The sequence below is a fragment of the Anomaloglossus baeobatrachus genome, chromosome 2, assembly GCF_048569485.1.
Source record: "Anomaloglossus baeobatrachus isolate aAnoBae1 chromosome 2, aAnoBae1.hap1, whole genome shotgun sequence".
Taxonomy (NCBI): domain Eukaryota; kingdom Metazoa; phylum Chordata; class Amphibia; order Anura; family Aromobatidae; genus Anomaloglossus; species Anomaloglossus baeobatrachus.
In genome coordinates, this window is record NC_134354.1 from 232,364,436 (window position 1) to 232,508,614 (window position 144,179).

The 144,179-nt window shown below is 44.6% G+C and overlaps 2 protein-coding genes across 3 annotated transcripts in view; both read right to left on the bottom strand.

Annotated features, from left to right (window-relative positions):
* Positions 1-42,893: 42,893 nt before the first annotated feature.
* On the bottom strand, positions 42,894-116,296 carry RAB29 (RAB29, member RAS oncogene family). Its single transcript, XM_075333683.1, has 5 exons — positions 116,042-116,296; positions 115,546-115,617; positions 99,674-99,855; positions 57,669-57,790; positions 42,894-43,468 (listed from the first exon to the last, which is right to left on the bottom strand). Exons 1-5 carry the CDS (start codon positions 116,163-116,165, stop codon positions 43,354-43,356), a joined length of 615 nt encoding a protein of 204 aa, XP_075189798.1. The 5' UTR covers positions 116,166-116,296; the 3' UTR covers positions 42,894-43,353.
* Positions 116,297-144,128: 27,832 nt separating this feature from the next.
* The window catches only part of SLC41A1 (solute carrier family 41 member 1), a 90,441-nt gene continuing 90,390 nt past the window's right edge, over positions 144,129-144,179 (bottom strand). For both annotated transcript variants that reach the window (XM_075335700.1, XM_075335701.1), the window contains exon 11: positions 144,129-144,179. This exon is cut by the window's right edge and continues 3,839 nt beyond it. The gene's annotated coding sequence lies outside the window, so the exon portion shown is untranslated.

The window sequence follows — 144,179 nt, forward strand, 5'->3', positions numbered from 1 at the left end:
ACTCTCATACACACCTCACACACACATCACATCGCATCCACACATCAAGGTCCTGCAGCTGCGGAACATACACACACATAACAGCACACACACACACACACATACACACACAAATCAGATCACACTCACACACACCTCACACATCACATCGCATCCACATACTCACAACATCCTGGGATATCGCTTGCTTCTCGGCGGCGATTATGTGCTGTTGTGAGCTTCCAGGACCTGCCGGGGGATCACATGGCCAGAAGCATGTGATATCCCCGGATGTTGTGAGTATCAGCGCGTATGTGCAATATCGTCAGTGTGTGTGTCTTTGTGTGTGAGTGTATGTGATCGGGTGGGTGTGAGTGTATGCGATCGGGTGTGTGTGAGTGTATGTGATCGGGTGGGTGTGAGTGTATGCGATCGGGTGGGGGTGTGTGGGTGTGTGTGAGTGTATGCGATCGGGTGTGTGTGAGTGTATGCGATCGGGTGTGTGTGAGTGTATGCGATCGGGTGTGTGTGAGTGTATGCGATCGGATCTGTGAGTGTCGGCAGAGGAGCACGGCGTGCTGGAGGAGGCTGAGAGGACAGAGGCTGATCCTGGGGAAGGCTGGGATGGGGAGGCTGATGCTGGACACGGAGAGGCTGATGCTGGGGACAGAGAAGCTGATGCTGAGGACAGAGAGGCTGATGCTGGGGACAGAGAAGCTGATGCTGGGGACAGAGAGGCTGATGCTGCGGGAGGCTGATGCTGGGGACAGAGAGGCTGATGCTGGAGACAGAGAGGCTGATGCTGGGGACAGAGAAGCTGATGCTGGGGACAGAGAGGCTGATGCTGGGGACAGAGAGGCTGATGCTGGGGACAGAGAAGCTGATGCTGGGGACAGAGAGGCTGATGCTGGGGACAGAGAGGCTGATGCTGGGGACAGAGAGGCTGATGCTGGAGACAGAGAGGCTGATGCTGGGGACAGAGAGGCTGATGCTGGGGACAGAGAGGCTGATGCTGGGGACAGAGGCTGATGCTGGGGACAGAGAGGCTGATGCTGGGGACAGAGAGGCTGATGCTGGGGACAGAGAGGCTGATGCTGGGGACAGAGGCTGATGCTAGGGACAGAGAGGCTGATGCTGGGGACAGAGAGGCTGATGCTGGCGACAAAGAGGCTGATGCTGGGGACAGAGAGGCTGATGCTGGAGACAGAGAGGCTGATGCTGGGGACAGAGAGGCTGATGCTGGGAGGAGAGAGGCTGATGCTGCAGGTAGAGAGGCTGATGCTGGCGCAGCATGGCGGATGGAGCACCTTTGGGAGTGCGCAGCATGGCGGATGGAGCACGTTTGGGAGTGCGCAGCATGGCGGATGGAGCACGTTTGGGAGTGCGCAGCATGGCGGATGGAGCACGTTTGGGAGTGCGCAGCATGGCGGATGGAGCACGTTTGGGAGTGCGCAGCATGGCGGATGGAGCACGTTTGGAAATGCGCAGCATGGCGGATGGAGCACGTTTGGGAGTGCGCAGCATGGGGGATGCAGCACGATGGGGAGTGCGGAGTATGGCGGATGGAGCACATTTGGGAGTGCGCAGCATGGAGGATGCAGCACGATGGGGAGTGCGGAGTATGGCGGATGGAGCACGTTTGGGAGTGCGCAGCATGGCGGATGGACCACGTTTGGGAGTGCGCAGCATGGCGGATGGAGCACGTTTGGGAGTGCGCAGCATGGGAGATGGAGCACGATGGGGAGTGCGCAGCATGGCGGATGGAGCACGTTTGGGAGTGCGCAGCATGGGGGATGGAGCACGATGGGGAGTGCGCAGCATGGCGGATGGAGCACGTTTGGGAGTGCGCAGCATGGCGGATGGAGCACGTTTGGGAGTGCGCAGGATGGGAGATGGAGCACGATGGGGGGTGCGCAGCATACGGGATGGAGCACGATGGGGAGTGCGCTGCATGGGGGATGGAGCACGATGGGAAGTGCACACCTCCCCCCAACACACACACACACACGCGCGCACTGCACAACACACCACACCACACACACACACTGGGAACCACAAACAACTGCCCTACACAGACACCCACACACACAGACAACGCTGCACACACAAATATACGCACATACCGCACAACACGCACATTGCACAAAACATACCTCCCCCCAAAACACACCACACACACACAAACTGCGCAACACACACACAACGCTACAGACACACAGCGCTCCACAAACAACGCAACACACAAACAACACCGCTCTCACCCCCCATCACACCCAGACAACACCCAGAACATGTACAGCCCCTACACAAACACTTGGTAACTACACACAACAACATCTATATATATATATATATATATATATATATATATATGTAACAAAAATTATACATGAACTACACAATACGTAAATTCTAGAGTACCCGATGCGTAGAATCGGGCCACCTTCTAGTTATATACATAATCGCCCATTGTTTCTCACTACATTTCTGCAAGACCGCCTCAACCGGATGCAATATGTAATGTGGCTGTGTCTACCATACATGTGCAAAATTGATTAAAGTCGCACTTGCATCCTACCAAAGGTGGAATTGCAGAGAGCTACAACAATTCGGTCGTGATGTAAAAACAGTGCCAAACACAACCAGACTTGTTAGAGTCATAAACTAAGGTCATAAAGTACACTTATGTGCTGAATCCCAATTGCTCCATAGGATGTCATGAACCAGCAGTCTCTGTGACAAGACTATACTTAATACGATGCCACAGACAATCACAAATGCGTCTGCCGTTAAGCAATATTGTACAGTGTGCCAAGCGTAAGTCCATTCACTAAATCTTATATTCAAGACACCACTACGGAGCAGAGGTTACCTGGGATAAAAAAAATTCCACGACCACCCGATTCCCCGACACGTGTTTCGCTCCCGGCTTCTACAGGGGGCATGTCGGGCAATGTCAGCTGAGGGGTTTATATACATCATTCCCACCAATAAAGGATCTTGCGGGCGCTTGCGTCAGTCTATCACCGCCCATTCTGAAAAGTAACTTCCTGCCGGGCGATCATGGAACGCACACTGCGTGGCACCCACCGGATGTGTGCAACGATGCAGGAGCGTCCCACGCCAATACGCCCATTAGTCAGTTCCGGGAGGATTTTTAGACATCGCAAGCGCACCATCCTATGAATTGCGATCATTACCATCATACCACAATTAGTGACTAATTATTGTATACATAAGAAAATCCCCATGAACAAAGTGATTAACAGAAAAGATAATTAATTGATATTAAGGGATGCGCCTCGAATAAATGTGAAGAAAGTTCATATAGATTCTCCAATATTCATATCGGCAATAAATGCTTCTTCAAGAATACAGGTCCCATTTTCCTCCCAATTCAATCTTAAAGGGACTTTTTACTGCTGATCACAAGATGATAATATTTTTCATTCTCACACTGGTCCAGAGGAAATCACGATACACGCCAATATTATCATAGGAATATATTCAATCTTTGGTGGAAAGTATCTCAATATGCAAAGAGCAGTGTGCGTTCCATGATCGCCCGGCAGGAAGTTACTTTTCAGAATGGGCGGTGATAGACTGACGCAAGCGCCCGCAAGATCCTTTATTGGTGGGAATGATGTATATAAACCCCTCAGCTGACATTGCCCGACATGCCCCCTGTAGAAGCCGGGAGCGAAACACGTGTCGGGGAATCGGGTGGTCGCGGAATTTTTATTATCCCAGGTAACCTCTGCTCCGTAGTGGTGTCTTGAATCTTGAATATAAGATTTAGTGAATGGACTTACGCTTGGCACACTGTACAATATTGCTTAACGGCAGACGCATTTGTGATTGTCTGTGGCATCGTATTAAGTATAGTCTTGTCACAGAGACTGCTGGTTCATGACATCCTATGGAGCAATTGGGATTCAGCACATAAGTGTACTTTATGACCTTAAATGGTTTAACTAACAAGTCTGGTTGTGTTTGGCACTGTTTTTACATCACGACCCAATTGTTTCAGCTCTCTGCAATTCCGCCTTTGGTAGGATGCAAGTGCGACTTTAATTAGTTTTGCACATGTATGGTAGACACAGCCACATTACATATTGCATCCGGTTGAGGCGGTCTTGCAGAGATGTAGTGAGAAACAATGGGCGATTATGTATATAATAGTGATGGTGACTACATATTAATAGGCAATAGGTGTGACCTGGGGGGATTGTGCAATAGTACCTCCCGTTGAGGAATAGAATTTGTAGACTGTTTTGCACAGCCCTTCATGGTCATTGATATGGGCCCTTTATAGCACTAGTCACTTTATCATTAAGTTTGGTGCAATACACATTGGTTAGCTTGTTGTAATTTTTTGAACATACAGTTAGGTCCAGAAATATTTGGACAGTGACACAAGTTTTGTTATTTTAGCTGTTTACAAAAACATGTTCAGAAATACAATTATATATATAATATGGGCTGAAAGTGCACACTCCCAGCTGCAATATGAGAGTTTTCACATCCAAATCGGAGAAAGGGTTTAGGAATCATAGCTCTGTAATGCATAGCCTCCTCTTTTTCAAGGGACCAAAAGTAATTGGACAAGGGACTCTAAGGGCTGCAATCAACTCTGAAGGCGTCTCCCTCGTTAACCTGTAATCAATGAAGTAGTTAAAAGGTCTGGGGTTGATTACAGGTGTGTGGTTTTGCATTTGGAAGCTGTTGCTGTGACCAGACAACATGCCGTCTAAGGAACTCTCAATTGAGGTGAAGCAGAACATCCTGAGGCTGAAAAAAAAGAAAAAATCCATCAGAGAGATAGCAGACATGCTTGGAGTAGCAAAATCAACAGTCGAGTACATTCTGAGAAAAAAGGAATTGACTGGTGACCTTGGGAACTCAAAAAGGCCTGGGCGTCCACGGATGACAACAGTGGTGGATGATCGCCGCATACTTTCTTTGGTGAAGAAGAACCCGTTCACAACATCAACTGAAGTCCAGAACACTCTCAGTGAAGTAGGTGTATCTGTCTCTAAGTCAACAGTAAAGAGAAGACTCCATGAAAGTAAATACAAAGGGTTCACATCTAGATGCAAACCATTCATCAATTCCAAAAATAGACAGGCCAGAGTTAAATTTGCTGAAAAACATCTCATGAAGCCAGCTCAGTTCTGGAAAAGTATTCTATGGACAGATGAGACAAAGATCAACCTGTACCAGAATGATGGGAAGAAAAAAGTTTGGAGAAGAAAGGGAACGGCACATGATCCAAGGCACACCACATCCTCTGTAAAACATGGTGGAGGCAACGTGATGGCATGGGCATGCATGGCTTTCAATGGCACTGGGTCACTTGTGTTTATTGATGACATAACAGCAGACAAGAGTAGCCGGATGAATTCTGAAGTGTACCAGGATATACTTTCAGCCCAGATTCAGCCAAATGCCGCAAAGTTGATCGGACGGCGCTTCATAGTACAGATGGACAATGACCCCAAGCATACAGCCAAAGCTACCCAGGAGTTCATGAGTGCAAAAAAGTGGAACATTCTGCAATGGCCAAGTCAATCACCAGATCTTAACCCAATTGAGCATGCATTTCACTTGCTCAAATCCAGACTTAAGACGGAAAGACCCACAAACAAGCAAGACCTGAAGGCTGCGGCTGTAAAGGCCTGGCAAAGCATTAAGAAGGAGGAAACCCAGCGTTTGGTGATGTCCATGGGTTCCAGACTTAAGGCAGTGATTGCCTCCAAAGGATTCGCAACAAAATATTGAAAATAAAAATATTTTGTTTGGGTTTGGTTTATTTGTCCAATTACTTTTGACCTCCTAAAATGTGGAGTGTTTGTAAAGAAATGTGTACAATTCCTACAATTTCTATCAGATATTTTTGTTTAAACCTTCAAATTAAACGTTACAATCTGCACTTGAATTCTGTTATAGAGGTTTCATTTCAAATCCAATGTGGTGGCATGCAGAGCCCAACTCGCGAAAATTGTGTCACTGTCCAAATATTTCTGGACCTAACTGTATATACAGCACAGGTCACTTTATTGGAGGTTAATGTGCAATATAATATTGCTTAACCCGTATATACTTCTCTTTTGACTGCAATTTATCATTTTTATTGTGTGGTGTTTTTTCTGTGTATTTTTTGATGATAATAAAAACTATTAATTGATTGAGACGTTGTGTACTCCTTTGGAAAAAGAAAAAAATCTTTATTTTCTTTTTTGTGGCATAAGACCTGGAAAGAGACAGAAAAAAACAAAAGAGCTAGCACTAAATGTGCACTACAGCACTAAAAATTCCAACTGTACTTATTATAAATTAGAGATTTTTGGCAAAAAATTGCAATTTCTTGAGCCACCCCGCCACTCCACGGCAAATCTCATTTGGGGCAGTCCTAACACTAAAATATTTTTACAAAATGTGCCAAACGGCCTCACATATGAAAAGTAGAACTGCTCTTAGCAGCACTCACCTGGTCTATTTCAATCCCGTACCCATGAATGAAGCATGGCTGTGGGCGGGACAGGTCCAAGCAAATGCTGCATGAAGTAAATAGCCTGTGGACAGGGCCTGATGACTGAATGTGAACAGTCACCAATCGCCAAAATCTAGACAGGTGGAATACATCCCAAATTGGGGTGCATAGCAAGGTGGGGGTCAACCACCGACCAGTTCAATGAAGCAGTTCTGCTATTTCATATGTGAGGCCGTTTGGCACATTTTATAAAAATATTTTAGTGTTAGGACTGCCCCTACAGAGATTGCCGTGGAGTGGCGGGGTGGCTCAAGAAATTGCAATTTTTTGCCAAAAATCTCATATTTATAATAAGTACAGTTGGAATTTTTTAGTGCTGTAGTGCACATTTAGTGCTAGCTCTTTTGTTTTTTTATGTCTCTTTCCAGGTCTTATGCCACAAAAAAGAAAATAAAGATTTTTTTTCTTTTTCCAAAGGAGTACACAACGTCTCACATTTAGTGCTAGCTTTTTTGTTTTTTCTTCCTGGAAAGAGACAGACCTGGAAAGAGACAGATGGGAAAGAGACAGCCCTGGAAAAAGACAGCACTGGAAAGAGACAGCTGGGCAAAAAGACAGCTGGGCAAAAAGACAGCCGGGCAAAAAGACAGCCGGGCAAAAAGACAGCCGGGCAAAAAGACAGCCGGGCAAAAAGGCAGCCGGACAAAAAGACAGCCGGGCAAAAAGACAGCCGGGCAAAAAGGCAGCCGGGCAAAAAGACAGCCGGACAAAAAGACAGACAGGCAAAGAGACAGCCCTGGAAAGAGACAGACTGGCATAGAGACAGACGGGCAAAGAGACAGACGGGCAAAGAGACAGATGGGGAAAGAGAGAGACAGACACACACATAGAGAAAGACAAAGATAGAGACAGACAGACACAGATATGGAGACAGACACAGAGATGGAGACAGATAGACTGATACAAATACAGACAGAGAGATAGAAACAGACAGACAGACACATAGACACAGACAGACAAGGAAAGAGACAGACAGAGAGACAGACAGACAGCGACACACATACAGAGGCTGGGAGAGAGACAGAGAGACAGTTACTATCCCGGGCATCGCCCGGGTGCTACAGCTAGTTAATAAATAATTTAAAAAAAACGACGTGCAGTCCCCCCCAATTGATACCCAGCCAAGATAAAGCCTCACAGCATCTGGCTGGTATTCTCACACTGGGGAGGCTGCCCCCCAGCCTAAAAATATCAGCCAGCAGCCGCCCGGAATTGCCGCATCCTTTAGATGCGACATTCCTGGGTCCTTACCTGGCTCATCTCCATTAACCTAGTGTGATGGCAATCGGGATAATAAGGAGTTAATGACAGCCCATATCTGCCACTAAGCCCTAGGTTTATCATGGCAGGCATCTATGAGACACCCCCGTGATTAATCTATAAGTGAAAGTAAATAAACACATACGCCCAAAAAAAACCTTTATTTGGAATAAAAAACAAAAAAGCCTGGAAAGAGCATGGGAATCTCACAGCGAGCGGCCATAGAACAAGACTGCCTTCTGTGAGCTCCACTGTCAACTGAACTGAGTCGCGCTATCACTCAGGTGATTTCCGGTCACAGCTGGAGTCCTTCACCTGTGACCGTAAATCAGGCAGAGAAAAAGCCGTCCAATGAGAATGAACTCGGGTGAAGCTCTGACATCACAGCTGCGGGCCCCGCACTACTGCCTGTGTTGCAGCTCTGACGTCAGAGGTTCACCCAAGTTCATGACAGCACACAGACAGAGTCGCGCGATGACAATGAACTCGGGCTCTGACGTCACAGCTGCGGGCCCTGCACTACTGCCTGTGTCGCGGCACTGACCTCAGAGTTTCACCCGAGTTCATTCTTATCACGTGGCTCTGTCTCTGTCTCCTGGCAGTCATGCTATCTATTCTAGTTTTTCTATCTATCCCTATACGTATTCTAGCTATCAAATCCTATCCTTTTATTTCTCCTTTAAAAAACGCACGGTCCAAAACGCAGCCCAAATGCAGGGAAAATGCATCATAAACGCATGCGTTTTTACTGCGCTTTTTTTTTTTATCAAACACAGTGTTTACATTTGTCAAGAGTCTGCCAGAGGGTGCATTTTTGTTGTCAAACCAGAACACAACGTGCGGACATAGCCTAACAGTGGTTGTTTCTCACACAACCCACCCAGGTGAGAAAGTATTTGCTTTATGCCTATTTTCACTATCTTCACAGATAAGACCCTATTGCACTTGTCTTTTCCATATCTTCATCATCTGGTGGATGATATCACATTTTTATCAAGAATGTCTCTGTAGATTGACCATTCATTCTTTCTTCAAATTATATGAAGTTTGCCAGAGCTGCATGCTGAAAATAAGCACCTCAGAACCATGTTCTCACCTCCAAAGTTCACTGCTGGTATGGTGTTTGGGGTGATATGCAGTACCTTTTGCCTTCAAACATGGGGTTTATTACGGCATTCAAAGAGTCAAATTTTGTTCTCATCTGACCAGACTATGTTCCTGTAGTATTTTACAGGCTTGTCTAAATGTTGGTGAGCAAACTTTAAATGCGCTTGAACATGCTTTTTGCTCAGCAATGGACTCTTGCATGGTGAGCATGCATACAGGCCATGGAGGTTGAGTATATTACTTATTGTTTTCTTTTAAACATCTGTACCTGCTGATTTTAAGTCCTTGGCACTTGGACAACTCTTCTGATAATTATTTTTTTCCTTCTGTCTGGAAGCTGAAATTATGTTCTTTCACCTTTTGGATTATGGCCCCAACAGTACTCACTGGAGCAGTCAGTAGTGTAGAAATTCTTCTGTAATCAATGGCATAAGTATGTTTTGCAACAATAAGGTTGCGAATGTCTTGAGACAGCTCAGTAGTTTTACCCATCATGAAATGTTTCTTGTGTAGTACCTTAGTAATGAGACACCTTTATATATGCCATCAGTTGAACTAGTTTAAATTATTTTTCAATTAGGGTGCACTCACATTAGTGTATATAAAATCGCCCAGATTCTCAGCCAGAAAAGATGTCAAGTTTCATGTGTTTTTTTTCTTCACCTAGCATCCGTATGTCATGCGACTGCGGTTTGTCCCTCGCCTACCATCCGTATGTCATGCTTGTGCTAATTTTTTATTCTAGACGAGAAAAAAAATGTACAATTGCATAGCACTCGCATGAAATACAGATTCTAGGCGAGAAAAAAAAAATATTGTAAGTGATTTGTGCTTCCTCCACCGGACAGGTGCTTTGACACGTGTCGACCATGAACTGGAGCAGGTCTGTATGGTCAGATACTACCATTACACAGTACATAGCTGAGGCACATTTATAAGATTCTCTCAGCACATTTTATGAAATAATAAAAAACAAAAAAAAAAAACAAAAACACATCCAATTGTGAAACTCATAATTCCAAGAATAGGGATGGGCGATCCCCCCGATGGTCGGGATCGGGGAGACTCGTCCTATAATTTTGTAAAGATCGGGATGAAGGTAACACGATCTTGCGTCCGATCACTGATCTCTGGCTTTACAGTTATGTGATGGGACGGGGGGCTGTAAAATAAAGAATACAGTTAATAATAAACATTGTCATTATACTTACAGGTTTGACGACGCGTCCTGCATTCTCTCTCCTGCCGCTTATGCTTCTGTGTCCGATTATCGTTGTGTCCTCCCTGAAACCATCACTGACGATAGGACCTTCCGTGACATCATAGCCATTTGACCAGTCACGTGGGAATGTTGTATTATCTCATTGGCTACAGACTAGGTTACATGACTGACGTGATGCAGTGTCCTGTAGTGTCAGCATACTCGCCGATACTCTGTACTCACCTGAGCATCTCAGTACTCTCGGTATACTCGACGACCACCATGTACCGGCGAGGTGCTCGGGCACATGCTCGGCTCCCCGTCCCTGCATGTCAGCGCTCTTTACAGAGAGTCAGCCTACATAAAGGGATTGGCTGCCACACACTGCAATACCATAGCTGGAGAATAGCGGCGCTAGGAATCAGGTGAGTGGAGATCACCATTGCTATAGTAACCTACTCGTTAGGTTACTATGGCAACAGTGGCATCGGTGACATCACCGTTTACCATCCCGCAGCCTCTGCTCAATTATTGAGTGATTAGATTGCATGGGGAGCAGCAGCGTTCTTCCTTCCCGTTCCCCGGCGCTGTCTGATATAGCAGAGCTGGATCGGTTGGAAAAAAACAGAAGACCAGGATCGTGGAGGGGTGAGAGGGAGTAATAAAGATGGAGTCCCTAAGTGTGTCTGTGTATTTATTTCTAATAAAGTATTTTTTCTCTGTGTAGTGTCTTTTTTTTTTTTTTTTTAAACCTTTATTGAAGATTCTTAATGGCAGGGTAAAACTTGGCTTGACATTAAGAATCTCGGACTTAATACCAGCTGGTAAAACAAAGCTCGTATTAACCCCCTATTACCCAGCGTGCTACCCGGCACCAGGCCTGCTGGAAAAGTTGGATACAATGCCAGAAGATGGCACCTCTAAGAAAGCGCCATTTTCTGGGGCGGCTGCGGACTGCAATTCGCAGCGGGGGGCCGAGAAAGCTTGGGCCACCCTGGGCTGCAGATTCCAATCCCCAGCTGTCTAGTTGTACCTGGCTGAATACAAAAATTGGGCGAAGCCCATGTTGTTTTTTGTTAAATTATTTCATGAAATTCCATGAAATAATTAAAAAAAGGGCTTCCCTTTTTGGTTCCCAGCTGGGTACAATTAGGCAGCTGGGTGTTGGGAGCAGCCAGTTTCTGTCTGCTGTACCTGGCTAGCATAAAATATGGTGAAGCCCAGGTCATTTGTTTTTTTTTTTTTGGCAAACAACTAAATGAAACAAAAAAAAAAAAGGGGTCCTTTCCTGGATTTCCCATTGCCAGTGAAGGTAACACCAAGGAGTGTGGGTTAGCAGCCGCTTCAATTACTCTTAGCTAGCAATAGAAAATGCTGTGGGAGTCCACACATTTAATTTTTCATTATTATTTTTTTAAAGAACTAAAAAAAAATGGGCTTCCCTGTATTTTGATTTCCAGCCAAGTTAAAGCCAGGCAGATGGGGGTGGCAGCCCGTAGCCATCTCCTTTATGGGCACTCAGAATCAAAAATACCGTGGAGTGCTACGTCATTTGTTTAAATTATTTCTTTTTATACAACTATATATTGTGTACATACATACAAATATTATATTATATATATGCAGCTCTGGCAAAAATTAAGAGACCACTCAGTCTTTTCAGTTTTTCTGATTTTTCTCTTTATATTTTTGAGTAAAATGTAAATTGTTCTTTTATTCTATAAACTACAGACATGTCTCTGAATTTCAAAGCAAAAAATGTTTATTTTACAACAATTTATATATTACTCAAAAATATACCTATAAAGAGAAAAATCAGAAGAACTGAAAATTTTGCAGCGATGTCTTAATTTTTCCCAGAGCGGTAAATATACATACATATATATGTTGTGAATGTCATTCGAGTGGGTACTGGGGTGTGGAGCTCTCCCTGGTGGCCAGCAATGGTAATGAAGCTGAGTTTGAATCTGTGATTCAGACAGGTGAAGGAATTAATCGGGAATCCAGGAAATCCTATTGCAGATCAGCCTAGTTTATTTAGGAGAGCACTGTGTGCCTGGCGGTCGCCAGTGATAAATGTTCCTGCCTGCTTCTGAAGATGGCTGGGAGTTTTCCCTTCTGATTTTCCCATTTATTTGATACCTGAATCTACTCCAGATACATTTACTATTTCTGTGCTTAATTGCTGGATTTGCACTTAAGAGTGTTTCTTCATATTCCATTTGGTTCTGTGTTTGGTTTCTTGTATGTCTTTCTGCTTTTGTGAGCAAGGCATTCAGCAAGAAAGGGAGCTTGCTCCCTGGCAGTTTTGGGTAATTTTCACTTTAGAAAATTACTTGTTCTGTGATTTTGTTTCTTCCCATTATATGTGCAGTTCTGTTTAAAGTGTCAAGCACAGGAGTACCTGATATAATGGGGGAGAGTCCGTGTGGTCTCAGTATTTTTTATTATCAGGAGATTGGTATTTTTTCAGGTTTTTTTGCTGGCCGCAGTCAGTTCTCTCCTGTTCTATCTAGTAAATCGGGCCTCACCTTTGCTAATCTATATTTTCTGTGTATTGTGTTTTCTTACATCACCGATGTTGTATGTTGGAGGCTTGCTATTTCTTTCGGGACTGCTCTGAGGCAAGTTAGGGTTCCTTATTTCTATCTTTGAGGTGTAGCAAGTTTCTCAGGCAGTGACGAGGTGTCTAGGTGTGTTAGGAACATCCCACTGCTACTTCTAGTGTTGTCTGATAGATAGGGGATTGTGGTCAGCTCAGTTTCCTACTACTCTTGTGGTTTGTTTTTCCCTTATTAATGGGATTTTTCGTGATCGTCCACGGTTACTAGATTATAACAGTATAACCAGCCAAACAAAAAAACAGATACTCAAAAAAAGGAAAAAAAAATTGTATTCTGTATATTTTCCTCTTATTTTTTGGGTTCCGTGGAAGATCTTTTTCTGGCATGGATATTAACCCTAGAACGCATACTTGGGGCCTCGCAGGCCTGCCAGGTTACTTGTTTTCTATTTTTTGTAAAAGTACTTTAGTTTGAATTTTGAAAATCTAGGTAATCCTCAGGTATTTAGTTGTTAGTAATTTCCAGTTATTCATATATTTTTATGTTACAGACATTTCGATAAAACAACCTTTTTTGGGACTACCCCATAGTCACGCACCTGGGGCCTTTTAAGCCTGTTTACAATTATCATGGAATAACTAAAAAAAATACTTTTCAAAGTTTATTGCAAAGTAAGGATGCATTCCCACTAGCGCTGGGGTCCGCCAGGATAAGATTCCGTAATGGATCTAACCTCCTGGTAACTCCAGCTAAGGCTGCCGGAATGGCAGGATTCCGCCAGCCTTAGCTGGGGTCACCAGGAGGTCAGATCCATTATGGAATACCGTCCTGGCAGACCCCAGCGCTAGTGGGAATGCATCCTTACTTTGCAATAAACTTTGAAAAGTATTTTTTTTTAGTTATTCCATGATAATTGTAAACAGGCCTAAAAGGCCCCAGGTGCGTGAATATGTAGATTTCTATGGGTATGCGTTCTAGGGTTAACCAGTTGTCTGATCGTGCTGAGAATCTTGCTTCTGAGGTTCAGGGTATATCGGCGTATCTTAGACAGACTCCTGTTGTAGAACCTAAAATTCCCATTCCTGAATTTTTCTCGAGGCATAGATCTAAATTCCTGAACATTAAAATTAATTGTAAATTATTTTTTGCCTTAAGACCTAAGTCTTCAGGAAGTCCAGTGCAGCAGGTTAGGATGATGATCTCCTTGTTGCGCAGTGACCCTCAGGACTGGGCCTTTTCCTTGGTACCTGGTGATCCAATTCTTGATGATATAGATTCCTTTTTTCAGGCCCTGGGATTGTTGTATGACGAACCTAATGTTGTGGATCAATGTGAGAAAGCCTTGATGGCATTGTTCCAGGGTCAGGATTCCGCTGAAATTTTTTGTCAGAAATTCAGAAAGTGGGTGGTCCTTACAAAATGGAATGATGATGCTCTTGCGGCACTTTTTTGGAAGGGTCTTGCGGATACTGTAAAAGATGTTATGGTGGGATTTCCTATAACTTCGGGTCTCGATGCCTCTATGACCTTAGCCATTTAGATTGATAGATGTGCTGATGTATTGCTTGTGGAACAGTCTTCAGAGCCTATGCAGTGTGATAGGTGTTACATCTCGTGGCTCTCCTGAGGCAAGGACTGAGGCAGTCTCCCATTCCTTGCCTGCCACGAGCACTCCTGCTCTGCAGCGCCGAAGGTCTGCCAGACTGCGCAGTGTGCAGGAGATACCTTCTCAGAGAGGCAGCAGAAGGGTGACACCTAGTGGTTCTCCTGTTACAAGGAGTGAAGCGGTCTCCCATTCCTGGCCTGCCGCAGACTCTCCTGCTCAGCGGCCCCGAAGGTCTGCGAGGCTGCGCAATGTGCAGAGGTTTACTGCTCAGGGAAGCAGTGAGATTCCCGTTATCTCTCCACATTGTGAGACCGAGGATCCCGCCTCTATTTCCCAGAGGCAGGAGGGTGAGCATGTGCAATGCGTGGTGGGTCCTGATTCGCTCACTGACGTCACACGGCTTGATGACAAGGCTGGTGACGTGGTGAATCCTGACTGGCCAGGCTGGGACGTCGTGGACCCTGATTGGGTCAAGTCCGTCATCTCCGCCTCGCGCCCGCCCTCGGGTGGAGCTGCACCTCCTTAAAAGCTCCCCCTGCCATCATGGCGGTGCGCGACCGTCCTTCTATGTTTGGATGTCTGGCAGCGTGCTGCCACGCCACTGCTCAGGCATTACTGTCTCTTGTGGGCTTGGCCCTTGCTGCTCCGGCAGTACCTCGTTTGCAGGCCGTGTTCCTGCCTTGCTGCTCCGGCAGTACCCCCGTCAACAGGCTGTGTTCCTGTCCCAGGTGAGCTCCTCAAGTCTCCATTGGACTCACCTGGTTATTGAAAGCACACGTGCGTGGGCACCTCTGTGCTACCCTCGTGCCATATTCTCGTGACTTCCACTGGCACACGTGCGTGGGCACCTCTGTGCTTCCCCGTGCAACAGGTACACCGAGCCGTGAGATCTGTGCCATACAACCCTCACGGGTTAGGGCAGATCAGTGTACATAGATCGTCTGTGACATTCCAGACGATCGCTAGCAGCAACCCGCTCACTCTTCACCCACCATAGCGGCGGTCCCTTACACCGCACAGTGGACCTTGACCGGCGGAAGCAGTCCATTTCCCATCTTGGCACGCTTCCCCGGGTCCCCCTCGTAACAGATAGGGTTCTTGCTAATACTGATCGGCAGGGTTTTAGATGGAGAAACAAGTTCTGTTTCTATTGTGGAGACGCTTCTCACACTATCTGTCTGTTCTAAACGAGAAATGAGATTTGCTTGTTCATTTACTGTGGGTACTGTGCAACCTAAATTTCTTTTGTCAGTCTCTTTAATTTGCTCATTATCCTCGTTTTCTGCAATGGCTTTTCTTGATTCAGGGGCAGCTATGAACTTAATGGATTTTGAGTTTGCTAGGAGTTGTGGTTTTCCCATGGTGCCTTTGTAAACTCCTATTCCTTTAAGAGGCATTTATGCTACTCCCTTAGCTGAGAACAAACCCCAATTTTGGACCCAGGTGCCTATGAGGGTTGCACCAGCTCTTCAGAATTGTAAATTTTTGGTACTACACAACTTGCATTATATTTTAGTACTGGGATACCCTTGGCTGCAGACCCTTAATCCAGTTCTAGATTGGAGATCCTTGTCTGTGGTTAGTTGGGGTTGTCAATGTGTGCATAATGACATTTCTGTGTTGTCTATTTCTGCTCAGACACATGATCTACCTTAATATTTGTCGGACTTCCTTGATGTGTTTAACACTAGAACTACTGGACTCGTGACACCTATATAGAGAAATACATAGTGCAAAGTAGTCAAAATGACTACCTCAGTAGTTCTAGTGTTAATGAGACTGGATCTGATTCCTTGCCTCCCCATAGGGAGTGTGATTGTGCCATTGACTTAGTGCTAGGTTGCAAATTTCCTAAGGGACGGATTTTCAATTTGTCTGTGCCTGAACATGATGCTATGCGAACTTATATTAAGGAGTCACTGGAAAAAGGTATTAGACTGTCATCTTCACTCCTGGGTGCTGGTTTTTTCTTTGTGTCCAAGAAGGATGCGTCATTGAGAGCTTGTATTGACTATTGCCTGCTTAATAAAATCACTGTTAAATATCAGTATACTTTGCCCCTGATGTCAGATCTGTTTTCCAGAGTTAAGGGGGCTAAATGGTTTACTAAACTTGATGTTAGGGGGGCGTACAATCTCATTCAAATCAAAGAGAGGAATAAATAGAACACGGTTTTTAATACCCCTGAGGGGCATTTTGAGTACCTAGTGATGCCTTTTTGGCTCACTAATGCCCCCTCCGTCTTCCAGTCATTCATGAATGATATTTTCCGGGAACTGATTGGTAAATTTCTGATAGTCTATTTGGATAATATTTTGATTTTTTCTGATGATTGGGACTCTCATGTGGAGCAAGTCCTGGCTTTCAGGTTCTTAAGAACAATGCATTGTACGTTAAGGGGTCAAAATGTCTCTTTGGCGTACAAAAAACCCCCCCTCCTTTTTGGGGTTTAATTTTGTCCCCGTCTTCTATTGAAATTGATCCGGTCAAGGTTTAGGCCATTTATCACTGGGTTCAGCCTACTTCTTTGAAATCCCTTCAGAAATGTTTGGGTTTTGCAAATTTCTACCGTAAATTTATAGGCAATTTCTCTAGTATTGTTAAGCGTTTGACGGATTTGACCAAAAAGGGAGCTGATGTTCTGATGTTGAGAATTGAATCCCAGAGGCCTTCCAGGAGCTTAAAAAGAGATTCACTTCTGCCCCAGTCCTGCAGAAACCTGATGTTTCTCTTCCGTTTCAGGTGGAGATAGATGCCTCAGAGATTGGAGCAGGTGCTGTTTTGTCTCAAAGAGATCCTATAACGTCCAAACTGAAGCCTTGCGCCTTCTTCTCTCGGAAATTTTCTCCATCTGAACGAAACTATGATGAGGGTATTTGGGAATTATTGGCTATGAAGTGGGCTTTTGAAGAATGGAGACATTAGTTGGTGGGGGCTAGACATCAAATTGTGGTGCTCACTGATCATAAGAATCTGACTTACCTTGAATCTGCCAAGAGATTGAATCCTAGGCAGGCCAGGTCGGCTTTCTTTTTTGTTTCGATTTTGTGGTCTCTTTTCTATCGGGCACCAAGAATATTAAAGCAGATGCCCTCTCTAGAAATTTCTTTGCGGATTCTCTTGATGTTGCTGAGCCATCAACCATCCTGAATGAAGGTGTGGTCCTCTCCGCCATTTCGCCTGATTTGAGATAAGCACTTGAGAGATTTCAGGGGGACAAAGCTGAGAGTTGTCCTGTGGCGATATTGTATGTTCCTAAGCAATGGAGGAGCAGAGGTATGTCCTAGATTCATTGTTCCGTTTTGGCTGGTCATCCTGGGATTTTTGGTACTAGGGATCTAGTGAGTAGGTCTTTTTGGTGGCCTTCTTTGTCTCGGGATGTGAGGAGTTTTGTGCAATCTTGTAGGGTTTGTTCTAGATCCAAGCCTTGTTGTTCACGTTCTAGTGGGTTGTTATTGCCATTGCCTGTACCTAAGAGACCTTGGACTCATATAGCTATGGATTTTATTTCTGATCTTCCCGTCTCTCAGAGAAAGACAGTTATTTGGGTTATTTTTGATCGATTTTCTAAGATAGTCCATTTGGTAACCTTGCCTAAGTTGCCCTCTTCATCAGAGTTGGTGCCCTTGTTTTTTCAACAAGTCGTTCGTTTACATGGTATTCCTGAGAATATTGTGTCAGACAGAGGATTTCAGTTTGTGTCCAGATTTTGGAGAGCATTTTGTTCTAAATTAGGAATGGAGTTGTCTTTCTCTTCTGCGTTTCATAATCAGACCAATGGTCAGACTGAAAGAGCAAACCAGACCTTGGAAACCTATTTGAGGTGTTTTGTATCTGCGGATCAGGATGACTGGGTTTCGTTTTTGCCATTGGCAGAGTTTGCTCTCAATAATAGGGCTAGCTCTGCTACTTTGAGGTCTCAGTTTTTCTGCAATTTCGGGTTTCATCCCAGGTTATATTCAGGGCAGGTTGATGCTTCAGCCTGTCCGGGAGCTGATTCTGTGGTGGAGAGAATGCAGCAGATTTGGGGTCAGGTAGTGGACAAATTGTTTCAGTCCCAGGAGAATGCCCAAAGGTTTGCCAACTGGCGTAGGACTGTTGGTCCCCGGTTTAAAGTGGGGGACATGGTTTGATTGTCCTCCAAAAATATTCCTATGAGGTTTCTTCTAAATTTAAGCCAAGATTTATTGGGCCTTATAAGATTTCGGAGATTATTAATCCCGTATCTTTTCATTTGGCTCTCCCTGAGTCTTAAAATTAACAATGTTTTTCATAAGTCTTTGTTGAAGAAACATGTGGAACCAGCAGTTCCCCTGGCGGCACCTCCTGATCCTGTGTTGGTAGATGGGAATTTAGAGTATGAAGGAGAGAAAATTTTGGATTCCTGCCTTAATAGACGAAAGCTTCAGTACCTTGTTAAGTGGAAGGGTTATGGTCAGGAAGATAATTCCTGCGTTTTTGCTTCTGACATTCACGCTGACAGATTGGTTCGTGCTTTTCATCATTCCCATCCTGACAGACTCGGTTGCTCTGGTGAGGGTTCAGTGACCCCTCCTCAAGGGGGGGGTACTGTTGTTAATGTCATCCGAGTGGGTGCTGGTGTGGAGCTCCCTCTGGTGGCCAGCAATGGTAATGAAGCTGAGTTTGAATCTGTGATTCAGACAGGCGATGGAATTAATTTTGAATCAAGGAAATCCTAGTGCAGATCAGCCTAGTTTATTTAGGAGAGCATTGTGTGCCTGGCGGTCGCCAGTAATAAATATTGCTGCCTGCTTCTGAAGACGGCTGGGAGTTCTCCTTTCTGATTTTCCTATTTATTTATTACCTGAATCTACTCCAGATAAGTTTACTGTTTCTGTGCTTAATTGCTGGATTTACACTTAAGAGTGTTTCTGCATATTCCATTTGGTACTGTGTTTGGTTTCTTGTATGTGAGGATCTGTCTTTCTGCTTTTGTGAGCAAGGCATTCCCTCTAGCAAGAAAGGGAGCTTGTTCCCTGATCAGTTTTGGATAAATTTGTACTTTAGAAAATTACTTGTTCTGTGATTTTGTTTCTTCCCATTATATCTGCAGTTCTATTTAAAGTGTCAAGCACAGGAGTACCTGATATAGTGGTGGAGAGTCCATGTGGTCTCAGTATTTTTTTATTATCAGGAGATTGCGGCCAGCAAAAAAACATGAAAAAAATACCAATTAATTATCTGTACTGCCCTATCTAGTAAGTTAGGCCTCACCTTTGCTAATCTATATTGTCTGTGTATTTTGTTTTCTTACAGCACCGTTGTTGCGTGTTGGGGGCTTTGTTATGATTCAGGGACCAAGGAGGATCAAAAAATGCGGAATCCCAAAAAAGTAACAGAGGGACTGGAAACTTAACGGACACATAACTAACAGTAGCTGTGGGGCGTTCCTACGATGACCTGGACGCCTCGACAAAGCCGGAGAACTAAATAATCTCACAGATAGAAATATAAGAAAGCTAATCTACCTCGGAGTAGTCCCCAGAGATAGACAGATAGCCCCCCCACATGTAAAGGCTACGGTGATATAGAAAAATACAATACAAAGCCAGAAAAGACAGATTCAGCAAAGATGAGGCCCAAACTATCTTTATAGGAAAAGATAGGAAAGAGCAACGGTCTGCAGCCGTAAAAACCCTAATATATACCAGCACTTCTGATATGGAAAAATCCTGAGGTCACACAACCTCTCCCCCACTGACCAGCACTCAGATGTTACTGGGATCCAAAAACACTAATACAGATGAGGGACTGAATTAATACCAAGCATGACAAACACAAACCTTGCAGAATCATAGAGCTAAGTATACAGACACTCCCAGCAGGGAATGATCCCATTCCAAGAACTCCACAGAGACAAAATAGGAATCATGCATTAGTATCAAAGTAGAGAAAACAACAAGAAAGTGGAAAACAAACAGCAGAGGTACAAAGACCACTTATCTAAGAGGAGTTCTGAAGGTGAGCAGAGCTGGTTTACAGAATGTCCTTAACACACAGGAGAAATTGACCACCGGCAAGTAACCAGAGAAAACTACTCAGTTAAATAGCCAATCTGACCCTGATTGCCAGTGCTCCACAGGTGTGTGGCTTTCGTTCCACACATCAACTGCACTGCCAGCACTGACCACAAGAGGGAGCCCCAAACTGGAAAAGTATTCACAACAGGGCTTGCTATTTCTTTGGGGACTACTCCGAGGCAAGTTAGGGTTCCTCATTTCTATCTTTGAGGTGTAGCACTTTCTCAGGCAGTGATGAGGTGTCTAGGTGTGTTAGGAACATCCCACTGCTACTTCTAGTGTTGTCTGATAGATAGTGGATTTCGGTCAGCTCAGTTTCCAACTACTCTTGTGGTTTTTGTTTTTTCCTTATTATAAATAAATTAGCAATAAAAAAACAAAAACAAAAAAACATTTAGAGACTCCATCTTTATTATAAAAGAAATCCTTGGGGGGCATGGCCTGGTCATGGGGCTGTGAAGACGTGTTTCTCCTTGGCTCCTCGGTTGCCCTAGCTATAAGCTGACTCTAAACAAAATATTCAGCCCCGAGCATCAGATTATGAGCGCCAGCAGGAGGAAGACTAAGAAGCAGCTTACCTGGGTCACTCCTGCTCCATCTGGCAGTATCCAGCGATTCTTCGGTAGGAAAGCTGAAGCTCCTGCTCCCAGGCCTGCAGAGAAGATGGCCGCCGGAACCCTCAGCTACGCAGCGGCGGTGGCGCGAGATGAAGTGACCGCAGACATCCCGAGGGAGCGGGCCTCTCTCCTCACCCACACTGATTCACCACCAGAGGATCCATCAGACTGGGGCTGCTCCAGGAACAGGTGGGGAACGCAGGTTCACCCGGAGCTAGAGCTCCTGCTCTGCCTGTCGGGGATCACGCAGGGGAAAGTCCCGTTCTCAATCATGACGGGGGGGGGGGAGGGGGAGTGGAGGGGCTCCTTGAGGTTCCTAATACAGCAACCCCTGCAGCCTCTGGGCCACATAGCTCACCACCAGGCTCCCAGACTGAGCCCCTTCACCCAACATCACCATGGGGTCCCCCTGACCGTGGGGCTAACCCCATAGGCTCGCCTTGTGCCTCATATGAGACCCATATGCCAGGTCAGCCTTCCCTTGGGGACGCCTTATACAAATTCAGGATGATGGGGGGCCCGTCCTGCTGTGGTAATCCAGCGGTCTCACCAGTCTTGGCCACGCTGGACACGGGGTTCTTGGCAGAGCTGAGGGAGCTGCGGACCCGAATCAGTGCCATACCTTCCAGGGAGGACATGGAAGCCTATATAGCCAGGCTGGAGAACGCATACAAATCAGAACTATCATCCCTCCGCTCCAATGTCCAGACAATTGAATCACAAGCTCATGTCCATGAAAACAAACTTCAGTCTATGGATACCAAACTCCGGTCCCAACAAGTTGTATTAGAGACCCATTCTCAATAAATATACTATCTAATTGAAGCTATGGATGACGCAGAAAACCAAGGCCGTCGGAACAATCTCAGGGTACGGGGCCTGCCAGAAGAGATCAATTCTTAAGACCTCCCCAATGTTCTCCAACGCATCTTTAATAAAATAATGGGGGTACCCCTGGACAGGGAGATGGAGCTAGATAGAGCTCATAGGGCTCTGGGCCCCCCGACCTCTGGACTCGGATCGCCCACGTAATGTAATATGCCGCATTCAACGCTACTTACAGAAAGAGGCGATCCTGCTGAAACTAAGAGCGGGAACGCCTGCATTCTACAAGACCACGCTCCAAATTATGCCAGATCTTTCTCGTCTCACCCTACAGAGAAGGAAAGCGTTGAAACCGTTGTTGGACCTTCTCAGATCTCACAATATCCTATACAGCTGGGGATTTCTATTCCGTCTACAAGTGAGATACGGGGGTCACCTGCTCACGGTCCATTCGCCTCAGGACATTGGATCCCTTAATGAGGCCCTTCACCTTCCCAGGGTCGAGATCCTGGATTGGCCCTCCATCCCAATGGGGCCTATACAAAGCCTACCGCAGCGCTTTCCGGAGGGTGGCAGATGTGAGAAGATGCCGGAAGGATGGCTCCTCTCCTCCCCAAAGAGATGGAAGAATGAAGGCACCAGTCACCCACGGCGATAATAATGGAATTAATTCGGAGATGCGTTGAGTCCTGGGGGGGCTCTGGGGTACTAGTAAGATATTATGCTTCTATGATATACAAATTTGTACATGTTTTTTCATACGGGTCTTATATCCCTTCCCTCTCTTCCCTCCCCACAACTACCGTCCTTTCCCCAAACTCCCCTCCCCCTCACAAGCATCCACCTCTATCTTCCCCCTCTCCACTTTCCCTCCCCCCTCTCTTTCTCATATATTTTTTTTTCTCCTCCCTCTCTTTCCATCCTTATCCCTCTCTACTTGTCCCCATTACCTTTTGGGACGTTATCCTTTTTACATATCCATAGAGCGTTAAATATTTTGATATGACTTGTTTAAAGTTATTTAAAAAGGGGTTTTGCTTGGTTAAGATATTACAGACATTGATTGATGTATTACATTTTGGGGCCATCTATCCATTTCTGGGATAATTCTCTTTTTTGACTAGGGCAGGTCGGGGAGCCTCCCCGTGGAAAGCTCACCTCCAACATGGGAATACGTGTCTCCTTGTGAGAGGCGCCTTAATTAATTTTCCCACTTGAAAAACTTGACTTTAGGTCGATCACCTATTGATCCTACATTTACAACCTCGCTTCACTTCTTTTTCTCTCTTTCTCCCCCTTGCTTTTCTATTTTCTTTTCTCCTTCTACTCTTTTCTTTTTCTTTTCTCTTTTCAATATCTCCCGGCTATCTAACTTTCCTTATCTCCTCCCCTCTTTGCTTCAGTTCCACTAGGATAGTAGACAATGGCTCAGGTTAACATTGGATCTCTTAACCTGCGGGGCTTCAATACCCCTCAAAAAAGTTCACAGATTCTTGAAGAAATGCACAAGAAAAAAAATTCACATCTCGTTGCTGCAGGAGACCCACTTTAAGGTGGGACATCTCTCTACATTAAGAGACAGAAATTTTACCTCTTGGTTCCACAGCCCTATCCCGAACACTAGATCTAGGGGGGGTCTCCATTGCCTTACACAAATCTCTGATACATTCGGTTCTAGACATGAGAGCAGATCCGGAGGGCAGATATATCTTCCTAAAGATCAGCGTCGGCTCCACCATAGCGAATTGGTACCTGCCCAACAAAAATCCGTCCTTGGCTTGCTCTAACTTCCTGAATCTTCTTGCAGGCGTCTCAGAGAGAGTCCTGGTTGCGGGAAAAGACTTTAATCTTACCCTCGATCCGGGACAGGACATCCTCAGGACATCACTTTCTGTCTCTAAAACGAATTAAAGCTCTAAAACAAAATCTCCAACAGCTAGTAGATGTTTGGCAGGTCCTTCATCCAACAGATAGGGACTACTCCTACTACTCTCCATCACACTCCTCATACAGTCACATTGATATGCTCCTGATTAGCCAAATGACTTGGTCCGACCATGCTCCGGTTTTCGTTCACCTTACTCCACCAAATAGCTCCCAGCGCCCTTGGACGTAGCATCTCTATGATAATCTACTCAAAGACTATACATGCTGCACAGAAATTAAGGACACAATCTCCAAATTTCTAGAGGTTCACACCTCGGATCAGACTCCCCTGCCAGTCCAGTGGGAGGCTCTTAAATGTGTCCTCAGAGGGCTCCTAATGAAACACGGGTCTAGGCTTAAAAAGAGAGAGAGAGTCCTTAATCACTTCACTGCTACAACGTATAGAAGAATTAGACCACGCCCACAAGCGATCGTTATCCCCTTCGACCAATGCGGATCTGGCGAGATCCAGGAAGGAACTCGGGAGTCTTTTGGATCAAAAATACCACAGACAAAAACTCAGACTTAAGAGATATCTCTATGAGCACTCAGACAAATGCGGACGGGCTCTAGCTAGATACTTACACCCAAGAAATGCACCGAGTCAAGTCCCCAGAATTAGAACTAACTCTGGTGGCTTTCTCCAGGACCCAGTCAAAATAAAAGAAGCCTTTCGTGCCTTTTACCAAGACCTATATAACAACAAAAGGCCAGTTCAGTGACATGCCCCCCGAATCCCTGGCTAGGAAAATTAACGACTATATCCACCAGAATGCCCTCCCAACCATCCCCTCGGACTCTACAGAAACCCTAGATTCCGACTTCTCTGAAAACGAAATTACATTGATTATTAAAAAATTCCCTGTAGGTAAAAGTCCAGGCCCTGACTGCTTCCCTTCCACATTTTGTAAACCTTTTGGAACCCAGCCGGTCCCCTTTCTAATGAAGGTATTTAACTGAGTATCTGAGGATTCCCCCTTTACAACCCAGTCCCTAGAGGAACATAAAAGTGTCTTACCAAAACTGGGAAAAGACCACTCAGAGGTGTCCAACTACTGCCCCATCTCCTTGATGAACGCTGATGTAAAACTCTTCTCTAAGACCTTAGCTAACAGGTTGGCTACTTTGCTTCCAGGGGTAATTCACACAGACCAAGTAGGCTTTGTGGCGGGCTGAGAGGCTAGGGACAATACCAGCAGCAAGACTTTTCTTTTGCTGGCTCGGGCGAGAGCCAAGGCTCATCCTATGTGCTTACTATCCATCGACACCGAGAAGGCCTTCGACCGGGTTAGCTGGAACTTCATGTTGGCCTCTCTGCGCCAGGTGGAGTTGGGGAACCAGTTTATTGAGAGAGTCTTGGCCTTATATAGGGCCCCAACGGCTAAGGTCAGGGTCAATGGGTTCCTCTCCTCCCCATTTACAATTAAAAATGGCACCCAGCAGGGTTGCCCCCTCTCTCGTCTTATCTACGTCCTAATAATGGAACACCTAGCAACGGCCATTAGAAACAACCTAAACATTCATGGGATTCCTACTGGAGGAGGGCAATGTAAGACAGCATTATTTGCGGATGATCTCCTCCTTTGTTTCCCAGCCCCGTATCTCCTTCCCTTCACTAATTAAAGAGTTCGAGAAATTCGGTCACCTCAGTAATTTTAAAGTAAACTACACCAAAACGGAAGCTCTCAATGTCAATCTGCCCACTAGAGAAGTACCTCACATGAAAAAAACCTTTCCCTTTAAATGGCAGGCCTTGGCACTGACCTACTTAGGGGTTGTGGTACCAGCTGATAGGTCCATATTATTTCAACTCAACTATCTACCTTTCTTAGACAAGAGAAAAAGGAGCCAGCACGATCTGAAATTGGCATGCATCATATAAAAGAAGGGAATTTTGTTTACTTACCGTAAATTCCTTTTCTTCTAGCTCCAATTGGGAGACCCAGACAATTGGGTGTATAGCTACTGCCTCCGGAGGCCACACAAAGCACTACACTTAAAAGTGTAAGGCCCCTCCCCTTCTGCCTATACACCCCCCGTGGAATCACGGGCTCCTCAGTTTTAGTGCAAAAGCAAGAAGGAGGAAAGCCAATAACTGGTTTAAAAACAAATTCAATCCGAAGAAACATCGGAGAACTGAAACCAATCAACATGAACAACATGTGTACCCGAAAAAAACAAAAATCCCTAAGAAAACAGGGCGGGCGCTGGGTCTCCCAATTGGAGCTAGAAGAAAAGGAATTTACGGTAAGTAAACAAAATTCCCTTCTTCTTTGTCGCTCCTAATTGGGAGACCCAGACAATTGGGACGTCCAAAAGCAGTCCCTGGGTGGGTAAAATAACCCTCGTGACAGGACCGTAAAACAGCCCTTTCCTACAGGTGGGCAACCGCCGCCTGAAGGACTTGTCTACCTAGGCTGGCTTCCGCCGAAGCGTAGGTATGCACCTGATAATGCTTGGTAAAAGTGTGCAGACTCGACCAGGTAGCCGCCTGGCACACCTGCTGAGCCGTAGCCTGGTGCCGTAATGCCCAGGACGCACCCACGGCTCTGGTAGAATGGGCCTTCAGCCCTGAGGGAACCGGAAGCCCAGCGGAACGGTAGGCTTCAAGAATTGGTTCCTTGATCCACCGAGCCAAGGTGGATTTGGAAGCTCGCGACCCTTTACGCTGACCAGCGACAAGGACAAAGAGTGCATCCGATCGGCGCAGGGGCGCCGTGCGGGAAATGTAGATTCTGAGTGCTCTCACTAGATCCAACAAATGCAAATCCTTTTCACATTGATGAACTGGATGAGGACACAAAGAAGGTAAGGAGATATCCTGATTGAGATGAAAGGGGGATACCACCTTAGGGAGAAACTCCGGAATCGGGCGCAGAACCACCTTGTCCTGGTGAATCACCAGGAAGGGAGATTTGCATGACAGCGCTGCTAGCTCGGACACTCTCCGAAGAGAGGTGACCGCAACAAGAAAAGTCACTTTCTGTGAAAGGCGAGAAAGGGAAACATCCCTCATAGGCTCGAAAGGCGGCTTCTGGAGAGCAATTAGAACCCTGTTCAGATCCCAGGGCTCTAACGGCCGCTTGTAAGGAGGGACGATATGACAAACCCCTTGCAGGAACGTGCGTACCTGAGGAAGTCGTGCTAGGCGCTTCTGAAAAAATACAGATAGCGCTGAGACTTGTCCTTTAATGGAGCCTAGCGACAAACCTTTTTCCAAACCGGATTGTAGGAAGGAAAGAAAAGTAGGCAATGCAAATGGCCAGGGAGAAAATCCCTGAGCAGAACACCAAGATAAGAATATCTTCCACGTCCTGTGGTAGATCTTGGCGGAGGTTGGTTTTCTAGCCTGTCTCATGGTGGCAATGACCTCTTGAGATAACCCTGAATACGCTAGGATCCAGGACTCAATGGCCACACAGTCAGGTTCAGGGCCGCAGAATTCCGATGGAAAAACGGCCCTTGAGACAGCAAGTCTGGTCGGTCTGGTAGCGCCCACGGTTGGCCTACCGTGAGGTGCCACAGATCCGGGTACCACGACCTCCTCGGCCAGTCTGGAGCGACGAGGATGGCGCGGCGGCAGTCGGACCTGATCTTGCGCAGCACTCTGGGCAACAGTGCCAGAGGAGGGAACACATAAGGTAGCCGGAACTGCGACCAATCTTGAACTAAGGCGTCCGCCGCCAGAGCTCGGTGATCATGAGACCGCGCCATGAAAGCTGGGACCTTGTTGTTGTGCCGGGACGCCATTAGGTCGACGTCCGGCATCCCCCAGCGGCGACAGATCTCCTGAAACACGTCCGGGTGAAGAGACCATTCCCCTGCGTCCATACCCTGGCGACTGAGAAAATCTGCTTCCCAGTTGTCCACGCCTGGGATGTGAACTGCGGATATGGTGGATGCCGTGTCTTCCACCCACGTCAGAATCCGCCGGACGTCCTGGAAGGCTTGCCGACTGCGTGTTCCTCCTTGGTGGTTGATGTATGCCACCGCTGTGGAGTTGTCCGACTGAATTCGGATCTGCTTGCCTTCCAGCCACTGCTGGAAGGCTTGTAGGGCAAGATACACTGCTCTGATTTCCAGAACATTGATCTGAAGGGTGGACTCTTGCTGAGTCCACGTACCCTGAGCCCTGTGGTGGAGAAAAACCGCTCCCCACCCTGACAGACTCGCGTCCGTCGTGACCACCGCCCAGGATGGGGGTAGGAAGGACTTTCCCTTTGACAAAGAGGTGGGAAGAAGCCACCACTGAAGAGATTCCTTGGCCGCCTGAGAAAGGGAGACGTTCCTGTCGAGGGACGTCGACTTCCCGTCCCATTGGCAGAGAATGTCCCATTGTAGTGGACGCAGATGAAACTGCGCGAAAGGGACTGCCTCCATTGCTGCTACCATCTTCCCTAGGAAGTGCATGAGGCGTCTCAAGGGGTGTGACTGGTCTTGAAGGAGAGATCGCACCCCTGTCTGTAGTGAACGCTGTTTGTCCAGCGGAAGCTTCACTATCGCTGAGAGAGTATGAAACTCCATGCCAAGATATGTTAGCGATTGGGTCGGGGTCAGATTTGACTTGGAAAAGTTGATGATCCACCCGAAACTCTGGAGAGTCTCCAGTGCAACGTTCAGGCTGTGTTGGCATGCCTCTTGAGAGGGAGCCTTGACAAGCAGATCGTCTAAGTAAGGGATCACCGAGTGTCCCTGAGAGTGCAGGACTGCTACTACTGCTGCCATGACCTTGGTGAAGGCCCGTGGGGCTGTCGCCAGACCGAAAGGCAGAGCTACGAACTGAAGGTGTTCGTCTCCTATCACGAAGCGTAGAAACCGCTGATGCTCTGGAGCAATCGGCACGTGGAGATAAGCATCCTTGATGTCTATTGATGCTAGGAAATCTCCTTGAGACATTGCGGCGATGACGGAGCGGAGGGATTCCATCCGGAACCGTCTGGTTTTCACATACTTGTTGAGAAGTTTTAGGTCCAGAACGGGACGGAAAGATCCGTCCTTTTTTGGTACCACAAACAAATTGGAGTAAAAACCGTGACCTTGCTCCTGAAGAGGAACCGGGATCACCACTCCTTCTGCCTTTAGAGTGCACATCGCTTGCAGAAGAACATCGGCTCGGTCGGGAGGCGGAGACGTTCTGAAGAATCGAGTTGGAGGACGAGAACTGAACTCTATCCTGTACCCGTGGGACAGAATGTCTCTCACCCAACGGTCTTGGACCTGTGGCAGCCAAACGTCGCCAAAGCGGGAGAGCCTGCCACCGACCGAGGATGCGGAGAGAGGAGGCCGAAAGTCATGAGGAAGCCGCCTTGGTAGCGGGTCTTCCGGCTGTCTTTTTTTTGGGCGTGACTGAGCCCGCCAAGAATCTGAGTTCCTCTGATCCTTTTGAGTCCTTTTGGACGAGGAGAATTGGGACCTGCCCGAGCCTCGAAAGGACCGAAACCCCGACTGTCCCCTCCTCTGTTGGGGTTTGGTTTGTCTGGGCTGAGGTAAGGATGAATCCTTACCCTTGGACTGCTTAATGATTTCATCCAAACGCTCACCAAACAGTCGATCACCAGAAAATGGCAGACTGGTTAAGCACTTTTTGGACGCAGAATCTGCCTTCCATTCCCTTAACCATAAGGCTCTGCGTAGAACCACGGAGTTGGCGGACGCCACTGCCGTACGGCTCGTAGAGTCCAGAACAGCATTAATCGCGTAAGACGCAAATGCAGACATTTGAGAGGTTAAGGATGCCACCTGCGGAACAGATGTACGTGTGACCGTGTCAATCTGTGTGAGACCAGCTGAAATAGCCTGGAGTGCCCATACGGCTGCGAATGCTGGAGCAAACGACGCGCCGATAGCTTCATAGATGGATTTCAACCAGAGCTCCATCTGTCTGTCAGTGGCATCTTTAAGTGCAGCCCCATCCTCCACTGCAACTATGGATCTAGCCGCAAGCCTGGAGATAGGGGGATCCACCTTGGGACACTGGGTCCAGCCTTTGACCACGTCAGGGGGAAAGGGATAACGTGTATCCTTAATCCGTTTGGAGAAACGCTTATCTGGGTAAGCGTGGTGTTTCTGGACTGCCTCTTTAAAGTCAGAATGGTCCAGAAAAGTACTTAATTTACGCTTGGGATATCTGAAATGGAATTTCTCCTGCTGTGAAGCTGACTCCTCCACCGGAGGAGCTGGGGGAGAAATATCCAACATTCTATTGATGGACGCTATAAGATCATTCACTATGGCGTCACCATCAGGCGTATCCAAATTGAGAGCGGTCTCAGGATCAGAATCCTGATCAGCTACCTCCGCCTCATCACACAGAGAGTCCTCCTGCTGGGACCCTGACCAGTGTGATGAAGTCGAGGGCCGCTCATAGCGAGCTCGCTTAGGCTGTCTGGGACTGTCGTCCGTGTCAGAGCCTTCACCCTGGGATGCATGGGACACCCCCGTAGCCCGGAGCTGTTCCAACTGAGGGGGACCAGGGAGCAATGAGTCAACAGTGCCCCTGGTCTGAGTTACTGGTCTAGACTGCAAAGTTTCTAGAATCTTAGCCATAGTCACAGACAATCTATCAGCAAAAACTGCAAACTCTGTCCCCGTCACCTGGACAGTGTTCACAGGTGGTTCTCCCTAGGTCACCTCTAGCAGAGACCCCGGCCGAGCAGTTGCCACAGGGGCCGAGCACTGCACACAATGGGGGTCAGTGGAACCTGCCGGTAGAGAAGCCTCACATGCGGTGCAAGCAGCATAGAAAGCCTGTGCCTTGGCACCCTTGCTTTTTGCGGATGACATGCTGTAGTCTCCTCTGAGCAATATAGGAGGGTATATAGCCAAGAATCACTAGCGACCGTACAGTGCAATGTATTGCATGCAAGCATAAAAATACACATGTACACTTCGGCACTAAGTGGGGTCAGCACCAGAGGTGCCGCTTACCGCCCGCTCAAACGCGGGTGTGTGGTCGCCAGAATCCCGTGTCTGGGTCTCCCAGAACCTGTCTCCCCTCTCCAGCTCAGACTGCACACAGGAATGGCTGCCGGCGTTCTGTGAAGAGGGGCGGACCGTGGGCATGCCGCAGACAAAGTGCGGGAAACTGGCGTCCCACTGTGCCCAGTGTGAGGGCTGGAGTATGTAAAGTAGACTCCAGCCCTCTGCGCTGACATTCTGTACAGCGTCCCGCCCTTCCCCTGACTGGCAGGCCTGGGGGCGGGAACGAAACGAAACTAGGCCGCAAAAGCCGGGGACTCGATTAATAAGCGCGGCCGTCATACATGCACGGCCAGCGCGGAAGTCCCCGGCGCACTACAAGTCCCAGCCGCGCCGCAGCAAACTAACAGCAGCGGCCGGCGCGGCAGTTCGCAATACATAGACTCACTCAGCAGAGCTGTAGTGAATAGTGGCACAAGCGCGCGGCGCTGTTGTCCCCGGCGCACTAACACACTCAGCAATGCTGCAGTGTGTCTGCGTCTGTATGGGGACACAGAGTACCTTGATGTAGCAGGGTCCTGTCCCTGACGATACTCAGCTCCATATCCAGCAGATTTCCCAGGGGCTGTGGATGGAGCACGGTCTCAGTGCCTGGAGACCGGTAAAATCCCACTTCACCCAGAGCCCTAAGGGGGATGGGGAAGGATGCAGCATGTGGGCTCCAGCCTCCGTACCCGCAATGGGTACCTCAACCTTAACAAACACCGCCGACAAAAGTGGGGTGAGAAGGGAGCATGCTGGGGGCCCTAGTATGGGCCCTCTTTTCTTCCATCCGACATAGTCAGCAGCTGCTGCTGACTAAATAGTGGAGCTATGCGTGGATGTCTGACCTCCTTCGCACAAAGCATGAAAACTGGGGAGCCCGTGATTCCACGGGGGGTGTATAGGCAGAAGGGGAGGGGCCTTACACTTTTAAGTGTAGTGCTTTGTGTGGCCTCCGGAGGCAGTAGCTATACACCCAATTGTCTGGGTCTCCCAATTAGGAGCGACAAAGAAAGTGAAAATTCACAGATTTATTCCAACTGTACTATAATAAAAAAAAATGAGATTTTTAGCAAATAATTGATCAATTCTTTGAGCCACCCCTGCCAACGTCACGGCAAATCTCAATAGGGGGGTCCTACTCTATATTCTGTATTTCATGTGCCATGCGGCCTCCTAGATAAAGTTAAAAGCAGAACCATAATGGAGCACACATACCTGTAACCTGTATATAGCCGCTTCCATGTTGCAAAAAAGGCAATTGTGGATAGAGACCAGCCCAGGTCCCAGCATGTGGAGCAAGCTCTACACATACCAGGACTATATCAGAACTGACCCTCCCAGTGCCAGACAGCAACCATTGATAAAGGCGGACCAGATCCAAGAATGGTGCTTAATTAGCATTGCCTGTGGAAAGGGGTGAGGTAACTGAATCTGAACAGCTACCAACAGGAGGAATACATTGCAAACCAAAATCAGGCGTGCATGGTATGGTGATGGTCAGTCACCAGAAATTGTAGCATAACTACAGTCATAACAGAGAAAAAGGAGCCAGCACGATCTGAAATTGGCATGCATCATATAAAAAGTGAAAATTCACAGATTTATTCCAACTGTACTATAATAAAAAAATGAGATTTTTAGCAAATAATTGATCAATTCTTTGAGCCACCCCTGCCAACGTCACGGCAAATCTCAATATTTCTTAGACAAGACCCTTAAAGATTTAAAAAATTATGACAAAAATAAACTCTCTTGGTTCGGGCGAATCAATGTTTTAAAAATGGATATTCTCCCACGCTTCCTATACCTATTCCAGACAATCCCCATAATCCACCCCAATGTTTTTTTCTCCAAACTTCAGTCGGCTCTTAATAAATTTGTATGGGGAGGTGGCAGACCCAGAATTGGAATTAACACACTTTACAGAGCTAAGGAAGACGGAGGCGTGGGATTGCCTAATTTCAAACTATACCATAGAGCAGCAGTCTTAACGCGCCTAATAGATTGGCAGTTCCATAGCTCATCCAAACAATGGGTAAGCTTCGAGCAGGAGTGCTAGGAGATTCCATTGAGGTTCCTTCCCTGGATCGGACCGGACCGCAGGGGGTTTATAAAGTCGGAAGCAGAACTTCTGAGGGTGGCCTTAAGGTTCTGGGACTCGGGAGGAGGGGGTTATGTCACAGGGTCTTGGCTCCCATCTCACCCTTGTTCGCCAACCCGGATTTTCCCCCGAGTATGACAGTTGAGAAATACGAGGGGCGATCCAAAAGTAATGATAAATCAATAATAAACACAATGCATATTATAAAAAAAAAAAATTTCTACAGTCTCCTAAAAAGTCCATACATTTAGTCCATCTCTTTTCTAAACTTAGAATTCCCTTCGAAAAAATTCTTGATCTTGACCCTCAAAAAAATCCCCAACAGCGGTTATCACATCGCTATTGTCATCAAATTTCTTGCCCCGGAGGTGTTCCTTGAGGCGAGGAAAGAGAAAGAAGTCACTGGGGGCTAGATCTGGCGAATAGGGGAGGGGGGGGGGGTGTTCCACCAGTTCAAAGCCGACTTCTTGAATGGTTGCCATGGCAACTGCAGCTTTGTGAGCCGGCGCGTTATCTTGGTGAAACAGCACTCCAGCCCGCAGTTTGCCGTACCTTTTCTCCTTGATAGCCTCCCGCAATCTTCTTATTTGTTCTGTGTAGTAGGAGCCCGTAATAGTGGCTCCCTTCTCCAAATAGTCCACCATAATAATTCCTTCAGCGTCCCAAAAATCGGACGCCATAACCTTTCCTGCGGAGCTTGACACTTTGAATTTCTTCGGCGTCGGTTCGTCGGCTCTTTTCCATGTCATCGATTGTTGTTTAGTTTCGGGATCAAAGTGGTGGATCCAGGTCTCATCCATGGTCAAAAAAAAGTGTCAAATTCTCCTTGACTGCTTGGAACTTTTCGAGATTTGCTATTGAAATGTCAACTCGTTTCTTCTTTTGCTCGTCGGTTAACATTTTTGGCACCCAACGCGCGGAGACTAGTGATGAGCGAGCATGCTTGTTACTACTCGGTACTCGCACGAGTATCACTGTACTCGGGCTACTCGGCGGGGACCGAGTAATCTCGCGATACTCGTGCTGTACTCGTGGTCTTCATGTTGGCGCTCTTTTTACAGCCATCCCTTATGCAGGGATTGGCTGGCAGACCACTGCAATGGCACAGCCCTGTTACTTGTGGAATTGCAGTGATTGGCCGGCCCGCACAGCATGACTGTGCCTTTAGCCCGACACTTCCCCGCTCGGCTACGGCCCCTCCCGCACTCCACTCCGCGTGTATATATATGCACGCTTACACACACACGCACGTTTTTTTAATTAATTTACATTGTTATGATTTCTACATGCTGCCGGGGGTCATTTCAGAAAAATACTCGGGTCTCCCATAGGATAACATTGGGCTCGGTGCTCGGGCCGAGTACACGAGTATCTTGGGATGCTCGGCCCGAGCCTCGAGCACCCGAGCTTTTTAGTACTCGCTCATCACTAGCGGAGACCTTTCTCATATGCAATTCTTTTGCAAGAATTCTTTGAATACTGCCATATGAGATCCCTGTGACCTCAGCTACATGCTGGATAGTCACTCTTCGATCTGCCAATACAACTTCAACTTTTTCACGTTTTCTTCATTGAGGGACATGGATGGGCGTCCTTCACGATGTTCATCTTCCGTCGATGTTCTTCCCAGGTTAAATTTCTTTGCCCAGCGTGCAACTGTGTAATATGGAGACGAGTCCCCCAATGTTTCCACCAAGTCGCTGTGTATGTCTTTGGTAGTCATTTTTTTCAAGCAGAGGTATTTGATGACAGCTCTGAGCTCGTTTTTTTCTATTTTGATGTTCACTCCTCGGCAGTTCATATTCAAATGTATGTAGCTCCCGGGAATCGTGGCCTATTTAAGTGATTTGTTTTCCTGGACTAGTGGGTACCTAAGAGAAGATAACATTTTATTTTAATTTCTGTGTGCAATAGAAATAACAGGCACTGGAGATCCCCAGGAGTTCCGAGCATGACAGACTGGTTCACAGAGATTACTAACATTTGTAAAATGGAAGACCTGACCGCAGAATTAAATGGCTCATCGGAAAAATTTGCTAGAGTTTGGGGCCCTTGGATGTTGTTCTAGGACTCCCCCCCCCCCTCCTTCACATCTTTATTTGAGACTGACTTAAATTATCCCACCCTCTTGCTCAATGGGAGAAGAGGGATAAAAACAAATCCTAGGCCGGACCCCTTGTGTGCTCCCCTATGCGAGTGTTGGAACTAGCATTGAGCAATCTCTTTTCGGAAGCCCCCGATATCTTTCCTTTCCCTCTTTTACTTTCTCCCTCCCTTTTCCCCCCTCTTTCTTTCCTCTTTAGATAGCCGCCTAGCCGCCTCTCAATCTCGCTCTCTAGGCTCCTTGCCCTCTCTCTTCTTCTGGCTTCTTTTTGACCACCAGATACAATAAAGCCACAGTTGATTTATCTTGTTCCTGCAGAGACCTATTACCTGTCTCAGTGAATCATTCACTATATATGTGGTCTCATTAACTTTGTATTTGGATGTAACCATATAATTGATTTAAAGGTGATATCAGTCGATTATTCATACTATTATTTATCTTCTGTATTCTCTTGAAAAGTTTTAATAAAAAGATTAGACATAAAAGAAATCCTTAGTCCGATTTAATCCACAAGGACAGCATTGTCAGCTTCATCACTCTGTACAGACAGTCTATACACAGTGAGAAGCATAGAGAGCCAAATCAGCTCTGCTACATCGCTCTCTACAGAGCAAGAAGCAGGCTGATGGGTGAGGGGATGATTGCACTTGCGTCTTGCATTGCATCACCCAGCACCTGACGCTCTTCAGACAGGAGCGCTTCAGCTGAATGAAAACACATGCAGCCAACCCCGCTGCTGTTGGGAGATTGTGCGCCGTGATGAGACACTTGCACAGTGACAGTCAAGCTTCAATCGAGTCCATAAGCCATAGGACTATGAACCCTGACGTCACCGTGAACACAGCTGATGACTGCCGAGTGACGAGCAGTGCAGTGAATACACCCGGAAGTTAAGAGGACCTTTGATAACGTCAGTCAGAAAATCAGTGTGTAAGCCAATGTCTGTATAACACTCACACCAGACTGGTCACGTGGCTATGACGTCATTGAAGGTCCTGTAAGTCCAGTGTTGGATACCAGGCGGCAGAGCAATGATAGATCGTGGACGCAGAAGCTGCTGGGAGACCGTCTGCAGGACGCGTTGTGGGATCTGTAAGTATGATCATATTTTTTTTTAATAATGTGCTTTCTATTTACAGCCCTTGGACCCAATCTGGACCACATCTGTGACACGAGCTTTCCAGGAAAGTTCGTGATCGGGATCGTGCACATTATCACAATGTGATCGGTACAATCCCAGATCTTTACAGATCCGGATCGCAAATCCCTATCCAAGAACTATTATGTAAAGTGTACTTACTTTGTGGCAAAACCTTTTAATATTATCTAGTTACTCCTAAAACACGGAAAACTGTACATGAGACACATTAGGAAAAACAAAAAAAAAGTTCTAGTTCAAAAAAGGGGGGCGGAGCTAGCCGATGGAGTGTTAGGACACAGAAAGAAGGAGCTCCCACAGACCCACGGCAGAACTCCAATAACACAGGCACTCACCGGGCTCCAGGACGGTAATGGCACGCAGGAGAGGACGGGCGACGAGCACACAGATCCAGGAGGGAGAAGGTGCTGATATCGCCCGCTTTTTCGGGGCCGCAGCCTCTCAGCCTGACACTGCTGCTCTCTCCAAGATGGCGCCGGCAGATACTGAGACAGGAGATAACACTCAGCAAACATGCAGAGGAGCGACCTCACTGCCCCCACACGTGCCGGCAGCCAGCACAGCTCTAAATGCAGACACATTAAAGCTGGGCACCACAGAGGGGAATACTGATAACCCCTTGCCCCAGACACAACAACGATCTCCAGGGGAGTTAAAGGCAGAGCAAGGCTCCAGCCCAATATTACAACAAACTCCAGCAGCTATGGGAAGCAGACCTGCAGCACCCGGAGAGGAGCCTGTAATAAAACCACCACAACAACATACATCACCTAAAGAACAAAGAACCTCCAATTCAAATACCTCCACCAGCAGAAACAAAGGAGACAAGAATAAACCAGACCAGTCACAGGTACAAGAGGAAGATTGGGATTGGAAAGCACATATTAGATCAATTCCAACCAGGCAGGAAATGGACTCTTTGCTGGGGAAACTAAGGGAATCCCACAAGCAGGACATGGCTGCTATACAATCAGAGATCAAACAAATTGGTCAGCATGTAGCAGCTACAGAAGAGGTGCAGGAACAGATATTTTCCCATATAGAATCACATCAACAAGTCCTATCAGAGCACACAGCCCAGATACAGGACATTTTGACCCATTTAGATGATATCGAGAACCGGCATCGCCGTAATAACTTAAGGATTAGAGGCCTCACAGAGGCAGTAGAACCATCACAGCTGGACGAATGGGCACAAAAATTCTTCACCCGTCTCCTCCAACGTGATCCAGAACAACGCACAGAACTGGACCACATCCACAGATCCCTGGGTCCCAAATCCCCTGACCCGGCCAGACCAAGAGATGTGATATGTCGGGTCCACTTCTATAAAGAAAAGGAGGCCATACTACAAAGATGCAGAGAGAAAGGAGCGGGTACATAAAAAGGGACACCCTTGATTGTCCTGCCAGACCTATCACGGAGAACACTACAACTACGTAAGGCCTTAGAACCACTACTCCAGTCCCTTAAAGATAAAGATATTCCATATCGCTGGGGATATCCTTTCCAACTCCTAGCCAAGAACAATGGGAAGTCGGCAGTCCTCCGGTCCTTGGGAGATCTTCCTAATTTCTTGGGGACTTTTGAACTGCCTATGATCAGCCTGCCAGATTGGCCAACTCCGGGAGGTCCCACACTCTTACCACCAAGGGAGCAATGGCGACAAGTACAGGACAGACGAGCTGGAGGATCCCCCCGAGATGTACATCGCTGATCATCGCTGACCATCCAGAGAAAGGAAGGAAACATAGTGGAGGAGCCAGGAGGCGAGATACATGTTGATTATATTTGACTGTTTATCTACCTACATATCTATAGAGCATAACTAGATCAATGCTTTTTCCCACCTCTCCCATCATACCATCTCCTCCCCCCCCCTTTTTTTTTTTTTTTCCCTATTCTCTCTCCCCGCTTCCCACCTTCCCACATTCTCCACACTCTCGTCACTCTCTAGCACACACCATATTAAACTCTTACGCCCTCCCCCCTTTTTTTTTTCCTGCCCCCCCAAATTATTCCTGCTTCTCCCCACTGGTCCTTTATCTTCGCATCATTCCCTGCGTTACATAGTCCTTCTTTCCCCAGTTGTCTTTCCCCTTCTCCCCTTCCCCTTCATCTAGATCTGATATTGAGCTCTGGTTTAATTACATTTTTCTAAGTTGGTTGTACCGTGTTCTCCCGATGCCATATGTTTTATATTTGAAATATATCAAACATTCGGGGGTTGGGAGGAGGGAGGGAAGGAAAAGTTATTGATCATTATTAAATTGCATATGTGGATTGTTATTCAGATTTCATGTGGAGGTCTGTCGTGGGGACGGGGGAGCTCTTGAAGTGCCGTAGGCTTCCCCGTACCTCTATTAGGGACGTGGCAGAGTGCCACATTAGACAATAGTCTACTAGTAGATACTCAGGAGCAGTAGGCCATCTAGTCCTACTTAGCTTACTTACCTCTTTTCTTTCTCAACTACCTTATTTCTATTCCTCTCTTCTTCTTTTTCCTTTTCTTTTCTCTCTTTCTATCCCCTTCCCACTCTTTTCTGTGATGTCGCACCTAACCTTTTGCACCTACAATACTAAAGGTTTTAATAAACCTGAAAAGAGGAGTCAAATCTTATATCGTCTACATCGGAAGGGAGTTAAAATAGCTCTATTCCAAGAGACACACTTCATAGCTTCCAATACACCTAAATGTAAAACCAAAAATTACCCGACGTGGTTTCATGGCCCACACCCTAGTCGGAAGGCATGCAGGGTTTCCATTGCCTTCCACAAAACGTTCCAGCCAACAATCCTTGACACACTCATTGACCAGGAGGGACGCTGGTTATTTCTTAAAATATCTTTTTTGAATAACATCTATACTATTGCTAACATCTATTTTCCAAATCAAGACCAGGTATCCTTTGAGGGGGCTGGCGGAGTTTGCAGGTGGCACCTGTATCATCGTGGGAGGAGACTTCAACCTCGTTCTAGACCCGGTCCTGGACTCGTCCTCTGGTAGGTCCGCAATCCCCTCCTCGGCACTACGTAGATTGAAAAGGGAACTGATATCCCTTAAATTAGTTGATCTTTGGAGAGTCCTACATCCCGGAGTCAGAGACTATAGTTTTCATTCCACAGTACACAACAGCTACACCAGATTAGATCACATCTTCATATCCCATGACTTGCTGGACAAATCCCCGGGCTGCTCGATGGATGTCTTCCTTTGGTCGGACCACGCACCAGTGTATGGGGCAATTGGGGTAAGGGACAGAGGGGACACGGGACACACCTGGAGATTTAATGATAATCTACTTAAAAATGAGCAGTGTCTGGAAGATATCCATAAGACCATTGCAAATTTCAAAATAGATCATGCGGCAGATCCTACACCAGACCCGGTCAAATGGGAAGCGTTAAAATGTATGATTCGGGGGGTTTGCATATCGCATGGATCCAGAATTAAAAAAGAAAGTGCAAGAGAGCTAAAAGAACTACTGCTGCAGCTAGGCCACAAAGAAACGATAAATCCAGAGCCAGTGATATACTCAAAATAGAAATATCTAACATTCGTCACCAAATATTATCCATACTAGATCGAAAATCGTTGTGTGCCAGGGATAAATTCCGCAGGAATATCTTTGAGTTTGGAGATAAAAGTGGACGATTACTGGCCAGAACCCTACATCCCAGATATGCACAAACTCCAATACTCTCGCTAAACTCACAGACAGGAACTCAGATCCACTCCACCCTGACATACTAGAAGAATTTAGAACCTACTATGCAAAACTTTACAACATCCCAACTCCACATGCCCCATTATCTGACATGAGACACCATAACATCTTAGAATACCTCAATAAATATGCACCAGACCCTCTTGAGGATACAGAGGCTGAGAGCCTAGAAGAGGATTTCTCAGACACTGAACTAGGTGATGCTATTAAAGCCCTTAAAGTTGGCAAAAGTCCTGGCCCCGACGGGTTTACCCCCCGGTTCTACAAAATATGTGGAGAAGCCTGTAGCTCTATAATGTTGAAAGCCTTTAACTCCATAACAAAAACATGCCAGTTCCCTAAACAGACACTTCAAGCCCGAATAACAGTAATCCCAAAACCTGGCAGGGATCCACTAACTTGCGCCAATTACAGACCTATCTCATTAATAAACGTGGATATTAAACTATACTCTAAAATGATAGCTTTGAGATTAGGCCCCTACATTCCCAAGCTGATACACAAAGACCAGGTAGGATTTGTTCCAGGGAGGGAGGCGCGTGATAATACAATCAGAACCCTGTCTTTGGTAGCCCAAGCCCGACAACGCCAAACCCCAATGTGCCTCTTGACAGTCGATGCCGAAAAAGCATTTGACAGAGTCCATTGGGGCTTTTTAGAAGCCACGCTGCAGGCAATTGGCGTCCGTTCGCGCTTACTACAATGGGTAAAGGCCCTATACCGTGAACCAACGGCACAAGTGGGCGTGAACGGACGCCTGTCAACCTCATTCAATATTGGAAATGGCACCAGACAGGGATGCCCTCTATCACCATACCTATACATTTTGGTAATGGAATCCCTGGCAAACGCGCTTAGGAAAAACCCCTCGATAAAGGGGTTACAGATAGGACCAACGTCTCATAAACTGGCACTGTTTGCAGATGACCTCCTGATATATGTGACACAACCAAGGATTAGCTTACCCGCCATACTACAGGAGTTTGAGACTTTTGGTGGACTCTCCAACTTTAAAGTAAACCTACAAAAAACGGAGATCCTAAACGTATCGCTACCGTCGGTGGAAGAGGATGCCCTCAAACCCGTTTTTCCCTTTAAGTGGAACAGCAATTGCATAAAATATTTGGGGATCAGGATACCTTCTAAACACCAAGACCTATATGAACATAATTTTCCAGACCTTTTAAAAAACATACAAAAAGACCTCACGGCTTGGCATAACCTCCCCATCTCGTGGTTTGGCAGAGTCAATACAATTAAAATGGATGTCCTACCCAAAATACTATACATTTTCCAAACAATCCCATTGAATCTAGGAGAAAACTTCTTCCTCAAGTTAAAAAAGATGATCAGCAATTTTGTATGGCGAGGTACCAGACCCCGACTGAAATACTCAATGTTGAACAGGTCTCGCTGGGGCGGAGGGGTGGGGCTACCTGATTTTAAAGCGTACCATGCGGCATCGGTGGGCAATTGCATACTGGGTCTCCTCCATAACAGGGACAGAAAATTGTGGGTAGAGATTGAATGTGATCTACACGTAACCATGACGCAAGGAATCTTCTGGTTATCATCTAGAATCAACTTGGAGACCCTGGGAATTTCCCCAATTCTCTTGTCTCTGGCTACTGCATGGAGGAAGGCCAATAGGCGATATAGGCTGACAGGGGAACCGGGCCCTATGACACCACTGGTGGGCAACCCTGCATTCCAATGCTGGCTTCACGAAATCCATCCCAGCTTGATTTCAATGCCAACGGGAGGGATCCCACGTGTTAAAGATGTCATTACTCAACAGGGTTGCAGACCACTGATGTCCTTGCTAGATGACCGGCCAAGAGAGCCAAGTCATTGGTTTCAATACTTACAACTACGTAGCTTTGTAGACTCTCTATCTCCGAGATCTGAGATGCATAAGGACTTAACTCTATTTGACAGACTATGTTTCCTTTGAGAAACACCTCCCCACACAGTCTCGATAATCTACAACATAACAGTGTCTGGAGGGACGGGGGGGACCTGCCCGAGTATGTAGGGCAATGGCAGTCAGAACTGAGAAAGACTTTTTCCAAAGAACAGTGGTATGTCATTTAACCTAACACACAAATCCACCATCTCATGTAGAATGCAGGAACTCAACTATAAAATCCTCGCACGGTGGTACAGGACACCCGCCAGGCTCCACAGAATGTTTCCAGAGGTCTCAGACAGTTGCTGGAGGTGTCAGTCCTCTGTGGGCACAATGCTACATGTTTGGTGGTCTTGTCCAGGGATCCAGGGATTATGGGAAGACGTCTTTGCTCTCTATAATCATTTACATCAAGTGGGAGTGACACCCTCGCCGGAAGTGGCACTCTTCTCAATGTACGGGGGGGGGCAATCTCTAAGGCGAAGAGAGGTCTGCTCTCATACTTCATGATCTCACTGAGACAGATCATACCGAAACATTGGAGGTCCACCTATACATTGAGAAGAGCAGACTGGGTGGGGGCTATGGATGCCCTGAGACATTTGGAAGAGATAAGAGCATTTGATGAAGGGAGAGACTCACTATGCTTTTCCACCTGGTATCCGTGGCTTCAATTCAGAGAAACACAACAATTCCAATCCTGGTTACACACGGGCATGCTGCCACACTGATGTTTGGCGGGGCGAAGTGGCCCTCCTGATGGGAGGGTGGTATGGTGCGACGTCACAGAACCCTACAGAATCTCCCCTTCTCTCTCTTTCTCGTGTTTTCCTTCTTTCTTTTCTTTCTCCCTCTTCTTCTCCTTTCATCCCTTGCTTTTCTTTCTTTCCCCTCTTTTGCTTCTCTTGCTTATCTAATTAGTGTACATAGGTTTACTTGTTGAAATATATGGCAAGATTATACAGAATGATATTGGCATCTACATATTAAATAGAACAAAAGATAAACGATTGATATATACTTAGGATAAGATGTCATTAAGGATGTTATGAAGAATTTTTCTTGTAAGACCTACGATAAAGTACACTGTAGTATATGCTGTATAAGATTTAAATGCCCAGACCAAACTGCAACTTTTCCATATTTTGTAAAACCGGGCACTACAAAATTATCTATATTCATGCTTTGTTATATAATTTTTCTTGAAAACAATAAAGAAATATTAAACGAAAAGTTCAAAAAAGACATGCGCATAGAGTAAAATTTATTAGTTAAAGGTTATCCATCCTTCGTTAAAAAAAAAAAAAAAAAAAAATAATATATGCATATAAATATCAAAACAGACAGAAGAAAAAAAAAATACATACAGGTTCCTGAGACATGCCTTTATGTCATACACGTGTAAAGATTTAGAGACATTTTCACTATGCAGAACATTAGTATAAATTAAAAAAAAAAAAACAAAAAAAACAAAACACCTGATTGGATTTTAGAACTGCTGCTAAATTAGCAATATATACAGATATACAGAGAATATAACAGTGTAAATGATTTCAAAACAAATGCTGTATTTCCAGTTCATTGCTCCTGTATACCGGGATTCTCCGAGGTATAATGATTTTGAGAATAAAAGTTTAATCTAGAAAACATCATTAGGTAGTAGAAATATTATAGAAATATTAACCAGCACAGTCGTGACAAATCATGTCAGCAGCATCCTGATCCAGGCACAGAAATGTCATTTATGTTGATGTAATCCCCCTGTAGTGGGATGGAAGAACGTCCAGAGTCTCTTGTTTCCATCATCCTTTCAATAAGCACCCTGTGTCATGTACAAGATTAAAATAAAAAAGGTTTCAATAAGATGCTTGAGAAAATTAAAACATTTTGTGTCCCACCATTATTCCACAATATTGTCCAGCTAGGCATCCACAGATGACAGTAAAAAAAAAAAAAAAAATAAAAAAAATTTAAATATTTTTTTAATTATGTAGCAGCATTGGCATAATTATACCGGCGATAAATATGGCTTTGTTTCTGTGTCCCACCATTATAATAACATAAATCATGTGAAGTATACACAGGCTGTCCCCGGGTTACTAACACTATAGGGAAGAAAAAAAAAAACAAAAAAAAAAAACGTTGCAACTTCAGAGCAAACCAACAGAACCTAATATCTTATTGCCCACCTCTTCAGCCGCATTTCTGCACACTGCCCACTCTTCTTTTCTCCATCATACACCACTTCTCTATAGACCAGGACTTTCAGCCACGTTTAAGCCTTAGACGTCACTGTGCATCGTAAGGTTGTGACATCATGATCTCCAAAGCCTGGAAGTGACCAGGAGTGTTGTGAAGTTCTGGCCTACAATGACGGCGTGGTACACGACAGCAGAAAGAAGAGGACCGGACACTGGGCAGCAAGCAGCAAGGTGGGCAGAGAAGTATTGTTTATTTTTCTACACCTTACACTCTGAGTCTTATGCAATTCAAATGTTTGGAAATTGGGGACTCCCAATACACAACAATAATACCTTAAAAATCTTCAACTTTTCCTGGAAAAAAAAAAATAAGAAGAAGAAGAAGAGACAGCTAACAGATTGACTTTGTCATCAAAAGGTTTGTCTGGTTTAGAACTGCCGTTATTATATATCCCACAATAGAATTCTGAGTAGGAGGTGAACAAGTGTTCAGGGCTCATCTTTTGGCGACAGTGATGAACAGTTACCCTGATGGCCTTTTGCTTCTGTAATGTCCTATCTTGCATTACAAAAACAACAAACTGATTTGAATGAGCAATGAGTACTGCTTACTTTGTCAATAAAGAGTACCCATTACAAGTTTGGGACTAACTTTTCATTTAAAAAGTGAGTAGTCTCAGGTCACTTTTTTTTAAAAAAAACAAAAAAACAACCAATTAGGAAAAGTGGTCACATTGTGTAACACAGTGACTACTGGGTTTCTGCCTAGTATAAGGGAACTCCATGCAACACACAGGGTACACATGAAGACAATACAACAGTGAGCTCTGGCACTAAGGCAAAAGGAGAGGAGTCACTTCCTGTCACTCACTTGAGGTTGATCCCTGCACTCCCAAATGTCCCCCACCCAGTCTTGCCCTGGCTAGTGAGGCAGCTGACAAGATCACTAGTCTCACCACTGCAATAATTCAACAAAAGAGAAGAGAGAGACAGACATGGGGAAAATAGACACAAGGGGAAAAAAAAACTAATCTCTTCCAATGCAGCTACAAATCACAGTTGCAACTGTCCCGACTCCTCAGCGTCTTCCAGAAACTAGCTTGTGCCAAAAAGATAAGCATAAGAATGACGGATTCTATTAACGGTGTCAGATGGTAAGACACGTGACTTATAGCCAATGAGAGAGGTCAAACAAGCGATGTACCTGGGATTAAGGCTATAAAAGATAGCCAGATAGGAAGGAGTTCTTAACCCCTACAGCACTAAAAGCATGTAGATTTCACTTAAATAAAGAAGTAGTCTACCTTCTGATCCCATACTCAAAATATGTATCCTGAATGCCATCCCTTAAGTACCCTACCTCCTAGCAAAAGTTGGGACCCAATTCCAACTTATGCGATCCTGACAAAAACACCATCAGCTTTCCCCTCCCCACAAATTACAGTTCATCAGTAGGAATCAATCACAAAAAGGATCTCTTCACCATAGGCTGATCCAGCACACAGGAACTTACTACAGATGATATATGTACAGTTCATAATCCAAGTAATGTCAAATTACTTTTTTTTTATATAACATATAATTTTATATATATATATATATATATATATATATATATATATATATATATATATATATATATATATATATATATATATATATATATATATATATATATATATATATATATATATATATATATATATATATATATATATATGAGCAAGGATGGTTGACCTTAGGGAGATCAACATCCACCACTGCGGAGACACCATCACGTGTTACTCAACGCTGGCAGGAAACTAGCCAGGTCTTTCACCGGGAAGGAACAACCAAGGGAAGGGCAGTCTCCAGTCAAGGAGACCACCTATGCCAAACATGGTATCCATCCACAGACAGCCGTTTCGGGGTATTTGCCCCTCATCAGTGTGGAGTAGGAATCTGGCTAGTGGGACATTGCCTAGTAAAAGACTATGTGAGCAAGGATGGTTGACCTTAGGGAGATCAACATCCACCACTGCGGAGACACCATCACGTGTTTCTCAACACAGTGATTCTAGAGCAATGCCCCCTGGGAAATATTCAAATCAAGAAGGCCTGCGGAGACACCATCACATGTTTCTCAACGCTGGCAGGAAACTAGCCAGGTCTTTCACCGGGAAGGAACAACCAAGGGAAGGGCAGTCTCCAGTCAAGGAGACCACCTATGCCAAACATGGTATCCATCCACAGACAGCCGTTTCGGGGTATTTGCCCCTCATCAGTGTGGAGTAGGAATCTGGCTAGTGGGACATTGCCTAGTAAAAGACTATGTGAGCAAGGATGGTTGACCTTAGGGAGATCAACATCCACCACTGCGGAGACACCATCACGTGTTTCTCAACACAGTGATTCTAGAGCAATGCCCCCTGGGAAATATTCATATACACGATTATGTATGTATGTGTAATATATATATATATATATATATATATATATATATATATATATATATATATATATATATATATATATATATATATATATATATATATATATATATATATATATATATATATATATATATATATATATATATATATATATAAAAATCACACATATATACATACATACACACACACATACAGTTAGGTCCAGAAATATTTGGACAGTGACACAAGTTTTGTTATTTTCGCTGTTTACAAAAACATGTTCAGAAATAGAATTATATATATAATATGGGCTGAAAGTGCACACTCCCAGCTGCAATATGAGAGTTTTCACATCCAAATCAGAGAAAGGGTTTAGGAATCATAGCTCTGTAACGCATAGCCTCCTCTTTTTCAAGGGACCAAAAGTAATTGGACAAGGGACTCTAAGGGCTGCAATTAACTCTGAAGGCGTCTCCCTCGTTAACCTGTAATCAATGAAGTAGTTAAAAGGTCTGGGGTTGATTACAGGTGTGTGGTTTTGCATTTGGAAGCTGTTGCTGTGACCAGACAACATGCGGTCTAAGGAACTCTCAATTGAGGTGAAGCAGAACATCCTGAGGCTGAAAAAAAAGAAAAAATCCATCAGAGAGATAGCAGACATGCTTGGAGTAGCAAAATCAACAGTCGGGTACATTCTGAGAAAAAAGGAATTGACTGGTGAGCTTGGGAACTCAAAAAGCCCTGGGCGTCCACGGATGACAACAGTGGTGGATGATCGTCGCATACTTTCTTTGGTGAAGAAGAACCCGTTCACAACATCAACTGAAGTCCAGAACACTCTCAGTGAAGTAGGTGTATCTGTCTCTAAGTCAACAGTAAAGAGAAGACTCCATGAAAGTAAATACAAAGGGTTCACATCTAGATGCAAACCATTCATCAATTCCAAAAATAGACAGGCCTGAGTTAAATTTGCTGAAAAACACCTCATGAAGCCAGCTCAGTTCTGGAAAAGTATTCTATGGACAGATGAGACAAAGCTCAACCTGTACCAGAATGATGGGAAGAAAAAAGTTTGGAGAAGAAAGGGAACGGCACATGATCCAAGGCACACCACATCCTCTGTAAAACATGGTGGAGGCAACGTGATGGCATGGGCATGCATGGCTTTCAATGGCACTGGGTCACTTGTGTTTATTGATGACATAACAGCAGACAAGAGTAGCCGGATGAATTCTGAAGTGTACCGGAATATACTTTCAGCCCAGATTCAGCCAAATGCCGCAAAAGTTGATCGGACGGCGCTTCATAGTGGACAATGACCCCAAGCATACAGCCAAAGCTACCCAGGAGTTGATGAGTGCAATATATTATATATATATATATATATATATATATACATACATACATATATATACATATATATACATACATATATACATATACATACACACACACATTTTTCGGACTATAAGACGCACCCTGGTTTTAGAGGAGGAAAATAGGAAAATAAAATTTTAAGCAAAAAATGTGGTAATGACACACTGTTATGGGGCGAGAATCTGCTGCTGACACTGTTATGGGGTAATGTCCTGCTCATATTCTCTCCGGCCTGCTATATACCCTCATCCTGCTCATATAATCCCCATGCTGCTCATATACTCCCCCCAGCCTGCTATATACCCTCATCCTCTCCATATACTCCCTATCCTGCTATATACTCCCCATGCTGCTCATAATATACCCCTATCCTGCTATATGCCCTAATCCTGGTGTATGGCCGCATCCTGTGGCACGTAAAAAATAATACTCATGTCACCTCACTCCCTGCAGCACCGCTCCTCTTACCGTCTATGTCAGCGGCAGCGCCGCTGAATGCAGTCATCCCCCTGCAGCATCGCGATGTCCTCCGGTGGTCTCTGCCAACGGCTGCGTGTGGACACGTGCGCACAGCGATGACGTTATCGCTGTGCGCCCAGCTAGTCACGCAAGTCAGCTGACCGGACAGACGGGAGGAGGAGTGATGATGCAGGGGAACGGTGAGTAATCTGTACTGATTCACTGCACCCCGCGCTGATGATGATGCGCGGGGGGCAGTGAATACAGCCGCACATGATCATTCCAGGCTGCAGTTGCCAGGGGTGATCATGCGAGCCGACCGTTTATCCCTCGCCCATCACCCCGCCCACCTGTCAGCGCCGACTTCACCACTGAGAGATGGGCGGGAGGATGGGCGTGCATATTAAATGAGCGGGTCCACGTGGTCACGGCAGGCTGCTACAACCTGCCCGTGCCCCCGATGACCCGCTCCACCCTCATTCCCCGCAGCCACAGTCAGACCATAAGACGCACCCCCCCACTTTCCCCCAATATTTGGGGGGAAAAAAAAGTGCGTCTTATGGTCCAAAAACTACGGCACACACACACACACTAAGATTTTTTTTTTTTGGCAATGCACTTATCCCTCATTAGGGTATCACCCTGTGTGCATTGTGTTCCACTCTAGTTCATATAAACCCTTTCCCACAATAAACATTAATCCATGGCCATTTTAGTGCAGTATTACCAAAAATTAGTGTAGTGTAAATTTTACCACCAAATGATCAGTTACATATGCAGTAGGGATAACAGTCATACAGCTCACATCCCACTGCAAATGGTCAGAATCAGCGTTATATCTGATAGGTTTAACGGCATAGTTGAAACTGACTCATTTTAGGTGGTCAGACAGGCAAATGGCTCTTTTTTGTTACCTTATTTACACCATAACATTACAATTGCTTTAAGTCATATGTGTCACTGAATACAATAACAAGTTCCAAACTTTTGACAAGACTGAGTTTGATAGAGCATCTTTTAACCTACAGTATAACATGAAAAGGTTAATGATATAACTCATTACAAAATATTCAGTTTTATTCAAATTAGTTTATGCAAAAATGAACACTCCACATCAAAAATTACTACATCTAGTATTTTGTATGACTTCTATGATTTTTAAAGAATAGCACCAAGAATTCTGTGCATCGAATGAACAAGTTGGTGATATATTGCAATATCTATCTTTACCCATTCCACAAAAACCTTTTTTTTTTAGAGCTAGATTGAGAGTGAGGCTTAACTAGCCTTCAGAATTCCCCATAAGCGTTTTGATTGGGTTCAGATCTGGAGACATACTTTGCCACAAACACTTTCACCTTGTTCTTTAGAAATACAACTGATCAGTGTTTTTGATCATTGTGTTGGAAACGTGCACGTCTACCAAGGGCACGGAGTAATGGCAGCATCTTCTCTTTCAAGATAGTATGCTTTCACAGAAGTACTGCTCTATCTATGAAAAGTAGCTCTTTGACACCAGCAGCACTACATAAGGACCCTTCCACATTTCAGTGTAGAAACCATGCACTTAAAAAAATGATAACACTCAATCCAGAATCGAGGCTCTTAAAGAAGTCATTCTTGAAGAGTGAAAATATAGATGTTGGAATAGGTTTTCAAACTTGTTAATTCCATGTCTAGGAGACTTGATGCACTCCTTAAAAATTATGGATCTCATACAAAATAGATATAGCTTTTTATGTGGGGTACACTTGTTTTTGCATCAGCTAATTTGAGTATTATTGAACATTTTGTAACCCCTTTCCAACCTTGGATGTACAGTTACGTCCTACTTTAACGTCCCGTGTGGGCACAAGGGACTGTGGACCCGTGATCGCGGCCAGGAACTCTGCTTACACGACAGCCGAGCCCCGTGCCTCGCAGCCAGGGATGGTGACAAAGAGAATGCAGCTCACCGGTTAACATAAGATGAAATGCAGTACTCTGACAACCTGGTCTGGCTCTCAGGTGAACAGAAAAGATTATAGCAGTAGATGAAAAAACTACTTTAATGAAAACATTAATATAAAACATCATGCAATGTCAAGGCATCACTAACATCAATGCGTTTCAAGCAACAGTGTGCTCTTAATCATGACAAAAATGCATGAAAAGTTTCATATGCATTTTTGTCATGATAAAGAGCACACTGTTACTTGAAACGCATGTGCTAGTCATGCCTTGACATTGCATGATGTTTTATATTAATTGTATTAAAAGTAGTTTTCAATTACAGTTGCAAGTCGCTTGGGTTAGGTTTCTATCAGTTTTGCACATTGAGAGACTGAAATTCTTGCCCATTCTTCTTTTGCAAACCGCTCGAGCTGAGAGGTTGGATGGAGAGCGTTTGTGAACAGCAGTTTTCAACTCTTTCCACAGATTCTCAATTGGATTCAGGTCTTTGACTTGGCCATTCTAACACCTGGATACGTTTATTTGTGAACCATTACATTGTAAATTTTGCTTTATGGTTGGGATCATTGTCTTGTTGGAAGACAAATCTCCGTCCCAGTTTCAGGTCTTTTGCAGACTAACAGGTTTTCTTCAAGAATGGTCCTGAATTTGGCTCCATCCATCTTCCCATTAATTTTAACCATCTTCTCTGTCCCTGCTGAAGAAAAGCAGGCACAAACCATGATGCTGCCACCAGCATGTTTGACAGTGGGGATGGTGTGTTCCGGGTGATTAGCAGTGTTGCTTTTACACCAAACATATCGTTTGGCATTGTACCCAAATAGTTCGATTTTGGTTTCATCTGACTAGAGCACCTTCTTCCACATGTTTGGTGTGTCTCCCAGGTGGCTTGTGGCAAACTTTAAACAACACTTTTCATGGATATCTTTGAGAAATTGCTTTCTTCTTGCCCCTCTTCCATAAAGGCCAGATTTGTATAGTGTACGACTGATTGTTGTCTTATGGACAGACTCTCCCACCACAGATGTAAATCTCTGCAGTTTATCCAGAGTGATCATGGGCCTCTTGGCTGCATCTCTGATCAGTCTTCTTGTTTGAGATGAAATTTTTGTGGGACGGCCGGGCCTTGGTAGATTAGCAGTGGTATGATACTCCTTCCATTTCAATATGATCACTTGCACAGTGCTTCTTGGGATGTTTAAAGTTGTGGAAATCTTTTTGCAACCAAATCCGGCTTTAAACTTCTCCACAACAGTATAATGGACCTGCCTGTTGTGTTTCTTGGTCTTCACGATGCTATCTGTGCTTTAAACAGAACACAGACTATCACAGAGCAGGTGCATTTATACGGAGACTTGATTACACACAGGTGGATTATATTTATCATCATCAGTCATTTAGGACAACATTGGATCATTCAGAGATCCTCAATGAACTTCTGGAGTGAGTTTGCTGCACTGAAAGTAAAAAAAGGGCCGAATAATATTGCACGCCCCAATTTTCAGTTTATTATTTTTTACAAAAGTTTAAAATAAGCAATAAATTTCTAAATTTCGTTCAACTTCACAATTATGTCACACTTGTTATTGATTCTTCACCTTTTTTTTTTTTTTTATCTTTATACTTTAAGCCTGAAATGTGGGAAAAGGTTGAAAAATTCAAGGGGGCATACTTTTGCAAGGTACTGTACATAAATAAAACTGGTGTAACGATAATCTTGCCCCGCAAAAAACAAGCCGCCATACAGCTCAATCAGCCAAAAAAATAAAATAAAAAAGTTATAGTTCTCAGAATACAGCAAAGCAAAAACTATTTTTTTCCCTATAAAATAGTTTAAGTTAAGCAGCAAAACTATTTAAAAATATAAATGTGGTATCACTGTAATTGAACTTACCTGAGGAATAAAACTGTAATTTTATAGCAGTGAACAGCATAAAAACTAACAAAAAAAAAAAACAAACAAAAAAAACACACCAAACTAGTCCTGACTTGCTGTTTTTTTGATTCTGCCTAACAAAAAGTGGAATGGAAAGCGATCAAAAATTATTATGTGTCCAAAAATGGTGCCAATAAAATCACCAACTCATCCCACAAAAAATAAGCCCTCACATGTGTCGGCAGACAAAAAAAAAAAAAAATATAGCCTTCAAAATTCAGCATTGCAAAAAATTTATTTTGTAAAAAACGTTTAGTGTGATAGTCGTCAAACCTAACAAAAAAAACCCAAAACAACTAAAAACAAACGATATAAACCTGGTATCACTGTAATCGCACTGGCCTCAGGAATAAAAGCCACCTAATCATTTATACCTCGTGGTGAACAGCGTACAAAATAAATCAATCAATCAATAAAGCCAATTCATCAAGCACTATTGATTGTTCATTCTGCCTCTAAAGGATAGCAGTACGGCATGGCTCCCCATTTATCCTGCGCGCTATGAATTACGTGTAAGGGTGTGTGCCCACAGTCACAAATAGCAGCGTTTTGTGCACAGAGTGTTTTCACATCGTCCAAACCGCTGCAGTGTGCGGTAGAAGCACAGTGGACGGACTTCTAGAAATCCCATGCCCACTGTGCTTCTTTTCTCCACAGTGTAATGGATTTGGGAGCACAGATTTTGCTAGATATTTCCTTTCTTAGGTGGGAGCCAGTGTTTTTGTGAAAAAACAAACTGTAAATATGTAATATGTATTACATATTTAAAATTTATTACAGTTTGTGTTCTAAAATTGTATTCCAATAAATATATATGTTCTAAATATCTTGATTATTGTATCATAAAAATGATTAAATGTCTGATGTTCACATTGTACTACAATAAATATTTCACTTAACTATACGCAATATATATGGGAGTCGGAGAGTCAAAGTCTGAGTCAGTGCAAGGGAAATTGAGGAGTCGGAGTCGAAGGTTTGGCTTACCGACTCCACAGCCCTGGTTGAGAGGTGCAGACGTCTCATTGACAGTTACAGGAATCATTTAATTGCAGTAATTGCCCCAAAAGGTTGTGCAACAGAGTTTTATTTTTTTAAAAATTCTGTGGAAGCATGGTTAAAAAGCAATGTGACTGTCATTTGTTCATTTTCATAGATTTTTTTTTTTTTTAATTCTGTGACTAGTGTGGGTTTTTCTTACATTAAAAGAGGGGTACCAACAATTTTGACCACGTGTGTATATTTATATAATTTATACAATGTGATTTTCTGGATTTTATTTTGGATATTCTCTCATTGTTACAATTAACCTACCCTTAAAATTAAAGACTGTTCATGTCTTGGGCAAACTTACAAAATCAGGAAGGGATCAAATTATTATCTCCACTGTACCACCACATGAAATTCACATACCAAGTTCCCTACGCCAAAATGTCACCATCACATACTAAAATAACATTTCTGTAGTAATAAAATGTTTTTCCCCATTATTTTCAAGGCGCAACGTAGATTGTGGGATGGGGCGTTGATCCAGGGAACTAGTCTTATTGCCATATATGGAGTTGGGAAGGAATTTTTCCCCTGATGTGGAGATCTTGCCACATGGGGTTTTTGCCTTGCTCTGGATCAACATAGAGAATATGGGGATTCAAAATGCTCAGCACACGTCTAGATAGGGTCCTTTGGAGAAGGAGGGGGGGGGGTCTAGTTTCCAAATTGGGATCACTTGTGGGGGGTTTCCACTGTTTAGACTCATCAGGGGCTCTCCAAATGTGACATGACAGCTGCAGATCAGTCCATCAAAATATGCACTCCAAAACGTCACTTCTTCCTGTCCGAGCCCTGCCGCGTACCTAAACAGTGGTATCCCCCCACATAGGAGATTTCTCCAGAGTACTCTAATATCCCATAACACATTATGAGGTCCATTTTATCCTGTTGCCCTTGTGAAAATTAACAAATCGAGACTAAGAACATTTTTGTGTTAAATTTTTTTTTTTTTAAATTTTCACATTTTCACGGCGCAACATTATAAAAATTCCTCGAAGCATCTGGGGGTTCAAAGTCCTCAGCACACATCTATATAGGTTCCTTGTGGGGGGGGGGGGTCTAGTTTCCAAACTGGGGGTCACATGTGTGTGGGGGGTTTCCACTGTTTCGGCACATCAAGGGCTCTTCAAACGCATCATGGCATCTACTAACAATTCCAGACAATTTTGCGATTGAAAAGTCAAATGATGCTCCTTGCCTTACGAACCCTGCCGTGAGCCTAAACAGTGGTTTTCCACCACATATGGGGTATTGTCGTACTCAGACGAAATTGTACAACAAATTTACCCTTGAGAAAATTTAAAATTTTGAGCTTAAAGAACATTTTTGTGGAGAAAACGTGATTTTTTTTTTTAGACTCAATGTTCCAAACTAATGTGAAGCACCTGGGGGATAAAGGTGCTCACTGCACATCTAGATAGGTTCCTTGGTGAAGTGTAGTTTACAAAATGGGGTCACATGTGGGGTGTTTGCACTGTTTAGGCACATCAGGGGCTCTTCAAAAGCAACATGGCATGCACTAACGATTCCAGACAATTTTGCATTTGAAAAAATAAAAAAAAAAAAAAAAAAAAAAAAAAAAATAATCACATGGCGCTCCTTCCCTTCCAAGCCCTGCCATGAGCATAAAACAGTGTTTTTTCCACCACATATGAGGTATCCACATACTCAGTAAAAAATGCACCATAAAATTTATTGTGCAATTTGTTCTGATACCCTTGTGGGAAAAAAAAAGCTACCTGGTTGAAGCAACAATTGTGGTAAAAATAAAATAAATTTTCACTACTTATAAACTTCTGTGAAGCCCTTGGCTTTAGTTTCCAAAATGGGGTCACTTGTGGAGGAGCTCCACTGTTTAGGCACCTCAGGGAGGGGGTGGGGGGGTCGCCAAACACGACATTGCATCCGCTAATGATCCCAGCTAAGTTTGCTTTCAAAAATTCAAATTGCGCTTCTTCCCTTCTAAGCAAGCAATTTATTTCCACCACGTATGAAGTATTAGTGTACTCAGGAGAATTTGCACAATAATTTTTATGGTGCATTTTTTCCTGATATCCTTGTGAAGAAAAAAAGCTACAGTGTTGAAGCAACAGATTTGTGGTAATCAAAAAAAAAAAAAAAAATCTTATTATACGGCTTAACTTCTGTGAATCCCCCGAGGGTTCAAGGGGCTTACCAAACATCTAGATCATTTTGGAAACTAGTCCCCCTCAAGAAAATTGAGTCACTTGTCAGGGAGCTCCATTGTTTAGGCATCTCAGGTGTCTCCAAACGTGACATGGCTTCTGCTAATTGCAGCTAATTTTGCTTTTAAAAATTTGAATGGTGTAAATTGCACCCAAACAATTGATTTCCACCACATATGAGGTATCGGCGTACGCAGGACAAATTGCACAATAAATTTTATGGTGCCCTTTTTCTGATACCCTTATGAAAATGCAAAATGTTTATGGCTAAATTAACATTTTTATGTAAAAATGTTTTTGTTTTTTCCCTTTTTACATTGCTTTGGTCCCTGTGAATAACCTAAAGGGTTAATAAACTTCTTTGATATTGTTTTGAGCAGTGTGTGGTGTATAGTTTTCGGAAATGTGTCACTTTTGGGTATTTTCTGTCACCTAGGCCCCTCAAAGTCACTTCAGATGTGATGTGGTAACAAAAAAAAACAAATTGTTTTGCGAATTGATTGTTGGAAAAAATGTGAAATTGCTGATGAACTTTGAACCCTTCTAACTTCCTAACCAAAACAAAAAAAAAAAAAAATTTGTTTCAATATTTGCGCTGATGTAATGTAGATATGTGGGTAATGTTATTTAGTAACTATTTTGTGTGATATAACTCTCGGATTTATGGGCATTAAATTTCAAAGATTAAAAATTGGAGAAATTTTCGCCAACTGTCAGACATTTTCACAAATAAAACGCAAAAAATAGCGTAAATTTACAACTATCGTGAAGTACAACAGATCACGAAACAACAAATGTCAGAATCACCGGGATCCGTTGAAACGTTCGAGTTATAACGTGTCAAAGTGACACTGGTCAGAATTGTAGAAAAAAAAAAAAAATGGCCCGGTCATGAAGGGGGTTAAAAGGGAACAGGTCAGGTCTTTTCTTTTTTTAATATTAAAATAGAACTTGTGACAAGAATTTTCATGTGTGAACAAAGACCATGACCTTCAGCAGCGCATGTGCTGCATTCCATAAAAGGTGTATGTATATTATCCTCCGACTTCCCCTGTACACCCTTCAAAAACCTTTTTATATTCTCCTGCACTGTATGTAAATCTGGACGGTACAGCCTGACGAGTGTCCTCCCTGTGAGTCTATCCCTCCTCTCCACCGCTGATTGCAGGCCTCTTCCTCTGATTGACGTGGATGACGCCTCCTGTGTCATCCACATAGCAGAGCAAATTCTTGCGCTTGCTCATACACATCGCCGGCTCGCACATGTGCCTTTTGCTCTGCCCTTTTGCGGGCAGAGCTTAAAACTTAAATGCGGATGCCTGTGATGTATCTACGTAGGCGCCAGATTTCCCCCAACTATATGGATGACAACATAGCAAAGCAAAAATCTCCCGCCCGCGGAGACAAAATCGCCGGCTTGTGCATAGGCACTTATGTTTTAGGCTCTGCCCGCAGAAGGGCAAAGCAAAGTGCGTATGCACAGCCACGATATTTTTCCGGGCTATGTGGATGACACAGGTGATATCCACGTCAGAGGAGAAGGAGGTGATCAGTGGTTAAGAGGAGGGATAGATACCGCGTCAAGGACGCCTATCGGACCGGACAGATTTTCATACAGCGTAGGAGAATATAAAAAGGTTTTTGGGGTGCATACATAATATACACCTTTACTGAACGCAGCACAGGTGCTGCTGAAGGTGGTAGTCTAAGTTTACACATGAAAAATCTGGAGACAGGTTCCCTTTAAACTGTCCCCAATGTCTTGTTAGTGATGCAGTGGGCATCACTAATATAGAGTTCTCCCACAAAAGGTGCCAGTATTTATCTAAAAAGAAACAAAACTATTTTTATCATTACGTGAATGCATCACAGACCTTTTCCATCAGTCATCAGGGTGGTGCTTTGTAGCATTTCAGTTACGGTCATCACAGGCTGATTGATTGCCGTGACTGGCCCGACATGGCAATCTCCTCGTAAATCCTGTGCTTAGTCACTGCTTATCAGCACCCCGGGCATGCACACTAAATATGGGTGTACATCCGCAGCTTCATTTCATATGTGTACATGCTTCGGAGCATGGCGACGTACAGCCAGATTCACTGTGCAAAAGCAGGATTTACTAGGATATTAGTCCGACCGTTATGGCAATCCAACTGTGATGGGTGTGCATAATTTCAAGAGAACCATGACTGAAACGCTAGAAAGCGCCACTCTGTGATGCAGTCACCTAAATGATAAAAAAAAAAAAAAAAAAAAAAAAAGGGGTTTTTTTGTTTTTTTTTAAAAGATAAATACTGGGAACGTTTCATTGAGAACACCATGTTAGTGATGCACATTGCAATCACTAACAAGACACTGGGGGCAGTTTAATAAAGGAAAAAGACATGACAGGTTCCTTTAATATTCACCACCCCTTTTAATAAATTTACATTGAAGAGTGCTGGTTCACCTCATTGATTCATTGATGTTTTTGTTTTCCTTGACGGAGGTTTCTGTCCATCCAATGAAATTATTTTCCTTGCTGAATTTATCAATTTGCTCCTTAGTCACGGTCCATGGCGAAAGATCACACTGAAAACACAGAAAAGCACAAATCAATTATGTTCAGTTTTCCTAAAACCTCAGAAGATAGAAAAAAAAAAAAAAAAAGAAAATACTTCCAATGTTCCAATATTTTGTGTCAAAGCTTTGGAATATCATTGGCACATGGGCAATCTGAAGGCTCTCAGAAATACAACCAAGGGGACCATGCATTCCCAGGTCAATGACAGACGAACAGACAAAAGGCCGACCAACTCTGCCATATGAATACTATTGGGTTATACCAAATTCATGGCCTAATAAATCAGTGATTGGTTTTGACATGGACAAGCCATAAAATTATTATAAATTCCAGGGTTGCTTTTATTTTTAATTTTCCTTAGCGCTAATAAATCCATCTTTATGGTCCTGTAAGGTTATGTGCGCACGTTGCAGATTTCGTTGCAATCTGCAACTAAATCTGCGTGTTCTGGCAGGAAAAAAAAACCTTGCTTTTTTTTCAATGTTTTCAATGTCAAAAACACATGAAAAACCTCAAAAATTGAAATGCTGGGGGGGACTGCACGCCAATATTTTTTTTAATTATTTATTTTACTGCAAGATTTAGACCCGCCCACCGGCAGCTGTGATTGGTTTCAGTGAGACAGCTGTCACTCAGCGTGGGGGCTCGTCTGTCTGCAACCAATCATAGGCACCGGTGGGCGGGGAAAGCAGTGAATACGAGATGGAATAATGAGCTGCCGGTCAATTGTTTTTGCCATTTGGGTTTTGCACTGCAAAGCTGAGTTTTTGACCAAAGTTCTGCAACAAAAGGCTGCAGTTTGAACTGCATAGTGCACACAAGAAACCCAAATTCTCATAGACTTTGCTTGAAAAGCAGAACACAACCATTTTGGCATTAAACACTGCAGTTGAAAAAGCAGAAAAAAAGCAGGTAAAAAGCAACGTACGGACATAGCCTCAAACTGTCTTTTTCTCTTGGTAGATTCCAACAGCTTAACCCTATCCATGCCTGCTATTATTTTCTTGGCTCTCTCCAAGGACCAATTGGGATACCCCCTTTTTTTAAAGTTCATTACAATGAGGATAATATTCATGTGTATAATGATTTATCATCTACCAGTGTATCATTGGATAACAATTGTATTCATTTTAGTGAACAGGTAGCTGTCTCTAACCTAAGACAACTAGAGGGAGAGACAGAGTTGGAGCACAGGGTTAATTTAAATGACAGGTTTCAGACTCTTAATCCTATGTTCTACCCAGTAAAATCGAGACCTCCTTTCCTTGATTTTTTTCAGGAAACAATTGAAAGTGAGCTGATGTCTCTTTATAACCAAGTAGAACTTATGTATGTTGCCATTTGCTTTTCTAGCTCATGTTATTAAGTCTCTCACATAGGTTTGTAATTACCCTGATGGGAGTGAGATGTATATAAGGTTCCATGTTTGGAAAGCAGATTAGATTCTGGACTGTGAAGAAGGCGGATTTTACCGCTGAAACGCTTAGTCCTATCTGCGCTACTTTCCTGCGATAATGCTGTTCTGAATTGCTTGGACCACTGTATTTTAATGGATCTATGAATAAAAAGAAAGAAACACTTTTTTAACAGCACCCTGGAATGCTCACGTTATTGCTGGCTGGACTCTGCTTTGCTATATATACACATACACATACATATACATACATATATATACATAGACAGACATTAGACCAGTGGAAATCTGTGCTTTGGTCTGATGAGTACAACATTTGAGATCTTTGGATCCAACCACCGTGTCTTTGTAGAAAAGGTGAACGGATGGACTGTACATGGCTGCTTCCTACCGTGAAGCATGGAGGAGGAGGTGTGATGGTGTGGGGGTGCTTTGCTGGTGACAAGGTTGTGGATTTATTCAAAATTTAAGGCATACAGAACCAGCATGCCTACCACAGCATCTTACAGCGGCATGCTATTCCATCTGGTTTGCGTTTAGTTGGACCATCATTTATTTTTCAACAGGACAAGGACCCCAAACACACCTCCAGGCTGTGTAAGGGCTATTTGACTAAGAAGGAGAGTGATGGGGTGCTACGCCAGATGACCTGGTCTCCACAGTCACCAGACCTGACCCAATTTGAGATGGTTTGGGGTGAGCTGGACCGCAGAGTAAAGGCAAAAGGGCCAACAAGTGCTAAGCATCTCTGGGAAGTCCTTCAAGACTGTTGGATAACCATTTCTGGTGACTACCTCTCATCAAGAGAATGCCAAGAGTGTGCAAAATAGTAATGAAAGCAAAAAGGTGGCTACTTTGAAGAACCTAGAATATAAGACATTTTCAGTTGTTTCACACTAAGTATTTCATTCCACATGTTTTAATTCATAGTTTTGCTGCCTTCAATGTGAATCTACAAATTTTCAGAGTCCTGAAAATAAAGAAAACTCTTTGAATGAGAAGGTGTGTCCATACTTTTGGACTGTACTATAAAATATAGACATATATGTATATATGCGCATATATATATATATATATTATATATACACACATATATACATATATACATACACACACACACACACACACACACACACACACACACACACATATATATATATATATATTATATACACATATATACATACACACATATACACACACACAAATACATACACCCACGCACACACACACACACACACACATATACATTGTTGAGGATAAGAATTGAGTATCCAAAAATACTTAATTCAGCCATTTCATAGACTCAGGTATATAGTTTAGTAGATGTAAAGTAAACAGAAAAGATTATGCCTAAAACTTAGCCTTTAATCTAATATCTTGTAAAATATCCAAAAATGGACCTAAAAGGACAAACAGACCAATAAAACAGCCAATACACTCAAACACGGTAGAGGACCAATTGGCTGATCACACAAATTGATATGTTGAAAGTGACATTCATATATGTAGTTGTCAAAATGTACCGCAAAATGTATCAGCAGTATAAATCATGTAATGAATGATACATACTATGCAGCCACAAAAAACACCTGCCAGAACCGCAGCTGGCGGTGAGTAAAAGGTGGAAAAAGGAACGGTCTTACCCCGTCTGCCGTGTCACCCTTTCCCTGTAACACATGGAGCACTTATTGCCGGATGTTTTTGGTAACCATAACACATGAGATCGCCTGGTCCTTTATCTGGATGACTCAGGGTCTCCACAGGTTCCAATTAAAAGTCCAGCAGTCGTGCAGGATTCTCCCAACGCGTTTTCTTTACATCATCAGGGGAGGATAAAAATCCAGTATTCAGGTCACAATGAAACCCATGCAAAACGGCATAGATTACTGTTGGAAAGCATAGGCACAAACCATATCAAATGATGAGGGGGTCTATGTCAGTAATACAGAGCGAGCGGCCTGATATAGAGCGGCGGGTACAGCTTACCTCCATCAATACCAGGGAAACTCCTGGGCAGAGTGCGCCTGTCAGTACGCCGTCGGATTTAAATGAACCGCTCACTTGCGATGGCGTCTGACGTCACATCCGCATGCCGCAGTGAACCCACTTCCGGGTCACATGATCACGGCCGCGATGTGTACGTCACAAAAGGGGCGTACGCAGTAGTCATGTGAACCTTGACACAGCAGGTAAATGACTACAACAAAATGGCCACGGTTAGTATCGTAAAGCCAGCGATACAAAGCGGCCATTTAATTAAAAAAAACGGCCCATCAACATCCATATTGGGCCGAGAAAAGCCTGTCACATATATTACAGGCACCCAGATAGGTAGGAGGCTCATAAACAATACAGGCAATGAAAAAAACCGATATAAAAGAAAATACACCAGCAGGCATATTTATTCAGGAAAGGGAATGAGGAAGAAAAACAGATTATATCCGTTGCTTACATAATAGCAAGGGACCAGGACAAAAAATAGCGAAGGATCAGGAGAGGTCAGTAAGGACTCCAGAACAATTATGTAATAGATTATGGTAATGTGAGGGGCAAACCCGATTATATGGCCAGAGAGGTAAGAAAAACCATCACCACCCTAGACCTATCCTAATGCCCTATATTTAAACCTGACCCTACCTATTTGTGGAGGTCGGCACCCTGGGATAGATCGGTGATTGGTGCCCCCACTCGGGCGACGACTAACCCTCCTAACCACTATCTGTACTAATCTACCACAAAGGGTGCAAAGGAGAGAGCTTCATTGAGGCCCAAGGGTTTGCTAGTTTTCAGCCAAAAGATCCACTTCGTTTCTTGTTTCAGAATTTTGTTATCCCAATTGCCACCTCTGAGGGGGGGAGCCACAACATCAATACACTGGAAACTGATTGATTTAATGTCTCCTGCGTGATGTTCCATAATGTGACGGGCCACAGGAGTATCATTGCCCAGGCGGATATCACGGATGTGTTCCCCTATTCTCCTCCTAAATTCTCTTTTGGTCTTTCCCACGTATTCTTTCTGGCAACTACAGGTGGCTTTGTATAGAACGCCCTTCGTTTTGCAGTTAATAAATGAGCGGATATCAAAGCGCTTCCCCAGGACGTGAGAAAAGAAAAATTTACCTGGGTTAATATGACCACATGCAATGCAGCCGCTACATTTATAACATCCTTTGACTGGATTCCTCAGCCATGTCCTATTAGGACTAGAAAAGTGGCTGTGGACCAGTCTCTCCTTAATCGAGCGGGCCTTCCTGTAGGTCACTGAGGGGGCATTGGGCAAAAATTCACCGATATCATTATCCATTTTGAGAATGGACCAATGTCTCTCAAGGATCCTTCTAACCTCCCCTGATCCATTATTGAAGGTGGTAATGAACCGAATAATTTCCTCATCAGATGTGGGTCTCCCTGGTCCGTGCAAAAGGTCATTCCTAGTCTTCTGTTGAGTCTCAAAAAAGGCTTTCTTAATCACATGGTCAGGGTAGCCTCTATGCTGAAACCTAAGGCTTAAGTCACGTGCCTGTTGTCGAAAACCCTGCTCATCCGAGCAGTTTCGTTTTAATCTGTGAAATTGACCCTTTGGGATGCCTTTTTTTAGGCCATTAGGATGACTGCTCTCCCAACGTAGAAGGGAGTTGGTGGCAGTCGGTTTTCTATAGGTGCTAGTATGGATATCACCCACAGAATCCCTCTCAACAAGTACATCCAAAAAGGGTAACTTCCATCTATCAAACTCACAGGTAAAAAATAGACCCAAGGAGTTGTCATTAAGTGCAGCAACCGTTCTTACAATCTCATCCTCAGTGCCCCTCCACAGGACAAACACGTCGTCTATAAAACGACACCACAAGACGATGCTGTCCTGAGGCACAGGGGATGACTCACCAAAAACGCAGGTTTCTTCCCACCAGCCGAGAAGGAGGTTAGCATACGATGGGGCCACCGGACTCCCCATCGCGGTCCCTCTCAGCTGGTGGAATACCTGACCGTCAAACAAAAAGAAATTATTCTTGAGACAAAATTCAACAAGACTCAAAAGGAATGAATTATGATCATCAAATTGTTGCCCCCTACTTCAAGAAAAAACTTACCGCCTGTAACCCCAGGTCGTGTCTAATTGAGGAGTAGAGGGATTCAACATCAATGCTCACAAAAAGGACATCGTCCTCGATGGTGATACCCTCCAATTTTTTAAGCAAATCTGTAGTGTCTTTAAGATGAGAGCCCAAAGATGTAACAAAAGGTCTTAATATTCTGTCAGCATAGACACCAATATTCTGCGACACACTTCCGATACCCGACACTATTGGCCTACCCCGCAAAGGGGATAGGCCTTTGTGTACCTTCGGAAGGCAATAGAAGGTAGGAGTCACTGGGAACGGAGGATATAAAAAGTCAAATTCCGTTTTACTGATCAAGTCTCTATCACGTGCACTCAACAATAGTCCTCTCAAAGTCGACAGATAGTCAGATGTGGGATTCCGATCAAGTTTCTCATAATTGGATCTATCATCCAGGATGTCCATACACATTTTTTTATAATCAGAGACATTCATAAGTACGATGTTGCCACCTTTATCTGATTCTTTTATCACAATATCAGTGTCCCTCTCCAGGTTCCCAAGACATTCCATCTCATCTTTGGTAAGATTAAATTTGCTATTGTGCTTCTCGGTGATCGTAGCCAGATCCCTTGTGACCAAGTTGCAAAAAATATCAATGGAGGATACCTCACTATTAGCCGGAGGCATCTTACTGCTCTTTAATTTCAGGTCAGTAAAGGGACCTCTACCCTCAGAATTTGGATTAATATCACTCAAATTGTAAAGGAATCTGACATCCTCCAACAGATCATTCGCAATACCCATCTCTCTACAAATTTTTTTATTCTCCATGGCAAAGTGTTTCTTCCATTTAAGTTTTCGTGTAAATAAATTGAGATCTTTTACCGCATCAAAATGATTGAAATCCGACGTAGGAACGAAGGAGAGCCCCTTACTGAGTACCGTCATTTCTAACTTGGAGAGAGGTCTATTCGAGAGGTTAATTATCTGGGTTGAATCCCCTGTGGATTGAATCCCACTGGGCCTTGTTTGCTCCTCAGAAAGTGGTTGGACTCTAAAAAAGGTCCCTTATTAAAACCACCTCTATCGGAATTTCTACCTCTTCCCCTTTGTTTAGTCCTCCGCTGGTTCCCCCTCCCCTCTGTATCAGAAAACTCTGTATCGGTAGATGTACCTTCTGTATCACTAGGTTTATTGTATCTAATAACAGGAAAATTATATGCCTTGTTGTCTCTAAACTCCTGCACGTCTCTAATGTAAAACCTGTGTTTTTTCTCCTTCAGATGATACTGATGTTTTTCAATAATACCCTGTAAAGTGGTCTCCTTTGTCCCAAATTCCGTCTCACTAGAAAATTTTTTTGTGATCTCAATTTGTTCCCTGAGTAGGCCGTCTAATTTGGCCAAATTCTTCTTCTCCTCTTCTAATAAGAGGGTCATTAATTTCAGGGAGCAGTTTGTGATCTCTTTATGCCATGCAGAAATTAACTCCGGGTTTTTATACCTATAATTCGGAGTAAGGGAGATGCGTATATTACGTGGTACAATATGGTCCTTGAGATAACATTCAAGGGATTGTATCTCCCACCAGGAAGTAATCCTGTTCTTATAGGTTTTGGTTAGATCCCTAAAAGCACCATTAAGTGATGGTGTATATTTTTTCTGTGTAAATTCCCTCTCCGAAAAAACCTCTTTTGCCTCTGTTGCCCATGAACTGGTATCAACGCCTGTTGTAAGAAAGCCAGCCATACCCCTCAATTAATACTAGAATAGCTACTGGGTATCAATTCACTGGTAAGTATCTAGGAATAGCAAAAGTAAACAGAAAAGATTACGCCTAAAACTTAGCCTTTAATCTAATATCTTGTAAAATATCCAAAAATGGACCTAAAAAGGACAAACAGACCAATAAAACAGCCAATACACTCAAACACGGTAGAGGACCAATTGGCTGATCACACAAATTGATATGTGGAAAGTGACATTCATATATGTAGTTGTCAAAATGTACCGCAAAATGTATCAGCAGTATAAATCATGTAATGAATGATACATACTATGCAGCCACAAAAAACACCTGCCAGAACCGCAGCTGGCGGTGAGTAAAAGGTGGAAAAAGGAACGGTCTTACCCCGTCTGCCGTGTCACCCTTTCCCTGTAACACATGGAGCACTTATTGCCGGATGTTTTTGGTAACCATAACACAATTGGAACCTGTGGAGACCCTGAGTCATCCAGATAAAGGACCAGGCGATCTCATGTGTTATGGTTACCAAAAACATCCGGCAATAAGTGCTCCATGTGTTACAGGGAAAGGGTGACACGGCAGACGGGGTAAGACCGTTCCTTTTTCCACCTTTTACTCACCGCCAGCTGCGGTTCTGGCAGGTGTTTTTTGTGGCTGCATAGTATGTATCATTCATTACATGATTTATACTGCTGATACATTTTGCGGTACATTTTGACAACTACATATATGAATGTCACTTTCCACATATCAATTTGTGTGATCAGCCAATTGGTCCTCTACCGTGTTTGAGTGTATTGGCTGTTTTATTGGTCTGTTTGTCCTTTTAGGTCCATTTTTGGATATTTTACAAGATATTAGATTAAAGGCTAAGTTTTAGGCGTAATCTTTTCTGTTCACTTTTGCTATTCCTAGATACTTACCAGTGAATTGATACCCAGTAGCTATTCTAGTAGATGTAAAGTAACGCACATATCTATGCAGGTCTTTGTTCCTTAACACAGTATTATATCAGCACATGTAATTTTAAAGATGGCTGCCACATCCTGTCTACGCCCAAGGTGATAAAAGAAAATTCCTGGAGCCTGGACTGACCAATCAAGAATAGGATATACAGATCTATATATCTTGAAGCCCCGACCTACGATACTTGATTGGACTGTATTTTGTCCTTGCCCTTCACTTTTGAAGAGCTGTGAAAAGTTTTAAACAATAAAGACCAGTTGCCTCAAGGTCTGTCATGGAGAAGGTCCATAACCGATATAGTGTCTGTTATTGCTCATTCTCGTGTGCACACATGACAATATAATTTGAAACAGCAGTCAGATCCTAAGAGGGACCGCTTGAGTCCCGTCCTTAACAGTGGAGGCACTGCTGAGATTACCATAAGAAGGATTGGCCAAATTCCTCTCTCGGATGCAGGAGGCTATTTCCCAGTAGCCATGGACCACCGACAGACCTGATCGCTCTCAAAAAAAAAAAAAAAAAAAAAAAAAAAAAATCGCACCCTTCGCCGGTAGTTTGAGAACAAAGAAAAGGACCCAGCACCCATAGGTGCTCGGTCCGTGGGTCATACGGATCTGACTGTCTGTATTTCTGAGATGTAAACGAGGGGGCTTTCAACTCCATAGAAAGCCTGTAAGTTCTTCGCTCTGACTTAGTTCGCAAAGAGTTTGTCTGCTGCTGTACACAAAGGACTAGCTGAGAGAAGAGAGCGCTGCAAGACTGTAGAGCTAACCACTGAGCCACCGTGGTATCGATCTAATTGCACGGACTCAAAGAATAAATCCATCTGATCACTAATACTGCACGGTGAACCACACAAAAAGAAGAACTATTCTTATACTGGTGTTTATTTGTTCATTCTACCTCCCAAAAATCAAAATAAACCTTAGTTCACATTTATCCTGCCGCTCTCCTCCAAGCACCGTCAGGATTTCCATGTAAATTCCACAAACTGCTGTTCAGACAAAAACCCCCAAATGAACCACTCACTATAATGATGGAGTCACTTTGGACTCTATCTGGTCTCTGTTTCGGTGGTGTCCAATTATTGTAAGAGTCTTGTTAGTGCACAAATGTGGACGACCACAGTTCTGTGCCCGCCTAAAAAAAGATGAATACTAATAAAACAGAAGCCAAAGTCAAATTGTCCAAAGTGTCTCAATCTGCCTCAGTGTGAGTGGTTCAGTCGGAGCTTTCGTCTGAATCAAATTTTTCTGGGATTTACATGGAAACCGTAGTAAGAAAAATGAGACAGTTGCACTCTGTAGTGCGAAGATGTGTAACAATGAATATGGCAATATAAACTTTCATTACTGCTGTGAAAAATATGTAAAAATTAAGATACTTAGCACACAAAAACGGTCAGTTTTATGTGAGCCCAACAGCCAGCGGCAAGACTACCTCTTTGTTGGGTCCTGCCTACTCAATTGCCTCTCTTGGGGTTAAAAAACCCCCTCCAATTTATGGGCGGACAGGAATCTGTAAATGAAGAATTAAAATTGCCTAAGGCTGAAGAGCAGGAGTGCTCAATCAGAAGGTATGACCTTTCTAAAGGCTGCTTTACATGCTGCGACATCGCTAGCGATCGCACCCGCACCTGTCACGGGCAAAATCGCTGCCCGTGGCGAACAATATCACTAGTACGCGTCACATGCACATACCTTCCTAACGACATCGCTGTAGCCGGCGAACAAACTCTTTTTTTAAGGGGGAGGTTCGTGCGCTTTGAAATACAAATGCTCCCTTCTTCTGAGCCCTCCTGTGCCTAAAACACAGTAAGCAGCCCCATGTGTGGCATTATTGAAGTGGGGAGAGCTCACTTAATTTAGGATTCAAACAGGGAAGAAAGACTAGGCACCACTGATGTGTAAGGGTGGAAACACATCTATGCGAGTAAAATCGGTCCGACTGGGCTGAAAAAAACTCGGCTGATTTTAGTTCACGTTAGGTGCGAGTGCAACGCAAGTGCGATGCTTTTTCTGAATAAATTAATGATTTTACTAGCGTGTGTAATGCGTATTTTTTACTATGTCATCTGCCATTCAGCGCTGCTACATGGCCGCTGACAGCAGACACAGACAGCCATGTAGCAGAGCTGAATGGCAGATGACGGCAGACACAGACAGAGCCGCACAATCAGAATGAACTCAGGTGAACTTCACCCGACTTCATTGTCATGCTGCGGCTCTGTCTGTGCCACGTCCTGATTAGCGGTCACCAGTGAATGGCTCACCGGTGACCACTAATCCCCCGAGTGACTGAAGTTAGCTGCCCTCTCTCATACTCACCGATCCCCGGCGCCGCGCTGCTCCGGCGGCTTTTACTATTTTGAAAAAGCCGGACGCTCATTAAACAATCTCGTATTCCCTGCTTTCCCCGCCCACAGGCGCCTATGATTGGTTGCAGTGAGACACCTGTCACTCAGCGTGGGGGTGTGTCTCACTGCAACCAATCACAGCAGCCGGTGGGCGTGTCTATACTGTGCAGTGAAATAATTAAAAAAAAAAAAACAACGTGCGGTCCCCCCCAATTTTAATACCAGCCAGATAAAGCCATACGGCTGAAGGCTGGTATTCTCAGGATGGGGAGCTCCACGTTATGGGGAGCCCCCCAGCCTAACAATATCAGTCAGAAGCCACTTAGAATTGCCCTGGTGCGTTGGCAAATCGGGGTAATAAGGAGTTTAATTAATCTGAAAGTTACAGTAAATAAACACACACACGAAAAATTCATTTATTAGAAATAAAAAACACAAATAAATTCCCTCATTACCAATTTAATAAGCCCCAAAAAGCCCTCCATGTCCGGCGTAATCAACGGACCTCCAGCGTCGCATCCAGCATGAAGGTGACAGGAGCTGCAGCAGACACCGCCGCTCCGGTCACCTCCACGCAGCAACTGAGGTGAGTAGTGCGATCTTCTGAGGTGTCACTGAGGTTACCCGCTGGATCCAGTGACAGCGGGTAACCTCAGGTGGCCGCGATTAAATCTGGCTGGTATTAAAATTGGGGGGGACCGCACGCCATTTTTTTAATTATTTATTTCACTGCACAGTATAGACACGCCCACCGGCTGCTGTGATTGGGTGCAGTGAGACACCTGCCACTCAGTGTGGGGGTGTGTTCACTGCAACCAATCATAGGCGCCTGTGGGCGGGGAAAGCAGGGAATACGAGATTGTTTAATATGAGCGGCCGGCTTTTTCAAAATAGTAGAAGCCGCCGCAGCAGTGAGAAAGCCGTGCAGCGCCGCGCCGGGGATCGGGGAGTATAAGAGAGGAGGGGAAAATGACCGACAGACTGTGAGAGAGGGACAGAGATAGTGACGGACCGACAGAGACAGAGAGACCGAGAGGGAGAAACCGACTGACAGAATAGTGATTGACAGACATTGGGAGACATCGCTAGTTTCTAGTGTTTTAGGAAACATGCGAGAAATGTATTTAGAAAATCGCATGTCACTAAGATGGTGTGAGTGCCGTCCCGTGACATCCGATTTTTTACACGCTCTCATAGACTTGCATTGGAGAGACTCGCAGTAGAAACTCGCAAAAAAGCAGCAAGCTGCGATTTTTTTCTCAGTCCGATTTGGACTGAAAAAAAAAAAAGAAAAAAAAAAAAATATCGCAGATGAGAGCGGAATCATTCACTAACATGTGTCCGATTCCAATGCGAGTTTTTCTCACATTGCTCTACTGCGAGAAACTCGCAAGTGAGAAGCAGCCCTAAAAACCAGCTTCACACTGGCCAAAAAAAAATAAACAACCGCTATTGTGGACAAGGGACAAAAAAAAAAAAAAAAAAAAAAAGGACCCATAGAAGCGCCATGCAAGCACGAAACAGTTGACAGTTATCTGAGGCTTTTGGCTCCCCCTCCCTGCACCCCGTGTTTGCACAATGAGGGTATGTGCGCAAGTCTGCGTTCTGCACCGCAGCGTTTAAGTCACTGCATGTGCAAAAGCTGCATTCTGAAAGTTTGTTGACCTGCAGAATTCATGCAGAAATCCTGCGTTCTGGAAGTTCTCTCTCCCATAAACAGAGTGGAGAAAGCATCCAGAACGCACAAAAGAAGTGACATGTTGCTTTTTAGAACGCAGCGTTTTGGCAGCATGCAAAACGCTGTGTTCTAAAACGCCACGTGCGGATGGAATTTGCACAATCTTCATAAATTGTGCTGGGGACGGCAGGACGGATGCTTTTACACTGCGGTGCAGAATGCAGCGTAAAAGCATGATAACACGCAACGTGCGCACATACCCTAAAGAAGACTATTTTATCTTCTGGTGAGTTGCTGCTTTATTTCTTCCTCCTTTTTTGGATCTAGATTTTCTACTGTCACTTAATTTAGGGGGTTAGTGTCTCTAGAAGCACAAGCTGGGCACGATGCATGTGCACTAGGCTGGCATGTTTGCAGTTCACCAGAAGGAAAAAAAAAAAAAAAAAAAAAAGCGTGGCATGGGTGTTACAAAATAGGCACTGCAGCCGTAGATAAATTCACTAAGGTGCAATTACTACTTTTTTTTTTTCTTGTTCTTGTTGGATTGTTCTTCTCTTTTCTGGCACCCTATAGGCTCCTCAAATTTTGCCTCCAAACTATTCTTGCAAAATCTGTGCTCCAAAAACTAAAATGGTGCTTCTTTCTGCTCAGCCCTGAAGCGCGGCCAAACTAGTTTTTCACAGAAGTTTCTGACAACATTCAGGGTATTACCACGTTCAAGAGAAATTTCTCAATAAATTGTGGGGTACAGTTTCACCTTTTAACCCTTGTGTAACTGTTAAATTTGCAACTAATAAAAAAAAAAAAAAAAAAATTGATTTTTACCACTAAAAGGTTATATTTTCAAGCCCAATGTTATAAAATTATGTGATGCTGTGCCTGTGGGTTTAAAATATTCACTAAACGCCTAGATGAATTCCTTACGAAGTAATGTTTCCAATATGGGGTCATTTCTGTGGGTTTCTGCTGATCTGGGCTAATGGAGCCCACAATCTATTCAATCAGAATCTGCATTTCTAAAATCCAAGAAGGACTCCTTATAATCCGATGCCCGCCATGTGCTCAGACAGTAGTGTAAAACCACATATGGGGTACTTCTATGTTCAATAACTGCATAACAAATTATGGCGTCCATTTTCTATTAACCTTCATGTAAATGATAAATTTGTTTCTTAAACAGTATTTTAGAGGAAAAATTATTTGTTTTTTCACATCTAGATGTTCTAAAGTTTTGTGAATCACCTGAAGGTTAAAAAAAAAACCTCAGGAGAATGCTAGATTAATTCCTTGAAGGGTCTAGTTTCCAAAATGGGGGAACTTGTGGTAGCGGTGGTTCTGCTGTTTTGGCATGTCAGGGTTTCTGCAAATGCAACATGACATTTACAATCTATTCCAGATAAATTTACACTCCAAAAGTCAAATGGCGCCCTTTCCTTTCTTAGCCCTACCATATGCCCAAACAGCAGTTTTTGTCCACATATCGGGTATCATCGCATTTGGGAGAAATTGTGAAACATATTATGGAGTCTGTTTTCTCCTATTAGCCATTGTGAAAACTACACATTTGGGGTTAAAAACATTTTAGCGGGAATTTTTTTTCCCCCATTTTCACATCCACATAAAAAGTTTTTAGAAGCATCTATGGGTTCAATATGCTCTTAACACCCCTAGACGAATCCCTTGATGGGCCTGGTTTACAAAATGGGGTCATTTGTGGGGGTTTCTGCTGTTCTGGAACTTCATATGCTCTGCAAATGACACTGGTGTCTGCAATAATGTAACTTTTGAGCCCTACAATTTGTCCAAACTGAACTTGGAGGTATCACAAACACTCATGAGAAAATGGGTAAACTGTAGAGCCCACTTTTTCATGTTACCTCTTGCATAAGTGAAAAATGTAGGGCTAAACAACAATTTATGGATTTTTTTTTTTTTTTTAAATATGACAATCTAATGTTTTCAAGTTGTGGGTTCAAAATACTCACTATAACCATGTAAAAAATCCCTGAGGGGTGTAGTTTCCAAAATGGGGTCGCTTGTGGGGGATTTCTACCATTTAGGCACCTTAGGGGCCCTGCAAGTGCGACACGGAGCCCACAGTGTATTTCAACCAAGTTTGTGTTCTAGAATTTACATGTCGCTCCTTCCCTTCAGAGTCCGGGTGTTTGTTCAAAGAACGGTTTCTGACCACATGTGCAGTATCAGCGCACTGAAGAAACTGGGTAACAAATTTTGGGGTCTAATTTGTCATGCTATCGCTTGTAAAAGTACAAGAGTTGGGGCTAAAGCAAAATTTGAGAGGTAATATTTACATTTTTTTTTATTCCACTTTGTAGCAATTCCTGTGTAGCAACAGAAGGGTTAAAAAAATTCATAACAGCAGTTTTGAAGTATTTGAGGAGTGCAGTTTTTAAAAAAATGGTATCACTTTTTGGGGATTTTCCAATATATAGGCCTCTCAAAGTCCATTTAAATTGGAATAGATCCCTAAAGACACAAGTTTTGTAAGTTTCTTGAAAATAAATAAAATATAGCGACTAAACTTTTAAATGTAACAATAATATTGAAATACAGGAATAAAAAAAAAATATAAATAAATATTTATAGTGTGGTATGGACACAGACTGCAGGGTCCGCTCTGGAGCGGTGCTGGGGGCAGGTAAAAGCGGGCGGCAGTGATAGATCTCCTGCTGCCGCTCATATAATATGCACAGCCGCTGTCCATCAGCGTGGTGCTAAAACCGCATCACGCTGATGGGCTGGGGCAGCGGGGCATATTATATCTGCCTGTGCTCCCTTTGATCGCACATGATCCCCCCTGTGTTAGATATGGCCCCCATACTGCTGCCCATAGTAAAATAAAAAAAGCTTTACTTACCTCCAGCGCTGATCTCCCGGTCTCCTGCTGGTGCTGTCTGTGATCAGGCACGCAGAGATGATATCACTCTGCCGTGCCGATCACATGACCGGCAGCAAGAACCAGGAAGTGGAGAAAGCCGGAGCTCAACTGCAAGGAGGGAGACACGAGGAGGGACAGCGCTGAGAAGGTAAGGAAAGAGAGTGTTTTATTTTATTATGGGCAGCAGTATGGGGGCCATATCTAACACAGGGGAGATGTGCCATCTATAGTGGCCATGGGCAGCACACATGGGGGGCCATATCAAACACAGGGGAGGTGTTCCATCTTTAAGGGCCATGGGCAGCACAGGGGGACGTACCCCAGCACAAGGGGGCTATATTCAATATAAGGAGGCCATATCCAGATTAAGGGGGGCTAATTTTAGGATGGGGGGGCTATGAGGGACATATACCCTATATGATTTGTTAGACGGACACTGGCATTATAAGATGGACCCCATTTAACATTAAAAAAAAAAAAAAAAAAAAATTCTTTCTTCACCAAATTTGGGGGTGCGTCTTATAATCAGGTGCGCCTTATAAAGCGAAAAATACGGTATTTTTTATTTCTCAACTTTATTCTCATACAATTAAAATATTCTCATTACAATTAAAGCAATAGACAATTTCTATAGTTTGTGTTTTACTATTTACAAAAAAAAAAAAAAAAATTACAACTTTGGTTCTCTTACTCATGTTACTCCTAATCTTTAATTTTTGGGGGTCAATGTAACCTTGCGATTCATACAACTACAGTTTTCTTTGCTACTATGTTGGGGTACATACAGCTTTTTCAGAGGATTTTTTTTTTTAGGTGATAATGTGACCCACTTTGCCAATACATTTTTGCTGTTTTTCTTGTATTACACTCATAAAAATTGTGCAAAAGAAGAATTGCAAAGTGTAAAAATTTAGCAAAATCTAGTGATTTCATGGTTTTCCTGGGCATCTCTACTAAAAAGTAGGCAGAGGTACTTATTACTTGGCCAAATGGAGTAACATTTTTGGCTGAAGCGCACACCAGATGTAACACATGCCAAATTCATTAACATGCATGTGCCGCTTAATAAATTTGGCACATCTTACTCTTACATCTTACCTACACCTTTCATTAAGGCTGGAATATAAAGAACACACCACTATTAACCCCTTCATCCCCCCCCCCAGCATGTTTTCACCTCTTTCTTTAGCCTCACATCTTGCATTTTCACAAGGGTAACAAGAGAAAATGCACCATACAATCTGTTGTGCAATTTGTCCTGGGTACACCAATACCCCCATGTGTCGTGAATTCTTTACTCTTACTCTTTGGGAGCACAGCAGCGCGGAAGGAAAGGAGCGCCATTTGAATGTTAGGCTATTTGCCGACAGGAGATTAAAAATGCGGATTTATCTGCGGATTTTCTGGATTTTCCAGATAAATCCGCAGGTTTCAGCACGTACAGACACTCCCCATGTTATCCTATGGGACACTGGCAGTGCTGTGGATACGTGCGGCTGCGCAACATGCTGCGGATGTTCCGCAGCCGCACGTAATTGCATGTCAATTATTTCTGCGGAATTACCTACGGAAATCCCGGCCCTCCACTATGGAGATAGAGGCCGGGACTTTCGCAGGTAAGTCGCACAAATGCCCGCAGGTTTACCGCAGCTATTTCGATGTACTACCGCAGCTAAAAATAGCTTCGGATTATTGCGACCAAATTCGGGAAACCTGCGGATATATCCGCAGGTACAAACTCCCGTGGGCACATAGCCTTAGAGCGGAAAATTGTCTGGAATAGATGGCGGATGCCATGTTGCGTTTGGAGAGCCCCTGATGTGCCCAAACAGTGGAAACCTGACTCCTCAAGGTATTTCTCTAGATGTGCGGTGAGCTGCTTGAATCTCCAGGTGCTTCACAGAATTTTACAACATTGAGCTGTGAAGAAAAAAAAAAAAAAATTCACCATACAATTTATTGTGCAACTTCTCCTGAATAAGCGAATACCTTATATGTGGTGGAAAACTACTTTTGGAGGCACAGTACAAAGCGAAGACGGGAAAAGCGCCATATTGGAGTGCAGATTTAGTTGGAATGGTTTGCGGGTGCCATAATCAAATTGGCAGGAATCCTGAGGTGCCAGAACCGCAGAAATCCTTCTCAAGTGACCCCATTTTACAAACTGCACCCCTCAATGAATTTATCTAGGGGAGCAGTGAGCATACCGCCACTACAGGTGTGTCACAAAATTAAATACTATTGGGCGTAAAAAAATATTATATATTTTTAGCACTAAAATGTTGTTCTAACCTCAGATTTCCAATTTTCACAAGGGGAAAAGGTTAAGAAAGTCCCATACTATTCTGTTACACAATTTCTCCTGAATGTGGCAATACCCCATGTGACTGTACAGTATAGTTTGGCCACACTGCAGGGATCTGGAGGGAAGGAGCACCATTTTATTGTTGGAGAACAGTTTCCTAGAATAGTTTGCGAGCGCCATTTAGAGAGCCCCTATGTGCCAGAACAGCAGAAATCACCTCAAGTGACCAAATTTTGGAAATTACAATGGATGTTGCAAAACTAAAAATTTCATATAAGCCCTTGTTGTGCCCAGTACATTGTAATGCCCGTACATTATACCCAGCTTGTGCTTATGGAAATTTGCACCCCATAAATTAAGGAGGCTTTCCTCAGTACAACAATAGTAAATGTTGACATTAATCATCGTTTAGGCACACTGTGGGGCTCAGAAGCAAAGGAGGCATTTGGAAGTGCAGATTTTGCTGGATTTCTTTTGAAGGATGGGGGCATAGAATTTTCCAGAGCCTTTGTGGCCGCCCCCTAAATTTCCATTAACAAATGACGGACTTCAATGGGAATTGGTGTATTTGTAGGTTGAGTTGAATACTATTTGGTGGCAATTTGGGCTACAGAACATTTTGGATCAGTTCACCTTTATCCTGTGCTCTATACTGAGCACTTACATCGGGGTTTCCATCTACAAGTGCATCTCAAATTAGAATATCATCAAAGAAGGGAATTTTGTTTACTTACCGTAAATTCCTTTTCTTCTAGCTCCAATTGGGAGACCCAGACAATTGGGTGTATAGCTACTGCCTCCGGAGGCCGCACAAAGTACTACACTTAAAAGTGTAAGGCCCCTCCCCTTCTGGCTATACACCCCCCCGTGGGAGCACGGGTCCCTCAGTTTTAGTGCAAAAGCAAGAAGGAGGAAAGCCAATAACTGTTTCAAAAACAAATTCAATCCGATAACAATATCGGAGAACGTAACTTATCAACATGAACAACATGTGCACCCGAAAAACAAATACCCTAAGAAAAAACAGGGCGGGTGCTGGGTCTCCCAATTGGAGCTAGAAGAAAAGGAATTTACGGTAAGTAAACAAAATTCCCTTCTTTTTCGCTCCTAATTGGGAGACCCAGACAATTGGGACGTCCAAAAGCAGTCCCTGGGTGGGTAAAAGAATACCTCGTGATCGGGCTGTCAGGCAGCCCTTTCTTACAGGTGGGCCACCGCCGCCTGCAGGACTTGTCTACCTAGGCTGGCATCCGCCGAAGCGTAGGTATGCACCTGATAATGCTTGGTAAAAGTGTGCAGACTCGACCAGGTAGCCGCCTGGCACACCTGCTGAGCCGTAGCCTGATGCCGTAATGCCCACGCGCACCCACGGCTCTGGTAGAATGGGCCTTCAGTCCAGAAGGAGTCGGAAGCCCAGCAGAACGGTAGGCGTGAAGAATTGGTTCCTTGATCCACCGCGCAAGGGTGGATTTGGAAGCTTGCGACCCTTTATGCTGACCAGCGACCAGGATAAAGAGTGCATCCGAACGGCGCAGAGGCGCCGTGCGGGAAATGTAGATCCTGAGTGCTCTCACCAGGTCCAACAGATGCAAACCCTTTTCAAATTGGTGAACTGGATGCGGACACAAAGATGGTAAAGTGATATCCTGATTGAGATGAAAGGAAGATACCACCTTGGGAAGAAACTCTGGAATTGGACGCAGTACTACCTTGTCTTGGTGAAACACCAGGAAGGGAGATTTGCAAGATAACGCCGCCAGCTCTGACACTCTCCGAAGAGACGTGACCGCCACCAGAAAAGCCACTTTCTGTGAAAGCCGAGAAAAGGAAATCTCCTTCATAGGCTCGAAAGGTGGCTTCTGGAGAGCAATTAGAACCTTGTTCAGATCCCAGGGTTCCAATGGCCGCTTGTAAGGGGGAACGATATGACAAACCCCTTGCAGGAACGTGCGTACCTTAGGAAGTCGCGCCAGGTGCTTCTGAAAGAATACGGATAGCGCAGAGACTTGTCCTTTAAGGGAGCTAAGCGACAAACCTTTTTCCAACCCAGACTGCAGGAAGGAAAGAAAAATAGGCAATGCAAATGGCCAGGGAGAAACTCCCTGAGCGGAGCACCAAGATAAGAATATCTTCCACGTTCCGTGGTAGATCTTGGCGGAGGATGGTTTCCTAGCCTGTCTCATGGTGACAACAACATCATGAGATAAACCTGAGGTCCCTAGGATCCAGGACTCAATGGCCACACAGTCAGGTTCAGGGCCGCAGAATTCAGATGGAAAAACGGCCCTTGAGACAGCAAGTCTGGACGGCCTGGTAGCGCCCACGGTTGTCCTACCGTAAGATGCCACAGATCCGGGTACCACAACCTCCTTGGCCAGTCTGGAGCGACGAGAATGGCGCAACGGCAGTCGGACCTGATTTTACGGAGCACTCTGGGCAACAATGCCAGAGGTGGAAACACATAAGGTAGTCGGAACTGCGACCAATCCTGAACTAAGGCGTCTGCCGCCAGAGCTCGGTGATCGTGAGACCGTGCCATGAAAACCGGGACCTTGTTGTTGTGCCGTGACGCCATCAGGTCGACGTCCGGTATCCCCCAGCGGCGACAGATCTCCTGAAACACGTCCGGGTGAAGGGACCATTACCCTGCGTCCATGCCCTGGCGACTGAGAAAGTCTGCTTCCCAGTTTTCCACGCCTGGGATGTGAACTGCGGATATGGTGGATGCTGTGTTTTCCACCCACGTCAGAATCCGCCGGACTTCTTGAAAGGCTTGCCGACTGCGTGTTCCCCCTTGGTGGTTGATGTACGCCACCGCTGTGGAATTGTCCGACTGAATTCGGATCTGCTTTCCTTCCAGCCACTGCTGGAAGGCTAATAGGGCAAGATACACTGCCCTGATTTCCAGAACATTGATCTGAAGGGTGGACTCCTGCCGAGTCCACGTACCCTGAGCCCTGTGGTGAAGAAACACTGCTCCCCACCCTGATAGACTCGCATCTGTCGTGACCACCGCCCAGGATGGGGGTAGGAACGACTTTCCTTTTGACAATGAGGTGGGAAGAAGCCACCATCGGAGAGAGTCCTTGGCTGCCTGAGAGAGGGAGACATCCCTGTCGAGGGACGTCGACTTCCCGTCCCATTGGCGGAGAATGTCCCATTGTAGAGGGCGCAGATGAAACTGCGCGAAAGGGACTGCTTCCATTGCTGCCACCATCTTCCCTAGGAAATGCATGAGGCGCCTCAAGGAGTGGGACTGGTTCTGCAGGAGAGATTGCACCCCTGTCTGCAGAGAGCACTGCTTGTCCAGTGGAAGCTTCACTATCGCTGAGAGAGTATGAAACTCCATGCCAAGATATGTTAGTGATTGGGTCGGGGTTAGATTTGACTTTGAAAAGTTGATAATCCACCCGAAACTCTGGAGAGTCTTCAGTGCCACGTCCAGACTGTGTTGGCATGCCTCTTGAGAGGGTGCCTTTATAAGTAGATCGTCCAAATACGGGATCACGGAGTGACCCTGCGAGTGCAGGACAGCTACTACTGCTGCCATGACCTTGGTGAAGACCCGAGGGGCTGTTGCCAGCCCGAAAGGTAACGCTACGAACTGCAGGTGTTCGCTTTCTATAACGAAGCGTAGAAAACGCTGATGCTCTGGCGCAATCGGCACGTGAAGATAAGCATCTTTGATGTCTATTGATGCTAAGAAATCTCCTTGAGACATTGAGGCTATGACGGAGCGTAGAGATTCCATCCGGAACCTCCTGGTTTTTACGTGTTTGTTGAGCAACTTTAGATCCAGGACGGGCCGAAAGGACCCGTCCTTCTTTGGCACCACAAACAGATTGGAGTAAAAACCGTGACCTTGTTCCTGAAGAGGAACGGAAGTCACCACTAATTCCGCCTTTAGAGTGGCCACCGCCTGCAGCAGAGCATCGGCTCGGTCGGGCGGTGGGGAAGTTCTGAAGAAACGAGTTGGAGGACGAGAGCTGAACTCTATCCTGTACCCGTGAGACAGAATGTCCTTCACCCAACGGTCTTTGACCTGTGACAGCCAAATGTCGCCAAAGCGGGAGAGCCTGCCACCGACCGAGGATGCGGAGAGAGGAGGCTGAAAGTCATGAGGAAGCCGTCTTGGTAACGGTTCTTCCTGCTGTCTTGTTTGGGCGTGACTGAGTCCGCCAAGAATCTGAGCCTCTCTGATCCTTTTGAGTCCTTTTGGACGAGGAGAATTGGGACCTGCCTGAGCCTCGAAAGGACCGAAAACCAGACTGACCCCTCCTTTGTTGGGGCTTGTTTTGTCTGTGTTGAGGTAAGGATGAGTCCTTACCCTTGGAGTGTTTAATGATTTCATCCAAACGCTCCCCAAACAATCGGTCGCGAGAAAAAGGCAAACTGGTTAAGCACTTCTTGGAAGCAGAATCTGCCTTCCATTCTCTCAACCACAGGGCTCTGCGCAAAACCACGGAGTTGGCTGACGCCACCGCCGTACGGCTCGTAGAGTCCAGGACAGCATTAATCGCGTAAGACGCGAATGCAGACATTTGAGAGGTCAATGGTGCCACCTGCGGGGCAGATGTACGTGTGACCGAGTCGACTTGTATAAGCCCAGCTGAAATGGCTTGGAGTGCCCATGCGGCTGCAAAAGCTGGCGCCAACGACGCTCCAATAGCTTCATAGATGGATTTCAGCCAGAGCTCCATCTGCCTGTCAGTGGCATCTTTAAGTGCCGCTCCATCTTCTACTGCAACTAAAGATCTAGCTGCAAGCCTGGAGATTGGAGGGTCCACCTTGGGACACTGGGTCCAACCCTTGACCACGTCAGGGGGAAAAGGATAGCGTGTATCTTTAAGCCGTTTAGAAAACCGCTTCTCAGGATAAGCGTGGTGTTTCTGGATTGCATCTCTAAAGTCAGAGTGGTCCAGAAAAGTGCTTAATTTACGCTTGGGATATCTGAAATGGAATTTCTCCTGCTGTGAAGCTGCCTCCTCCGCAGGAAGAGCTGGCGGGGAAATATCTAACATCCTATTGATGGACGCTATAAGATCATTCACTATGGCGTCACCATCCGGTGTATCCAGATTGAGAGCGGTCCCAGGATCAGAATCTTGATCAGTTACATCCGCCTCATCACCCATAGATTCGTCCCGCTGGGATCCTGACCAGTGAGACGAAGTTGAGGGCCCCTCATAACGAGCCCGCTTAGGTTGTCTGGGACTGTTGTCTGAGTCAGAATCGTCACCCTGGGGTGCATGTGACACCCCCGGAGCTTGGAAGTGTTCCAGCTGAGGGGGACCAGGGAGCAATGATGCCACAGTGTCCATGGTCTGAGTTACTGGTCTAGACTGCAATGTTTCAAGAATCTTTGACATGGTCATAGACAATCTGTCAGCAAAAGCTGCAAACTCCGTTCCTGTCACCTGGACAGCATTCACAGGTGGTACACTCTGGGTCACGTCCAGCAGAGGCCCCGGCTGTGCAAGTTGCACAGGGGCCGAGCACTGCACACAATGGGGGTCAGTGGAACCTGCCGGTAGAGCAGCCCCACATGCGGTACAGGCAGCATATAATGTCTGTGCCTTAGCACCCTTGCGTTTTGCGGACGACATGCTGTTGCCTCCTTGTAATCTAGGAGGGTATATAGCCGAGAATCACCAGCGACCGTACAGTACAAAGTATTTGCAAACACAAAATACTCAGTATACAAACGGCACAAGTGGGGGTGAGCCCTTGAGGGCTGCTTACCGCCCGCTGAACAGCGGGTATGAGGCCGTAGAATCCCGTGTCTGGGTCTCCCCGTCTCCCCTCTGCAGCTCGGCGTGCAGGCAGGAATGGCGGCCGGCGTTCTGTGAAGAGGGGCGGACCGTGGGCGTGCCACAAACAAAGTGCGGGAAACTGCGTCCTACTGTGCCTGGTGTGAGGGCTGGAGTATGTAAAAAAGACTCCAGCCCTCAGCGCAGATGCTCTGTACAGCGTCCCGCCCTCCTCCTGACTGGCAGGTGCGGAGGCGGGAACGAACGAACTAGGCCGCAAAAGCCGGGGACTGTAGTAATAAGCGCGGCCGTGATATATGCACGGTCAGCGCGGAAGTCCCCGGCGCACCACAAGTCCCAGCCGCGTCGCAGTCCCAGCGGCCGGCGCGACCGTTCTCCCTGAGTCTACCCACTCAGCTAAGCTGAAGTGAGGAAATGGCACAAGCGCAGCAGCGCTGTTGTCCCCGGCGCACTAACACACCCAGCAATGCTGCGGTGTGCGCGCGTATGCACGGGGACACAGAGTACCTTAACGGAGCAGGGCCATGTCCCTGACGATACTCAGCTCCATATCCAGCGGCTTCTCCAGGGGCTGTGGATGGAGCACGGTCTCAGTGCCTGGAGACCGGTAAAATCCCACTTCGCCCAGAGCCCTAATGGGGATGGGGAAGGAATCAGCATGTGGGCTCCAGCCTCCGTACCCGCAATGGGTACCTCAACCTTAACAAGCACCACCGACAGAAAGTGGGGTGAGAAGGGAGCATGCTGGGGGCCCTGTATGGGCCCTCTTTTCTTCCATCCGACATAGTCAGCAGCTGCTGCTGACTAAATAGTGGAGCTATGCGTGCGTGTCTGACCTCCTTCGCACAAAGCAAAAACTGAGGGACCCGTGCTCCCACGGGGGGGTGTATAGCCAGAAGGGGAGGGGCCTTACACTTTTAAGTGTAGTACTTTGTGCGGCCTCCGGAGGCAGTAGCTATACACCCAATTGTCTGGGTCTCCCAATTAGGAGCGAAAAAGAAAAGTTAATTTCAGTAATTCATTACAAAAAGGGAGACGCATACATTATATAGAGTCATTACACAGTGATTTCAAGTGTTTATTTCTGTTAATGTTAATGATTTTTGTCTTACTGCCAATGAAAACCCAAAAGTCATCTCAGAAAATTAGAATAATTACGACAAAACACCTGCAAAGGCTTCCTTAGTATTTAAAATGGTCCCTTAATTTAGTTCAGTAGGCTACACAATAATGGGGAAGACTGCTGACTTGACAGATATCCAGAAGACAGTCATTGACACACTCCACAAGGAGGGTAAGCCACCACACACAGATGTATCCAGGACATGGGCTACAAGTGTCGCATTCCTTGTGTCAAGTCACTCCTGACCAATAGACAACACCAGAAGAGTCTTACCCGGGCCAAGGAGAAAAAGAACTGCACTGTTGCTCAGCAGTCCAAGGTGTTGTTTTCAGAGTAAAGTAAATTTTGCATTTCATTTGGAAACCAAGGTCCCAGAGTCTGGAGGAAGAGTGGAGAGGCCACAATTCAAAATGCTTGGTGGTCCAGTGTGAGGTTTCCACAATCAGTGATGGTTTGGGGAGCCATGTCATCTGCTGGTGTAGGTCCACTGTGTTTTATCAAGACCAAAGTCAGCGCAGCCATTTACCAGGAAGTTTTGGAGCACTTCATGTGTGCCTCTGCCGACAAGCTTTTTGGAGATGGAAATTTAATTTTCCAGCAGGACTTTGCACCTGTCCACACTGCCAAAAGTACCAACACCTGATGTAGTAACCACAGTATCACTGTGCTTGATTGGCTAGCAAACTCGCCTGACCTGAACCCCATAGAGAATCTATGGAGTATTGTCCAGAAGAAGATGAGACGCCAGACCCAACAATGCAGAGGAGCTGAAGGCTGCTATCAAAGCAATCTGGGTTTCCATAACACCTCAGCAGTGCCACAGGCTGATCACCTCCATGTCCCACCGCATTGATGTAGTAATTCATGCAAAAGGAGCCCAGACTAAGTATTGAGTGCATTTACTGTACAAACTTTTCAGTAGGCGCCAACATTTCTGAGTTTAAAATCATTTTTTCAGTTGGTCTTATATAATAATATTCTAATTTTCTGAGATAATGACTTTTGGGTTTTCATTGGCTGTAAGCCATAATCATCAACATTAACAGAAATAAACACTTGAAATAGATCACTCTGTGTGTAATGACTCTATATAATATGTGTTTCACTCTTTGTATTGAATTACTGAAATAAATTAATTTTTTGATGAGGATATTCTAAATTTATTGAGATGCACCTGTATAATTTCTGAAATACTAGGTGAACCCCCGAATATGATGCAGCAGAGATACACCAGACTCAGTTTGGCCTCTGTTAAGTGGTGTCCATCTTTTCAAAGGTGAACAAAACTGTTGATGACCATTCCTTTTGTGCACACCTAAATATACTGAGAAAGATGGACACTGCTGGACCACAGGCCAGACAGGAGTTCAAAGTGATTCCCTCTGCCTCATTACAGTGAATTTTCCATTGGGAAAACAGTTTTTTCTTTTTTTTTTTACAAAATAAGGCTGTGTGCACACGGCAATTTTTACCTTTAGCAGAACTTAAAAAAAGGTAAGGTATCGCGGTTTTATTTTTGTATTAAAAATAGTGATTATAAAATTAAGTATTTTTAATACAAAATGAAAATCGCTGCTTATTTAGTTTTTATTTAACTCTAATTTTACTGGAAGCACTGGGGGCTGCCATGGATTTGCTGTGTGTGTAACGACAGTTACTCACTCCTTTATGGCAGTCCCTGTGCATAGAGAACAGTGGTCGGGATCCAACCCCATCATTTACGTTACAGTGGGAGTCTGTGACCTGGACGCGCCCCCTGGGCTGTCCAGATCACAGCAGAGGGAGGAGATCAGAGTCATTATTGTGGAGCTCACAGCGTATGCTGTTTGCTCAATTATACCCCTGTCAACCGCCGGGATATGCGAGTTCGGGCCGCCTCACCTCCCCCTGTTACCGTCTCCGATGACACCCCCTCCCTCCGCTCTACCCAGCCCGCCGCTGGGGTGTGTGTGTGTGTGTGTGTGTGTGTGTGTGTGTGTGTGTGTGTGTGTGTGTGTGTGTGTGTGTGTGTGTGTGTGTGTGTGTGTGTGTGTGTGTGTGTGTGTGTGTGTGTCACACTGCATGCGAGTACCGCCGCTGCTACCATCTCCAAAAACACCCCCCCGCTCAATATACACCCTCCGCTCAGTGAATCTAATCCTATTCTGTGTGATACTCCTGCTGTCTTTGGTGACGCTTTAGACATTTCTGGTCACCAACAAAATGGCTCTGCAATATGTCCCTACATGTCATTCTCTATTATCCGTTGTAAACACTCAGATTAGGAGGCTGGACGCGTGCCATCACACACAGGAAAGCAGACTCTGCCCACTTAACTGCATCTGTAATCTAAGCTTTTTCTACAGTGGGATTTCTGTAGGATTTCAGAAGCTGCTCCACCTAGTGTTTAACAGTGGAAAATATCAAACTTAATTTTTTTTTATATTTTACTCAATTAAAAATTAAATAATATTTAAACAAAAAATTATTACTTTACATTTTTTCAGTTATTGAAATTTTTTTTTTTTTACGATACCTTCCCTTTAAAGGAACAATCCCAATGTGAAACGTATACAAACCTCTGGTCAACAACACAAAATTAGTCTATATGCGGATGATGTCCTTCTATCCTTATCAAATCCAATTATCTCAATTAAAGAAACCCCAAAAATTTTAGACCAATTCTCAGCAGCCTCATACTATAAACTTAACATAGAAAAATCTAAAATTATGGTCCTTTTTCCTAGATGAGTAAGCATACATTCTATCCAATCCTTAACTAAATTTACAAAGGAAAAGGAGTCATTTACATATCTCGGTATACAAATCACTAACAGTCTGGAAACTCTCATTGATACAAACATGAGAAATCTTACAGATATAGTAAAAAAGAAATCTTCCAACATTATTAAAAATGAAATTACATGGCTAGGTAAAATTATATCCCTAAAAATGATAATACTACCAAAAATTCTATATTACTTCAGAGCGATTCCTTTAACCATCCCGGCCAAACACAAGTAATTTACAAGGTATACTAAGTAATTCTATATGGAAAAAAAAGAAACCTAGAATTAGCAACAATGTTTTAATGAAACATTAAAAAAAAAAAAAAAGAAGAAGAGGTGGCTATAGTTTACCTAACCTAGTTGGCTATTATCAAACTAATATAATTAAACAAAGTCGTAATTGGATCATCATTCAGTATCGTGGATGGACTTTGAATTATCTTTGAATAATTACTCCTCTCTAGGCCAGCTTATCCGACTTCATATTCAAAACCCCAATTTACCTCTACCTCCTTTATCAACTATATCATCCACACTATTTGAATGGAAAAACCTTTGTAAAAAGAACAAAAAAAAAAACCCAAAATACTCAAAATTAAACATTTCCCTATACAATTTTTGGCATATTTCTCAAAAACAGAAATTCCAAAACAATGGACACAACAAGGTATAAAATATATTCAGGATATACATGATGGTTCAGACTTTATATTTAATTTTTAGGTCCAGAAATTAAACAAACTATTTGACTCAGATTTTAAACTTGTTAACTTTGAGATATTCCCTCTCAAAACTTTTAAAGAACAAGTCTCACCAGAAATAGTTGTTGTCATTTAGATTACAAAAAAAGAGCACTATTTGGAACACCAGACAACTTTATAATTTTTTCAATAATGATCTAAAATTTGAAAAGCTACATTATATAGTAAAATGGGAGAAGAATTTAAATATATAAATTCCTGAGAGGAAATGGATCTTCTCTTTAAAAGCGACAAATTCTTCTAACGTTTGTTCCTTATTGCACGAATTGTTTTATAAGCTACTCACTCGCTGGTATTACACCCCAGCAAGACTCAATAAAATTTCCCCCCTTTGCTGAAGATGTAAAAATAAAGGCACACTCATACACATTCTGGGAATGTCCAAAAATACGAAACATTTGGACATAAGCTGCTAATTTGATAAATAAAATTACTCATTCTAAAATTAAAATTACACCACAAATGGCTCTACTCTCAATGGACCTAGAATCCATTAACCCATGTCATTCTTATTAGACAGATTCTCCTCATAATAAAAAATTCCATTGCAGCAAATTGGAAGTGACAATATACCGTATTTTTCGGACTATAAGACGCACCCTGGTTTTAGAGGAGGAAAATAGGAAAATAAAACTTTAAGCAAAAAAAATGTGGTCATGACACACTGTTATGGGGCGAGGATTTGCTGCTGACACTGTTATGGGGGTAATGTCCCCAAATTCTCTACTAAGGTACCCCATCCTGGTAATGATCCTCCTGCCTTGTATATGATCCTGCTATAAACCCCCATCCTGCTCATATACCCCCATCCTGCTCATATTCCCCCAATCCATCCTGCTCATATACTCCCAATCCATCCTGCTCATATACCCCCATCCTGTTCATATACCCACCATCCTGTTCATATACCCCCCATCCCTCCTGCTCATATACTCCCATCCTGCTATATGCCCCCATCGTGCTCATATACCATCCTGGTATATGGCCTGTATCCTATAGCACAGAGAAAAAAAAAACCCAAACGTTTATACTCACCTTTTCCTCACTCCCTGCAGTCGATCATCTTCCTCTCTGCACCACTGACGTGTGTGTGTGTGTGTGTGTGTGTGTGTGTGTGTGTGTGCGTGTGTGTGTGTGTGTGTGTAGCCGTTCCCCTGCAGCACGCGATGTCTTCCTGTCTGTGCCGATCAGCTGACCGGCACAGACAGGAAGACATCGCGTGCTGCGGGGGAACGGCTCCACACACGGGGACGGGTGAGTGTACTGATTCACTGCACCCTGCGCTGATGATGACGCGCGGGGGGCAGTGAATACAGCCGCACATGATCACTCCAGGCTGTAATTGCCAGGGGTGATCATGTGGACCGGCTCTTTGCTATGCGCGCGTCCCCGCTCGTCCTCCCGCCCACCTGTCAGCGCCGGCTTCTGCGCTGAGAAATGGGCGGGAGGATGGGCGTGCATATGTAATGAGCGGGCACACGTGGTCACAGCAGGCTGCTACAGCCTGCTCGTGCCCCCGATGATCCGCTCCACCGCAGCACCTCATTCCCCGCAGCCACAGTCAGACCATAAGACTTTCCCCCAACATTTGGGGGGAAAAAAGTGCGTCTTATGGTCCGAAAAATATGGTACCAAATATAATGGAAATTAACAACAAGCGGATATTACATCACAAATTTGAAAGGAAACATGCTATATTTAATAATTCATTCGGCTCTTACCATAAAAGATGGGGAGTATGGTTAGACAATTTAATAGATACTAGATGATTATTGAATCCCAAATATATAGGTTGACTTCTACTACTCTGACAACCTTATAAATGTATAGATTTTCTCAAAGGCACTCTACTCCAAAGATACAAAAACCTCTGTTCCTCCCTACCCAACCCTCTCTCTCTTTCTATCTTTTCCTCTTATAATTTCTATTTTTTTTCCCCTCCTTTACTTAAGGTCAATTCTCCCTTTTACTACTTACCCTTCCCACCTTTTTTCCTTGATCTTTACAATTACCCTTCCCACCTTTTTTCCTTGATCTTTACAATTACCCTTCCCACCTTTTTTCCTTGATCTTTCCCAGGCTTGCCCCAATAAAAGTTGTTCCTCCCTAACCCATAATATAAAATATAATATATATAAAATATATACACACACACACACACACACACACACACACACACATACATACATAATATATACATATACACACACACACACACACACACAGGTCCAGAAATATTTGGACAGTGACACAATTTTCGCGAGTTGGGCTCTGCATGCCACCACATTGGATTTGAAATGAAACCTCTACAACAGAATTCAAGTGCAGATTGTAACGTTTAATTTGAAGGTTTGAACAAAAATATCTGATAGAAATTGTAGGAATTGTACACATTTCTTTACAAACACTCCACATTTTAGGAGGTCAAAAGTAATTGGACAAATAAACCAAACCCAAACAAAATATTTTTATTTTCAATATTTTGTTGCGAATCCTTTGGAGGCAATCACTGCCTTAAGTCTGGAACCCATGGACATCACCAAACGCTGGGTTTCCTCCTTCTTAATGCTTTGCCAGGCCTTTACAGCCGCAGCCTTCAGGTCTTGCTTGTTTGTGGGTCTTTCCGTCTTAAGTCTGGATTTGAGCAAGTGAAATTCATGCTCAATTGGGTTAAGATCTGGTGATTGACTTGGCCATTGCAGAATGTTCCACTTTTTTGCACTCATGAACTCCTGGGTAGCTTTGGCTGTATGCTTGGGGTCATTGTCCATCTGTACTATGAAGCGCCGTCCCATCAACTTTGTGGCATTTGGCTGAATCTGGGCTGAAAGTATATCCCGGTACACTTCAGAATTCATCCGGCTACTCTTGTCTGCTGTTATGTCATCAATAAACACAAGTGACCCAGTGCCATTGAAAGCAATGCATGCCCATGTCATCACGTTGCCTCCACCATGTTTTACAGAGGATGTGGTGTGCCTTGGATCATGTGCCGTTCCCTTTCTTCTCCAAACTTTTTTCTTCCCATCATTCTGGTACAGGTTGATCTTTGTCTCATCTGTCCATAGAATACTTTTCCAGAACTGAGCTGGCTTCATGAGGTGTTTTTCAGCAAATTTAACTCTGGCCTGTCTATTTTTGGAATTGATGAATGGTTTGCATCTAGATGTGAACCCTTTGTATTTACTTTCATACATACATTTTTACTTTAATTTTATTTTTTTTCTATTTTTTCCTCCTCTAAAACAAGGGTGCGTCTTATAGTCCGAAAAATACGGTATATACACACACACACACACACACACACACACACACTAAATGGTTAATGTAAGTATACTTATTCATAACGTAGTCAAACAAATTTATTAATGAAATGAATTGTTTTATTTGTTCAAACATAAAATACAATAAAAATGATTGAAACTCAACACTGCAATTTTGTTTCTCCGGCCAAAAAAAAAAAAAAAAAAAAAAAAAAACCCCCGCATCCTCTGGCAGAGAAACCCTTAAAAAAATGCATGCGTTTTTGCTACTTTTTTTTTTAACATTCGACAATGGCGAGATGTAGGGAAAAACGCAGAAAAAAGTAACATGCTGCTTTTTCTGCAACCTTTTCTGGGGGAAGGTCATACATGTAGTTTAGGGCCACAAACTGCACCAACAAAAAAACTAAACAAAAAAACAGCGTGCGCACAAGGCCTAAAGGTTGTTTGCATAACCCGAATTTGGAAGGCTAGTTTTTTTTTCTGCTGGCAGAGTCATGTGAGGGCTTGTTTTCTGCATGATGAGTTGGAGTTTTTATTGGTACTATTTTGGGACACAATTTTATTTTGATTGCTACTTCTTCCTCTTTTTTAAAAGCAGAATAAAAGAAGAATAAGCAATTCAGGTTTTTGTTTTTTTTTTTTAAATGTTCATCGTATCGTAAAAGTGATAAGACAGTTTTATTCTTCAGGACAGTATGATTGCAGCAATGCCACATTTATATAGTTTATGTTTTGCCACTTTAACACCATGAAAACTGTTTTATAGAAAGAATAAAATAAAAATTAAAAAAAAAAAAAAAAAAATTTAAAATATATGCGAGTATGTATGGGTGTATGTGTGTGTGTGTCCGCTAAAGAAATTTGCACCGTCGCATTTACAATCGCGAAATTTTGCGCAAAAACCCCATGTGACTCAGGGAATGTCAGACTGTTTTGATGGGAAAATTTAACCCCGCACTTTACAGTTACTCTCCAAAATCCTGCCTCCATTAAACTGAATGGAGGTGGGAGCTACAGGCTATTATAGCAACTGTCAGTAGTTGCTATAAGAACAAAATAAGCTGTTAGTATAAGAAGCTTATGTGTGAGGTAATATGATGTCGGTGGGGAGACAGACGGGCAAAGAGACAGACGGGCAAAGAGACAGAGACAGACAGACTGATACAAATACAGACAGAGATAGAAACAGACAGACAGACAGAAAAAAAAAAAAAAGACCGAGAGACAGACAGAAAGCAACACACAGAGACTGGGAGAGAGGCAGTTACTATCTATCTATCTATCTATGCATGCATGCATGCATGCATGCATGCATGCATATCTTTTTTTCACTGCGGTATTCTGAGAACTATAGCTCTTTTAGTTTTTTGGTGACGGAGCTGTACGGCAGCTTGATTTTTGTGAGACAAGATGCGTTTTCAGCAATAGTATTTATATATGACTTTTTGATCACGTTTTATTTCACTTTTTTCTCAGCTGTACGATTAAAAGACAGTTTTTGCTAAGTTTTTATATTTTTATCGGTGTTCACTCAAGGGGTTAACAAGTTGACAGTTTTATAGATCAGGTTGCTACAGACGCAGGGATACCAAATGTGTACTTTTTACACACACACACACACACACACACTATCAATATCAAGAATAACATTTTGATTTAAAAAAAAAAAAAAAGTAGAAAAAGAATTGTAATATTTATATTAGAACGATTCTCCGAGAACCCCCTTTATCCCATGTCTAGCTTTGTAATTTTCCATTTTTTTTTTGTGCTGTTATTTTTTCCTCCCTATTTTACAAGAGCGTTAACTTTTTCATTTTTCCATTGACAAAGGTATGAGGGCTTGTTTATTTACAGGAGGAGTTGTACTTTTAAAGGGAATCTGTCACCAGGATTTTTCTACACCATCTAAGAGAGCATCATGTAGAGACAGAGACCCCGATTCCATCGATGTGTCACATTTTGAACTGTTTTCTGTCATTTTGATAAAATCAATGTTTTATCTGCTGCACATTTAGCAGTTATACAGAACTCATGAATATGCTGGACTGCCTGGCAGCCAGCCAAGTAGTCCTCTTATGATAATCTACTGTTGATTAAATTGTGATTTTATCAAAACTACACTAAGCAGCCCGGTAAGTGACACCGCTGGAATCAGGATCTCTGCCCCTATGTTATGCCACTCTCAGATTAGGTGTCAAAAATCTGATGACAGATTCCCTTTAACTGGCACCACTCATTTGACCACTCAACATACTGGGAAAACAAAAAAAAAAAAAAACAAAGTGTGGTGATATAAAAAAAAATCTCTAATAGGCAATGGTTTTTGTTTTTACAAAAATGACTTGCAAAAAGGATTCTTTAGATCAGTAGTATTACAACAAATTAAAAAAGAAAAAAAAAAAAAAAAAAAAAAAAGATACTATTTTGGGGTAGATTCAACATGTTATAAGAATGGAATGAATACACTGGCACTCTCAGTAGGTGAATAACGAACTCTGTGGGGGACACAGAGGTTTTATAAAAATTAATAATTAGTAGGAATTCATAGAAGCTGCAGGAAGAATACAGGCTTCCGCCTTAATAGGTCCTGCCAGGATGATGAAAACAAATAAATTAATAAATAGGCTCTACCGTGCTTTTACATATATACTGATCTAGGGGTGGGATTCAGCCGGTTCTGGAGAACCGGTTGTTAAAATAGAAGCCGGTTCTCAGAACCGGCAAGAAACAGCTGCGGCGACCCGGTTCCCTGTATTCATTTGTGTTAATGTCTCTTTAAGACACTGACACAAATGAATCCCCGTACCTCTGCGCCGCACTTCCGGGTACAGTGGAGCCTGTCGGCTCCCTGGCCCGGCATGCAGCGACGCGCTGACGCTGCATAGGTCATGGCAGCGTGGGGAAGTAGCTCCTCCCACTGCCCTCTGTCAGTGTGCAGAGACGAGCCGCGGAGGAGGACGGAGACTGAGGACAGAGGAGAAGCTGCTGATGCTTGCAGCAGATAAGCACTCAGTGAGCCGAAGATGCAGGGAGAGGAGCCGCATAAGATGGCAGCTATATGTGGCCATATGGGGAGAGGAGCCGCATAAGATGGCAGCTATATGTGGCCATATGGGGAGAGGAGCCGCATAAGATGGCAGCTATATGTGGCCATATGGGGAGAGGGGCCACATAAGATGGCAGCTATACGGGAAAAGGAGCCACATGGGATGGGATCTGCAAGGGGGAAAGTGACCACATGGTATGGGATCTGCAAGGGGGAAGGTCGTCCATTCCAATGGTAGAAAAACCATTTAATACAATATGACTGAAGCAACTGGTACTGGACAGGAGGGTGAAGGTATAGGAGGGTAAGAAGGGAAAGGAGATTTTACTTTAAATTACTTGTATTTTTTGGTTGAGGAAAGTGCGTGAAAATGGGTGTGGCTAACAAAATGGGTGTGGTTACAGAATGGGTGTGGTTTTCAAATAGGCAGGGTTTACAGAGAACCTGTTAAAATTTGAATCCCACCTCTGCAAAGATTGCTTGAAAAGGAAAACAGTGGTGGACTTGCCTGGTATACCTTACTGGTACACCCCAGGTATTCTGTTTTGCTGTTGTGTGGTTTATTGAACACACCTAGAGGAAACTGTAAAGAAATGAACAGTGGAGGTTTTTGGGTTCTTTACTACTAACAATAAAAATTATGGAAAAACTGCTTGCCTTAGAGTAGAGACTTCTGTTAAACGATGGTCGTGAGGTTTTATGCACACAAGAAAGTGGATGCACAGGAGGCAGTGCCTTAGGCGTGAATGCTATAGGGCGAAAAACAAAAAAATAAATGAAAATAAAGAAAAAAAAATTTAAAAAAAAAACAAACAATAAAAGAAAAACCAGATAGGGCTCATTCAGGTGAACGTTCAGTTTGTCCTGTTCAGTTCCTGTTTTACGGACCTACTGACAAGACCATCTTCTCACTGTCTTTTGTGTAGGATCGGATGGCACACAGATGCACTTCCGTGTGCATCAGTTCCTACAAAAAAAAAAAAAAAAACCCACAGACACATCGGATACTGTATGTCCGTTCCGTTATTGTGGAACATGTCCTATTCTGTGCTGTAATTGCGGACCGTGACATAGTACAAGTCATTGGGTCCTCAAAATCCCCGGAAGCCACACAGAAGCACTTCACGCCACCTCTGACCTCAAGTCTCGCGGGCGGCCAGAGACTGACTAGCAGTGACATCACAGGCCGCTCGCGATATTTCGCTTGTGAACACGGCGGACAATGGATGTCAGTGAGGAGTGCTGATGTCAGGAGTGCAGCGTCGTTCATCACTCAGTTAATGTACCTCGCTAACCTCATGAAGTCAGCACTGGTCATACCCTGCGGTGACCTAGGCTGACCTATTGATGTTAGCTCAGGTCACTGCATTGCTCTCCCAGCCAATGGGGAACACTCTGTTCTTGATTGACTGGGACAGCGAGTATGGATTGTCGTGGGACCCCATTATTGGATTACGCCGGAACCGGGTTTGATCTTTCATTCCACTAAATTGGTGAAAGAGGGAATGTGTTGGGGAGTGCTTTTTCAAATAAAAATTTGTCATCTATTGTTTTTTCTTATTACTGACTGGGTTAGTGGTGTCAGGTATCTGATAGATGCCGTGACATCAATAACCTATGGGCTTGATGCTATGTGACATTACACAGCTGGTATCAACTCCATACATTACCCTGATTGCCAACACACCAGGGCAGTTGGGAAGAGCCGGGTAAAGTCCTGGGACTGTCGCATCTAATGGATGTGGCAATTTCGGGGCCTGCTGGCTAATATTTTTAGGCGGGGGCTACCAATAACGTAGGTCTCCCCAGCCTGAGAATACCAGCCAGCAGCTGTGAGGCTTTATCTTGGCTGAGTATCAAAACTGGGTGGGGGGGGGGGTGGGGTGAACCGCACGCTGTTTTTTTTGTTTGTTCTCTTTTTAATAATTTATTTTACTGTTCGACATAGACCCGCCCACCGGCAGCTGTGATTGGTTGGCGTCAGACAGCTGTCACTCAACATAGGGGCGCGTCTAACTGCCCCCAATCGCAGACGCCAGTGAGCGAGGAAAGCAGTGAAGATGTATAAGGCTGGAGTCACTAGCGTATGGCATCCGATGCGAGAACATTGGATGCGATATGCTAATGACCACCAGCTCAGGCTCTGTTGCGAGCATGAACCGAGTGTCATGCGACTGTGACCTAATCTTCCAATCGGGTCACAGCTGTGAAGCTGAGGGCGGGCGCTGCAGAGGAGAGGGAAGGGTTAATCTCCCTATCTCCTCCATTGTCAGCCTGTGCGTATATCGCACTGCACTGGGAAAACATCCGAGTGCAGTCCGATGTTTCTCTGGTGCGAATGATACGGCTCTCGCAGAAAATCGCAGCATGTTGTGACTTTTCTTGCATCCAGAATCTGGATGAGAAGAGCTGACCAACTGCTCTCCCTCATTGACTAACATAGGTCCGAGTGCAATGCGAGATTTTCTCGCATTGCACTTGTCCGTTTTCCACGCTCGTGTGAGCGTGCACTAAGCCTAATAAGTGGCTGGCTCGGAAAGAACCAAGAGCTGCTGATCGGCGCCCGGTGAACGGTGGATGCTGTTCCCCCTAGGCTTTACATGGGGATGAGCATCTGGCCAGATACTGTGGACAGTATGTAACCCTACTTCGCTTTTTTTTTTTTTTTTTTTTGAGTTCCACAAAAAGACAGAAGTCACACAGACAATATACGAAACGGATGTCACACTGATGCATCCGTGGAAAAACAGGACCGTTTTTTTGCGAACCGCAAAAACGGAACAAACGGTCCTGTCGTGTGAATGTAGCCTTATAGTGAATGACCGCAAAATTACTGTAGAAAGTAAAAAAAATAAAAAAAATAGTGAATGCTGCTTTCGGTTATGCTTTCAAAAGGACTTTTCTCCAGTGTAGCGTCTAAGATGACTTGAGTAACTGCCTACTAGAGTAGGGCAAACGGTAGATGGTGCTATTGTAGTAAAATGTATCAGAGATCTGTAAAATTAGTTTAACCTCTTTACGACGGCCGTATGGATTAAAAGGGCGGTAGCAAAGGGTACTTATTCCGATTTGCCGTTATAAAACAGCAGTCAGAAAACAGTAAAAAGCACCCCCCCAGCATCGGAAAATCTCCAGGGTTTTAGTTACTGGGGGTAGCTGAGATCTTGGTGATCACAATTCCGGCAATTTTTTTTCGTTCCCTGGTCACCAGTACACACCATGTAACCGGGATGACGTGTCAGTAAATGGCGGCGCCGGTAAAAAAATGATTTATCTCCCACCTGGCATGATCAAATATGTCACATGGGAGATAAATTTCCTTCCCTGATCCCTCTGCGTCGCCAAAGTACCCTTCAATCCCCAACCCAATCTCGATAATCCAAGATGGCGGTGCGCACGACCAGCGCATCTGCCGTATTCATCCTCCTCCGATTTCTGTTGCATGTGCCATGACAGATGCATCAGAAAATCCCCCCCCAGGTCCAGCTAGGTCACCCCCTATAAACCTTCCAGTGTTCAGTACCTTGTGCAGCTGTGTTCCCCCGCAATTCCTCCTAATACTTCTCAAAAGGTGCAGGCCACATGCGCAGAGCGGCTGTGACCCAGCTTCCTGTGTTCAGTGACGCTGAGCTCACTGCCGCTTATACTACCGAGCAGGGGACCCGGGGAAAGTGGGTGCACCCACACTCCTTACGTGGAGGGTTTGCAATTTCAGAAAATGGGGAATACCTTCCCTGAGTGTGCCCCCCCATATTCTGGAATGAGGTTACTGGAGGTCACATAGCCCTTGGTTGGACCGGGGCAGTACAAAATGCAGTATTCTCAGATCACGGCAGCCACACTCCTCACATGGAGGGTCTGCACTGAGTGAACAAGGGCCCAGTGCCTGAAACATGTTTGAGTGATACAGACCTATCATGGATTTTTAAAGATTTTTAAATAAGTTGCAAGTTTTATATACTTTTGAGACATCCTTTTTCTGCATTGGACTGACAGCCCGGACCATGGATTTCTCTCCAATAAGCTAAAAAACCTTTCCTTGTATTGGACTATTGGACATTGCCTTTAGTGCAGTTAAAACTCTAATTTTATTTCTATAAAATTTGAAAATGTAAAATAAAAAAATATAATACAATGGAACCTTGGATTAAGAGTAACTTTGTTTGAGAGAGTTTTGCAGGAGAAGCAAAGCTTTCGTTTTCCACGGAGGCCAGGGAAACAGAAAGTGCACGTATCTGCTGTTTACAGCTGTGTAGCTGTGATCAGCAGATATTGCGATCAGCAATCCGATCGCTCTGCACTAGCCCCCTAGGGGGACTAGTAAAAGTAAAAAAAAAAAATACTAAAAAAAAAACATAAAAAGTTCAAATCACCCCCTTTCGCCCCATTGAAAATTAAAGGGTTAAAAAAAATAAAAAATTCACACATTTGGTATCGCCGCGTTCAGAAACGCCCGATCAAAATATAAAATCAATCTGATCAATAAACGGCGTAGCGGCAAAAAAATTCCAAACGCCAAAATGACGTTTTTTTGTCGCCATAACTTTTGCGCAAAATGCAATAGCAGGCGATCAAAACGTAGTATCTGCGCAAAAATGGTACCGTTAAAAACGTCAGCTCGAGTCGCAAAAAAATAAGCCGTCACTGAGCCATAGATCCCGAAAAATGAGAACGCTACGGGTCACGGAATATGGCGTAAAACGTGCGCCACTTTTTTCAGACAGATTTCCGAATTTTTTTTAACCCCTTATATAAAAGTAAACCTATACATGTTTTGTGTCAACGAAATCGCACTGACCTGAGGCATCACACCCACACATCAGTTTTACCATACAGTGAACACAGTGAATAAAATATCTCAAAAACAATAGTGGTATCGCACTTTTTTTTGCAGTTTTTCTGCATTTGGAATTTTTGCCATTTTCCAGTACACTATATGGTAAAACCTATAGTTTCATTGAAAAGTACAGCTCATTCCGCAAAAAATGAGCCCTCACATGATCATATTGACTGAAAAATAAAAAAAAAAGTTACGTCTCTTAGAAAAAGACTGGCGAAAAAAAAAAACGGAAAGCGAAAAATCGGCCGGTCGTGAAGGGGTTAAGACCAATGCTTTGCAATAAGAGCAGATACAAACCGTGCACAAATCTGGTTCGGTCCCTTCTGTACATATGTACTGTATACATTGTGCAGTACAATATATACTATATAGCATATCTATCAATTTGCATATGTGGATACAGCATTGTACTTTCTTATTGATAACCAGTGCAGCACATTGCTTATACTGTACCTCCCGCACACCAACAATTCTATTGTAAGCTAACGTGCAGTTTTATTTGATTTATATTCTTTTACTGCACAGTATTTGTATTAGTGTACTGTAATTTTATATGAATACAGTACATTATTTTGTATTACTGTAATAAGTTTGCATAAATACAGTAAATATTTTTGGGTTGTAGAACGAATTGCCTGCGTTTCAATTATTTCCTATGGGAAAATTTGCTTTGATATAAGAGTATCTTGATTTAAGAGCACACTCCCAGAACCAATTATGCTCGTAATCCACTGTACCAGAGAATAATGTAAAAGTTACGAAATAATAAAAATTTCGAAAAAATGAAAAGGGGTGAAACAGCAGACCTGAATCCAAAATAATATAATAAATAGAATAATTAGGATAAGGTTTACCCCTTAGGCGGGCTTTGCACGTTGCACATCGCAAGCCGATGCTGCGATGTCGCACGCGATAGTCCTCACCCCCGTCGCAGGTACGATATCTTGTGATAGCTGGTGTAGCGAAGATTATCGCTACGCCAGCTTCACATGCACTCACCTGCCCTGCGACCGTCGCTCTGGCCGGCGACCCGCCTCCTTCCTAAGGGGGTGGGTCGTGCGGCGTCATAGCGACGTCACACGGCAGGCGGCCAATAGCGGCGGAGATTAGCAGGATGTAAACTTCCCGCCCACCTCCTTCCTTCCGCATTGTGGCCGGCGGCAGGTAAGGAGATGTTCCTCGCTCCTGCGGCTTCATACACAGCGATGTGTGCTGCCGCAGGAACGAGGAACTACATCGTACCCGTCGCTGCACCGGCATTATGTAAATGTCGGAGCCTGCACCGATGATACGATAACGACACTTTTGCGCTCGTTCATCGTATCATCTAGGATTTATACACTACGACATCGCAAGTGACGTCGGATGTGCGTCACTTTCGATTTGACCCCACCGACATCGCACCTGCGATGTCGTAGTGTGCAAAGCCGCCCTTAGAGTAGGTATAACTGCGATGCCCAACCTAATCACACATACCCCTGATGCAGCCATTTAAAACTTTGGCACACATACGAACACTCTGTTGAAGACAGCTTGGAGGCTTTTGAAACGTGTCAGATTTGTGCCCTTCTGCCTCCCGTACAGGTGACTCTAGCCTGTCAGCAAGTGATGTCACCGCTTTCCCCTCGCACACGTCAGCTGACAGTTCGGTTTCCGTCCGGAACTCCTGACACTCGTGCTATCGCTGATCACCGCTGTCTCGCAGCTATGCTGCTCCAAGCACCAAATGTGATCGATCCAGAGAGAAGATCACTAGGCCTTTAGGCACCATTCCAGAATTTAAAAAGGCAAGTAATAGCCCTTGTTATAGAGCACCTCTACCCACTGCCAAGTGGTTTATAGAAAACCTCCCGCCAGTGCACACCTCTAGTCAATTTTGTGGTCATTCACTAGAACGTTTTTTTCTTTATTTTTTCCATTATATGTTTTTTCCCCTATAGCATGCACGCCTAAGGCACTGCCTCCTGGGCATCCACTTTGTTTACCTTAAACTCTCACAACCATTGTTTAACAAAAGTCTCTACTCTAAAAGGTACCGTCACACTAAAGCAACATCACTAGCAACATCGCTGCTGAGGCACAACTTGCTAGCGATGTTGCTTAGTGTGACATCCAGCAACAACCTGGCCCCTGCTGTGAGGTCGTTGGTTGTTGCTGAATGTCCTGAGCCATTTTTTAGTTGTTGCTCTCCCACTGTGAAGCACACATCTCCGTCTGACGGAGAAACATTTTATCCACGGATCCGTCGAGATGCATGAAACGTGAGGCCATCCTCGCTAATACAAGGTGATGAAGGGAGTGTGGGGTGTGGGGGGGAGGAGGAATTATCAAGTAGCATCAGTCACCGGATCCATTTTTAATCAAAATTCAACGGATTGCAACTGATGGCAAAAAACTGATCTGTGAAGGGGCCTAAGAGGGGTAGCGGTCTGGTTTTCGGCTCGTTATAGCATGGTCATGGTGAAACATGTTGGGGAGGCTGGTAGCTGAATCCTTTTAAATATGCTCATTTAGGGGAAAATAGACTCCTACTAGGATACTATAATGGAATTAGGTCCACAGTCAAAAGACCCACTTTACTCTGAAATGATAAAAATATTTTTCTTCCCCTATGTGCCACCTTTTAAAATTGGTCATTTAATTTCAATAATAATTAAAAAGTTAAAAATCAAACTGTCTCTAGTTAGGGTACCTCTAGTTGCCTTTGGCAAATTGTGTTTAATTCTATTCACCCTACACTGACCTGGGTAACGGACTTAAGGTTCAGTGTGTCTTTTTTTTTTTACCACCTTCAAAGAAATGCATTTCATGTTGACCCTTTAAAGCAGTTACTAGCCTAGTTCATGTGCCAAATAAATACATTAAATTACTACACAAATTTACCTTGTTCGCCAGAAGTATGCATGGCACAGGATCACCATTTGATAGGGTCACCTTATTGTCCAGGTCACTTTTCCACATTTGACATCTTCTGAAAGAGTCCGCACTGGTGAGGTCAAACATGATTATACAACCAGAAGCCTGCTTATAGTAGAGTCTGGTCATAGACGTAAATCGCTCTTGACCTGTTGACAAGAAATGATACAGAACATGTATGAACGAATGGTTGACCTGGGTAACTGCTTTGAAACTAGTTACCGACATATTAGAAGGAACTGGTTTCAGCACAGAATAATGCAGTAATTTTTTATATCTTTCTATTATATTTATTTACACACATACATTAATATACATACAAATGAACAAAATGCAAAGTTAGCGAACAAAAATATAAATCAAGTCAATTTATTGTGACCTCCCTTTGCCTTCACAACAGCATCCATTCTTCTAAGTAATCTTACACTTCTTTACCCTGGAGATCATTCTTAATGACACTGGTTGTATGTTTTGGGTCGTTGTCCTGCTGCAAAATAAAATTGGAGCAAATGCGTTGCCTCTGTTTATACTGCATGATGGACAAGTATGTGCCTGTATTTCTTAGCACTGATGAAACCATTCATCCTGAAGAAATCCCAAACTTGCAGGGAACCTCCACCATGCTTCACTGGTGCTTACAGACACTCATTGTGCCTCTCTCCAGCCAACAAACTGCCATCTATCAGAGTGAAATATTTCACACTTTGGCTCACCAGTCCAGAGAACCTGCTGCTAAGCCATTACACCTCAGTACCTATGTTGTTGTTAATAGCTGAATCACTTCACCTTATTTCCATGTTGAAGGTATGGTTTTTGGCTGCAAATCTTTGATAAAAATCACTTCTTGACAGGACATCGCAGAAAACAATTTAATACTAATATTCTGGCTTTTGTTTATAACAAACCACAAAAATCTGATGCACTCATTAAATCATTAATTGTTTTCCACCAGTGACTGACCAACCTGACCTACTTATAATGGCCGCCCATTGGTTCCACGGTTGTTCCAGCCAATACTGCCAACGGAAGCTGGGGGCCTCTGATGGCAGTGTGATTATAGGGAAAATAGGACATAGTGGCATGTAAAAGTTTGGGCACCCCTGGTCAAAATTACTGTTATTGTAAACAGTTAAGCAATTTGAAGATGAAATGATCTCTAAAAGGCTTCATAGGATTGCTAGAGAAACACCCTTTTGACTGCAAAAGACCTTGAGGAAGATTTACCAGACTCTTGAGTTGTAGTACATTGCTCGACTGTTCAGAGACATCTACACAAATATGGCCTTCATGGAAAAATCATCAGAAGAAAACCTCTCCTGCACCCTCACCATAAAAATCAGAGTCAGAGGTGTGCAAAAAAAAAAAAACCCATCTAAACAAGGCTGATGCATTTTGGAAACAAGTCCTATAGACAGATGAGGTTAAAATAGAATTATTTGGCCACAATGATCAAAGGTTATGTGTGGGGAAAAAAAAACAAAGTACAGAATTTCAGGGAAAAAAAACAAAAAAAAAAAGCAAAAAAAAAAAAACCAAACAAACACCAACCATTAAAGGGAATCTGTCAGCAGGTTTTTGCTATGTAAACTGAGGACAGCATGATGTAAGGGATAAAAAAGGCAGCAATGCCCCATCTGTGTGTGCAATTGTTTACTTAAAACAAATAGCTTTATTAGCCTGTGATTAACATTGCAGGACTAGAAATGTCTGAAACGCCCCCTGCTGTGATTGACACCTCAGTCACTGCACAACTTCTATAGAGCCTGGTGTCATATACAATATGATTTACATCATATCAATTTTTTAGATGTCACTGTTACGAAATTAGAGAATGGACATTTACAAACCGATTTGTACATAAAGTCGACGGACAGGAATAACTTACTCGCATATGATAGTTGTCATCCCAAAGCCATGAAGAATTCTATACCTAAGTCCCAGTTTCTTAGGGTACATAGGATTGTTAACCAACAAGAAATTAAAGATACCAGATTACAGGAGATGAGGACTAAGTTTCTGGCGAGGGGTTATCCACAGGAGGTTTTGAATAGTGCTAGTGTGAATACCGAATCTTCTATTGGTAAGACTAGAGATAAACGTTTGGCTTTCGTTCATACTTACCATCCTTTTTCTTACAAAATTCATAAATTCATCAGAAGTCATTGGAACATCTTGCGTAAAGGGTACCCGGAGGTGGAAGAATTTAAATCACCTTTTCTTCCTTGTTTTAGACGACCGTCCAATCTCAGTAATAAATTGGTGAGAGCTGATGTGGGCGCCGGTGTGACTGGACCCGTTCAAACTCATCTTTATACCCAGAGACGTGGTACTTTTCCATGTTTAAATTGTGCCCAATGCAGTAATGTGCTGAAAGGTGATAGAGTTTTGCATCCCTACAGTGGTCGGGGTTATCCAATTAGAGGTTTTTTCACCTGTGAGACATCTTATGTTGTATATGTAGTGAAGTGTCCTTGTGGCCTACTCTATGTAGGCGAAACCACCCAGACTGTTAAGGAACGTATATCACAACATAAATCCACCATTAGGTGTGAGAGATTGACTTTACCTCTTCCATCTCATTTTCATAAACAGGGACATAGTGTTAGTCAATTACGGTTCCAGGTGTTAGAGCAGGTCTTGCCAAATAGAAGAGGAGGTGATAGGGTTAAAAAATTGAAACAAAGGGAGGCGTATTGGATTTTTACTCTTCAGACTTTGGAGCCCAAAGGCCTTAATCGTGATTTCGATACTTCTAGTTTCTTATAGCTTTTCATTCATTTATGCCTACTTATTATTATCTTTTTTAGAGGAGTTGATCACTGATTTGATGATGGCCGGTCCTTTTAGGTATTGTCTTATAATTTTCTTCCTGTTTCTTTCTTAACATAATCCTTTTTTCTGTTTTTTCCCTAGTTTTAGTTTTTTCTACGCATTACTAATTTTCCCTTGATCCCTTTTTTCCATAGTCTCTCCTTTCCCTTTCCCCTCCCCCCCCCCCCTTCCCTTCCCAATGCCCACTTCCTTTCCCTTCCCTTCCCCCCTTTTCCCCCCCCCCTCCATTTCCTTATGTATATTCTTCATAGTTTTTCTTTTTTCTCTTTTCTTCTTTTCTTTTTTTCCTTTTTTTACTAGGGTTGATTATAGTTGATAAAAAATTAAAAAATTATTAAATTGATTCTGAATAAATACACCATTCCCTTAATCCTCTTATCTTATTTCTTCTATTTTTTCTTTTATTTGATCTTTTAGGTAACTTGTCTTTAAATTGCCAACCATCTGGTTTATATTTTGCCAACCAGGATCGTCACTTCCGGTTTGCGGACCGGAAGTGACGTCCTGCGGTGAGGAGTGGCTGTCTGAGTATGTCTACAGTTGCCAACCATCAGGATTTACACTTTGCCAACCGGTGACGTCACTTCCGGTTTTCGGACCGGAAGTGACGCTCCGTGACGTCACTTCCGGTTTTCGGACCGGAAGTGACGCTCTGTAACTTGTTAATGAGCTAATTGAGCGGTCTATTTAAATCTGGACATTGGACTGTCAGATTACATTGACTGCAGACCCGGACGGGCAGCTTTTTCCTCTGGTCCAGCTTTTCCATATATTTCTACAGAGCCCTTTCTGGTGAGTGTTCATTACATGGCATTTCTGTGTATTGTCTGTTTTATTAGATTAGAATAGTGTCCCAGTGCTGGTGCTTAGGCTTTTTGTCCTTCTATATTAGCAAGATATACATTTTTTGGATAAATTTTTGGGTTTCCTGTTTGGTTCCCCTTTTGTTGTATAATGGTTCTATTATGTTACATTTTATCTGTATTTCAATTATATCTTTAGGTGGACAGTATATCTGCTAGTGAAGCGGCTCAACTGACAGATTCTTCATTTTTGTCTTTTTGTTGACATTTTTTGTATATCATAGTTTATGCATTATAATGTGGTGAATATTTCTGCCCTTTTTTGTTACCATGATTGTATAATGCCATTATTTCTGTATACTTAAAAATTTTTCATGTATCTTTTTATTGTAGTGTAAACTGATGAAGGTCTGATGACCGAAACGTCTTTAATAATTACACAGAACAATGAATAAAATATAAAACAATTCCAGTTGAATGCTTTGAGTGCTGGATTTTTTTCAATTTTTTGTAGGCAGGGACAGCTCTACCAGCTCACCTACATGCTGAAAACGTAATTCTTTGAGGGAGCACAGCTGCACCAGTAATCTGTGTGATACACTGTTGGATTTAGAATTTCCGTGCCTATATTATGTTGCTGTCAGGTGAGGTAGGAAAAACCTGCTAACAGAGCCCCTGTAAGCATGGGGATGGAGCAATCATGCTTTGGGGTTGTGTTGCAGCCAATGGCACAGGGAACATTTCCGGGAAGAAGGAAGAATAGATTCAATGACATTTCAACAAATTTTTGATGCAAACATAACACAATCTGTAAAAAAAAAGCTGAAGTTGAAAAGGAGGATGGCTTCTACAAATGGATAATGATCCTAAACTCAAGTCAAAAACTACAATAAACTACCTCAAAAGGTGCAAGCTGACAGTCTTACAATGGCCATCAGTCCCCTGATCTGAACATCATTGAAAATCTATAGCTAGACCTCAAAAGAACAGTGCATGCAAAACTACCCAGAAATCTCTCAGAACTGAAATACTTTCCAAGGAAGAATGGATTAAAATCCATCAAACAATAATTGAAAGACTGTTGGCTGTCTACTAAATGCGCTTACAAGCGGTGATACATTTTCCATTTTTGTTAATTTAAGTATGTAAAAGATGAAAATATTTTTATATTTTTTTGCCTAAAATACAAAAAGAAATGGTCATTTTTAACTTTATACCTTTTAGGGATCATTTCATCTTCAACTCGCTTAACTGCTCACAATAATAGTAATTTTGACCGGGGGTACCCAAAGTTTTGCATGCTGGACAAAAACGTGTGATGCAATGGGGGTCTTATTCTACATAAAATAGAGTGAGAGGTGTAGCAGTTGCTGACCTGGTGGGGTTGTGTGAGACACAAACAAGAAAAAAAACCCCACGGGTTTCTCTATGGTGCAGGCCAATCCAATGATGGCTGTTCGGATTCAACCACCCAGTTAAAAAAAAAAAAGAAAGGAAAATAAACAGGGTGGATAAAAATCAATGTTTTTAAAAAAAAAAAAATAAAAATAAAAATCGGATTTTTTTGATTTAAATCGGATTTTTTTCAATAAACTGCTGCTTTTTGAGGAAAATATTTTACCATCCAAAGGTTCTTCCATCATGAGATAAAGCTGAGTTGTTTAACTCAGTAGAATAAAGGCTGTATATGTGTAACATTCACAATGCCATGCTCTTCCAGAGGTTTCTATAGGATTAGTGGGCAGTTTCTCTCCTATATTATCACAGACGCTCGCTTTACTTACGCACCTCTCAAAACTGAATTTGACTCCGCAGAGGTCCCAGCCTCTTCTTCACGGCAAAAATATTACAACATGAACAGAGTTGAGAAAAAGACCTTATTCCTATTGTTCTACAAACCTATGAATACAGAATCCACCCCTTCAGTGCCAAGTCCAAGAAGTTAGACAATATGTTTCTGATTGTTTGGAGTGGAGTAGATCTGCACAACACAAGAAGAATGTGAATCTAAGTGTGAGGAGGAGGAAGGGCAAGCAGACAAGAAAATGAAAGTGAAACTTTGAGCACAATACTGCAGCATAGCCACAGACAGACAAGTCTGGATCTGTTTGTGTGTACGATCTGAGGTTTATTACATTCTTTCCTTATAATGGCAGCAGGCCGTAAAAGAGACCCAGTTTGGGAATATTTTAATGAAGCTCCTTCGCCTATCGGTAAGGCAGGCATGCGTGCAAAATGCAAACGATGCAACAAAAGAGATGCAAGGCCTGGTGGCGCGAATGAGGCAACATCATGAGAAGTGCGGTGATTAAGATGACCAAAGAAACACTTCTGAACAGGCAGGATCTTCAGGTTGGTAAACATTTTTATTGAATCCTATTTCTAAAGACTGAACTGTCATGTGTGAGAAAAATTATATTTCTTATTATTACTGCATGTTACTGTCATTTGGTACAGTTATGAAGAAAAACAAATATTCCTTTTGGGGCAGGGGCAGTGATGTGTTGTGTACAATAAGCAGAAATTGTATAATAAACAATAAAATAACAGCATTGACTTTTTTTGTTTAGGGGAATTCATGTATTCTGGAAACTATCCACCTCCAAGATCACCATCATCCTGTTCTACAGTTTCAGAGTTATCCATCCAGGATAGTGCTTCATTAGCAGCAGCATCATCATCAGACACCCAGAGCCACATATCACCATCACCCAAAAGGAAGAAAAAACCTTTACCTCCGGGAACCACCATAGATAGGTTTGTGATAAGAACTAGCAGATTAGAAAAAGAGTTGATTGATGAAAAAATTGACCAGTTTATTTATGCAACAAACTCTTCTTTCCGTCTGACTGAGAACCCACATTTGATTAATATGGTTCAGTCCCTGAGACCAGGATACAGTCCACCCAGCAGAGCTGATGTTGCAGGGAAACTGCTGGATCAAGTGTATGACAGAGAAATGGAGCAATGTGCAACAGCTCTGGAGGGTAAAATTGTTAACCTAAGTATTGATGGGTGGAGTAATGTCCACAATGATCCTATTGTATGTGCTTGTATAACAACAGAAGAAGGTAAAGTCTTCCTTGCACAAACAACTGATACGTCAGGAAATGCACACACAGCAGAATACTTAAAAGAAGTGGCAGTAAAAGCTATAACGACATGTGAACAAAAATTCAAATGTCTAGTACGCAGTTTGGTCACTGACAATGCTGCAAACGTATCCAAGAGGAGAAGAGATTTAGAAGAGCAGGGAGGGAATATAAAGCTGCTAATAACATATGGTTGCAGTGCTCATTTGCTGCACCTCTTAGCCAAAGACTTAAGTGTTCCAGAAATAAAGGCTAATGTTGTTGAAATTGCTAAATACAGTTAGGTCCAGAAATATTTGGACAATGACACAAGTTTTGTTATTTTAGCGGTTTACAAAAACATGTTCAGAAATACAATTATATATATAATATGGGCTGAAAGTGCACACTCCCAGCTGCAATATGAGAGTTTTCACATCCAAATCGGAGAAAGCGTTTAGGAATCATAGCTCTGTAACGCATAGCCTCCTCTTTTTCAAGGGACCAAAAGTAATTGGACAAGGGACTCTAAGGTCTGCAATTAACTCTGAAGGAGTCTCCCTCGTTAACCTGTAATCAATGAAGTAGTTAAAAGGTCTGGGGTTGATTACAGGTGTGTGGTTTTGCATTTGGAAGCTGTTGCTGTGACCAGACAACATGCGGTCTAAGGAACTCTCAATTGAGGTGAAGCAAAACATCCTGAGGCTGAAAAAAAAAGAAAAAATCCATCAGAGAGATAGCAGACATGCTTGGAGTAGCAAAATCAACAGTCGGGTACATTCTGAGAAAAAAGGAATTGACTGGTGAGCTTGGGAACTCAAAAAGGCCTGGGCATCCACGGATGACAACAGTGGTGGATGATCGCCGCATACTTTCTTTGGTGAAGAAGAACCCGTTCACAACATCAACTGAAGTCCAGAACACTCTCAGTGAAGTAGGTGTATCTGTCTCTAAGTCAACAGTAAAGAGAAGACTCCATGAAAGTAAACACAAAGGGTTCACATCTAGATGCAAACCATTCATCAATTCCAAAAATAGACAGGCCAGAGTTAAATTTGCTGAAAAACACCTCATGAAGCCAGCTCAGTTCTGGAAAAGTATTCTATGGACAGATGAGACCAAGATCAACCTGTACCAGAATGATGGGAAGAAAAAAGTTTGGAGAAGAAAGGGAACGGCACATGATCCAAGGCACACCACATCCTCTGTAAAACATGGTGGAGGCAACGTGATGGCATGGGCATGCATGGCTTTCAATGGCACTGGGTCACTTGTGTTTATTGATGACATAACAGCAGACAAGAGTAGCCGGATTAATTCTGAAGTGTACCGGGATATACTTTCAGCCCAGATTCAGCCAAATGCCGCAAAGTTGATGGGACGGCGCTTCATAGTACAGATGGACAATGACCCCAAGCATACAGCCAAAGCTACCCAGGAGTTCATGAGTGCAAAAAAGTGGAACATTCTGTAATGGCCAAGTCAATCACCAGATCTTAACCCAATTGAGCATGCAATTCACTTGCTCAAATCCAGACTTAAAACGGAAAGACCCACAAACAAGCAAGACCTGAAGGCTGCGGCTGTAAAGGCCTGGCAAAGCATTAAGAAGGAGGAAACCCAGCGTTTGGTGATGTCCATGGGTTCCAGACTTAAGGCAGTGATTGCCTCCAAAGGATTCGCAACAAAATATTGAAAATAAAAATATTTTGTTTGGGTTTGGTTTATTTGTCCAATTACTTTTGACCTCCTAAAATGTGGAGTGTTTGTAAAGAAATGTGTACAATTCCTACAATTTCTATCAGATATTTTTGTTCAAACCTTCAAATTAAACGTTACAATCTGCACTTGAATTCTGTTGTAGAGATTTCATTTCAAATCCAATGTGGTGGCATGCAGAGCCCAACTCGCGAAAATTGTGTCACTGTCCAAATATTTCTGGACCTAACTGTACTTCCGTAATAATCATTTTGCTGCAGCAGTTCTGAAAAGGATGGGTGGAACCAAGCTAACGCTCCCACAAGATGTTAGATGGAACTCTGTGGTGGACTGTTTTGAGCAGTATATCAAAAACTGGCCTATTCTGATGACACTTTGTGAAGAAAATCGAGATAAAATAGATGGCACTGTCACGGCCAAAATCCTCAACATTGGGCTTAAGAGAAATGTTGAACATATGCTGAGCTTCCTGACACCCATCTCTCAAGCTTTAAACAAAATACAGAAAAATAGCTGTTTTATTGCGGATGCTGTTGAAATTTGGAAGGAACTGAGTGAACACTTAAAAACAGAACTACGCATGGACAGAATTAAATTACAAGCAGTAAACAAACGAACGGGACAAGCACTGACTCCAGCTCATTTTTTGGCAAATATTGTCAATATCCAATATCAGGGTCAAAACCTAAGTGCTGAGGAAGAGGAGTTAGCTATGACATGGGTATCCAGCAATCATCCATCTTTAATGCCAACTATAATAAACTTCAGAGCTAAGGGGGAACTATTCAAGAAATATATGTTTGCTGAAGATATTTTAAGGAAGGTCACACCAGTAAACTGGTGGAAGTCACTTAAGCACTTGGATTTAGAGACTGTTCAAGTAATGATTTCACTTTTAACAGCAGTAGCTTCTTCTGCAGGCGTTGAAAGAATATTCTCTTCCTTTGGACTCATTCATTCTAAATTGAGAAATCGGTTGGGACCCAATAAAGCAGGAAAGCTTGTTTTTCTTTTCCAGATTATGAATAGGAACAAAGAAGAAGATGATGATGATGATGATGAAGATGACGACAAGTGAGCTACAGAGGACAGCAGGGACAGTAGTATTTAAGTTTTCCATGTGTCGGCTGGGCTGACAGTCTAAGTTTCTTAAAATATATATATATTTTGTTTAGCCAAATTAGTTAACAAACATGGATGTTTGTTTAAGCAAATAACTTATGCTGTAATGTTGTTATTGTTTCAGTTGAATAAATCTATTTAAATTGTTATTAAGGTCAGGATTATTTTTCTCCTTTCTAAGTACAACAGAACAGTAGTGTCCAAATATGAATGATTAACCCATTAAACTGGGGAGAAAAAAGTAATATAAAAAGTGATTCTAAAAATCTTCATCTACTTGCATGTTAAAGTAGCAAGAACTAGTTTAGGTAGAAACTTTGATTTAAATCACTGATTTAAATCAAGCCTTACTGACTAGTGATTTAAATCACGATTTAAATCAGTTAGATTTAAATCAAATCCACCCTGAAAATAAATAAGGAATAAAGGAGGGACGTTAGTTACCGAGTCTCCTGTGCAGCTGTAACACTACTTCTGGATCCGCTCGTTAACCCTAATACATATTCACTGCTTCCTCTACCCACCGTCAGTCCCAGCATCTGTGATTGGTTGCAGTCAGACCGTGCCCTCATCCTCTTTTACTGCCTCTGTGATCGGTTGAAATCACACACGCTGTCTGGATCCCTATAGTGGTGTAAAAATAAATTAAATTGGCGTAGGATCCCCCGCATAATGTGATACCTAGCACAGCCAAAGCATACGGCTGTAGCTGCGTGCTTATCTTGACTCTGTCTCAAAATTAGAGGGACCCCATGAGTCTTTTTTTTTTTTGGTTTAATTATTTAAATAAATGATTATAAAAAAAATGGCGAAGAAAGCAGTGAATATGTATGAGGGTTAATGAGTGGACCCGGAAGTAGTGTTACAGCGTGCAGAAGGCTAACGTTCCTGCTCTAATTTCCCTAGCCCTTTCTACCACCATTTTACAGCACAGTGTTCGAATCCCCACAGACGTATATGGGGTTTGGCGTCCAGGCAAGCGTTTGGGGTTCAAGTCCGGTCCCGAACCGCATTTTTTTTTTTTTAAAGTTTGGCTGCAACCACCAAACATCTTCATCTCTATTGTCTACGCATTTCAAAGTCTTACTGACTTCCTCTGGCCAACCATATGCGGAATTGACAAGTATTTGTCCCGAAGAAGACGTCAGTAAGACCTTGAAACATGTACACAATATCCCGCTTTGAGTTTCTCCTATTTTGCGAATCATCATTGGATTTGCCAACAGTGCAGAGAAACCTATTTTTTACCTTTTCTCCTATAAATAGAACATAGAAGGCCAGAATCCCTGTTACTTTACGACAATCATTTTGTGTTCTTGTTCATAAAATTGTTGTACTAAAGAGGTTATCAGGCTCTGACTTGGTACATTGACATGTATGTTCATCCAATGGAATCAGTAGCTGCTAAAAAATTAAGACTAGAAAAAAACAAACCAAATCTATTCTTTCCAATTATAACAGTTATTGCATTTTTTTATATCGATTCAGAATCATAAGATTTATGAAGTACCTGCACTATACGGTTTGAAGAGACGATGCAAGTCAAGGATGCATCTGCGTTGCACAATATGTAGGTTGTATTTGAGGAAGCAAAACTTGTGCTTATTAACGGCCATGGTTAGTCCGCAAGATCCCTCAATTACGTAATGAAGGGGAATAACAACTGGGCTGTGGTCCCTAAATAAAAGCACCCTGATCAGAAGTCACACAACATGTCCATAATAGGAACCCGCCATTCATGAGCTGTCGTGCCAAATCACATTTCTCCTGCAGCTGTATAGACACTTTGGCGTGGTAGAATTTTACATCACATAAAAACAGTAGTGGGTGCAAAAGAAAAACAGAAGAAGTGCAAGTCTTCCCATTAGGTTTCACTACCACTTCTGGTTTATAGATAGTGTTTTGTAAAAAATCCTCTGTATAGCTCAGAGTGCATGATTAAAAGCCGTACATCAGGTACAAAGCTTTACTCCTGACCCTAATCCATATTCTGTATTTTGTATCCCCAGTATACAAATACACTAGAGTAATTTTTAGTTAAAAAAAAAATATATATTTTTTTAATAAAAAAAAAAATAAAAAAATTGTATTGTGAAAAATCCTTCAGCCCTCGTTACCAGTAGGTGAAAGTTTACATTTACATCCAGTGTATGAAAACCTGTTCTGAAGCTGAACCAATAAATCATGCAACTGAAAAGTGAATAGAACTGTGTGCAGTCGAGGCAACACTCAGTGAGCCAAGCAGTGTGGGACTGCAGAGCATTGCATCAACAACAATATGCTGCAGCAGGTCATCACGATGGGAAAGGCTGCTGGTAACAGGGTTATCCCATGGGGTATACTTACACACACACACACACACACACACACTTTAAGAGGGAGCCTCCCACCATGAAAAATGCAGGCGTCATGTTGCATTACTTGTCCACATACTGTGTGGTGACCAGTTCATGCAGCGATATGTTAATCCCTTATTTATTATATATCATGGCTGGACCATACAATACAAGCACTTCTTACCATTTACATTTTTCCCCCCTATTTCCTCATAGACTAAGCTTATGCGCAGGGCCCTTGCTCCTCTTGATATCTGTTGCATTACGTGCTACTCTGTAATATCTGATATTGTCTGTACATGTCCCATCTGAATTGTAAAGTGCTGTGGTATATGTTGGCGCTATAGAAATAAAAGTATTATTATATTGCAGGGGGAGCAGAGTAAATTGACAATGTTAATTGAGAGACCCTTGTTCCAGTGACATGTCACTTAAAACAGCAGCAAGCAGCCAAGTTTTTTTTTTTTTAATAAAATCAGTGTTATCAGCAGGGGAATATCACTAAAGAAGTAGTAAACCTGCTGCCATGCAGTGCAACCTCATCCCATCACTGATTATAGCTACAAAGCTGCCAATCAGTGGTGTGGGCGTAGTTATACAGAGCTCAGCATTCAGATAAGGGTACTTTCACACTTATGTTACTTTCCTTCCGTCACAATCCGCCCTTTTGGAAAACAGCGGGATCAGTTAACGTATTCCGCTGTTTCCCATAGACTTATATAGATGATGGATTGTGCCAAAAGTACCTGTGTTGCGTCCGCCGGCCGACGCTGCGTTGCTTCCGCCGGAAGGAACGCAGCATGTAACATTTTTTTGAGCCCCGGAATCCTATTTTTCACTGCGCATGCTCATCTTTTTTTTTTTTTTTTTTAAATCACAGAAACTTTATTTTGTCTCTCGGTGGCCGAACGTTCAGCTGAGCGCCCGGCCGACGGCATGTGAATGCGCTCAGCTGAGCGCCCGGCCGCCGGCATGTGAGAGCGCTCAGCTGAGCGCCCGGCCGCCGGCATGTGAGAGCGCTCAGCTGAGCGCCCGGCCGCCGGCATGTGAGAGCGCTCAGCTGAGCGCCCGGCCGCCGGCATGTGAGAGCGCTCAGCTGAGCGCCCGGCCGCCGGGTGATCAGCTGATAGTCTGCTGCCGGTAAAACTGTAAAGAAAAAAAAAAAAGCTTTCCGTTGTTTTGTACGATCCGTTGCATCCGTTATATGCAACGCATCCGTCACACAATGCAACGCAACGGATGCCGTTCAACGCAAGTGTGAAACTAGCCTAACTGGTAGATCTGTAGTAGATAACACAGGGATTTTATCAGAAGTATTGCAACCAGTAAAGCAAGTGACATCGCTGGAATCGAGGTCTTTGTTCCTAGATTATGCTGCACTCAGGTGGGGGAGCGAAAACCGGTTGCCAGATTCCCTTTAAATGATTGAAAACACAGGTTGTACTAAATATTTTCTCACAAAACTATTTATCAATCTGTTCAGCTGCTTCTGCTTTACACAATGATGCCCGCATATCCGTCTGCATTTTTGTGGTGACAGATTTCCTCCTTTAGGCTATGTGCGCACTGGGAAATGGAATTTTCTTGAGAAAATTCCGCATGCTCTCAAAGATTACCGCACCCGCGGTAAAAAAACGAGGCAAACCGCACCCGAAAACCGCATGCGGTTTGCCGTGGTTTCACCGCGGTATTGTTCGCGGTATTGCCGCGTGCGGGTTGGGATGTGCTTTATTGCATTCAATGCAATAAAGCACATTGAAAAAAAAAAGTCATTTAATTCTGAGATAGTAGATAGACAGAAGAATAGATAGAGGGATAGATAGATAGATAGATAGATGACAAATCGCTGCATTTCCCACGGTCGGCAGTGAGTTCACATTACCGGCCGTGGGAAATGACCGGTAATTACCTCTGCTGTCTGCTGCATTCATTCAGCGCTGTGTCTGACAGTCACGGCTGGATGTAAGCAGCGCAGGACGTCGTAGCGGTGGATTACGCCGGAGCTTTGGTGCGGGAGGGGTTAATAAAATGGTGAACGAGGCTTGTTTGTTTTATTTAAAATAAAGGATTTTTCGGTGTCTGTGTTTTTTTCACTTTACTTACGGGTTGATCATGTCAGCTGTCTCAGACGCTGCCATGATCAAGCCTGGAGTTAATGGCGGTGATCTACCACCATTAACCCCTTGTATTACCCTGCTGCCACTGCTACACGGCAGCAGGAAGAGCCGAGGACACGCCGGTGCTGCCGCATAATGCATGCGACAGTCCCGGGGCAGCTGCGGCTGATATTCTCGGCTGCGGGAGGGGGAGTGAGGCGGGGGACATTAACCCTGCCCCTCGCCCTCCCCAGCCTGAGAATACCAGGCCGCCGCTGTGAGTTTACCTCGGCTGGACGGTAAATATACAGCGGAGCCCACGTGCTTTGTTTTCTATATTTCCGTTTTCTTTCTATGTGTGTTCTATGTGTCTGTGTCTGTGATGTCTATGTGTGTGTGATGTGTGTGTGTCAGTGATATGTGTGTGTTTACTCTCTGCTCCGCTTCCTCTTCCTGTAATGACATCACTTCCCTGCAAATCGCAGACAAGCGATGTACATTACCGGAGGTAAACCGCGAAATACCGCAGGGAATAACGCAGGAAAACGCAGTGAACTGCACAGAATTTGCTGCCTGCGTTATTCACTGCGGGATTTCACGATTAACATTGGAGTCAATGTAGTGAAATCCCGCAGCGACATGCGGAAAAGAATTGACATGCAATTGTTTTTGCTGCGGGAATCCCGCAGCAAAACATGCAGCTGCCAAATTCCGCCTAGTGCGCACAGGATTTTTTTTGTGCATAGGTTTTGCTGGTGATTCACTGCAGAGATGTTATGAACATTTTCTGCAGCGAAACATGCAGCAAATCCGCGGCAAAATCCGGTAAGTGCGCACATAGCCTTATACATTAGATAAAGCTCACCAATTCTGGCAGAGCTCAGGCATATAGGATTGATAACCTGCTTGTTAGGTCATCCATAACAAACCGTGTGTGTGTGTGGTCAGATTTTTTTTTCATTTGGTCGGATGTAAAAACATTAAAATGGAGCTGCTGGTTGCATCACCGATCAAAATGTAGATAAAACTTCTGGATGATGGCGGCTGCCGCAGCGCAGCTTTTCCTGTGGTCCAGAGGTCGGCAACAGTACCTACACTTTGAATGGGGCTGCGCTCATCGGTTCCATATGTGGTGTGTACATAGCATAATAGAGCTGATCGGGGGATCTGGATGTCAGACCCACACTGATTTTCAATTGATGACCTATGCTGCAGATACGGTAGGCTTGGTAACCCTTTCAACTCATTCTGCAGCAAGCAATAGACAGTACAACACAGGCTAAAGAGAAGTGGTGCAACAGTTATACAAGCACCCCTCCAGCAGGTTTTTTTAATGCATCGCTGGAGTGGTGCTTTAGATCTATGTCGCTTGCCTTATACTCACCTGCTGTGGTCTTCATCGTTTTCCAGTGCCTCTCTGGTCAGTCTCTGGTGAACTGTGGCCTCCTGGCAGCTCAAGTGTTTGATAGAGCACACCGGAGGTCACAACTCAATAAAAGTCTATGGGAGCCTCGATCTGGCTTACATAGAGATATATATTAGGCGCTTGTGTTGTAACCTCTGACTTCCGGCCAGTCACAAGTTATAATCACAAGATGGCGTCACAGGACCGGAGCGGGGTTGGTAAAAGGTTAAGACGCTGGAAAGTGAGTCCATAACAAGGGGGGCTTAGATTTAAAGGGCCACTCCGAAACTGTTAAAACAACATGCTTTTATGAAAGACAATTAAACAAAATGAGGTTTAACCAGAAATGCAGTAATTTAAAAAAAAGTCAACAAAAGTGGACAAACCCCCTTAAATGAGAGTGTGTGTAATATAATATAAAAAAATAAAATAAAAAAAATTAGATATCCTCATACCTGCAATATCCCATAGCTGCAGCCGGACCATTTCAGTATCCGACCACTGGACGACCTTCAGTGCAAAATCCACTAGCAGACGGTGCATGTAAAGAGAGAAGAGCACACGTATGATTGCTTTATGGTTATTTGCCATTTTCACTCTAATCTGGGGACAAATCTAGGGCCAGGTCCATGCTATCAGCCTCACACCAGAACTGCTGCACCTGTCATATGGATGTGATGGCATAGGGGGCTTCTCGGGGGGGGTATATGGCCACCACTGGGACATGCACACCATGTGGGGCCAAATACGAGCTGCTGGGAACCTACAGTAACCCCTGTGGCAGATATGGGCTTTAGGAGAAACCCCTGATCACAGGGAATCGCCATCTCTTTCCACAAGTCCAACAATTGGGAAGTAAAGCATGGAGAAGTGTGCACCAGGGTGGGCAGCAGGACCACCACAGAGGGACATAGGAACAGCCCGACCACCAGCCGCAGGAACGCCACTCACCTCCCATGGTCATTTTGTACTCCTTGCCAAATACGTCATGGACGTACCTATTCAACAGTGAGGTTTTCCCAACAGCTGAATCCCCCACAACGAGCACCTTAAATAAATAGTCAAAGCTGCCCATATCGCCGGCTGCGCACTACGGAGCATTGCCGGCACAGCTGGCCGCCTGCTGACTGTGGGGACCGGGCACGACCCGAGCTGCAGACTCAGCCTGTCACGTGAGGCTTCCACTCTTTAATTCGTCCGCTAAAATTACTGTATGCGGAGAAGTAAAACTACACTTCCCAGAGATCACCGCGGCGGAAATATGCAATATGGGCGGGGCAGCTGAAGCTATATAAGGCCGGACACGCTGTCACTCAGGAGTCAGACTGCGGGCGGTGTCGTGCTGCAGCTATTGTGTGCGGCTTGTGCTGTTCGCTTGTTCTGCACCTCTCACACGGTTTCCCGCCTTTTATGCCTCACACAAATGGCTTCCCTGTGACGAGCAGTGTGGACCTAGCTTTCTTTTCTCTTTCTCAGAGCAATTACACTGCTATATTGTTAAGACAATAAATGAAATGTGCAGGAATTATTTCCCCTTCAATCTATAGGAATAATGTTATATTTATTTGGAAAATAAAAGCCCCTCCTGTGACATTTCCATGGTAACTTCCACTGTTTCTTCATATATGCTTTGATACATCTCCATTGAAGCCAGAAATGAGCGCAGCCCCAATGTCTCACTGTGCTCACCTATTATAGCCGTTCGGGTATGTGCACACGGTATTTGTATGCAGACATTTCTGCATCAAAAACGTGTTTTCGATGCATTTTTTCATGCATATTTCTCCTGTGTTTTTGGACACCAATGAATGCTATATGTATAGATAAAATAGGTATACACATCGTTGTACAACTCCCCCAACATAATAAAATTGCACCCTGTGCTTATAGGGCAGCTTTTTTTCTGATTAAACATCTGAATGGGAAAAAAAAACCGACGTTATCATAGTATCATAGTTTTTAAGGTTGAAGGGAGACTCTAAGTCCATCTAGTTCAACCCGTAGCCTAACATGTTGATCCAGAGGAAGGCAAAAAAAAAACCCAATGTGGCAAACAAGTTCCAATGGGGAAAAATTTCCTTCCTGACTCCACATCCGGCAATCAGACTAGTTCCCTGCATCAATACCCTGTCATAAAATCTAATATACATAACTGGTAATATTAAATTTTTCAAGAAAGGCGTCCAGGCTCTGCTTAAATATTAGTAGTGAATCACTCATTACAACATCATGCGGCAGAGAGTTCCATAGTCTCACTGCTCGTACAGTAAAGAATCCTCGTCTGTGATTATGATTAAACCTTCTTTCCTCAAGACGTAGCGGATGCCCACGTGTTCCAGTCGCAGGCCTAGGTGTAAAAAGATCTTTGGAAAGGTCTCTGTACTGTCCCCTCATATATTTATACATTGTGATTAGATCCCCCCTAAGCCTTCGTTTTTCCAAACTAAATAACCCCAAGTTTAATAACCTGTCTTGGTATTGCAGCCCACCCATTCCTCTAATAATCTTGGTGGCTCTTCTCTGCACCCTCTCCAGTTCAGCTATGTCCTTCTTATATATCGGTGACCAGAATTGTACACAGTATTCTAAGTGCGGTCGCACTAGTGACTTGTACAGAGGTAGAACTATATTTTTTTCATGAACACTTATACCTCTTTTAATACATCCCATTATTTTATTAGCCCTGGCAGCAGCTGCCTGACACTGTCCACTAAAGTGAAGTTTACCATCCACCCATACACCCAAGTCTTTTTCTGTGTCTGTTTTACCCAGTGTTCTACAATTAAGTACATAATCATAAATGTTATTTCCTCTACCCAAGTGCATGACCTTACATTTATCTACATTAAACTTCAATTGCCACTTCTCAGCCCAATCCTCCAATTTACATAAATCTCCCTGTAATATAAAATTATCCTCCTCTGTATTGATTACCCTGCAGAGTTTAGTATCATCTGCAAATATTGAAATTCTACTCCGCATGCCCCCAACAAGGTCATTTATAAATATGTTGAAAAGAAGCGGGCCCAATACTGACCCCTGTGGTACCCCACTATGAACTGAGACCCAGTCCGAGTACGTACCATTAATAACCACCCTTCGTTTCCTATCACTGAGCCAGTTTTTAACCCAGTTACACATATTTTCCCCAATCCCCATTATTCTCATTTTATGTACCAACCTTTTGTGTGGCACCGTATCAAAAGCTTTTGAAAAGTCCATATACACAACATCCACTGCATTTCCCTGGTCCAGACTTGAACTTACCTCTTCATAGAAGCTGATCAAATTTGTTTGACAGGATCGATCCCTCATAAACCCATGTTGATACTCTGTCATAAGGTTATTTTTCTTGAGATACTCCAGTATAGCATCTCTCAAGAAACCCTCAAGGATTTTACCAACCGTAGAGGTTAAACTTACCGGCCTATAATTTCCCGGCTCAGTTTTTGTCCCCTTTTTGAATATTGGCACCACATTTGCTATGCGCCAGTCCTGCGGTACCGACCCTGTTATTAAGGAATCTGAGAAGATTAAAAATAATGGTCTATCTATCACAGAACTCAATTCCTGTAGTACTCTGGGGTGTATGCCATCCGGGCCCGGAGATTTGTCAACCTTAGTGATTTCGAGGCGGCGGCGTACTTCCTGCTGGGTTAAGCAGGTAATATTCAAGGGTGAATTTATGGTATCACTGGTCATGTCATCTGCCATGGCATTTTCTTGTATAAAAACCATAGAAAAAAAGTCATTCAGCAGGTTGGCTTTACCCTCATCCCCTTCCACCATTTCACCAAGACTATTTTTAAGGGGGCCAACACTATCGCTTTTCAGTTTTTTACTGTTTATGTAGTTATGTCCCCACTATTTTTGATAATCAGAAAAGGTAAAGCCGAGAGCTGAAATTACTCAGCTGGGAAAGTCCATGGTTATTGGGCCCTTCCCAGTCTAAAAATACCAGTCCACAGCTGCCTCAGAAGTAGAGCATCACATTAGATGCTCCAATTCTGGACCTTCGCATCGGCTCCTCCCTATTGCCCTGGTGCATTGGCAATCATAGTAATGGTTTATGGGGTTGATGTCAACTGTATAGTGTCAGCTGGCATCAAGCTATGGTATAAGGCCCCTCTTACATTGCGTTCTGATCTCTGTTCAGTGGTCCCATCGTGGCTTCCATCCAAACAACCCGCAAAACGGGTTTCAGATGTATGCGCCAATAGGGCTATCTATATATATAATTGCCTTATTCTGTCTGTCTTGCTCCAAAATTGTGTCCTTACGGTGACACAAAGCTGATTGGCCGCTGGGCTCGCCATGGCCCCGCCCCCCGCACGGATTGGCTGCTCGCCTCGCCTCGGCTCCGCCCCCCCACGGATTGGCCGCTCGCCTCGGCCTGGCCCCGCCCTCCGCATGGATTGGCTGCTCGCCCCGGCCCTCCACACGCCTCGCCAGACATAAACTTGCGCTGCTGGGATCGTGACGGAGCCGGTGAACGCTGGTAACCATTATACACATCGGGTAACTAAGGTCCCTTGGTTACCCGATGTGTATCATAGTTACCAGTGTACACCGGCTCCGTCACGATCCCAGCAGCGCTAGACATAACCTTGCGATGCTGGGATCTTGAAGGAGCCCGTGAACGGTGGTAACCATTATACACATCGGGTAACTAAGGTCCCTTGGTTACTCGATGTGTATCATAGTTACCAGTGTACACCGGCTCCGTCACGATCCCAGCAGCGCTAGACATAACCTTGCGATGCTGGGATCTTGAAGGAGCCCGTGAACGCTGGTAACCATTATACACATCGGGTAACTAAGGTCCCTTAGATACCCGATGTGTATCATAGTTACCAGCGTACACCGGCTCCCGGTACACATGTGCAGGGAGCCGGCATTATACTCCTCTCCCCCCAGGACTACTCCTCCTATTACAGTCCTCCTATTATACTCCTCTCTGAGTATAATAGGAGAACTATTATAGCATGGGGGATGTAGCACGATGGGGGATGTAGCATGATGGGGGATGTAGCATGATGGGGGGTGCGCAGCATGGGGGATGTAGCACGATGGGGAGTGCGCAGCATGGGGGATGTAGCACGATGGGGAGTGCGCAGCATGGGCGATGTAGCACGATGAGGATGCGCAGCATGGGGGATGGAGCACGATGGGGAGTGCGCAGCATGGGGGATGGAGCACGATGGGGAGTGCGCAGCATGGGGGATGGAGCACGATGGGGAGTGCGCAGCTTGGGGGATGGAGCACGATGGGGGGTGCCCAGCATGGGGGATGGAGCACGATGGGGAGTGCGCAGCATGGCGGATGGAGCAAGATGGGGAGTGCGCAGCATGGGGGATGGAGCACGATGGGGAGTGCGCAGCATGGGGGATGGAGCACGATGGGGAGTGCGCAGCATGGGGGATGGAGCACGATGGGGAGTGCGCAGCATGGGGGATGGAGCACGATGGGGGGTGCGCAGCATGGGGGATGGAGCACGATGGGAGGTGCGCATGGGGGATGTAGCACGATGGGGAGTGCGCAGCATGGCGGATGGAGCACGATGGGGAGTGCGCAGCATGGCGGATGGAGCACGATGGCGGGTGCGCAGCATGGCGGATGGAGCACGATGGGGAGTGCGCAGCATGGCGGATGGAGCACGATGGGGGATGTAGCACGATGGGGGATGTAGCACGATGGGGGGTGCGCAGCATGGGGGATGTAGCACGATGGGGAGTGCGCAGCATGGGGGATGTAGCACGATGGGGAGTGCGCAGCATGGAGGATGGAGCACGATGGGGAGTGCGCAGCATGGGGGATGGAGCACGATGGGGAGTGCGCAGAATGGGGGATGGAGCACGATGGGAGGTGCACACCTCCCCCCAACACACACACACACACACACACACACAACACACCACACACACACACACACACACTGGGAACCACAAACACCGCCATACACAGACACCCACAGACAACGCTGCACACACACAACACCCAACACACAAACACCGCGGCATACATAAATATACGCACATACCGCACAGCACACACATTGCACAAAACATACCTCCCCCCAAAACACACCACACCCACACAAACCGCGCAACACACACACACACACACACACATAACGCGACAGACACACAGTGCTCCACAAACAACGCAACACACGCAACACACATACAACACCGCTCTCACCCCCGCCACACCCAGACAACACCCAGAACATGTACAGCGCCCTACACAAACACTTGGTAACTACACACAACAACATATATATTATATATATATATATATATATATATATATATATATATATATAGAACAAAAATCATACATGAACTACACAATACGTAAATTCTAGAATACCCGATGCGTAGAATCGGGCCACCTTCTAGTTGACTAATGGTGCAGATGGAGTCACCTTGTGCTTTGTCGTGCACCATATTCGGGAGTATACGCTTACTGCAGACGAACACCCAGACGTAGTAATTGAGTTTTAAGCATGTAGCTGAGTCCAGGGAGCTGTCCCGCCCACACCAGGCTCTCAATAGAGAGACTGTGAGGTGTCAATCACAGCAGGGGGTGTCAGACTTCTGTGCATATAAGTTTATAGTCCTGTAATGTTAATCACAGGGTGATGAAGCAATTAGTTTAAATAATCAATTGCACACACAAACATAAGAGTTTTTTTTAACCCCTACATCTTGCCGCCTGTAACGCTCGCCGCCGGGGATGGTGCAGTGACTAGCTAGAAGTCAACCCACTGGGCCACAGGGAGACCCCAGGCCTACCCTAAGATCGGGAGTGTGGCAGTTGACCCCCGGACAGGGGCCGTCACATGAACAGACAGGACTAAGTCTCAAGTGCAGACAGGGACAACCAGGGTAACTCAAGGCAGACAAAACAGGCAGGACAGACAGGCGGAGTTTCTAGCAACAACATGGCAGGACAGACAGGTATAGTCACTAGCAAGGGAGATGGCAGGGCCAGGACGGGCAGACAGACTCTCTTGCACCAGCAGGGGAGGACGGACAAGCAAAGTCACTAGTACCAACAAGGCAGGATGGACAGGCAGCAGGTACAGGCGGGACAGGACTGAAACTAGGTGCCAATGAGCAGGATGGGCTGGTAGCCAGGTACAGGCATGGGTAGGACTGGAACTAGGTGCCAACAGGGAGGACGGGCTGGTAGCTAGATACGGGCAGGACAGGACTGGAATCAGGTGGCAACATGCAGGATTGACTGGTAGCCAGGCACGGACAGTACAGGCTGGACCCAGGTGCCAACAGGCAGGATGGGCTAGACTAGGTACAAGACAGGCAGGACTGGCTGGTAGCCAGGTATGGACAGAGACAGGACCGGAACCATTTGCCAACAGGCAGGATGGGCTGGGACAAGGTATGGGCAGGTCAGAACTGGAACCAGGAACCAACAGGCAGGACAGGACTGGGACCAGGTGCCAACAGGCAGGACGGACTGGTAGCCAGGTACGGACAGGACTGGTACAAGCAGGACAGGATGGGACCAGATAGAATGGGATAGACAGAGTGACCTGACAACTGACTAGACAGCAATCAACTGACTTAACTGATGGTGTTCAACAGGCAACTACCACAGTGGGACCTTACCTTAAATACCCAGGCATTTCCTAGGAGTCACGCGCTGGCCCTTAAAGAGAGGGGTAGCGTCGCACACACTCCTTAAAAGCGCTCCCGAAGGTCCTGTGACACGCACACAGACTCTGGGAGGTCGGAGGAGGAGAAGCCCACCTGGAGGAGAGGCAGGGACGCCGGGTAGCGTGGAAAGAGTCAGCCATGGTGGTGAGTCAGAGTGCGTCCCTGCAGGAGAGCAAGGAGTGCAGGGACACAGTGTTACAGTAACGCCCCCTCTTCTTTAATGCTGAAGAAGGGTTTCTCTCCATGAAGTCAATGGTAGCCAGCAGACTAGCGGAAATCAGGACAGACTGGCTAAACAAAATCATATCAAAGTCAATGGTGGCCAGCAGATAAGTGGAAATCAGGACAGTCAGGCGAGACAAAATCACATCAAAGTCAATGGTAGCTGGCAGACAGGTGGAAATCAGGACAGGCTAGAGCTACAAAATCACAGTGATCTAAGGCAAACCTAGAAAAAACAGACAAGACAGACAGGACAAAACAAAGAAGTAGATCTTTTCCAAATGGGTATCAGGAACGAGGCATCCGGGTTCAGACTGAAGCATTCCATCCATGCACGACACCAACAAGAGTTTCAGTAGGCATCAGATGGGAGCTTGGAGATGCACCACAGGTTTGGGAACGAAGTGTCCAGGTTCGGGTTGAAGCATTACATCTATGCACAACACTGATGAAGGTTTCAGAGGGCATCAGATGGGGGTTTCCACGCACAAAACAGACAAAGGCTTCGGGGCCATAGGATGGGAGCTTGGAGATGCACCAAGGGTCCAGGAACAAAGTGTCCAGATTCAGGTTGGAGCATTCCTTCCATGCACAACACCGATGAAGGCTTCAGAAGGCATTAGATGGGGGTTTAAACACATGACACCAACAAAGGCTTCTGAGGGTATCAGATGGGAGCTTGGAGATGCACCACGGGTTCAGGAACGAAGAGACCAGTTTAAGATTGGAGCATTCCATCCACGCACAACACCAATGAAGGCTTCAGAGGGCATCGGCTGGGGGGATCCACGCACAACACTGAAAAAGGCTTCAGAGGGCATTGGATTGAAGCGTGGACATGCACCACAGGTTCAGGAACAGGGTCAGAAGCAGTATACCAGAAAACAAAAGGTCTCTGGAAAGACAGAGCCAAGAGGACAAGTTTCTTCAATCGGGAAACTTCCATGACAGGGCAAAGTTCAGGCTAAGGCAAAAAAAAAAAAAAAAAAAGTCAGTGGAGTCCATGACCTGTTCAAGTTGTAACACTCGCTGCAGGGGATGGTGCTGCTGCGAACTAGAAGTGGACTCACAGGGCCACAGGAAGACCTCGGACCGACCCTAACGTGGGGTGGAGGACCAGCACTGTGGCACAGGGCAGGGGCTGATACGGGTGCAGACAGGACTGAGTCTCAAGTGCAGACAGAGATCACCAGGGTGACAACACAGGCAGGACAGACAGGCAGAGTCTTGCACCAGCAGGGCAGGATGGACAGGCAAACATACTAGTACTAATAAGGCAGGATGGACAGCCAGCAGGTACTGGCGGGACAGGACTGGAACCAGAGTATGTCCCTGCAGGAGAGCAGAAACCGACAGATTCCCTTTAAAGGGATGCGTTATTAGTTTTAATTGGGGTTTTCAGAAGAATTATTACTTTTTTGCGGGGGAGAAGGGAGCATGGTTACTTAAAGTGGGTACTCAATTGTACTTGTTTCTTGAAGGGGCACTTCACTTCCAAGGAGCATATCGGGCATTATTACTTGCTAGCTAGCACATTGGGGGCTTTACTGCTTTCTATGGAAAACTATTGTTTTAGAAACCCCCACTATCTGGTGCACTGTCTTTGTAGCATTAACTGGTGGAGGGGTAATCATAGTAATAACATAATTTGTGAAGTATTGGCGTTACTGTTCCATGCTGGAAGAACAGGCAAGATGGGGAGTTTGTGCAAGGTGGGATTCAATGACTATGGTGCTAGAAATGTGAGAAGTCAGATGTCTTTTTGATGTAATCTCTGCAGAGGAGTCCTGGCTGAAAGAGGTTGTTGTGTCGGACTAGATGAAAAACACAAGAAAAGTGAACGACTCCACCAGAACGAACATCAGCTGTAAGTCACTATACTGTGTTTATCTGTACTGTAATATGGTTGGCAGGACTGGTTTCTACCACAATATGGTCATCAGATGGTGGTAATATCAGTCTATTGGTACATTTTATTTTTTACAGTTAATTAACAGATTAATGCATTTTAATGCACCCAATCTACACCGCATGTGGTATGATGCATTTTTGTTGCCAGGAGGTGTAGATTGGGTGCAGGAATATGTAAGATTTTGAGCACCAAATCTGCATCTTTTTGCAAAAAAGACACGTTTTTCTGCCAGGAAATGCAGGTCTGCGAACCCGAGTTTACTGAAGTCACCTGAGATCAGGTTACCTTGGTCACAGGTGGAGAACAGTTGGCGCCTCCTGCTATGACTGCAAATAATCTACCGGTAAGTGATGTCACTGCTGATTGTGCGGCTCAGGCCAGAGTCATATTTGCGAGTGACTCGGCGAGTCTTGCATCGGCATCGCCCGCATGGCCGCACACTCTCTGGACAGGAGCATCTCAGCTGCATAGATATACAAGCAGCCAACCCGCTTCAATCAGAAGTTTGTGTGGCCGTGCCGGGTGATGCCGATGCGAGACTCGCCGAGTCACTCGCAAGTGTGACTGCGGCCTCATTCATTATCTGCCTAAACCTCACAGCATTCGGTCATGTACCATGATCGCACGCTGTGACCTCAGATCTGTAACAGAGCTGGAATAGTCGTGGGACCTTGTTAGGTTTATGTCAGACCTGTAAGGGTGTTTTTGGGCTTAATAAATTGGTGAAAGAGAGTTTTGTTTTTTTTGTCTTTTATTTCAAATAAAGGATTTTTTTGGGCGCGTTTATTTACTTTCACTTGTAGATTAGTAATGGGGAGTCTCATAGACTCCTCCCATTACTAATCTACAGCTTCTTGGCAGCTGTGGGCTGTTACTAACCCATTATTACCCCGACTGCAACCGCACCAAGGCAATCGGGGAGAGCCAAGTAAAGTGCTGGGATTATCTCACAAACCTGGGCGGTTGCAGGCTGCTATTTTTAGGCTGCGGGTGGCCCAATAAGTATGGACCTCCTCAGACTGAGAATATAATCCCCCAGCTGTCGGGCTTAATCATGGCTGGGTATCAAATTTGGGGGGACCGCACATAGTTTTTTAAAATTATTTAAATAATAATAATTAAAAAAAAAAAAAAAAAAAAAAAAGAAAAGCTGTATGCAGTTCCTCTTATTTTGATACACAGCCAAGATAGGTGTACGGCTGGGGGCTGTAGCCGTAAGCTTTATGTGTGCTGGGTATCATAATATGGGGGAACCCTATACCAATTGTTTAATTTAATTTTACACCACGATACTGACCTGCAGACAGCGCCTGTGATTGGTTTCAGTCAGATGCTGTCACATAGACTGGGGGCGCGTCTGACTGCAACCAATCACAGTGCATATGGATGAGCAATAATGAGCAGCCTAGGAAGTGAAGGAGAGGCCGCCTGAGCACTGTACAGTCGTGCCAGAGCCTCTGTAAATATGAAGCGCTTGCTTTATTCTTACTTTCTTTATTTTCCTTCATTTATTTATTTATTTATATTTTTTTCATTTTTTGAGTGCCAGATTCGGATCAATATCTGGAATCCTGGGCCTGGGTGCAGCACTCAGGTACCTTTGAAACCGCACGGATCTGGGCTTTTACAGTCCGGGTCCGCCCATCACTAGCCATAACCCTTACAGGCTAATTAAGGTTTAAAACTTAGGTCAAAGTTATCTAAGGACCCAAATCTCCAAAGGTGCTCTATCTTTTGCATCAGCCCATTTTCCTTTTTAGTTCATTTAAAAATGTAAAAGATGAAAATAATTTTTTAGAGCTCACTTCCTCTTAAACTTGTTTAAAGTGAACCTGTCAGGTGCAACATACACCCAGAACCACGAACAGTTCTGGGTGCATATTGTTAACCCCTTCAGCCCCTAGCCTGTTTTCACCTTAAAGACCCGGCCATTTTTTGCAATTCTGACCAGTGTCACTTTATGAGGTTATAACTCTGGAACGCTTCATTGGATCCTAGCGATTCTAACATTGTTTTTTCGTGACATCTTGTACTTCACGTCAGTGGTAAATTTAGGATGATATGTTTTGGGTTTGTGAAAATTTGGTGAAAATTTTGCAATTTTCAAAATTTGAAATTTTATGCCCATAAATCTGAGAAATATGTCTCACAAAATACTTGCTAAAAAAACAATTCCCACATGTCTACTTTACACCAGCGCAATTTTCAAAACAACATTTTTTTCATTAGGAAGTTAGAAGGGTTCAAAGTTCATCAGCAATTTCTCATTTTTCCAACAAAATTTACAAAAAAAAAAAATTTTTAGGTACTACATCACATTTTGAGTGACTCTGAGAGGCCTAAGTGACAGAAAATACCCAAAAGTGACTCCATTCTAAAATCTGCACTACTCACTCTGCTCAAAACCACATCCAAGACGTTTATTAACTCATTAGTAGCTTCACAGCGACCAAAGCAATGTGGAAGGAAAAAATTTATTTTTTTTTGTTTTTTTTACACAAAACGTTACTTTACCCATAAAATTTAGCAATTTTCACAAGGGTATCAGGAAAAACTGCACCATAAAATTAATTGTGCAATTTCTCCTGAGTACACTGATATCTCATATGTGGTGGAAATCAATTGTTTGGGTGCACGACAAGGCTCGGAAGGGAAGGAGCATCATTTGAATTTTTGAAAGCAAACTTGTCTGACCCCATTTTGGAAACTAGACCCCTCATGGAATTTATCTAGATGTTTAGTGAGCACTTTGAACCCCTGGGACTTCACAAAAGTTAATAACTTTGAGCCGTGAAAATAATAAAAAAAAACTTTTTACCACGAAATCGTTACTTCAACCAGGCTGCTGTTTTTTTTCTTCACAAGGGTATCAGGAAAAATTGCACCATAAAATGCATTGTGCATTTTCTCCTGAGTACACAGATACCTCATATGTGGTGGAAATCAAACGATTGTGCGCACAGCAGGGATCGGAAGGCAAGGAGCGTAATTTGACTTATCAAACGCTAAATTGTCTGGAATAGTTAGCGGATGCCATGTTGTGTTTGCAGACCTCCTGAGGTGCCTAAACAATGGAGCTCCCCCACAATTGACCCCATTTTGGAAACTAGACCCTTCAAGGAATTTATCTAGATGTTTAGTGAGCACTTTGAACCCCTGGAAGCTTCACAAAAGTTTATAATGTTTAGCCATGAAAATATTTATTTTTTTTTTACCACAAAGTTATTTCAACCAGGTAGCTTTTTTTCCACAAGGGTATCAGGAAAAAATGCACCATAAAATGTATTGTGCAATTTCTCCTGAGTACAGTTACCTCATATGTGGTGGAAAGAAATTGTTTGGGCGCACGGTAGGGCTCAGAAGATAAGGAGCGCCAGTTCACAGCAAAATTGGTTTGAATTATTAACGGACGCCATGTTGCGTTTGGAGACCCCCTGTTGCGTTTGGAGACCCCCTGAGGTGCCTAAACAATGGAGCTCTCCCACTAGTGACCTCTTTTTGTAAACTAGATCCCCCATGGCATAAATCTAGATGGGTAATGAGCACTTTGAACCCTCAAATGCTTCACACATTGAGCTAATAAAACAAAAAAGTACTTTTTTTTCCAACAAAAAATGTTAATTTAGGCTCAATTTTTTAATTTTTACAGGGGTAACAGGATAAAATGGACCGCAAAATTTGTTCGTCAATTTGTCCTGAGTACGCTGATACCTCATATGTGGCAGAAAACCACTGTTTGGGTGCACGGCAGAGCTCCAAAGGGAAGGAGCATCATTTGACTTTTTAAATGGAAAATTAGCTGCAATCGTTAGCCGCACCATGTTGCGTGCGGAGATCCCCCTGATGTGCCGAAACAGTGGAGCTCCCCCACATGTGATTCCATTTTGGAAACTAGACCCCCCCCCATAAAAAAAAAAAATTAGTTTGGCGAAATAAAAAATACGGACGTCCAAAAAAAAAAAAAAAAAAAGCGTCTGCAACTAGCACTAAGGCAAGTGCCACACGTGAGAGCGATGCGGGTGGACTAGGTGGGATGGAAAAAAAAGAAGCATGGAGGATGGGAGTGTGCTCAGTGGATGGAGGAGTGGCGGAGGATGGGAGAGGGAGCGGCGGAGGATGGGAGAGTGCGCGGCCGATGGAGGAGCAGCGGAGGATGGGAGAGGGTGCGACGGATGCAGAAGCGATGGAGGATGGGGGGAGGGTGGAAGGGGAGTGGGAGGTTAGATTGGGGATAGCTACCTTACAGAATGGATCTAGGCAGCAGGATCGCAGCAGATGGAGGCAGCAGATGCAGGAGGCAGCAGATACTGGAGGGGGAGAGGGTGCAGCAGATGAAGAGGATGGGAGAGCGCGGGCAGCAGATTGGGGAGGGGCGCAGCGGCTGATGGGGGGAGTGCTGTGGCAGATACAGGGTTGCATCGGCTGATGGGGGAGTGCGGTGGCAGATGCAGGGGCGCATCGGCTGATGGGGGAGGGCGATGGCAGATGCAGGGGCGCAGCGGCTGATGGGGGAGGGCGGTGGCAGATGCAGGGGGGTAGTGGCGGAGAGCGGTGGCAGATGCAGGGGGGTAGTGGCGGAGAGCGGTGGCAGATGCAGGGTCGCAGCAGCTGATGGGGGAGGGCGGTGGCAGATGCAGGGGGGCAGTTGCTGATGGGGGAGGGCGCCGTGGAGATGCAAGGGGGCAGCAGAAGGAGGAGAGCAGCGGCGGATGCAGGGGCGCAGCAGATGGAGGGGGGGGCGGATGATCGGGGGCAGTGACTTACCGATGGTCACCCGCAGGGATCGTTCTCCTCAGCTTCCACGGATGGAGAAGCTGAGGAGAGAGCGATCACCTACAGATCACCGGTCCCAGATCCATGGTGCTTGAGAGATCGGTCAGAAGGCCAAGCTCTCCTATCAGAGCTGGGGGAGGGTGCAGCAAAGGTCACCCAGCTCCAGCCAATGATCAGTGCTATAGTTGCACTGTTCATAGCTGGATTTCAATGTTTTAGCCATTTTCAATGGCTGAAACATTACACTGGCTGTGATTGGCTGAGCGGCGTTAGTCAGCAAATCATAGCCTCCGTATGTCCAGGGAGGAGACACCACCCCTCCTGAGGTCAGGTACAGGTCCTCTCCTTCCCGAATCTACAGTTTTTGAAATCCGATCGTGGTCACCGGGGCTCCGGGGCCACGATTTCGCCATGACGGATATATCAGTCATGGGTCTTTAAGTACCAGGGCACCATGACGGATATATCCGTCAAAGGTCATGAAGGGGTTAATCCCTGCCTAACCATCTCTGTATCTAGTAGCAATTCTTTTGCTTTCCCCATGACAATCCAGAAACAGTATGCACACCAGTGACTATGTAAGGGGAATACATGAAATATCAGAAACTGCTGTGTGAATACTGACTTGAAAAATCCAATAGCTATATGCAAGAGTGAATATGTGAAAAATGGAATCTGCATTACTGCCATGAACATATGAATCAAGAGAAATTTAGCTACTGAATTGATCAATGCAATAGAGCCCCAACACTACGCCAAAGTATTTCTCTACGTTGGGGTCCCTAGCTTATGTGTGTCCTCTCATGCAGTTAAAAAACCTACCGTGTATGGGAAGCTGAGACCCAGGCTATTTATGCGTATGATATGGATTGGCAATAGGTGTGGTTGGGGAGGGTTCACAAACGAAAAAATACTAACAAATAGGAATAACGTTTGGAACACCATTCTAACATGAAATAGCAGAAACTGCTTATATATATATAGCTATTGGATTTTTCAAGTCAGTATTCACACAGCAGTTTCTGCTATTTCATGTATTCCCCTTACATAGTCACTGGTGTGCATACCTTATCTCTCCATAGTGATGTTTTTTTAGGTTTTTGCACCCAGTTCGGACTTAGAATGGTGTTCCAAACGTTATTCCTATTTGTTAATCCAGAAACAGTGGCTGGAAGAAAGATAGAAGTTTGTCTGGATCCCAGAAACTCAGCTTTTATGCACCCACACTGATTACAAGGAAATGGGTCACGGGAGAATGTTACCTTTATTAGCCATTCAAACCCATTTGTGTCAACTTCTATGCATGTTATAAAGCTAAAATCACCAGGGTATATGAACTTTTGATCAAGGTCATTTGGATGTTTTTGGTTGTCATTATGATTTAACAAGAGAAAACAAAAGTAGTTTGACAATAACTGGCTTCACCCAACCACTAACCATGAGTGGGAAAAAAAAGCTTGTGTTATCATTCATATTGTCTGAAAATAGACCAAGAAAGCAAAAAATCTGCCAAGGTATGTAAACTTCTGAGCACAAATGTACATGTATTTGGTCTTGTACATTAATGCTGTGATTTCTCGGTTAGTGTGCGACACATTGCCTTTATTCATTATGTTTGTATAAATGATATATTGTTTTGACATAGTAATAATTTATTATGTTTGGACATAATATAATCTATTGTTTGGGTTTTTTCCCATGCCCTTGTGTTTCTGCTTTGAAGTTCCATTTTTCTACAAGGTCTTTTCATTTCAGGGCTCAAAAGTAATTGGACAAGTTAATTTTACCATAAATAAAATGTTCATTTTTAATACGGTGTAGTGAATTATTTACAGGCAATGACTGCCTGATGTATGGTAGCTATGGATGTCACCAAACAGTGGTTTTCCACCTTTGGGATACTTTTTCAGGCCTTTACTGCAGCTGACTTCAGTTGTTGCTTATTTGTGGTTCTTTTTGACTTAAGAATGTGAAATGCATGAGTGATAGGGTTGGGAGCTAGTGATTGACTTGGCCACTGCAGAATATTGCACTTCTTTGAGTTAAACTCCTGGGTTGCTTTTGCAATATGTTTTGGGTCATTCTTCATCTGTACTGTGAAGCGCCGTCCAATAAATCCTGCTGCATTTGGTTGAATCTGAGCAGAAAGTATCGCCCTGTACATGTGAGAATTCATCCAGCTGCTTCTGGCTACAGTCACATCATCAATAAACACTAGTGACCCAGTGCCTTTGGAAGACATACATGCATAGCCATCACACTGCTTCCACCATATTTTAGAGGATGTGGTGTGCTTTGGATCATAAATCGTTTCAAGCCTTTTCCATACTTTCTTCTCCCCTTTCTGGTACAGGTTGATTTTAGTTTCACCTGTCCATAGAATGCTTTCCCAGAACTGGGCTAGCTTCTTTAGAAATTTTTTGACAAAGTCTAAAATGGCCTATTTTTAATGTCGATTGTTTACCTTGTGATGAACCCTCTGTATCTGCTCACATGAAGTCCTCACTTTATGGTAGATTTAGATACTGAAACACCTACTTCCTGTTGAGTGTTCTTCACTTGCGTGGATGTTCTGAAGTGGTTTTTCTTCACCATGGGAAGGATTCTCCAATCATCCACATCTGTTCTCTTCAATGGACATGCAGGGCTTTTGGAGTTCTCAAGGTCACCAGTGTATCTTGGTTTTTTCCAGAATGTACCAAACTGTTGATTTGGCCATGCAGAACGTTTCGGCTAGCTCTCTGATGGTATCAAGATTCTGTTGTCCTTCTACAGATTGAGTACTGGTGGCGGCTATTATGCTTTGCTAAATTGTGCTGCAATATCACTCCTTACCACCGGAGACTGTTGGGTTCTGCAATCATCCTTTAGTAAGATGGCAGTGTTGGACACCATCTTGTTTTATGTTTGGACCTACGTAATGCCACATGGAACTTTCAATCATTGCTTAAGTATTGTGTGTAGCTGTTAATCTAGTTATAGTCTCTAGCTCCTAAGTACTCTTTTGCCCAGACTCTTCCCATTCCTCTTCAGATTGTTGCTACAACTGCTCCGGCCACTTCCAAGGACTTCTGCTATTGCTTGTTATTCCCTTCTTGTGCTGCCCTGGCCTTTGGCTACAAACCATGCTACACCAGTAAGGTAGCAGATGGCTTTCTCTTTTTTTTTTCCTCTAGCATTGATTGTTTGTGGTCTTCCATTGAGAGCGCCTTTGTACAGATGTCGTAGATTCTCAGCAGCAGCTTACAAATACCACACGTAGAATCAGCTCTAAACCTTTTACCTACTTAATTGACGACGGATTAATAAGGGAATAATATGCACCAAAGCGGAACGGGCCATTCCCCCGCTGCAGTCGGCTCACCCGTAACATTAATGGGTTGTTATGACAGTCACAATTTAGCTGGTAACCCATAGCAATCATGATACTCTTCTTATAAGGGCTGGCTGAGAGCCAGCATTCATAGGCAATTGTGATATGCTGCTGAACTGGTCTGTAGCGTACAGTTGATCGCAGCTCAAAATCCCCTAAGGAGACGAGTAAAAGTAAAAATCTTTAAAAAAAAATACATTGAAAACAAAATAAAAATATACATTTAGCATTGCCATGTTCACAAATATCCAATCTATCCAAATATAAATGAATCCTATATGTAGATAGATCTAATTAAATTAAAACAATTCTATACAATAGAATTTTTAGTGTTTTTGGGTTGCAGCAATATTTCAATAAAATACTGTAACAGACAAATCAAAACATTGCATCTATGCCAAAATGGTGTAAATAAAAACCTCAGCTCAGAGTGCAAAAAGAAAAAAAAGCCCTCAATCAGCCCCAGAAAAATTAGAACGTTACAAGTTGCAGAAAAGGGAGACAAAAAAAGAAATTTCTCAAGAAAAAAAAATCCCTAAGTGGAAAAGAAAAAAAAAAAACAAAAAAAAAAACCAAAAACAACAATTAACATGTATAATTTGCGTACTTGTACTGACCTGGAGAATCGCACTGCCAAGTTAGTTTTACCTTATAGTGAACATTGTGGAATTGCACATTGTTTTTGCAATTTCACCACACTTGGATTTTTTGTTTTGCACTACACTGTGTGGCAGAATCAATGGTGTCATTCAAAATTACAATTGGTCCCGCAAAAAAAAAAAAAAATATCTATCTCCATTCCCCTCATACAGGGGAGAAAAATAAATGAAAAAATAAAAATATAGCTCTTGGAAGAACGAAAAACCAAAACAAAAAAAAAAAAAAATGAAATTAAGGGGTTAAGTGGGTTTATAGCTATACTGTATATGTGGATGATAGCTTCTGTTTGGGCACACTACAGGGCACAAAACAGAGGTGGGGGTATTTGAATTTGAAAGCCTAGATTTTGCAGGATATTTTTTGTTGTTGTTTCAGGGTGGGCGAGTTATGGTGCCATGTTGCTTTTGGCAAGTCCTTGTGCTACCGGTAAGTTTGAACCCCCCCTAATTCTATCATTGACCAGTAAGAGACCCCAAGGTGGAGCTTATTTGTTACAGGGTGAGTTAGGCTAGGTGTCCACGGTAGAATGTACCTGCGGATTTTTCTGCATGAAAATCCTCGACTTTCGCAGCAAATCCGCACTTTATTTTTGCCGCGGATTTACCGCAAATTTGCTGCGGATTTTGATGCAGATTTTTTTCCCCCATTCTATACCCAAAATCCGCACCAAAATCCGCAACAATAATTGACATGCTGCAGATTTTTCCGGATCAAAATCCGCGGCAAATCCGCCGCGGAAAAATCCGCAGCATGGACACAGCATTTCCAAAATGCCATTGAAATGGCTTGGAAGTGCCGCTGCTGCAGATTTTCGGAAAATCCGCGGTAAATCCGCAGCGTGGGCACATAGCCTTAATGTTTTTGTTTCCAGCATGTGGTAAAATAACATTTTGGATGACTTTTAAAAAGGAAATCTGACAATGTTTTTGCTATGTAATCTGAAGACTGCAGGAGATAAGAAGCTGACAGACAGATAAACGTACCTCCTTTATTATTCTGTTGTATAGTAGCATTATCATTGCTTGAACTACACTAGACCCACCATGTCCCATCCCCCTCTGATTAACACCTGTCTATAGACTTTGTACATAGAGAGCCTGGTGTGGGCAGGTTAAGGCTATGTGTTGCGTAGTGTCCATGTTCAAAATTCTGCAGCGATTTGGCAGTGCATGTGCGCTTCAAATTGCTGCAGAAACACTGCGTAATGGATGCAATGTAGCTACAGAATAGATGTTGATTTCATGCGCTCTGGATGCTGCATCTCCCATAGACCGAGTGGGAGCAGCATCCAAAGCACACCAAATAAGTGACAGGTTGCATTTTTTTTAAATTTCAGCATGCAAATCGCTGCGTTCAAAAAAGCAACGTGCGGATAGATTATGCACATTCATAGATAGTGCTTGGGACGCATGAGTTTACGCTGCAGTGCTATACGCAGCGGAAATGCACGATATTACGCAACGTGCGCACATAGCCTGACTTTCCAAACTCTGCTGCATTGCTAAAATCTAAAAACTGTCGTAACTACTGCAGCTATGAAACTAAATGATACATCTTTAGATTCAAAGACTCTTTGCCTACATCACGCTGGTCTCAGATGAGATAGCAAAAATTTGATGGCAGATTCCCTAAGAATTTATTCTGTGCTCTACAGAGCACTTTTTTTCCATCTAAATCCTCACAAAATGCAATTTAGACAATAACTGCTGGAACCAGTCACTATATGTATCAGATTGAGTCACAAGACGTCATCGCCTCTCTTCCAAAGTGGACAAAAGCATGGTTCGACCTCGCTTTTGCAAATGCCTAAGGGGTCTGTCACGAACCACCGGGGGGGTCACTCAGAAATCCCCCGCGCTGGCTACCAGTACGTCACAATCGGGGGGTAACAAGTGGGGGTCACCCCTCCTTTATACCTCCCGACCGACAGACAGAGCACGTGACGCGCTCTCTAGCGCCCCTCTTATAGTCAGGCCAATTATGGAATTGCCCGACAATAAGCAAGGAGGCCGCTATACTACTTATGCCGATTATTGAAGGGTCCCCGGTGAGAGTAGGGTATATATTCCCCCGACCTCCGCGGGCGGAATATATAAAACCTCCCCGAATCTCACTGGCCTCCCCACAATAATCCTTGGCACAACTCGCTGCCACCAACCGCTTCACGGTAACTATTAGCCGAACACACAGACGTGGGATTCAAGATCGAGATAACAGAACAGCCCAAGATTAATTATATAATTTAATCAGCCTAAAGCCACACTAGAAACTACAATATATACAATAGGGAATCTACAGAATATACATATGTCAGAGTACAGTTACAAGCAAAGCATGGGTTACAAACAGGCATACACAGTTCCAGCAGTTACCTTGTGCGTCTGGCCACAGGGGGGCGCCATAGACCAGGTTTCCAGGAACTCCCTCACAGGTCTTTCCCAACCAGGCCCTGGAGCAGAAGAACACTGGAAAATGGCCGAAGTAGGGTTATCAACCTGGGCAAATCCAGGTCCCCTCCTACCTTAGTGACCTCAGAGGGAGCACTGCTCCACCCCTGGCTGGAGTTATGGACAATACCCACACATGGAATATGGGCCATAACTTTGCCTGGGAGCGTCGTAGGCGGACGCCAACGCTCTCATTGTGACAGCTATGAATTTAGCTACAGAATGAGAGGACTCATGACTTGTCTACTAGTTCCACATTGGCTGATATCACGTTTGGGGTATTTCCCAATGTCCTACTCCCATAAAAAAGGTGTGCCAGCATCGTCCGCATGCGGAGACACCATTTTTATGGTTGCCATATTTATCGGAAATATGGCTTGCGAGATATGAACCATTTTTTACTGGAGTCGTTCTGTCTGGATACTTCCATAGCCTTGCTAATTAGATAGCAGCCCCTACCACAGGGTCACGGCAGGGAGTCATCCTGTGTCCATTGTTCCCACATCACCTAATCTCCATATCACAGGAGATGGCCATGGGATGTGTTGCTGGGATGTGACACCTTCCCAGATGGTGGACATTGAGAACAAGAAGGGAGGGGGCACTGCCAGGGAGTGATGAGAGCGATTATGACTGGAAGTCATAATTCATCTTCATATCCCAGGGTTTCCCTCACACCTCCCCCCTTTTGAGGGCGCTAGGGGGCAGCACACTCCGGTGTTCCCCCGTGCGCCCGTCCGCGACCTCTCCTTGTCGGGACAGCCCGTCTGCGTTACCGTGGTCCCGGCCCCTTTTGTGTCGAATGGTGAAGTTGTATTGCTGGAGCGCCAGGCTCCATCGCAACAACCTGCCATTCGTCCCGGAGACAGTGTGTAACCAGCTGAGGGGATTGTGGTCCGTCTCCACGATGAAGTGGCGCCCGTATAGATAGGGTTGCAGACGCTGCAGAGCCCACAGTATGGCTAGGCATTCCTTCTCCATTGTGGAATAGGCTACTTCCCTCGGTAACAGCTTCCTGCTCAGGTACAAGACTGGGTGCTCTTGGCTCGCAGAGTCCACCTGGCTGAGTACCGCACCGAGGCCGAAGTCACTGGCGTCGGTCTGTACTACAAACGGCCGCGTGAAGTCGGCTGCCTGTAGCACGGGCGGGCTGGACAGGGCGTCCTTTAGGGCCCGGAAGGCTGTCTCGCAGTCCACTGTCCAATCGACTGCAGAGGGCAGCTTCTTCTTGGTGAGGTCCGTCAAGGGCTTTGCCAGGCTACTATAGCATGGAACAAACCTCCTATAGTACCCAGCGGTCCCCAAGAAGGACATCACCTGCTTCTTGGTCCTGGGGGTGGGCCAGGATGCGATGGCTTCCACTTTCTCAGGCTCGGGCTTCAGTGTTCTGCCGCCTACCCGGTGACCGAGGTACTGGACCTCGCTCATGGCCAGCTGACACTTTCCCGGCTTGATGGTCAAACCTGCCTGGTGGATCCGCCTGAGCACCTGTGCTAGATGCTCTAGGTGGTCCTCCCAGGTGGGACTGAAGACGGCAATGTCATCCAGGTACGCGGCCGCGTACCCTTCAAGTCCCTTGAGCAGGGTGTTGACCATCCGCTGGAAAGTGGCAGGGGCATTCCTCATCCCGAATGGCATCACCGTGGACTCGTACAGTCCAAATGGGGTAATAAAGGCAGAGCGTTCCCTGGCCTTGCGAGTCAGGGGGATCTGCCAATATCCCCGGCTCAGATCCATGATGGTCAGGTACTGAGCCCCGGCCAACTGATCGAGCAGGTCATCGATGCGTGGCATTGGGTACGCATCGGCGACCGTGACAGCATTGAGCCCCCTGTAGTCCACGCAGAACCGAGTGGTTCGGTCCTTCTTAGGGACGAGGACTACAGGCGAGGCCCAAGCGCTGTTGGATGCCTGGATCACCCCCAGCTTCAGCATCTCGTCAATCTCCTGGCGCATGTGTTGCTGCACCTCCAGGGAGACCCGATATGCTGAACGCCGGATCGGGGGATGATCCCCAGTGTCCACGTGATGGACAGCCAAGTTAGTCCTTCCGGGCTGGTTGGTAAACAACCCCCGGAAGGGGTGTAGGGTGGCCCACATCCTCAATGGATCCGCCTGCCCTAACCTGGGCTAGCATATCCAAGAGGGTTTCCGCTTCTCCCTCCTCGGGCAGGTTGCACACGGGGAGCGCACATGCCTCCCGCTCATGATGTGCCTTCATCATGTTCACATGGAAGGGCTTCCGCCTTCCACGGGCAGGGTCCAGGGTGACCAGGTACGTCACAGGGTTGAGCTGCTGGTACACGAGGTATGGGCCTTCCCAGGCTGCCTGAAGCTTGTCCTGTGGTACGGGGACCAGTACCCACACCTTTTGACCCACTTGGTAGGTCCTCTCACAAGCGTTCTGGTCGTACCAACGCTTCTGATCGGCCTGGGCTTGAGCCATATTGTCGTGTACCAGTTGCGTCAAGGCCTGCATTTTGTCCCGGAAGCGCATGACATACTCGATAACCGACACTCCAGGGGTGGCCAAATCCCCTTCCCAAGCCTCTTTCACCAGAGCCAGGGGGCCCCGCACACGTCGCCCGTACAGGAGCTCAAACGGTGAGAATCCTGTTGAGGCCTGTGGAACCTCCCGGTAAGCAAATAACAGGTGTGGGAGATACCGCTCCCAGTCACGCCCATGGGAGTCGACCAACATCTTAAGCATCTGCTTTAAGGTGCCATTAAACCGCTCGCACAGGCCATTAGTCTGTGGATGGTACGGGCTGGCCACCAGATGTCGCACCTGGACTTGCTTACAGAGGGCCTCCATCAGCTGGGACATGAATTGGGTCCCCCGGTCAGTGAGCATTTCCTGGGGAAAACCCACTCGGGAGAAAATCTCCAGCAATGCGGTGGCCACCTTGTCAGCCCGAATGGACGACAAGGCCACTGCTTCTGGGTACCGGGTGGCATAGTCCACTACCGTCAGTATGAAGCGTTTCCCGGAGCTGCTGGGGATGGCCAGCGGGCCGACCAGATCCACAGCCACCCTCCTGAAAGGCTCATCGATGATTGGCAGAGATACTAGTGGGGCTTTGGGGTGTGGCCCCGCCTTCCCCACTCTCTGACAGGTTTCACACGAACGGCAGTAGGCAGCCACATCGGCCCCCATTTTTGGCCAGTAGAAATGCTGGTTTAACCTGGCCTTGGTCTTAGCGATCCCTAGGTGTCCGGCCATCGGAATCTCATGTGCGATCCGCAACAACTCCGTCCGGAACGGATAGGGTACCACCAACTGTCGGTCCCTGGGCCACGCCTCCGGTGAACCCTGCTGGACCGTGGCCCGGTACAGCCGTCCTTGGTCCCAGACCACTCGCTCCGGGTCAGAGTCCGAGGGAGGCTGTGCCGCCTGCTCCTTAAGAGCTTTCAGGCCGTCGTCAGCTTCTAACGCTGCCTGAAACCCCTGACTAGATGTGGCCAGAATCGACGAGACTGTCACATCTTCAGTCAGTACCCCGGGACCTGTGTCCTGGCCTCCACCTGACTCGGCTGCCACTTGGTCAGAAGGGGAAGAGCTATCGGACCTCCGGGAGGCCCCTTGGCTTCCAGCACTCCCACTGCGGGTGACAGCGGCCACAGCTGCTGCGACCGTGGGTCGTGCCTGCTCCTCCTCCGTTCCTGACCAAGTCGCCGGTTCAGGCACACCTACCTGGCTTCCTGACACCCCGGTTGTGGGGGAACCCTGCACCGAGATCTTACCTGGGAGCACTTCCGCTCCGGGACCGGCCCCAATCTCACCTGCCTGTTCCCCCCCTGCAGCAACAGAACCCCGCTGTGAAATCTCTGGGGACCCCACATTTGCTGTGGTAGCCCCCACCCCACACACTGGTCCTCCCCCTGCAGCACCCTGCTCTCTGCTTATCCCTGCAGAGGGCAACAGATCCCAGCTCACTGGCTGATCACTTGTAGAGGCATTGTCACACCTTTCTCTGACCCCCTCCCCTGTCACAGCTGCAGCTGAGTGTGTGTCTATGGTGTCTATGCAAGCAGAAAAATCAGAGTTCACTCCCTCCTCCCTTACATCATTCATAGATAACACATTAACATTGTCCGGAGGCACGTCAGTACTGGCTGAAGGTTCAGCCCTTGGGGGGGGCCCAAACTGGGAGGTTATCTGCCCCAAATCTGTCCCAAGTAGCACGTTTGCGGGGATCCAATCAGTTACCCCCACCTCCCTCACCCCTCGCCCTGCGCCCCAGTCCACATAAATGTCAGCAACAGGCAGCGCCGGGTCAATGCCTCCAATCCCGGAGACAGCGAGGGTTTTTCCAGGGATCAAGTCTTGGGGGGACACCATCTCAGGCCGCACCAGAGTCACCTCCGAGGCGCTGTCTCGCAGTCCTATGGTCACAGACCGGCCGACGGTGACAGGTTGGAAGCTGTCCAGGGACCTACCACCACCCCCACCCACACAATACACCTTGGGCGGCCCTTGGGACGGGGACGGAGCCGGGGCCTTGGGACGCTGAGGACACATGGCCTTGAAGTGTCCAGGTAGGTTGCACTGGTGGCACCGTCTTGGCTCTGCCACGGGCCTGGAGAGGGGAGGTGAGGGGGACACCCCCTGCAGTCTAGGGGCAGGTGGGTCCGGTGGAAAGCTGCAGGCCTTGGGTCCAGTGGTCGGCAGCTCGGGCAAGTGCCCGCCGGTGGTCAGCCCAGGAGTCCTTTGGTCCCTTCTGTAGGCTCCGGAACTTCTTGCGGTAGGACTCTGGAGTGAGGTTGTACTGTTGGATCAGGGCCCGCTTGATGGTGTCGTAGCCCTGATCTGCCTCAGCAGGCAAGTCCCCAAGGATATCCAGGGCCTTACCCCTTAAACGGGGGGTCAGGTATTTGGCCCACTGGTCCTTGTCCAGATGGTGCTGCAGGCAAGTCCGTTCAAAAGCAGTCAAGAAAGAGTCCAAGTCTCCATCCTTCTCCAGCACTGGGAAGTCCTCAACACGGACCTTTGGAAGTTTGGTGTCTTGAAGGTCACGTGTGGCTGATGAGGGCCGGAGCTGAGCTAGCTGCAGCTGGTGGTCACGGTCTGCCTGTTGCCGTCGCTCCGCAGCCTCACGCTCTGCCTGGCGCTCTTCACGCGCTGCCTGCCGCTCTGCCCTGCGCTCTGCCAGGAGTTCCTTGTAGCCCTCCTGGTCTCCAGCCTGGAGAAGGGCCATAGCCATTTGAAGAAGGCTATCCGAGCCTCCCAGGCTCGGTGGAATGGCACGTGGTGATCTGCGACCCGCTGCGGAGCCTGGTGATTCACTGTCCATTGCAGAGCGGAGGGCTGGCATCTGGCTCGTTGAGGACCCTTGGGTGAGCTGCTCCTCATCTTGTCCATAATTGCCAGGTTGTGCGCTGTCCTCTGCAGAACGGTTTTCTGGCGTCGAGCTCCTGGAGGACTCGTGGGCAACCTCCTCATTGCTGTCCACAGCACCGTCCTCCCTCTCTTCGGCTCCTGCCTTAGCATTGGCCAGTTGCATAGCTCTGCTCCTGGTGCCATCAGCCATTCTTGCAGACTTTTGGTCACTGACACAGAACTGACACCTGATGCGCCCACACACCTTACAGTATCTGCACTCTGACACTCTAGTGTTGAGCTAGTCTGAAGACCCCAGCAGCCACAGCTGCTGCTGGCAGTCTTTAGTGTCTGGGAGTATGGGTCTCACACTCACACACACTATTATCTCGATCCCACCGCTTGCCACCAATATGTCACGAACCACCGGGGGGGTCACTCAGAAATCCCCCGCGCTGGCTACCAGTACGTCACAATCGGGGGGTAACAAGTGGGGGTCACCCCTCCTTTATACCTCCCGACCGACAGACAGAGCACGTGACGCGCTCTCTAGCGCCCCTCTTATAGTCAGGCCAATTATGGAATTGCCCGACAATAAGCAAGGAGGCCGCTATACTACTTATGCCGATTATTGAAGGGTCCCCGGTGAGAGTAGGGTATATATTCCCCCGACCTCCGCGGGCGGAATATATAAAACCTCCCCGAATCTCACTGGCCTCCCCACAATAATCCTTGGCACAACTCGCTGCCACCAACCGCTTCACGGTAACCATTAGCCGAACACACAGACGTGGGATTCAAGATCGAGATAACAGAACAGCCCAAGATTAATTATATAATTTAATCAGCCTAAAGCCACACTAGAAACTACAATATATACAATAGGGAATCTACAGAATATACATATGTCAGAGTACAGTTACAAGCAAAGCATGGGTTACAAACAGGCATACACAGTTCCAGCAGTTACCTTGTGCGTCTGGCCACAGGGGGGCGCCATAGACCAGGTTTCCAGGAACTCCCTCACAGGTCTTTCCCAACCAGGCCCCCGAGCAGAAGAACACTGGAAAATGGCCGAAGTAGGGTTATCAACCTGGGCAAATCCAGGTCCCCTCCTACCTTAGTGACCTCAGAGGGAGCACTGCTCCACCCCTGGCTGGAGTTATGGACAATACCCACACATGGAATATGGGCCATAACTTTGCCTGGGAGCGTCGTAGGCGGACGCCAACGCTCTCATTGTGACAGCTATGAATTTAGCTACAGAATGAGAGGACTCATGACTTGTCTACTAGTTCCACATTGGCTGATATCACGTTTGGGGTATTTCCCAATGTCCTACTCCCATAAAAAAGGTGTGCCAGCATCGTCCGCATGCGGAGACACCATTTTTATGGTTGCCATATTTATCGGAAATATGGCTTGCGAGATATGAACCATTTTTTACTGGAGTCGTTCTGTCTGGATACTTCCATAGCCTTGCTAATTAGATAGCAGCCCCTACCACAGGGTCACGGCAGGGAGTCATCCTGTGTCCATTGTTCCCACATCACCTAATCTCCATATCACAGGAGATGGCCATGGGATGTGTTGCTGGGATGTGACACCTTCCCAGATGGTGGACATTGAGAACAAGAAGGGAGGGGGCACTGCCAGGGAGTGATGAGAGCGATTATGACTGGAAGTCATAATTCATCTTCATATCCCAGGGTTTCCCTCACAGGGTCCACTTGCCTGCGGGCCACAAGAAGAGAAAGAAGGCACCGTGAGAACGGAGAATAAGTGAGAAGAATTTTATGAGTATGCGAAGAACAGCATATATTTAGGGGACAGTACTACAGGCTGGAACATTGCTACTAGAAGGTGACCAGGATGGGCACACTACAAGATTTTGTCCAAAATTACGATGTTATAAAATAAAAAGTAAAAAAAATTCAATAAAAAGCACACATTTAACCATAATAAAAAATAAATAAAATAAAAAAAAAGCATATATTATATATAAATATAACATGCAGGTTTATTAAATCGCCATATCCATAATGGCTCAAGTTATTAAACCATATCATAACGCATATGATTGCCATAAAAAAACCACAAACTTAAAAGGTGTATAGAAAAAAAAATAAAAATAGGGTGTCACTATAAATGTCACTTTGTCCTGCAAAAAATTATTTTTCTATGTTCTGCCCATATGACCAACAGAGTGAGACCCCTGGTGTAGAACTTGTTTTTCTGTTAGAGCTTTTTTAATTATGCCATTTTTCTTCACACTTGACTTTTCGACCAAGTATTATTCCACTCTTGTGTATGAGCCACTTATTAAGACAGGAAAATGAGACAAACTAGATATATACATTCTACTGTAAGTTCTCCCAATACAATAGAGTAGCTATCTCTGTAATGGGGAAATCTATCTTCACCGGATACAAAAGATTACAAAATGAATAAACGGTCCAGGAAGCAAAAGAGATATATTAAAGTTTCTTATTTTCATGTGTACTTTTGATTCATGGAAAAAAAAAAGCCCGAACAAATGGTTAAAGTATTTTTTTTCCTGTAATATGGATGTTCGTCTAACAAATTAAGCATCTAGTTTAAAAACGCAACATGCACTACTTTCATCCATTTAGCTGGCCAACAAAGAGATTTATATTTAAATAACTTTATTTTAGTAAATATCTTTATTTTCATAAACAA

What these genes read in the sequence shown, in the direction of transcription:
- RAB29 (XM_075333683.1), bottom strand. Translation starts at nt 116,165, where the DNA reads ATGGGCAGCTTTGACTATTTATTTAAGGTGCTCGTTGTGGGGGATTCA. An exon ending in GCAGCTATGGGATATTGCAG is followed by an intron (nt 99,856 to 115,545) that starts GTATGAGGATAT and finishes TCTTGTCAACAG; the next exon opens with GTCAAGAGCGATTTACGTCT. An exon ending in AACATCAATGAATCAATGAG is followed by an intron (nt 43,469 to 57,668) that starts GTGAACCAGCAC and finishes TACATGACACAG; the next exon opens with GGTGCTTATTGAAAGGATGA.